Below are 112,577 nucleotides of genomic sequence, written 5' to 3' on the forward strand. Positions count from 1 at the left end.
TTATGAATAACATACGTAGACTTTAGCTGCAAAGTTGTAAAAATATAAAAATCTATTTATTTATCATGTGTGTTGCTAAGGGCGATTTTCTCTATATTTTTATTTTTTGCAGCCTCAGATTCCAGATTTTCAAATGGTATATCTCAGCCAAATATTGTCCTATCCTAAAAAAACATATTTATTTAGCATCCAGATGATAAATAAATTGTATAAACCAGATTTAAATCAAAGTTGTTTTTATATAGCTGCTGGTTTTGCTGTGACAGAGACGTTGGCTAACTTTTGTTTTGTGCTTTAATTCATCAATTAAGCAGTAATGAGAAAGGCCGCTGCTTTACTGGCGTAATTTTGGAAATTTCCAGTGATAAATCAAACTCAGATCTTTAGAAATTTCCATACTCTGTGATTTCTGTGCCTGCATATAATACCTACACAATTCATTAGATAGCAGATTTATTTTAAATCCCTAGTGTTTTTAGAGGTATGGATATACTTTAAGAAGTGATGAATTAAGATTGTTAAGACCGTAAAATCTACAGTAAGAGTTTTCATTCAAATAAAACCAAACAATATGAGGACAAAATTGGTTTCAATGCAAACATTACACTTTTAGGGGCAGTTTCCCGGACAGGGATTAGCTTAAACCAGGACTAGGCCTTAGTTTAATTAGAAAACTAGTTTAACAAACATAACTTACTAAAAACATTACTTGTGTGCATTTTGAGGCAAAACAAAAGGCATTGATGTATTATAAGATAAATTAGTACAAGTTGTTTTCAGTTTGGACAGCTCTTACATTTATTTTAGTCTAGGACCAGTCTAATCCCTGTCCGGGAAACCACCCCTTAGTGAATTGAAACTTCATCTTTTTTTATCTGATCTGCTGTCTCTTTAAGACCTACTGTAATGCAGATTCAATACTGTTACACATGCGTTTCATTTCTGATCTCTTCACAATTATTTAAGACATAACAGGCAGTGTTCCCTATTTTAAAAAAAAACAGCTAAGACAACAACTTAGCTGTGGTCTAGCTGTGTTTTGGTCACTTTTCACACATACCAAAACTGAGATCCTGAGGAAGCAACAAAACAATTCCATTCATAAAAGAATATAATATTATCTACAGTACATATTCATGATGATTATGCCATAGTACATATTATAAGTGAAAAGGACATGACAACCATTCGGATACAATCTAATTATTTTATCATAACATTATGACACAAAAGGTACATCACAGTTTAAACAACAAGATCATTTTAACAAAACTCAGTTGTAATGATGAAAGGAATCATTCTTTTGCAATGCACTGAATAGTAAACAGGCTTAATTTGAATTGAAAGATTTGGATTGCAGTTCACGTAAGGCATAATGTGCCTAAAGAGCCTCTGTAATACAATAGTGATGTCAGATTACAAATGAAGACATGTGTACATATAGCCTGAGACAGGGTCATCTCAATTACAGGGCTCAGGTGCACCACACTACACATTCAATAGAAAAACAACATTAAACTGATTTACATACTGTATTCACATATGCATTCATTCAGTTTCTAGCTTCTGACATTTAAAGACATCATGTGATTTTTAATGGACATTGTCACTTTTTAAACTACAAGTAAAACCAACTTCTTTAAATACATTATCCAATTTTAAGTCTTACACTGACATCCAATCGAAACCACTTATAAGAATTGACTATTTCAGCACATGTCACTACTATTCATTTGAACAAAACTCCAAGTATTAAACGTGTGGTGTGTAACTAGTTCCAAACTACAAATCACAGGATTAAAACTACAACTCCCAGGGTTTTTGCTAAACACATTTAAAAAAAAAAATCACACATCGGTTTATGAGTTACTTACTTGGGTCAGATCTAGTAACCAACCAGACTAAAAAGAAATCGACCTTTCTCAATATTATGCCTTATACTTTTACATACCAACAGCTATAAAACATCTAATTAATTTCAGTAGGTTTATACAAAAATCTTTACTACAAATTCCACAACATAGATCTAGGCACGTTTTTCATTTATTACCACCGAAGCAGTAATCCATCATTTCATCCATCAATCACAATGCTTACAGTCTTTCCTACACTCATCATTTCTCCATTCAGTCACACAATATTCCAGATCTCATCCATCAGAGCCACACGGCACTGACACGTTCCTATATTTATCGGGTTTCCGTAATCTCTTCAGCCGGTTCCTTAATGAGACACCGTACTGATGATGGTCTCTTTAATCCCGGTGAAAGTCTCCGTGCAGGCTGTGATGTCATCACGAGATGAAAGATGTCTCTGGTCGGGCCTGCGATGGAGTCTGCGGGGCAGCATAAAGAGCCGTTTGACGGCGGAGCGGTACTTGTTGGACATGAGGTTGTAGAGAACGGGGTTAATCGAGGCGCTGAGGTAGAACAGGACCATGGAGGCCACGTTGAAATCCTGACTGAGACGTGCCGAGTGGTAGTCATCTACATTTGTGAAAAGAAATCGACCGATGTGGTAGGGCAGCCAGCAGATTGCAAAGACCAACACAACAACAGCTGGAAAAAGAAAAAAGTATTTATAAAGACAATAAAATTTGATTTGAAAAGATGTAAAAGCACTATACACTTGACTTGAGTCTGCAGCACAAACATTGAGGGACAAGATGAATGTTTACTCCAAAATTCAATAACTGGGGTTATAAAAACAACCCACTACTAGTAAGGCTATCCTAACCAAACGCCATCATCTATTGAATGAACAGCTTGTTTGTCATCAATCCATAAGCAAACACTCACCCAAGATCTTGACGGTCTGTCTGTGAACCTTCTGCCTGGCTTCCGCATTAGGTCCGTGAAGCTCGTGACGACTCTTCCACAACTTGCGGCCAATGGACCCGTACAAAAACAGCAGACAGAACATGGGGCAAAAAAAGTATGCAGTTGACACCCAGATAGTGGTGTGGAGAAGACCCGAGTCAATGGCGTAGTGCGTGTGCTTGCACTGGCGTGTATTCGGGTCAGGCGTGGTCTCGTTCTCATATTCCACACCCATCAAGAAGAACATTGGTGCGGCGGAGAGCAGTGCAAATCCCCACAGTGCAAGAATGACGTACTTGACCCTACGCTTGGTGATGGCAGCCTTGGCTTTGAAAGGAAAGCAGATGGCCAAGTAACGCTCCATGCTCAGCACCATTATGTGAAGGATGGTAGCGTTGGTGCAACCTTCGTTGATGTAGTGCGACAGACGACACACCAGCTCACCGAAGACCCACGGGACGTACTTCCAGAGACGGTAGAGGTCAAAGGGTAGGCTTAAGAAAATGACCAAATCTGAAACGGCCATGCTGGAGAGGTAAAGGTTGGTGGTGGTCTTCATATCCTTAAAACGCTGGATTAGGAGGATGGTCATGGTGTTGCCGGTCACACCGACGATGAAAAGGAGGAGGCAGATGATGGTGACCGGAATGAGGGTGGAAGTTGGGAACAAGGAGTCTCCGCAATGGTGGTCCTCCATATTGATGGAAATCTGTAGGTTGTAGCTTCGTAGTAGGTCAGGTCTGAGAGATTGGGACTAAAAGATTTTTACAAGACAATGTGAAAGACAGATAAGATGGCTCATTGGCTGAACATCATCAAAGAGGCGATGTGTTTGAAGAGATCACATGAATGAAGCTTGTAGAGGCAACAGCTCTTGTGCTCTGTTGGAAAGACACGCTCGGAGACGACATCAACCTCGACTGTGTGCCTGTATAACATCACTTGGTCCTATTCTTAATTAGATTTGTGAGATCACAAGAGGTGGAGACGGTATTTACATACAAGGACAAGATAGAAGAGGCGGAGCTTTAGACATGCACATCTGAATGAACACAGACCTTTTGATTCATATCAGTACATCGTTTGTTTGTTATGATAGGAAGTTCAGCTTGGTGGTCCAAAAATGTGTCCAAGGATATAATTTCTGGGGTGTAAAATACTTTTCTTTGCCTTACTATATTGTAATTCATTCATACAGTAGGATGACTTTCTGTGTGTGATGTGGATTTAGATTGAGACCAACACTGGAAGATGTTTTTTTTTTAAATGGTCCTTAATAGAGATTTAGGGGTGGAGTCTTTGAAGAAACAGTGCAATGGTTTGTGTGTTATCTGGTGTAAAAGGCTTGAAGTCTTTGTTTGTTTATATATAAAAGACAACAGATTTATTTGTATAGCTGAAAGTCAATATGCATGGCTGGATGTGGGGGGGACCTGGGGGGGCAGAGTCTGGGGAGTGAATTTTGAAGGAAAACAGAGTTCCACTTCAAACAGGTTAGACTTTTTAAAATGGTGGAATTGGAAAGGAATTATAATTTACTTAATAGCATTCAAAAATGACTCCCCATTATGAGTTTTTTATTGCAACAATTATTTTAAAACGCATTATCAAGCTTGTCACGACTCTTCACAGTCACAGTGGCACTGCATGACTGGATATTTAGTTAATTGATATTTTAAATAAGAGAAATTATACATCAAATTTCACACGTTACATTTTTTGGTAACACTTTATTTCGATAGTCCACTTTAGACATTTTACTAATTATAAGTAACTTTGCAACTACTTATCAACTACCAATCTTTAGAGTATTAGTAGACTGTCTGCTTAATATCTACTAACACTTTATTGTGATGATATCTCAACAGACATTCAACTGACTATAAGTATTTTTGCAGGTGCATGTCAACTTACTCCACTAACCCAAACCTCTTCCCTAAACCCAACCGTTACAGTCTACTAATACTCTAATGACAGTTAGTTGACGTATAGTTGCAAATTATTGAAAGTTAGTTGACATGTAGTTGCAAAGTTGTTTATAGTTAGTAGAATGTCTAAAGTGGACTATCAAAATAAAGTGTAACTCATTTTTTTTCTTTAAATTTATTGTTAAAAGTTTGTGTGACTTAAACACTTTGTGTAAAAAAATATACTTTGTGTAAAAAATATACTTTTTAATGCAATTTAAATACAAATTTTTAATGCAATGTTATTTTGAAAGCATCTAAGTCATCTAAAATCCCCCCAAACTAGACTCCCCGAGTGAATGTCTGCCTTTCCCAGCCAATAGGGTATACACAAACACAATCTCGTGGCAATTTGTAACCATATTTACAAGGTGGCTAATTCGTATGCATTCTTATTCATACATTTTACTATGATCTGCTTTGACGGTTAAAGCTAAAGGTATGCTAGGGCCGTCCACATACGCACACCTGCCGCATGAAGTCATTTTCGTCATCAGGAGGGTCCGCGGTCAACTGCGTGCAGCACAAAATTTGAGACCGTGTGGACAGTACACATATACACCGCGGTCCGAATTATTATGCACATGTTTATTTTTGTTTATTTTTCCAATACAGTCAGTAAGTTTACAAATTTTACCATCAACACTTATATGACAGTGTGGATGTTATTCTATTTAAACTTAATTAAAATGTCAAAAGATACTTTGAAAAATATGCTAAATAATATGCTGTTCCAAATTGTTATGCAGAATGCACTTTAACCAAATGTATAATGGATTATAATGATCCAAAAACAGATATCTGTCAAATGTGCTGCATGGACACAAAACAAACATTGTCCAAAAACAAACACAACGTAAAATAAATAATGTATTTACACAAGTTACATAATAATATATGAGCATATCTTTGACATAACTTGAACTCCCCCATTCATTAAACTTGTAAGTATACAAGTATAGGTTTTGTCCTTATTTCACTTGAAGACGCTAGTATTGCATCCCTAAGTTGATGTTTTAATTTATAGTGCTGTCTACCTCACAGATTTTGATGCACTACAGGCTCTTAATAGCACTAAGATCAGAGGATGATGGTGGTAACACCTTGATTTCTTTCTTATTTTGTGCCCATATGAATTAAGATAGTCAGTGGTGCTTTTTGCAGCATGGGATGGTGTATTATTCTCCATGAAAGTACATTTATTTCAGAAGACATGATTCCTTTTATAGTGAAAATCCATCTTTTTCCCATAGTGAAAAACATCTTTTAGGAACTCTGCATATCTTCTAGATGCCCTTTTGACCCCCTGAGTGACCCTACCATCTTACTTCCTAATATTCCAGCCCAAATCATTACTCTGCCACCTCTCCCTAATGTTACAGTCTTGTTTGAATAGACCTTTTGCAAGTAGACGTCACAGTTACGTCACTGCAGGCAGCGCGTGCAATGTGGTGGCAGAAAAACAGTGGAAATGAATTAGACACGAGTGAAAAGAGCAAGATAACTCACTAGAAAATGTCCGGTTGTGCTGTTAAGTGTCAGAATAGGAATGCCAAAAAAGATGACCTTCATTTTCATAGTATACCGTCGTCGAAGACACCTTTTGAAGATAAACGTAGGTGTTTATGTTTGCAATAAGCCCTTAAACGGACAGACCGGAGCGATGAAATCATCTGAAAATCTATTAATAATTAGAATAGAAAATAATTAGATAAGATATCCGTTGTTCTGTCGAAGTCTGATCCCTCAATGTGTTTCTTATAGCGCTTTTATCACGTCACATTTATAATTTATTTAGAAAGATTAAAGATTTGAATGAGTTCATAATATCACCATTTATTAAATATTTTACAATTTTTCAGTTTTCTATTACTTCTTTTTACCTTATATCGTAGCCCATGTCTACTTCCTGTTTGTTCTAAAATTATGATGTTTACATACTTAATAAATATAGCACACACACATGATGTAAAGTGTTATTAAAGGGGGGGTTTAATGGTATTTCAAGCATTCTGACTTATTAACACAGTTATAGAGTTGTTTCCTCATGCTAAACGTAGGCAAAGTGTCAAAAATGCAGTTGGGCGTGTTTCAGAGTATTTCTGTGCCGAATGCACTTCGCCAGGGTTCGTACAAGTTTCGGCTAATTTTTTTCGATTACGGTTCTAACTGACGTTTCAGGGGTTTTCGATACGTATCACTTCTTTATATGGGCTTCCGCCGGAAAACTTCCCCTGGAAAACCCCGCCCAGCCGTCAGTCAGCGGGAGACGCTAGAGCTTGCTAACAGTTTATCACGCCACTCAGCTTTGTTTAATTTCAAAAGTCAACAATGGCACAACAAGAAGTGTGTTTTTGGATGTAAGGAGAAGACATCCAGCCTTATGGAAACAATGGATATAGTTTATTATCCGGATTAGCAGCGGAGTTTTGCGTGTGTGTGTTTGATGCGGTGGATTTTCATGACGAGTTACACGTGGTAAGTAAGACTTCTGTCTTATGTTGGAAATAGGCGCGTGTATATTATATAAATGACACGAACATGTAGTGAATCATAAGTTAAAACAGTGTTGTATAGTGTTGCATGACTCGTACTCGCTCCTCCCGTGTTATAACTCCTCCTTCTTCATTTTTTCGTACGTTATCGGAAAGATTCGGTAAAGCTAATCTTTCTTTTATAAATCTGATTAAACTAAAGACTCTTCAGAGATATAAAGGATGTCATACTACTCCATAGGTACTCCAGATTAATATCAGAAATGCAGAAACAGCGTGTGTTACGTGAGCTTTAATATATAAACAGGCCTATAGAAATTAATTAGTATGTAAACATAATACTTTTATAATAGTTTTAGAGCAAACACGTAGGCTATAAATATAAGGAAAAAATAATAGAAAACAGGAAAATGATGAAATATTTAATAAATGATATTATATAGAAAACATGATATTATTGCTTAGTTTTTATATGTACTTTAGCCAAGCCATTTTAATTTATCTAAAAATAAACGTAAAGTGATAAAAACACTATAAGAAAGATTACACTAAAGAGAAACATAGGGGAAACAGACTTCAACAGAACACCAGATAAAAAAAAAATCACAGTTTAAAGCTAAAACATTTCACAACGCTACTGCAGAGCTGTCACTTTCTGACACCAGTTGGGCTCCGCCCACAAAAAAACGTCATCTCTGTTTGCAAACACGCAAAATGTCTACATATATAGCTATTCACAAACAATCCAGAATGACATTATTCAGTGTATTATGGCATGTCAATGAATAAAACTGTGTGAAAAATAGTTTTCTAGTATTCTGAGCTTACAGCAAATGTTTTATTTTTGCAAGTTTTGGTTTGTGGGAGAGGTAGAAACACAACTTTAATACATGATCCTTTAGTGCATAAAGGGGTTATTGGGATTCCAGAGACATCAGCAGCATTTAAATACAGCAGGTGGCTTTTTATTTGCTGGCTTTTCCTAATATTTTCCTGAAAATATATTTAAAAAATCCTTTATATGGTAAAATCACTCATGAATCTTAAACTGTAGTAGTTCAATGATTTCTGTTTAGGTCCACCAATCATTTTTATAGGAAATAATTAGCTTTTTTAAGATAAGGCACACTTTTTGTCTTTAGAAAGATCTTTTTTCATACCCATATTGTATGAGAACTATAGCTTGCTTAATATTTTGTATTAAAGTATCTTTTGACATTTTAATAAAATTTAAATAGAATAACATCCACACTCTCATATAAGTGTTAAGGGTAAAATAAAATGTGTAAACTTACTGACTGTATTGGAAAAATAAACAAAAATGGCATGTGCATAATCATTTGGAATGTGGTGTATTAAGTACAAGAAAACATTAAGACAGGAGTGGACACTCCACTACAAACAATTACACAAAGGCAATAGGCAACGTTTGCACACACACCATCATCTTTTCTTTTTTATTATTTTCACCTCCTCCAAGAACAGAAAGCTGTGTTGTTGTTTGTTCTAAACTTTGTTTGCAATGGTAGATCGGCTACTTTTCTTTATCTATCCTAAATGTTTGAATGTACTGTAATTATCATGAATCAGTTCTGCCCTGATGACTTGGTAAAGCAATAATTTGAAGAAGAAATCATTTGTATTGCGTACATGTCGAACACAGCCATCCACGTGTAGCCACAGTGAATTGTAAAATATTTACGAATTCCTGTGAGAGTATCCCCATTATTTAAAAGCAAAAAAGGTCATAAGGTAAAATACCTTCGGCTTTCAAAAAGACTTAAATATGTTTATATTACACTTATTCTTTCTTGCTATGCCAAGGTAAAAGTAGTTTTACACCACAATTTTTGGACATTTAATCTTTGAGGCAGTCAATAAACCCAAAGTCTGAATAAATCAATCCATACCTTCGATTTAATAATTCTTAAAAACACCTCTACCTTAATTTGAATAACTATATTATACAAATAAAAAAAATCATCATGGAGTAAAACATTTTCAAGACAATTAAGAATTATAAATCTTTTATTGTGCATGTATCCGTGTGTAGATATCATGATTATACAGACACCCTTTAGATACATATATATGATTACACATTTTCTAACTGATAACGAACATTTTTAAGTGATATGTTTGGTAGGATGTTTACTATAACAAATTTTTGTTTTGGAATGTACGGTGTATGAGGTAACTGCAAACATTAAAATTACATAAAAATGGTCTCATTTTTTGTGCATATTTTATTGATTTTTTTCTTGTAGTTTTTCTCCCAAGAACCAAATGTAGAGGCATACTATGGTAGGGAGATGTTAAAATGGCACACTTTGCAATTACAATTCATCACTATCAAAAATAGGAATTTGCGATTTTTTTCTTTCAAATGACAAACAGAAGAATATCTTTTAGACCAAATCATGTAATTCATTTTCGTTCAAGACTTCTTGCAAGGTACCTGTAGCCGTTTGCGGTTTGCGACAGCACTCGTATGCCCATAACCAAGCACGACACGAAACCCTACGACCGGATTGTCACAATGCCAACATGCAGCACTGGCAATCAGTCACAAGACTTAACACACAGAGAAAAAGGCAAAGTTTTCAATTCACAGGAAGTACATGTAAGATCAACACAATTCATTACTGCTGTTTGCGTTTAGTTTCTGGCGCTTTTCTTAATTTCTCTGCCGGACAGAAATAAACGTTAAAGGTTTCTTTAATATAAAAAATAAAGCTCAAATGTGTGTTATTCGAACGAAAAAATTATATATATATAGTCCTATACTCAATACTCGCGAGATTACATCGAAAAATAATATTGCATCGTTAAAAGTAACTGATAACTCAATGCCATAATCTGCTTTCTAAAGCTTAAAAAAGAAACGAAAAAATTAGTCAGAGAAATTAAGAATCGACTAGGTGACTAGGTGAATCATTTTTTCGTTTGAATCTACCATTTCAAAAACAAATGTGACACTACAATTTTAAAACAGCCAAAACACATCGAGGGCTTGCACAACTGGAGAACATGTTCCATAAAACGCATCACAAGATCAAGACGCATTCAATACGTAGGCTTATTTTTTTTTCTCTTCTCACTAAGGTGCAAAGGTAACAACCGAAGGAAAGGTTTTCCGAGAAGCTTACATTGTTTGTGCTGAACGACAATATTTTGGAGCAAAGCAGCTGCTTGATTGTAAAAACAAGCTACAGTATACGTACATGATAGTAAAAATAACTATTAAGCTGTTAGTTTGGTATTCATAGTCTTAATCTCCGTACTAAGCCAGTTTCTCAATGAACAGGTCCTCAACGCTGTACAAAAATATACTAACATTTCTCTAGATATTTTTGCATCCTTTACACATTCTGAACATCAAAAAAGTTCTGAGGAAAGTGCTAAACCAACGTTTGCTAATTTCAGCTATCCGTCTCTCGCCTCGCCCTTACTTCGAAGACTTATCTCCCAGGGAATGCTCGGTCCCTCGAGACCCCGGGCGGGGTCTTCTCCCATGTGCTTATGAGAGAGACGCCCTCCTCATCGAAAGCGTAGTCAGTGGCCCTCAGTCCCAGGCCCAAGATAGCAAAGGGGGCAAGCCCTCCGAGCTAGTTTGGAACGCTCAGGCTGGACAGTTTACAACTATAAACTATAGGTATAAATAAAGGCTACGACTACACAAATAAAAACGTGAGTGGTACGATGAGTACAAGTTGAGCGTTAAGCTTCACTGCTGATCCTTCAATAAACCGCCCTCCGACCTCAACGAGACAAAGAGAGCCGTTCTTTTCGAGAGCGTGCGTTGAGAGAAAAAAGGGACAGCGGAGAGCGAGAGAAACAGAACGATAGAGAGTAGGTGAGATAATTCTACTATTTCTTTTTCTCATTATTTCCCTTCACGCGCGGCTACTCGTCGCTGGTGCCGGAACACGGAACGAACGGAAAACGGAAAAATCAACAGAAAATAAAAATTCGCTCGGACGACTACGCAGCCCCAGAGTGCGACGGCTCATTCGATGACAAAGTACTGGATGGCCACCGCGATGAGTATGGAGGTCACGGCCAACAGGGCGATGATTATTAAAGAAAACTGTTCGTCCGACAGGCTGCGTTTTGGTTTCTGGGCCTCTGAGGCTTTGGACCCGGTGGCGGCGGAGGTCCCTGGGGTTTCCACGCGAGGTGGGAGCAGGATGACGGTGGAGCTGTAGGCGCCGATGATTTCAGGAGCGTCCTGGCACTGGCGGATGGCGCAGACACGGAATCGGTACTCCGCCGACGAACTCATGTTGGAGAACTGGAAGGAGGTGGCCGAGCCCTTGTAGATCTGTAGAGCAGAAAGAGAAGAATGTATCGGCCACATTGTTTTGAAATATCTTTAGTCATTTGTACTGCATCTCACAACTACAACATTACACTTTTTTTAAATTAGAGCCTAGTTGTGAAATTGCACTCTGTACTAAATGCAAGGGCGCAGTCGTTGTCAAAATACACAAACGTACATGCATGGTCGAACGTACAGCCCTGCAAAGCATAGTTTTTTGACTCTTACGAGTACGCAGACGTTCGACACATGAGCATTGAGATACATACACTAGATTCTCCTGTAGGCACATGTGTGACCTATGTGTCCAATGTACGTGGGGTTTCAAAAATCCGGCGTTGTGCGTGCAGTAATTTTTCCAATGGAAGCGCATCGCTTTTTAAAAATGCAAGTAGCTGGTGAGTTTTGTCAGTGCTGAGTGCTTTAAGTTGAAAAATGTTCAAGTTGTGTAAAACGCTTAGCTCCATAATGCTCGTCACTTCCCACTCAGCCATCAAATCACAGTGGAGGAGGGGTGGGACAAATATCACAACCACCAAACAGTTCAAATTCAAGGACCTTTCAAGGACTTTCCAGGTCTAATACCCTCAAATTCAAGGACTAAATATGGGGACACATTTCAAGTGAGAGCAAGGTTACATTGTGTTACCTTTTAAGATACATTGTTACAGTTCCCTTTTGAGGGAACTCGTGCTGCTTCACTGCGGTGACACTTTGAAGACGCCTCCAGGGGTAAGTGTGTCAGAATGTGTATATCAAATTCAACCAATGGTGAGGCTTAACGACAAAGACAGGGTGACGCGGAAGCCAGGAAGTATATCGCCATCTGAAATATTGCCAAAGACGGCGTTACAGGGACGCAGGAAGTATGGCAAGGGAGATGCAGCGTCTCGTTCCCTTCTCAGGGAACAACCGTTACATATGTAACCCAAAACGTTTTCATGTGTCAAACACAACTATGCAAAAAAGCATTTTGGTATGAATCAACATTCGCATACAGAAGATATAAGCATTTAAAGCAAACAGTTTAGCACGTGTGCTTATAAAGTCTAGAATTTTTATGATATTATCCTACACTACACAGGGAATAATATGGATTTTTTTTGCAGAAAACTTCTTGCATAAAATAGATTCAAGCACTTTTAATGACTTGTATCCATTATCCATTTTCAAAAACTTCCCAGGGCCTTGAATTTTCCCCTCAGATTCACAAACTTTCAAGGATTTCAAGGACCCGTGGGAACCCTGAGAATCACTGGAAACCAAAGCGATTAGCTAAAAAAAAACTTTGGCCAGCGCCCACTGTCGGTGCCCGGTTGGTGTTTTCAGCCACTTTAAACGCTTTGGGGTAAACTCCAATGTTTATAAATACAATTTAGCACTGTTGTAATTTTTATAACAAAAACTTAAAGAAAAAGAATGCAGATGTGTAGGCAAGGATATGCTTAAAGACTATATGAACATAACTTCACGCATGCTTGCACGCGCACACATGGTGTGTGGGTCGCATCAACACAGACACACAAGTCTCCTGTCTTGCCTGCCGTCTCTCAGCAAGACACAATGAGTCAGGCATCCAGTGAGACTGCTATACCCCACCATTATAGAGTGGGTTTACTCATCTCTACAGTCACTCAAAGACTCACGCCAGAGTGCCTTTCAGTTAAATCAAACAGTTCGCCTTACTCCCGTCTGAGATTCGGTGTAGTGATCATATCTTTAGTGGCACTCACTATTAGCATCACAACACCACTACTATAGACGACTGTATAGGTCAGCTTGTTTACCTGGCTCTCCAGTGGGTCCCTTAGGACCAACATTAAAGAGATTTTTACTATAAAATGGTGTGCGTCCCTATAGCCCAAAGTCCATATACTTAGTTGACAGTGGTTCGACCTTGGGGGAGTAGTCAGGAGTGATGATGTTACTGTGCCCCGAGTTAAGTGCTCTTCTGCCATACAATATAGTTCTCATTTTTTATCGGTTTTAAAAAAATAATCACTACGTTTTATTTTGTGCCACCATACTTTACTTGTGTAACTACTCATGTAACAGCCTTTAAATAAAGAAAACATGGAAGTGTTTGGTGGCTTCTAAATTCATCCCTGTTTGGATCCTAAGGAATGAATGGGGCTAGGCTAAATGCTAGCACATTCACGACGCGCTGTATAAAGATTAAATGCACACATTGAAAAAAGATAGGTATGTATACATAGTAAAATATTGAAAACAGTGGTGTTTTCCTTTAAGACATTTGACAGGTCAGGTGTGCGTTTATCGAAAAATAATGCATACCCATAGAATATTTCTTAACCAATAGGAATAAAGCATTTAACAGCCCTGTAGTAAACAAGGACATACGTTTTATTCTTGGGTATCGATTTACCATCTTTGATGGCCTTGCTAAACAGATATTATAAAAGCCATTAGCAAAACATATGACGACAGAAAAAAACATTTCAGTGGCTGGATTTCATTTGGCCCTCACATTAAGTCTAATAACCATCACTAAGCCATACACTAACTGGATCACCATTATCCTATATTACTATTCATTCAGACAGCCGGACCCAACACCTGCCATCCCATACGACGTGCGGTTACCTGTGCTCACACATAAATGACCTAAACCCTAAAGATTCATTAGAAACAGAAGTTTTGATGTTATTTTTTCATTTTATTTTCTTAATAGACAACTTGGCAAACACGCCCTTTAAGGTGAAACCCAAATTTAAGAAACTATAAAAACAAAGTATGACTGCACATACACATGCACATTTTGTTTTATGCATGTTATTTCACCAAATCAAGCACCACGATTACTTGAACAACTATTACTTCCTACTTGAACAAACCCAATATATTTAATTTAATCATCTCAATAAGGTTGCGTGTTTAAAAGAGGTGTGCTATTAGATCTCCCCACCAAAAAATGGAAGTCAATGGGACCTCTGATCCGTTTGGTTACAAACATTCCTGAAAAAATCTTCCTTTGTGAACAAAGAAATGATATGTAATTTAATAAGAAATTATAGTTACCTGTCTGAAGTCAGAATTTCCCTGCATGCACTGCAGACAGTAGATGAGCGGGTCTCCTTTCATAGGTGGCAGTGACTCCCAGCTTATTTCACACGAATCGTCCACGCGCTCCACACGAGGAGCTAAATGCACATACAGATAGAAAAACAGTTAAGGCAAGATGGCACTATTATTGCAATTAAAAAATGTTTGCACCAAATTTTCCATAAGCTTCTAAATGTACTTTTAAGGTCTGGGGATGGTTCTTGTAAGGTTATTACATAATATACAGCTTTCGCTTTTATTCTATTACATTTGTTCAAAAACACAAATAGTTCCTAAATGGGGTACCTTTAAGGGGCGCCGGCGGTGAGCGGGGTGTTGTGAAGGTGTAAACAGTTGAGAAGGGACCCTCGCCCGCCTCATTAAAGGCCTGCATGCGGAACGTGTACGAGGTAGACTCATTTAGCCTCTGCACTTTGTGTGTGTGGCAGGGTCCTTTATACAAGGATATAAACCTTTAAAATGACGAGAGAAGCAGACAGAGAAAAATACTGTTAACTGAGATGAAATCTATGAGGCCACAAAACCAATAAAACAAACCTAAAAAAAGCTCTTTTATGTTCAAAACGTAGAAAAATATTATTTAAAATTCGACTGACAACCCACACAATTTGCATATAATTTAGCTGACACATTAACATGGTTTTAAACCAGGTTCAACACAATTACATTTACGTGTAGGCCTTAAGCAGGACATTTTATAATACAAAGACACTTATAAAAGTAAAAAAAACCTAATTCATATTTATCAGGCATTAACATGAGAAGTGCGACAATATCAAGTTTTCAACATTTGTTAGAGACAGAATTGCTACCAAAGGGAGCAAGAGAAATAAATAAAGAGGAGTTTATAAATGCAAATAATTATATATGCACCAGTGGTGACTCATGAGTGTAGCCTATTATAAATAATTATAATTAAACCCATTAACTCTTTCCCCACCAGCATTTTTATGATTTTCACAAAAGTTGAATGCCTTCCAGAAAATGTTCTTCTTTAAATATATAAACATACAATATATCAAATAAAAGAACAGACCCTCCGCTTTCTTTATTTGTTCTCATTTTATCACCTCTCAAATATGGGTAGGTTTCTTCAAAAAAAAAAATTTTGTTGAAAAAAGCTGAGATAATAGGACTTTTGTTAGAGATCAGATTCAGAACGATGATTAAAACGTACATACAGAGTTTTTACTGTTGAGTGAATGCTTCAGTGTTTTCTAAGTTGGGTAAGAGTGCCACCTAGTGGATAATAGCGCAAGTATGGATTGCCGTAAAAACTTGTCACTGGCAGGGAAGCGTTTTCTCTTATTTGACGAGATAACACGTTTATACAAAGAGTATAGATACAAATATAAGCATTTTATAAAAATAATACATCAAAAATTAAGCAAAATGGTGACAGTAGCCTCTTATGAAACGGCTGAAATTCCACAAGGGGGCGTATTTGTTCCTCAGACGTTGCACAATAAACGTGACATCCGAATATATTACTATAAATCGTGAATGAAAAGTGAGATTCGAACGAATGTCAAGTAGTGAACTAACTGTTTACAGTATTTATATTGTAATTCGGTCTGAAACGTCAAGATTGTGAGACGAACAAATCGTTTAGGATTAAAAGGCTTTGATATTCCATTTCCTTGGACTTTTGGGGATTTATGAACAATTTGTTTCGGACAATATCACCAAAGCGAATAAAGGGAAGATTTTGAAGGTAAGTAAATATCCTAAATCGGCACCGTCCAGTTCAGGTAACTAACAACTAGATTACAGTTTTATGACTGCTATAAATCATATTATGCTTTGTGTGTGCGCTTAATGGAATCCTCAGAGTCTAATGTTGCGTTTACACCAGCCGCGGTAAAGCTGCGCAGCGCATAAAAAATCTAGTCATTCGAAAAATTCACACGGAAATTCATTTCATGGGAAGGGCTTCTGCTACTCTGCGGAGACTCCGCCACTCGCTTCCTGTAATCAAGTCATTACTACAGCAAGGACCTGATTGGTTGACGCGGCACGGAAATTTGGTGAAGTTCAGATTTTTCAACTCGCGCGTTTATCACGGCAACGCTCAATTCGCGTTCCGCGCCTACCGCGTGTAACGCGCAGCAAGATAATAATCCGCGTGAAATTGCGTCTTTGCATTGACTTAACATGTAAATCACCCGCGCTTGCCGCCTCTACTGCGGCTGGTGTAAACGCAGCATAAACCTTAAAACGATGTGCCGCATGACTGTATATTTGGAAGATTTAATGCTTTAAAGTTACAATGACGTTTATGCAGCCTCACGTGCAAGGGAGGGGGTGTGCTGTGTACGGCACACCCATCGGTATCAGGTTACCAAAGAAATAAAACTTTTGAGAAGCGCTTTTCCCTGTCAAGGTTCTGTCAGTTATCACATTGTCTAAATCTCTTTCTGCTCTGTACTGCGCGCTCCAGCTCATGCCAAGCAAGGAGACACACGTCCCCTGCCCAACATACAGTACAACATAGAGTAAGCATTGCCAAAGCTCCAAGCATTTTGTTACATAAGCGTCATCTTAAGTTTTTTAAGGTGGAGTAATGAATAGTGTTTGCATTAGCATTTTGCCAAGACGCATTTATGTGGCCAAATGTAAATGAAACAAATCAGATAGCTATCAAATCAGGGAAAACACATGAATGACCAGGTGTAAAAAGGCCCTAACATGTTGACCGTCTGTGCATTTGGTGCATTCAACTGAAAGTAAATGACATTGGAAACTTGTCATGTCACGGCTCGTTATGATGTTAAATATGGCTTGAGCAATACAAACCTCCCAAGTTTATCCTCCATTTGAAGATGGTACTGTATAGAATCGGTGGGCTGGGCCTTGGAAGGGCCATCGCCCCACTTGAGCCTGAGGGTCTGGTGACTGATAGCAGTGCACTCCAGACGTGGAGGGAGGGGTGGCAGTGGCTTGGTCTTCAGTTTAAAGGTGTGACTAAAGGGACCTGCACCCAGGCTGTTCAGAGCCTGAATCCTTATCCTGCAAACATATAAACATCATTACTTTAGTAACAGCTGGTCTTACAGAGCACTTATGCAGATGGCACAGATCCTGATTGGATAAGCCGCATTTGAAGCATCTGTAAAATGATAAATAAATGCACCCGATGCCCGTGTTGCCTGGCGACTGTGAGCAGTCTAAATTGCTTGAGAGATAACGTTTATTTAGATTATTATTATTAATATGAATTCGAGCAGCTTATTAAACACTGCAGATTTCTCAACGTACTGCAGCGGTTTTAGAAATACAATTTTACCATTAAAAAAGACAAGTCAGATCTTGGATTCTGATTGGCCAGTACAGCACCAGCCATAATAAAATAAACAATACAGCAATAGCTATGTTTTTTTCTAGAACAGTGGATTTCCTACATCTATGCTGGGCTCTCATTTGCTGCTTTTTTCCCCTTATTATTCATGCATTTCAAACACATTTCATAAATCATAAGACCAACTATAAATTAACAAAAATACGGACCAAGCTTCAGGGTTCCCACACCTTAGTTAACTTCAAATTCAAGGACCTTTCAAGGACTTCCAGGTCCAATACCCTTAAATTCAAGGACTTAATGTGGGGACACATTTCAAGTGAGAGCAAGGTTACATCGTGTTACCTTTTAAGATACATTGTTACAGTTCCCTTTCGAGGGAACTCACGCTGCGTCACTGCGGTGACACTTTGGGGACGCCTCCAGGGGTAAGTGTGTCTGAATGTGTATATCAAATTCAACCAATGGTGAGGCTTAACGACAAAGACAGGGTGATGTGGGAGCCAGGAAATATATCGCTATCTGAAATATTACCAAAGACGGCGTTACAGGGACGCAGGAAGTATGGCAAGCGAGACGCAGCGTCCCGTTCCCTTCTCAGGGAACAACAGTTACATACGTAACCCGACATGTTTTCATTTGTCAAACACAACTATGCAAAAAAGCATTTTGGTATGAATCAACATTCACATACAGAAGATATAAGCATTTAAAGCGAACAGTTTAGCACGTGTGCTTATAAAGTCTACAATTTTTATGATATTATCCAACACTACACGGGGAATAATATGGATTTTTTTTCAGACAACTTCTTGCATTAAATAGATTCAAGCACTTTCAATGACCTGTATCTATGTTTGTATATTTTCAAAAACTTCCCAGGGCCTTGAATTTTCCCCCCAGATTCACAAACTTTCAAGGATTTCAATGACTCGTGGAAACCCTGAAGCATAACCAGTGCCTCTATACCTGTAGGTGGTGTCGGGCTGCAGGTTCTGGATGATATATTTGGTTACAGGCCCGGTAAGGATGGGCTGTTTCTCTCCCAGGTCGATCAGGTACGACGTGATCTCAGATCCGTGATTGCACGGCGGCTCCCAGCGCAGCCCCAGGCATGTGGATGGAGAATAGAGGAGCGGTGCGGCCTCTTCGCTATCCTCATCCTCGTCGTCCTCGCATCTCTCCGACCCCTCCACTCTCATCTCTGACTCCCGGAGGGCGTGGACACCGCTGACCACCGCAGGCACCGAGCAGGGCGTCTGACAGAGCACAGCGTCGCTGAAAGGCCCCACGCCGGCTACGTTTAGCGCCTGTGGGAAAACGCACGCAGGTTAGCAGTTAATACATTTTGAACAAGACCGAACATGAGTGGCGAATTAATCTTTAACCTTAAATCTTTAATTTTAAAGCTGCTTTGTGAGCAAGATGGGAAGTCAACTAGACAGATGATACATTACATGCCCAACGGTATACAACACAAGCACCTTAACTTCAGGACAAATGCTATGCCATACAGTAGCAGTAGTGAAATAACTTTTGTTTCTACAAAGCTCAGTCCTGAAACTTCACTGAGCATGCATTTAACGTCTGACAAACAGAAAAAAAGTCATATTACTCAGATATCCTGAACAAATCACACAATTTTAAATCATCATCCACAGCACAAACACCAAGGGACAGTTTATGCCTCGGCAAGCACCACTTAAAAGGTAACTGCCCTGGATCTCAAGACAGTCATACAGAGCAATATTACAACCCATGCAAAAACCCTTAATAACCACTGGGTGGCGCCAACAACGTAACATTGGCAAACATCGCTTCATCTCATCTTTATGAATCATCATCTAAATGATTTGGCTTAAAGGAAGTGCAGGCAAGATCAGAGCTGTGATGTCTTGGTTCATTTCACACGCCAGATCCATAAATGGCTCACTTAGCAGATATGATGTTGAAAGGAGTGTTTTCTCACCTGCACCCTGCAGAAATAACTGGTGGCGGGCAGCAGACCTCTCAGCTCATGTGTTAGTGCAGCACCGGTGTAACAGATTTGCATACTGCCCTCCGCAGCCCCCCACTCCAGACGATACTCCGATACGGCCGCTCCGTTACAGTGAGGGGTCTGTAAGGTGTTACAAAGGTAAATGCAGAAATCAACAAAGATATCTGAAAGCAAAATATCTCTATGCTATTTTAGGACTACACATAGTATAATGAGCAAAGCACTACTAAACATAATTCAAGTTTTAAACTTAATTCAAAAATCTTAATTCAACTTTATTGTACTGGCAGATTTTTCTGACTGTTTTAAGCATAAAACTCACATGATTTAAATTTTTTTAGTAAACAAGACTTAGGGCCAGATTTACTTTAGCTTGCGCCAGTGCAAACCATCATTTTGTTGTTAAATAACGACTGTCGGGATCTACTAAAGACGTGCAGTGGATAATTAGCGCTGAAAGGTGTGGTCTAGTTATTTTTGCGAGTGACTTTATAGCATATGCCTTTCTAGGAGTTTCCCTTTCAGATGCAAAATTTATGGAAGTAAAGTATTTAATTGATCACGCAACGCAATTTAATAATGTTTAAGCGTGTGATATTACTGGTATTTGCACTATTATTTAACGTAAAAATTATTTTGCACTTGAAATGTCTGCAATTTTTGCTGATAGGAGAGTCATCGCATGGATCAAAAAGCGTCTGGTACAATGCAGAGGATTTTTAACATGTAACCGTTTTTTTGGAATGCCAGAGAAATATAATATTCAAAAATATTATTTTTTATTTGCTGGTAGAAGAGGGGTCACACAATACCAGGTGTTTTAAAAACTTCTTGTAAACCTTCCACTTTACTTGGACCCATTATGTGAGTTGTCTCTTAAATACCTTGTGCTTTATATCATGTTGCTGCTGAGCATAGGCTGGCATTTTTGACACACCCACCAAACAAAAGAAAATGTATCTCAAACCTGTTGCACACCGTTTCCAGGAAAAACGTAGCAAAACATTGCACATCGGTTTGAGCTTGAATGTGCCCCAGCTGTTGCGCCGGTGTTATTTATTTTGCGCCTTTTTAGTAAATAAACCCCAGATATTACGAAATCCCATCTGCGGTTTTTTGGAATTGATCTCTCACGCTAATTGGCCCGGTTTAGTAAATCTTGGGTCATTTTGCTTATCAAGTAAACTTCTCTTAAAACCACCAAAAGCATTTTGAGTGTCCAAAAAAGCTACATAACAACTTCAGCGGATACATCTGTGACAACTTAAAATAATATAGTAAATTGTGACTGAATTGTGTTATTGAACAGATTTATTGAATTAAACTAGACTTTTCAAAATTTCTTGTTAATTATTATTTTCATTGACAGTTTGTTTCTTACCTCCCAGCTGACGACAGCACACGTCGGTGATCTACAGTTGACATGAGGAGGCCGACATACGTCTGGAGCACCAGGACCTGTAGTTACCTCAGATCGCTCTGAGAATGGCCCGTACTGTTGGTCACACAATAAATACAGACTAACTTGCAAGCAGACAAAAACTATACACAGTTATTTTTTATAATAATAACAATTATAAAAAGTGATAACTAGTAACTACTAAGGGAATAATGTGTGTGAAAGTTATGCATCAAATTTGGATGTCGTGCACTCACCCCAGCTTTGTTGCCGGCTCTGATCCGAAATCCGTAGGTCCTGCCGGGCAGTAAACTACCAACCGTACAGTCCAGTTCAGATCCTTGGTAAACCTCCCTGCCCTCATCTGCCTGAGGAACAAACATTTCCATGCTGTACGACGACACCGGACTACCACCGTCCACCAGAGGGGGTGCTAAGAGTTTCAAAAACAATCTGTCAATCTTTCTCGTAAATCAATTTCATCTGAAATAACAGGTGACTCATGTAAGCCTGTCTTTGACATCCAAGTCTTATGATCCAATTATGAGATGTTGAGGATCAAAGTTTGATTTTACATTGATTTTAATCTTTGGCATGACCTTCCTCAAACAATATTAAAGATATCAAGGTTATTTTTTTTTTACAGAATGTTGCATGATTTAGGATGATTTTATGTAAAAAAAAAAAACTAAATCACAAAAAATATAAACTTTGGTAGTGCACTTCCAATAAAGCAGAATGCATATCGTTGCCCAGTAAGTAAAATGGAAAAAAAACTAAAACGTGAATTCTCTTCAGAACAATAATCTAGGGGCGGCAAAATATATTTTAAAGATAGATCTGCTGAAAAGTTATTGGTAGGTTCCATCATCTGAACGCGCTTCTGAGATCTCAGTGTTCGTCTTTCCTGACGCATTCTTGCAATACATGTGAATGCCGTTCGGACTGTAAAGCGCACCGGTGACATTGTAGTGTTTGATGTCCATGGTTTTGGGAGAACTTCCTACATGTAGTATCTATCTGGATGATGTAGTCATTTATAATACAACAGTTTAGAACAAACGGATTTACACCAAAATCTACATGTGTGAAAGACAAAACTTACCCCAGCGTAACTGAACTTCTCTGGCTTTGGGTTTGCCCATCACCCTGGGTGGCTGACAAGGGCCAGGAGGAACAGGTGGAGTTTGGATCTGTAGGACTTCTGACAACTAACAAAAAAAAAAACACAAACATAAGTCAGAATTATTACAATCCATAAATGTCAAAAACAAACAGCAGTGACATTTTACATTCATTCAAAAGCACAACTATTGACGTCACGCACATAGTTTTAATTTGATGTATTTGGAAGCTTAAAGGTGCAAAAGAATGCACTGAAATAATTTGTTAAATTGTTTTCTGATATCTACATAAAAGGTATGTGGCTTTATTAAGTAAAAAATGATCCAGAGATGGTTACATGTCCATTTACAACCCTGGGATTGGTCCTTTAGAATGAAATGGTCTATTATTACCTTATTTAAAAGGGTCATAAATAATAATGTTGAGCTCTGCTCTGATTGGCTGTTTCTCAAAGCAGCTCCTTCAGTAGCTCTGTGTGTGTGCAAACAGACCTAATATTTGAGTCTGTACCAGACGAAGATACAGAATTTGAGGAATAATAAATTGTTTGAAGATTGTTAATGGAAGTTTATGAGTGGTAAGTTTGTGTTTTTTCAGTATGGACCTGAAATACGTAAGATCAATAGTAGAACTTTAGCCTAAATGCTAGCATATAGCATTAACTAGCATATAGTGCTAACTTAACAGTCACAACTTTGTTTTTAGCACTGTAGCAACATTGTAATTAATTGAATGTGTAATTTAATATTGGGGGCGTACATCTCCACTTTTACGTCAAAGTCGTTGTTATGTTGAGATTGGCCTGTTTTCCAGCGGCCTTTTGCATGCACGAGTTTTACATACGAATGAGGAAACAATTGCGCTTGAGGCTCATGATATGTCATTACAATGCACAGAACTCTTATTCTTCATCTATGCCTAGGTAAATACAGTTTTATTTACATGTTTAGCATTTTTCAGTACTTTGTACAACCCCATGTATTAGATAGTCGGGTATTTTATATTTCATTTTAGTACTCTAACATTTAAGATCCCTTCCTATAACTCCCTGTACTCTGAATGTGGATATATAGATCTCTTCAATGTGAACTGTGTTTGTTTGTATCTTCCCATCAGACCGCAACCATGTGAGCATTCTCTCACACGACTGTGAAAAGATGCTGCCAACATGAGTCATAGCTGTGCGCTGGCAAGTCCCGCATGCAGATACGCATCTGCGAAGCGCTGACAATGCCATTACCCAGGGGATCAGGAGACGGAAGCAAGAAATTATTACCAGCCGCATGCCAAAAGCTTCCCATTGATAAAAAGCGTGTTGAGATTCTGATGGCGAGGAGATGAAGGCAGAGGGGAAACAAGCTGGCAATCTCAGTGGAAGCGACCCGATAAACGGGAGGCAGATGACTGCGACAGATTGAAAGAACCTGACCCTGATCTGCCGCGTGGAGCGAAGCTTGTCTTCTTTAATAAAATAGAAGCGTTTTGAGCAATGGTGTTGTGAAACAGTCTACATCCCGGTGAAAAATAAGTGTGACAGTCTGTAGAGATGAGCGACCTTGACTGATGTTGCTAAACTGGCCCTGGTGTAATAGAGTACGGCATCAAGATCCAGCAAAAGTATATTTTTCATCAAGGAATTGATTTTCAATGGTAAACCTTTCGAGAAATATCTAGTTTGAATTTAGAAATCAAGTAAATGTATAAAATTGCTCTTTAAAAGCCACCCCCATAAAAAAATCATGCTTAAGAGATACATTTCAAGTGGGAACTCCACTACCCATAATCCTGAAATCCATTAATCAATGATTGTCGCTATTCCCACAGCATCAGCAAGGCTGTGTAACAATCAGCTCCCTAGCCCCAAAGTCGTGAATCGGTATATCATGTATACAGGTTCGGGCACTGGTAAGGACCCTAGCTCTATTTACATTGAGACATTGTTCACTTTATTTCCTGTGATCTGGTTGGCTGCGTAAGCCCATTGTGAAATTTACAGCTGTTATTCATCATCAACATCTCTCTGACTTAAACATTTTTAAATTGTTTAGAAAAACTATTATTCTCTTACATATCTGTGCATACGTTTGAAGGAATATTACATTAAACTATATGTAGATTGTGGTCCCTTCCTGTCTAGCAATGTGTGTTTATATTAAAATTAAAACAAATATTTGTCTTTTCAAAAGTATTTCCGTGTTTATTGAGTTGGAGATTTCGATTGGAGAGCTTCAGAAAAGGTCTTGTGATTTCCGGTAAGGGAGCACAGGGACCATCGATGCTCACTGGTTCTTGCGTTGCATTGTGGGAATTTTTTAGGTAACGAACGTTCCAGTGCACTAAAAGGATTTTGCGATTGAGACAGTGCCCTAAACAAGGGAGCTGATTGAGATACAGCCCAAGAATGCGCAACAATTGAGTGCCGCAGGGATGATGTATTTTTGTTAGGAAAAACCTGGAAGCGAGTCCTGAGTTTAGTGCTTCCGGTTTCCAGATATTAGGAAGATTCATTCCACAGAGTATTTTCTTATCAGGAAACTTGTTTTCAAATGTGTTTATTAAAGTTTGAAACAGCTGTCGGAGGATTGCTGGTGATGACGATGATGTCAAGAGACCGTGGTGGGTTTTGCTTGTAGCCTAAGTTTAGCTTTTAATTTCTAGTAAATGCATTTAGACTTCAAAATCCATAAAAGTTGCGTTCATCTGTGACTATCTTATTGTACAAAAGGTGTAAGTGTCATAAACTTTAGTTAAACACAGAGCTTATTTTTTTGCGTTAATCCCATAGATCAGGGGTCACCAACCTTTTTCAGAGCAAGGGCTACCACAATGGATTAAACAATCTGAAGGGCTTCTTTTTTGATAAAGTCTACTCAAAACTTTTTTTTTACTTGTTGATTTTATTTTATTTTACTGGTAGATATGTTTTATCATTGTTTAAAATGGTAACATGCATTAAAGAAGCAAAGCTAATTAAAAAAAAAAAAAAAAAAAATTCAAATTGAGGCTATGAAAAAAATGTATGGGCTTTTTGTAGAGGGAACCAGTGTCCTGCTGACTTTCGGGATACTACAAAAATACGTCAACCCTGCGGCACTCTGTGGTCTCCCACTTTAATGAAACCCTGTAGATGATGTAACCAACTGTCCCTTACACCTAATACAACTACTTAAATGTATATATGTGACCCAGTGTATATAAAGTCATTTTTTGCTACATAAAATCATCCTACATATTGTAAAGCATTCTGCGAACATAAAACTTTGATATTTTTAAAATAGTCCTTTAGACCTGTAAATAAAAAAACACACATTTTTGTGCACTTATCTCACCAAATCTCTATGTGCACTTATGGCGCTTTTCCATTGCATAGTACCCCACGGTTTGGTTTAGTTAGGGTCGGATTGGGAGTTTATCCACTGGGTACAGTACGTAGTACCCGCTACATTTCTTTCGTACCACTTAGGGTTAGGGTTCCAAGCGACCCGAACTGATACCAAACATGACACAAAAACACTGTAGATCACTGATTGGTCTAAGAGAATCATCACTGCAGCGTCATCGCTATAATCTAAAAGATTAGTGCAAGCTTGCGCGGTCTCGAGCAAACATGTTGTCATCTGTGCTCTGCCATAAGTTCCCAAACTCCCTTTTAGCGATGAAAACATCCACAGGTTGAGAATCAGGAACACCATAACAGTTTATTCCAGACTTGCAGTTTGTGGCGGCACATTCGCGACGAGCACGTCAGCATTATATTTGCCTAAATGCAACTTCAATGAGGCTCAGCGAAGCGCCGTCAACTGACGCCATGGGTGTTTGAACAGAAACTGTTGTGTGAGACAGAGGTAGTGATAAACGCGATGTGCAAACATCTATTTGTGGTGGCCAATTTTAATTTTGTGGCGGACTTAGAAATAAATACATTTCACTTGTCTCACTTATATGATGTCACAGCAGTAGGCAGCGCAAATAGCATGACACCCCATAATCCCTCCCACTGCGAAGTGCTACTAAACTCGATGGAAAAGCTAACCACCGCGCCAAAGTGAGGTGAGCTGACTCGACCCAATCTAAACTAAACCGTGGGGTACTATGCAATGGAAAAGCACCATAAGTTGCTTTGTGTCAGTTCACCGGTACCGTACTTCAGAGCAAAACTATAACAACCTTAAATCAACATAAATAAAAACGTTTTCAGACATTGCACATCATTTTCTTCAACTAATTTTTCATAAAAAAAATAAATGGTGAAACCAAAACCAGTGCAGCTAAAAAAGAAGGTGTGCGTTACATACTGGACTCTCTCCTCCCGCGCTGATGCAGTGGACTCTGGCCTGGTATGAGCATCCTGGGCTCAGACCATCACAAACACACTCCGTTGCCAAACCGCTGTACACCTGACTCCAGGAGGAACCTGAAAAACACACAATCAATGACTTACAATAATAATAACAACATTATCGAACAGAGAATGTGCAGGAACACAGAAATATCTTAAAGAAACGTACCACTTAAACCATCTGACTGCTCCACAATGTATTTTGTTACATCTGAACCACCGGTATCTTTGGGAGGATCTGAATAGACAAAAACATCATTGCTATTAACAAGTACATCAAGTCAATAGACTTATAAATACTTCAAGCCAATAACTTTATAAATTAATGAAGTGTATAAAATTGGCCTAGCAATTGCAAAATTTGACTTGAATCTGCTTTGTAAAAACTCCTTTGAATTTAAATCTTTAATACGGAGTAAAAAAAACCTTATAATAAAAATTTCACCTCTCTGACTGCCATTTCAGGTGAAAATATGTAATTGAGTTTGTCTCTGTGCATTATGGGATTGCACTAACTACTAAGGATGCATGCAACGCTGCCTTGGAGTTTGGCCAAAACAAGGTATCCAAGAGGGCATTTAAGATGCATTTTCAATGCAAGAACCAATCAAAGAGCAGTCATTTTCAGTGTGTATTGAACTGACCCCAGGTCAGGCGGAAGCTTGTCGGGTGAGGTTTTCCCTTCACTGAGAGCCTGCATGGGCAGCTCGGTCTGTCAGGGGCCGTGGTGAACTCGGACACAAGGCTGGGGTTACTCTTTCCTTCTGCATTATAGGCAATAACCTGTGATGACACAAATGTGATGATATGAAATAAGTGAAGTATTAAATTAGTTCAAAACCAGAGCAAACAGGGTAATACTGTGAGATCTCTTGTATTAGGACATCTTATGAAAATTTTTTTTTTATGACAAGCACGCTTCCTAATTCTCATTAATGCAATGCAGCAGACAGTTGAGGGTCTATTTATTTAAGCTTTTCATAATCATACATCAAGGTTGCACTTTCTTTAAATGTACAGTATGCTGTTTTTAATTAAGAACAATAATTATTTCACCTGGATAGGGTGATTTTCTCTGCTGTATTACAGTAATGAGAATCTAATGAGAATCATCATTAGGAGTAATGAGAATTGGGAAAAAAACCCTAAAAAATTAAACATCTGGGCATACTGCAGTAATGAGAATTGTGTCATAGATTGTACTTAAAAAAGTAAAAATGTTAATGGCCCTAAAACAGGCCTTTACTATTCTAATTTAAAATATAATATATATTTATCCTTCTATTTTTGGAAAAAAATATGACCCGGACACAGTCTTCCTGACAATCACTCAAACACTGCCTGTTGAGGGATTACAAATCCGTAGGGACTTTAAAAACCCTTAAACCATTATTAAATTGATATCCTACTGAAATATACTGTCCAAAGGACAGAATGAGGCCGTGTTGTTGTGATTTTAGTTCCTCTGTCATGTGTTATAGTAATTGGCTGTAATTGGGGATGCGAGTGGTCTCGCAGGTAATCAGCCTCTCTCATCAGGATACATGCGGCAGTTCTGATCGCATTAATACACTTTTGTTTTTGGAAACACGATTATGATCAGTCGTCTCTAAAGACAACAGAGAGCAGAGACTCATCAACCACAGCTTTGCAGGCAGCCGGTGAGGACCGATAACAAAGAAATAAAAAATAAACATTATGAAGAAAAAAATTCAACGAAAGAAAGAGCAAAGGAAATGCTTGCATGACAGAGAAAGAGAATGACAGAAAAGGACACAGACAGACAGACAAACAAACACAAACAAAGTCAGAGAGAAAGCAAGCAAGCAAGACAGACAGACAGACAGAAAGACAGAGAACATACAGGCCAAATGACATATGGAAAAAAGACAAAATGGAGAGAAAGACAAGACAGACAGAAAAGAAGGCAGACAGACAGACAAATAGAAAGAAAGACAGTCAGACAGACAGACAAAAAGAAATACCAGGATTTGGATTCGGCTGAATACTGAGCTTTTTGGCGGGGTTCGGATTCGGCCGAACCTTAGATTTTTTTCCACCGAACCCCAAGCTGGTCGACGTCACGCGGGTGTTGATTACGTGAAGGCGTTTACATGTGGACTGTTCGAATGAATAAGGCTGTGAGAATCTGAAAATGAAACTCGTCAGCAAAAAAAAGGGGGACATTCGACAAAGCGTCTTGCTTTGTTTTTTAAAGGAAACTCTCATTTCAGGTGTAAGGTTAGAGGTTTTAGGTTAATTTAATTATGATGCAGGATGTGTGTCTGACCTTTCGTAATATTTTTTTTAGCCTAGCCTACTGTTATAAACGAAAACTAAACAGCCTACTATCCATGTTTTTTAAGGGTGACATAGAATGATTGAACAGGGTATTTATCCTTGTTCTGTGATGTGACATGTAGACAAAAATGTTTTTGTTTGGGTCTGTAATGCCTTAGAAGCTTCCTAAAAACCTCTCTCAGATAGCTCTATTAGGGTGGGGGATTTTAAACAAGTGGTTTTGTACCTATTTGGCTCCCCCTACTGGCTTAACTTGCAATCTCATTACTGATTGGCTGACTTTGCTGCCACTCAAAAAATGTAGCCAATTATTTTAAAGTGGAGGGGCAGTGAGATGCCTGTGATGTCATAAGCATCAGTTTTTCAGATAATTGTCCGTTTTCTGGCTGACATTTCTAAAAGAGGAATTTCTATGAGACTGAGATGTTTAGCATGTCTAGCACTTTTTGTATGTTTGTGAATGCGGGTAGACTACCATTATTCAACAAAGACAAGTTAAAAATGGTTTTTCATTCTCTGTCCCCTTTAAGTAAATGTTCAATAACCAGACAGACAGACAGAAAAAAGAAAAAAATGGAGAGAAAGACAGACGGACAGAAAGACAAAAAGAAAGATAGAGACTAAAAGGAAGACAGACAGACAGACACATAGAAAAAAAGACAGTAGGGCCCTATAAAATCCGTTTTATTTTTCCCGAATTACGTTTTATTTTTTCCCAAATTCCGTTTTCTCCGTTTTAATTTTTGCAAATTCCATTTTATCCGTTTTAATTTTTGGCAATTATATTTTTTACCCTTTACTGTTATTTTAGTCATAAAAAGAGTGTCCCTTTAATGTTAATGATTAAAATGTAAATGATTTTGGGAAAAACTGGATAACAGGATTACTTAATGACTATAAAAGATGCATTTACACACGCACACGCGCACGCGTGCGCACACACACACACAACTCAATTTAATGCATTGTTTAGTGTTGTTGCAGGAGGCTACAACAAGGTGTCAAAGCAGTGGTGCCTTCAGAAGTGCCTTAAACACATCGGTCCAGTGGAACGCGATCCATATTTTATACACAATCGCTTGAAATGCATATAACTTTACAAACATACACAGGATAGTGATCTGACTTAGGACAGCATGAGCGCGTAGCTCTTTGCACGTGCGAGCGAAAGAGAGACAGAGAGGGGCGCCATGATGCAGATGATTATATTATAAATGTGAGGGATAGTTAGTTTGCCTCAGCTCGCTTGAAATGCATAAAACTGAACAAATACATGAGGATTTGTGTTCACACTTCGGACAGATGCGAGAGCGCGTGCACGTGTGAGAGGTGCAGTGAGACAGACGTGGATGAGAGAGTGCATGTATCTTTGCGCTCACCGTGAACCGAAGTGTTGACAAAACTTACAAAATAACAGTTCTCCGGTCACATAAAAGTCATGTGAGACCTGCTCGGAACTAAGTGCTTCGCGTCGAATTTCTTAAAGCAGAGTCGTGGAGAGCCGCTTCGCCATGGTTTCAGTGTTTTGGAGGGGGTCTGAAACGACGGGAGGGGGCGTGTCGCCCAGATTTACTTTCCCCGGTCTGCATTTCCCCAGACATACGTTCGTCTCCCACACAAAAACATAATTTTATTCAAAATATGTAAAATTCCGTGAAATTCCGAGTTAATACTAGATTCCGTGTTAATTAGCCAATTCCGCGATTCCGTGATCGCGGAAATTATAGGGCCCTAAGACAGTCAGAAAGAAATACAGACAAAGAGAAAAGACAGACAGAAAGACAGAAATGAAGACAGACAGATGCAGAAAGACATACAGGCAGAAAGACAGAACGAAATAATGAAAAAAGATAGTTAGACAGAAAAACAGAATAAAAGAAAGACAGAACATAAGAAAGAAAGACAGAAGGAAAGACAGACAGAACGACAGACAGACAAACAGAATGAAAGACAGTCAGAAAGAAATACAGACAAAACGAAAGAAAGACAGAACAAAAGAAAGAAAGACAGAAGGAAAGAAAGACAAAACGAAAAAGAAAACAGACAGAGAACATACAGGCAGAAAGACAGAACAAAAGACAGACACAGACAGACAAAAAGGAGGAAAGATAGAGACAGAATGATTGTGAGCATGTTTGTTGTATTCTTACCCTGAACCTGTATGTGGTGCTCCTGTGTAGGTTTCTTACAGTGTGTGTGAGTTCATCACCATCATAACTGGGCTGAAACCCATAACCCTGTACAACACAAAACATACACATAGATCAACACAACTCACCTGAAACCCAGAACCATGATCCAAACAAAACATACACATGTGTACATAGATCAACATAACTGACCTGAAACCCTTAACCTTGAACACTACAAATGAAGAGATTCCTCTGGACTGTGAAACACTCACATACAATGGTTTAAAAATAACTAAAGTAAAGACTTTCAAGACATTTCTAATGTTAATATATCATAGCACACACAAAGAAATCAAATCATCCCCACTTCTTAACAAATAATGCTTTGTGATTAATCACGGGTAACACGTCTGATCTGCCTGACATCACTGGCCCTGTATCTGTGAACGTGTGTGACCTGAGAGCACTTACTGAGCCCTCCTCCTCCATCTCCAACACGTAGCCTATTTCGTCTTCTTTGGGCGAGCCGGCTGGTCTGTTCCACCGCAGACAGAGCCATGTGACCCCGGGCTGAACCAACTCAGGGCTGAGGGGGGGAGCAGGCACGCTGCATGACGTCATGATGGTTACAGGTTCGCTGAACTCGCTATGGAGACACACGGAAAAACATTCACATCCGTCAACACAATTATCTTTCCTCGCTCTCACACCACGCACACGTCGCCTAAGGGCTGGAACTAAACACTAGGACACAGTCCACTGGATACACACCTGACCCCCATGTCGTTTTTGGCTGCTAGGCGGAAAGAATATCTGGAAGCTGGCGAGAGTTTGGTGAGCCTGTACTGCTTCTGTGGGCCGTAGTAGCACTGTTCGAAAACACCTGTCCCCTTTCCCTATACACAGATGAGTGAACAGGATTTTTTAAATAACACAAACACAGAAATCTCACTTAAACATCATAAATCACAAAAAAATGACTACCGTAGATCATAACCAATTTTACAGAAATACTGGAAAAAACAAGTACCTCATCCCACTGCAGGGTATAGTTTTGGATTTTGGAACCGTTATCACATGGGGCCTAAAGAAAAAGCATTTCCTTTAATGATCAGCACAGCCTTAAGATAATAAAATGTTTATAGGTGTGAAATAGTTAAAGTGATTGTGTGCACGTGTCCACCTTCCACTGCAGGACGAGGCTGCTTTTGGTACCACTAGCTTTTCGTGGTGGGTTGGGGATGTCGGGCTCACAGCTCAGGGTGGTGAAGCTCGCAGGCTCTGAAGGGACGCCTTGTAAACAGTTACACATGGCCTGGACCCTAAATCATACAACACTGTATCAGTACACTTACACACTATTAAAACACCAAGATAAACCCAACTTAAAGCAACTGGGTTAAAGTAACAGTTCACACAAAAATTTGAATTCTTAGTTGACTCAAGTTCCAGGATGTTGCATGTCATTGGTTCTTAATGTCAAAAATGTTTAAATTGAACAAATACGATTTGAAAGTTATGGCACTAAAGGCTATTCTGTAAATGTAAATGTAATATATACACATACATATACATAATAATTACGCACAATAAACACACAAATATATTATGCAAACACAAACTTTTATTTTGTATGCGATTAATCGTGATTAATCTTTTGACAGCCCTAATTTTGTATTTATATATAATATCAAATATTTCAACATTTAAATGAATATATATGCACATGTAAACATGCATGTTAAAATTTTAGTACTCATCATTGCCATATATCACCAATATATTTCAGACCATAAAATATAGTATTTTAAAAGTATTTAATATAGTAATAAAAAGTGTCTTAAAGTGTATAGCTAAAATTATGATTTCCTGTTGTCCGAATGAATGATTGTCAACTTTCAAGCTCTTCATTTAAATTAATCAAAAATAAATCAAAATGGTGTGTGTGGGGGGTTAAAATGACCTTGGACACAAAAAACTAACCAGACTAACCAAAGAATTTTGTATGATTTTTTTTCTCATTTCTGAATGAACTGTTTCTTATAACTGATCAAACGTATAAGACACTGGCCGTGTTGGACACAAACCTGACATGGTAGTCTGTTGCTGGTCGTAAGTCTTGTAAAGATGTACTTAGTTCCGCACCACTGGTAAAGAAAAGAAAGCAAAGTAAAGTAAAGACAATCTTTGCATTATAGGCCAACATTCAAAACATCAAGATTCATCCATCTTTCTGATCTTAGAACAGCTGCAAATGTCACAGGAAACAGTCAACAGCTGAACTGGAACTGACCTCCGTCTATCGCTAAATTCTGAAACCCCACAGCAAACCACATTAAAACAACAGCAAGTTCCTGAAGTGCGCAGACAAAGTCTCCGCCTCTTGCCCGAAACCCTCTACACAGCATGCGCTCGCACCTGTAGGCGGCTTTGTACTTCCCGTCCTTGCCGTTGTATGAGACTGAGACTTCATACGTGAAGCTTGGTTCCGCGGGGCTTTCCTCTGCCTCTTTGGGTTCTTCGTCGCTTTCTGTCGGTGATGGGGCCACCCAACTAAGACTGACCCCTCTGGCCTGAATATCTGTCACCTGTGGATGCATCACAACACAAAAAGTGCACATTTTATATATGCGGTTTTGAAAAAAATATTCCTATTTCAACCTTTGAATGAAATTTTTACATAAAAAATTAAAAAATGTGGTCTGTCCAGCTGGTTTTAAGGTGTCCCATATAGGTCCTCATTTACTGAGCATAATACAAATACACAGACATCATGCCCTATTTCTACCATTTACCTCTTTGCACTTTAAAAACATTCACACCATTCTTTCAGCTGATTTCACTGGAGGTTAACTGCTTCCTGGCTAACTGACTGTATATTTAACCTTGTACCCATCTTTATGGAAACAACACTTATCTGCTCATTTCAAGTCAACGGAAGGAGACGCTTCAGTTATTTTAATGATACGTGGTGCTCCCCTCCAGAACGAAGAGAACTTCCGTTATGCAAGAGGGAATATTTTTAACTTTATTCCGGTTGAGAAACAACCGTCTCCTTTAGTTATAACGCATGACTATGTACCTTTCCGGTTTTCGCCCTAGAATAACTCAAGTTGGCATGAATTAGTGGGCCAATTTCTAAATGGGCCAAAAATCTCTTTATCTGTGCTTCAAGGGTCACAATTATCTCCTCCGTACTTGTGTACTTTGCTCCCTCTTAGTGCTTTTTAGTGGAAGTAATACATCTATTTCTGAAGACGAGTTACCCAAATTAAGTCGACACGTTTGGAAGTCTGGCCAGGCAAAATTTTGTGACAATAAATATCTTGGTTAAGGATTAATGATCAGTGAGGTCAGAATACTTCCTGAACTTCAAAATTAGTGTCTAGGAGCAGAATTAGTGTAGCAGGATGCAATATTAAAAAAGTCTTCAATCACTGTAGATAAAAACGGCACTGAGTCAGATCTTCGCACAATGCCATTTAGTTTTTCTATGAATCAAAAGCATAAATGGCACATTAAACATGTGACCTATTACCATTCTTATTCTGGGGACTGCAATTGTGCATAGATGTCAAGTTTTGAGAAACAAGAGAAAGAAGGTCATTAGAAAAACTGTTGACATAGAATAGACCTAACGGCACATCGAAAAAAAACCACTAAGTAATAATAGTTATAGAAATAGTATGGTATATAACCAAATTAAATGAGATATATTTGCATTTTTAGATTATCGAGATTGGCTGAGATTAGGGATACACTCAGAAATTAAAAATTAACAGAAGTGCTAATCTGACTTGGTATCAGTTGCAACATTATGCTTTGTTTATACTTGACGTCTCTGTATGTACGACTTAACGATAAATCGCATGCGATAGTCATGGGCATCTCATCAGTAAAGCGGATATCTTGATTAGTAGTAAATCGCCATCACCTGCTTTCAGATGGAGCATCATTTACTACACAAAGCCGTAGTCACGTACAAGCTGAGCCATATAGCATACATTATCGCAGGATATAAGTCCACACTAATGAATGCAAAATTGCCCCAATTATCAGTGAACTACGCCTCTGTGTAGTAAATGCCGATTCATCTGAAAGCAGGTGATGGCGATTTACTACTAATCAAGAAACCGACTTTACTGACAAGATGTGCAATGACAATCAAATGCGATTTATCACGCAGCCCTATCCGGATGTGCGTGTTGGTGCGCATAGTGAAAATAACGTAATTGCGGAGTGGGCAATCGGTCATGCTCGTTTAGTCTGCAAGACCTCATTTTGCGTGGCGGTGTGCAGGTCATTTTTTGTAACTCTGCATTTGAAAACGACCAAGCTTTTTAAAGTAAAGTATGGAAAGTTTGCTAATTAAACTACAACTATTTATTTACATAGGATTCAAAATCATTCCAAAAGCCCCATTTGCTGCGTGTTCCGGAGGCAGGGTTTATGTAAATTTTGGGGTTTGTGATGTCACTAACCCAGGAAGAGGCTTAGTTGTAGGCAATCCAGCCATTCCCTGTAGTATTTTAGAAGTGATTTCTGTTAGGGATGCCCCGATATATCGGCCGATGATGCTTGCTATGCTTCTCAAAGAATTATGGTGAAATTCCGCTACATCCAAAAGCCAGAGGGCGCTCTCGTGCAGAAAATCAACATGTGCCGAAAAAAAAGAACCATAGACACGCAGCTCCAGGAAATGGCTTAAGGATATATTATATTTCTGTTCTGCAAACCTTTTCAGGTATTTTTATGGTAATAAAGAATATATATAATGATTAGGTTTGACGAGTGTTGCTTGTTATAAACAACTCAAACTAACAGTGATTTCAGATTGATAAGGACTTACTGATCAAAAGCCGTAGTACATGAAATAGCTGTGAATAATACCGACTGCGTGATTTAAAATCGTTATCGGCCAGGTATCATTATTGTATATCGGCATTTATCATCGCATCCCTAATTTCTATTAAAGCAAATATCTCCGGTTGCATTAAACTTTAGGGTTAATACTTTGCAAATGCAAAAAGAATAAGCGTTAATACTTTGCAAACGTTACACACTAACTAAAGTTAAAACGTGGATTCAGAATCAACTTCACCTTTAATAAAAATTATTTTTAATAAAGACATAAAAGATTGTCGTTATATCCATGTTCTTATATTAAGCTCTAACATTAGCTACGTCCGAGTGCGAAAGCTGCGACGTCCAAAGGTTGCATTCTAATGGTGCATTCACACCAGCCGCCGTAGAGGCGGCAAAAACGCGCTATTTGCGCGTAGTTGGACGCTTGAACATTTTGAGTTACACGCTTTATTCGCACGTGAAAGCCGTGCGTGAAATTCTAGTCATTCAAGATATTCACGCGAAAGTTCGCGTCATGGGAGGGGCTTCTGCGACTCCGCTTGCTTCCTGTAATCACATCACTACTAAAGCAAGGTCCTGATTGGTTAACGCGACACGGAAATTTGCTAAAATTCTGATTTTTTAACTCGCACATTTCCCGAGGCAACACTCAATTCGTGCGAAATGCGCCTTCTGCGCCATTCGCGCTGCAGGATGCCTATTCGCATCTTTGCATTGACTTAACATGTAAATCACTGAAGGTCACTGAAGCGGCTGAAGATCGTCCCAATTTTAAGGCCTTTGAATTGGGATTGATAAAGTGAAATTTTAATTGTTAAAGTGCTAAGGTTGTTCCACTGAACGATTTATATCCTCTAGTTTGTGCTGTTTTTGAACTCAAATACTTGAGTCACAGCCTTTCGTATCAAAGAGTAGTGCAACAGCAAACATGCATGTATAAACACCTTGTCCTTGCAACCGTGCACGGTTAAAAGCAATTGTGTAAATGATTTCTGTTTACAACATGCATTCACAAACGTTCACAAAAGTGAATATAAGTCTGTGGGCATTTTTTTTTGCATTATAAATCATAACAAATGTGAGAAATTCTGCACCAAAATTCAGGACCTGTACCGTATACATTAAAGAATAAATGCAAATAAAATCACATTTCCTTACCACTGGCTTGCAGATAGAGTTTAATCTTTCCTGAAGAGCCTTTGCCTTTTCATCCAGTTCTAGACAATAAAAACAAACAAATGACAGAAAATCTGCATGAGACAACCCACTTATTGACAGATTCAAAAATGTCTCTACTCAAATATTAGAGGGATTTATTTTCAGTTTGCACGTTAACTTGAGGCAGCATACAGTAGTTACAGCCGAGCTTCTTCAGGCTGAGAGTCAGTTAGCAGTGATGAATGACCGAGTCAGTGTAGAGGTAATTACAGCTAATGTTATGTGCTAAAGCCTAAAGCTGAAGGAGCTAATGAGAGCCAAGACAAGCGGCTCGGTCGTTTACACAGGGCCCGAAAACCGGGAGCTCTTTTACACCTCCCGACTGGCTCCTAGATCCTTACTACTTTCAACCTGAGATACGAGACAATTAGATGAGGAATTTGATGTGTCAATAGCCTCTTTCACACAGTAATTCTGGTAAATTACCATGAATTTACCAGAATGAATTTACCAGTAAATACAAAAATGTGCTGTTCACACATGCAGTGACGTTCCGTCTTTTTACCAGTAAGACATCATTCACACATCAGTATCAAAATACCGGTAAACTCGGAGAGAAAGCGGAAGTTACCTGTGGCGCGCGGCCGGCGAGCTCCGTCCGTGTCGTATTTGTAAACGGCGGGTTATGACTTAATATCCAAGGTCCGTATTTTGTTGTTTTCACATCTGTGGCAAGCGGTCGCGAAGTTGCTCGTGACCAAACAACATTGCGTTAGGCGGCGTCAAATGGAACCTGCGCGTTTGCACATTAGGCTTCACAGATGGTGTGCTAAGGACGTCGGCAATTAGATGGTAAGCTGTTTTAAACAACTTTGGTGAAGAAATGTGGATGTTAACTTCAGGTGTGCTCGACTTTTAAGCAACATGTGTGTGGAAACGTCCGTAAACAGTCTGGGGGAAACCGCGTCACCTGTATAAAAAACTTTCTGATTGGCCCGCCCGATCTGTCAGCGCGGTCTGACGTCATCTAAATGCCGGTAATGCTATATTTTTCGTTCACACACAGCGCTTACCGGCAAATTACCGTTAATCTTACAACCTGTCTTACTGGTAAATTGGGAGCACTGATTTACCGGAAAGGTTCTGTTCACACATGACATGTTAACTGCAATTTACCAGTAAATTACCAGTAAAGACTGTATGTGTGAAAGGGACTATTGATGTCCACTATTGCTGATATCTGATCGCAATAATCACACTTTGAAAAACGATCAGCGATTGTTCGCGAAAGTAATTCTGGGTGCTAACAAACAGACAGAGAGAGAGATGTGATAAATATGCAATTGTCTGGTCATTTGTAAGTTCGGCTCTTAATCAGATAAACTAGAAATTCGTGTGATTTATAGAACAGCACCAGCTGTGAAATCGTTCTGGATGAGACACACTGGAAGCTGTTTTTAAAATGTGCCCACCTGTGCCCACATGTCAATTAAATTGTGCAGTAATCTGTAATAAGTCTTCTTATCAATGTTGGCTGCAGAAGTATCTTTCTAATTCAATTTCATTAATAAAAAGTTCTAAGCCTTAAACCAAATGATTACAAATTTTAACGTAAAAACAGGTAACAGTCCTTAAAGGGGACATTTCACAAGACTTTTTTAAGATGTAAAATAAATCTTTTGTGTTCCCAGAGTATGTATTTAAAGTTTTAGCTCAAAATATAAAAAATTATAAAATATAACAATTAATAATAATTTATTATAACATGTTAAAATTTGCCACTTTGTAGGTGTGAGCAAAAATGTGCCGTTTTTTGGTGTGTCCTTTAAAATGCAAATGAGCTGATCTCTGCACTAAATGGCAGTGCCTAGTTGGATAATTTCTGACATCAATTTCAATGACCTATTTCACATGCTTGCAGAGAATGGTTTACCAAAACTAAGTTACTGGGTTGATCTTTTTCACATTTTCTAGGTTAATAAAATCACTGGGGACACAATTATAGCACTTAAACATGGAAAAAGTCAGATTTTCATGATATGTAACATTTAACTAAAGTATAAAATGTGATCAAAAAGCCTCTCTACATGTTTGTATCATTCTGCATCTGTGCAATACCAAAAGTCTATGGTTAATTATATTATTTAGTAATTTTCTTCAAAACGCTCCTGAGATTTAATATTGAAAATGTTGGCTAGGACTTCCCTTATTTCCATTATTGCATAAAACTCTAGGGTTTATCCTAGTCCCAGACTAAAATGGATGTTTTAGCAGCCTTAATTTTAAAACCCCTTGTAATAACTTATTTTAACTTATATCAATGCCATTGTTTTGTCTTCAGTATTGTTTTTTGTAGAGTATGTTTGTAAAAACTACTTAAATGTCCTAAAACAGGGGTGCCCAACCCTGCTCCTGGAGGGCTACCGTCCTGCAGACTTCAGCCCCAACACACCTGTCTGTAATTATCAAGCAACCCTGAACACCTTGATTAGCTGCTTCAGCTGTGTTTGATTGGGGTTGGAGCTAAAATCTGCAGGACGGTAGACCTCCAGGAACAGGGTTGGGCACCCCTGTCCTAAAGTAACTACCGCCTAGTCCTGGATTAATCTAAACCGTGTCCAGGAAACCACCCCTTAATGCGTTTCTAGGTCAAAGTGACTTAAAATAATAAAGTTGGTGACCTCAGTGTCCAATACATTACTTGCCATTGTGGGTGTTTTATGAAAGCAATAAGCCTCTAGACACAAAAAAACAAAGTTTTGTGGTATGACTGCCCAAAATTTTAGGCATCCCGCATGACTCTGTCCTAGGACCCCTTAACCGTTGTAAAACCACAATCTCTTGTGGTCCTAGAAAATTTCTACCGCATTCCCATCCACCCTTACTATACATTTACATGTGGCGGCAGTGTTAACGCTTTACAGAAGGCGTTTCTGAAGCGTGGCCAACAGCCAATCACAGTGGCTCCTCTGTTCTCCGGTCTTGATTGGCTGACACCAGCATTGGCATTTGAAAGTTGAAAAAATTTCAACTTCTGCTGTGAGCAATGCCAGTGTCGAATCCACAATTCTGTTTGGCAACGCATGATGTCACCCATTCAAAGTAAATGAGAAGCGCTAGCGCTGATGCCCGTGTCAATGTAGGCCGCAACTAATATGTGTCTAAAGCTGAGGCTGCAGTGCACTCTACCTGCTGGCTCTGCCTCTTTCCCTCTCCTTGATGGACTTCTTCCCAGGCCGGTGACGGCAGCACTGGTCTGCGCTTGCTCCTCCGTACTCTTACCAGCCAGACCATTTTGGAGATCTCCTCCTGCAGGTGGTGTCCCACGGCTCTTCTGCGGGGACGGAGGAGGGCTGTCTTTGGACGGCGTCAAACCTCCGCCCACCCCCTGTCGCTCCTTCAGTTTCTTCTGCAAGCGCTCGTAGGTTTTGCTAGTCCTTTCATTCATGTGAGGAAAAGCTGTACGTCCGTGTCCCGGGTGAGGATCTGTAGTTATCAAAGGAATATAGATGTAATATTCGCGATTAATTTATCACACAGATAAATATCAACATATTAGAAGACACAGGCACACGTTTACATTAGCAGAGTAGGTGGTGCATTCCCTGTTGCCCAGCACACCTCAGGATACATTAAGGCAAATTCAAATGTCAAACGTTGATGAGGAAGAATGGAGTGTTTACAGACGAAAAACATATCCATTTTGAATGATCCATTATGGCCTGTATATTACTTTATTAGAGCTATAATGGGTTTTTAAGAAAACTAAAAAATTGGTGTATTGCATCCACGTCACATGATCTGTGTGCACCTTACATTTTATAGTTTTGAAAGAGAGCCTGAAAAGCTTTTTGTGCTGTCAACAGGTTTTTTGAAGAAAGACAAGATGTCTAAAATATCTCACTGACACTCACTTTGTCATAAGTGACTTAAAGTTTGTTTACTGAAAGTATGGTTTTATTATTATAATGCACAATACTATTTTTGGAACAGGGTTAGTTTAGAGAACAAGTCAATTTAATTTAAAACGTTTGGACCAAAAACCCAACCAGCATTTCCCTGCAAATTGGACAGCATGCTGAGCTGGATGTTTGCTTTCGCATTCAGTCAGCATGAACAATGCAATATAAAGTTTTGACTATTTAGAGTTAAAATATACAGGGCAGCTGTGACAAAAACTGAAAGCGTTTTATCGTTCATTTGCACGCCACGTCTATCTTTTTATGTCACCGTGCTCTAAGTTAATCTACCGATGGGTTTACGCAGCATGAAGTCGAACATAACTTAACACATCTCAATTAGAACTGCAAGAAGGCGTAGGGTCATTAAACATTACAGAGAATAGAGACGGAGAGAGCGGGAGAACTCCTAAATCAACACCAAAAACATTACAGATGAGAATAAAGGTCTTAAGAGACTGCACCTGAAAACTGGATAGAAGGCGAAATCAGGAAAACTGGATAGAAGACGAGAAACGAGTAAAGAATAAAAGCATGTATATACAGTAGCCATGCCACTCTTCTAATTACAATATGCTATTGTAAAAATATACTGTAGTCAAAAACGTGCACTTAAAGGGATAGTTCGGCCAAAAATGATATTAAACCCATGATTTACTCACCCCCAAGCTGTCCGAGTTGCATATGTGCAGCGTTTTTCAGACAAACTCATTTTAGGATATTTTAGAAAATGTTTTAGATCTTTCAGTTGATTAAATGTAATGTTACGGGGTCCACCCATAGTCCACGACCTTCAAGTCCAAAAAAAGTGCGTCCATCCTTCACAAATTAAATCCAAACGGCTCCAGGATGATAAACAAAGGTCTTCTGAGGGTAATCCGTGCGGTGTTGTTGTAGAAATATCCATATTTAAAACTTTATTAACGTAAATAAATACCTTCCGGTAGCGCCGCCATCTTAGTCACGTCCGCATTCAGGATGAGAGCTTACGCAGCCTACGGAGGCTACTCTGCTGCTGCTCTGTCCCCTTGCCCTCCAAATTTGTCATACGTCACTAAGAAAAGTGCGTACAGTACGCTAATACTCTCTCCTGAATACAGAGGAGTCTAAGATGGTGGCGCTACCGGAAGCTAGTTATTTTAGTTAATAAAGTTTTAAATATGGATATTTCTACAACAACACCACACGGATTACCCTCAGAAGACCTTTGTTTATCATCCTGGAGCCGTTTGGATTTAATTTGTGAGGGATGGATGCACTTTTTTTGGACTTGAAGGTCGTGGACCCCATAACATTACATTTAATCAAATGAAAGATCTAAAACATGTTCTAAAATATCCGAAAATGTGTTTGTCTGAAAAACGATGGACATATGCAACTCGGACAGCTTGAGGGTGAGTAAATCATGGGTTTAATATCGTTTTTGGCCGAACTATCCCTTTAAATAACAATTTTTAAAATTTTGTGATTTCAGGACCCCAAGAAACACTGTTGTCGTGTTAAAAAACAGCCAAAATGAATAAAACGATTCTCATTTTTGGTTGAAAAGGCCTCTGAATAAATGTGTGTACTGACCCTGCTCCGAGTAGATGGCGGGGTGTGCTGGGTGGTACTGGGAGATGTACTGAGGGCTGATGTCTCCAGTTCCTCCAGCCATGCCTGAGTACAGGTGAGGGGGATGGTGCATGATGTGTGGGTGCGGGATAAAGGCCTGCAGATGGGGATGAGGAGGCGGAGCGGCCGCATGGTGAAGCGGAGAATGCCCACCAGGATGAAACTCCGTCTGAGGTAACACCAACACCCGCCTAACTCCACTTTCCTCCTCAATGATCTACACAGAAAGAGAGAGAAGGTAACAAATGCTTTGTTTTAAATCCTAACTGTCTTCTTGAGACATTGCATTATGGGATTGTGGCCCAGGCAGCATATCTTTTAGAGAGGGGCATAAAAGTGGACACGTGGATGCATTTTTAACATAGCGTGTCAAGTTTAAATTCATTTAACTTTGCAGGTTCTCTGTGTTCCATTCCAATGCTGTTTAAAAAAAAAAAGCAAGAACGATTTTTGTGTGAGGGTCTCCTACAACAGACTTCATAGTGAGTGTGCATCTATCATGCCTAAAACTCCTGTTATGCTGCGTTCAGACCAGCCGCGGTACAGGCACCAAGAATGAGTGATTTCAATGTTAAGTCAATAAGGCTGTTAACCCTTGGCATTAACATGCGTTTTCATCGATCGGATCACAAGTGGACGACGTTAATGCCAGGTGTAAACGGTGTTCAAAACGTTTCGATCTTGTCCACTTTTGACCACTTTCAACCACATCCAGAGGTTGTCGAAACCACTTTCGATCGGATTGCTTTTGTAGTGTAAACGCACATGTGGTTGAATGTGTTCGAACAGCCACATGCGACCGCCTTCCCTCCGTCCATTTATCTAATCTGAATCCATATAAACTCATCATTACTCCCGCTCGCGTTTGAATGACAGCAGAGACTTGCCCACCGTCTCACAGACCACCCCCTCACAGTATTCAGGACAGAAGCGGTCGAAAGTGGACAAAAGAGACGGATTTAAATACCAGGTGTAAACGTAATGTGTCTCTCTCGTCGACTTGTGATCCGATTGATGAAAACACATCTTAATACCAAGTGTAAACAGCCCCAATGTGAAGACACGTTGACGCACATCTGGAGGTCTCGCTGCGTGAATGATGTTTTTAGGGCGGCACGGTAGACGCAATTCCACCTCGAACGAGTGAGTTAAAAAATTTGAACTTTGGCGGAAAAATTCGCCGCGTTAACCAATCAGGAGCTTGCTCTAGTAGCGACGTGATAACAGAAAACGAGCAAACTCGCAGAAGCCCCTCCCATGATGCGAATTTCCACATGAATGTCTCGATAACTAGAATTTCAAGCGCGAACGAAGCGAGTAAACTGAAAATGTTCAAGCGACAAACTAGACGCGAATTTGACGCCTCAAATGCGGCTGGTGTGAACACACAGTAAATGACACTGTAATTTAAACAGCATCTCTGCAACAATTTAAGCTAAAATACCATTTATTTGTATGAAATAATGACATAAGGACCCACCTGTTGAACATATCCAGGAGGCACAAAGATTTGAGGCACTGAACCATTTGGGGACATCATGGGAACCTGAGCAGGACCTGTGTGAGAAACATTACAAACAATTAATACAGTGTTACATACAACATAAGCTGCAATGCGTTCCCCAAATCACAAGACCTTTGCTGTGACCCAGAATAATATCCACTAAGTGACAAAAGTTATCATGCTATCATACCCCATTTTGCTTTTGTAATATGACAAAGCATTGCTTTTAACCAAGCTTGTCACGCAGTTTGAAGAAAAAGTAACTTTATAAGCGTGCTCACTCTGGATGAAGCAGATGCGTTTGCGCCACCCAAAACGACGGTGTTGCAGAAGCATTTGACGTATCAGACCAACAATTCAATAATGACATTCGTTGACAACTATTTTTATAATCGATTATTAGCGATTTTATCAATACGTTCTTGCATTTCAAACCTATTATTATTTCCACTTACTATTACAACTTTTTGAAACAAAGTCATTGCATGCTATTCCGTTTTATCGAAACATATTTTCTTTCAAATAAGGTTTACTCATGAATCATGCATAAACAATACATCCAGAAAATCGCCCGATTGCAGAAAATCTGCCATTTTGGGTGATAGTAACCGTTCTAGGTAGCTCAACCCTGCACGCCAAAACGATTTTCAGTTTTCAGCCCACTTGTTTATGAGAGCATATTAAGCATGTGAATGCAAACAACTGCTGACATTTAACTAGCCTGGTAAAGACACAAACCGGGCTTAATGTGCGTGCAGCAGAGGTGTCTGTGGAAGTTTGGCGCTAAACCGTGTGTGCAGTAAAGACTGTGACTCAGCAAATCATCTAACAGATAATCTCTTTCATGCATTCCCTCATACTGACATGTTACTTTCAGAAAAGAGCGCGTTTGAGTCGAATGAAGAGTAAACACACAGACTGAAATGCCAAAGGACACAGTTAGGTAAACACCGACCTCCATCTTGTTGTGCAGGTGTGGTAACTTCACTCATGGTAAAAGTGAAGTGCGAAAAGTGCGAAGCAACAGAGAAAACAACAGTCAACAAATGTGAAAGAGCAGGTTTGTTTTGCTTCATCTACTGTATAGTTAGAGTGAAAGTTTCTGCGCTGGAGCTGCTAGTCACAGGTAGAAGGTAAAAGTCCAATTTGGCACTAAGACCGAGGTCAATGTTTGCCTGGTTAACAAGGTTCAGTTGCTGATAGATGTAGTCAAAACACCATTATGTAATAAACGGCTTAAAGTGCACCTATTTCACTGCAAAAAATTTGGTATAATGCAATGCATTTGCATGATTTCCCTTATCCAAATAGACGTGCAATGCATTCAAGGTATACATTTTATCATTATGTGTGTTCACTTGTAATTAAACCCATGACCTTTGTGTTGCTAACTCAATTCTGTACCAAATTCCACAAAACTATTTAAAATATATGCTTGAAAACTAATCGCAAGCCTTTAAAATTGTTTTTCTTCATTTTTCTTAATCTGTTGTTTTTAAGGTAATACTGAAAATAAATATCTATTAAAAGAAGGAGGGAGTCTACTTTGTAGTAGTTTACGGTTCAATTATATTTTATTGTTATTACAGTCTACATATTTTATTTTATTTTAATATAGTCTACATTTTTACTGTAGTAGACTTTATATGAAGAGAGATATTCCAAAAGACGTAGCAGGAAACAAACATTTTCATTACAGACATCAATAATGGTCTACATATGGGTACAGTCAAAACATTTTATATTGGTCCACTGTAAAAGAAAATCTACTTGCACTTATTCAGTCTTACTTAAAAGTCATGCAAAGTTGTGCTTGTAAAAAGTCCTGCCCACATTCTCTGCTAAATTCTTTGATGTTTTTAAAAACATCTGCGCTATTACATGAAGAAGTTACAAATGACATTCCAGTTAACCTTCATTTTAAAAAAAACGTACTTTGGGAATATCAGATCAAAATGCATATGGAACTCTTTAGTGAATGTTGTCGAATCTCTTTTCGAACTTCCCCGCCCAATGACCAGATCGCATCGGTTTTTATTTCACAAACAGACTAACTCACATAATCAGCGAATGCTAGCTGGAGGTAATTACGCCGTGCGTAAGCCTTCGCCGCTGTATAATCATGGTGTCAGATTGGATCTGTTCATAAAGGAGAGCATACGTAAGTGGTGACAGACCTGAAACGGCAACATCTGAACGCATCAGAATAGCTCTTGGTAAACAGGAATTTAAATATGATATTAATAAAGGTCTATTAGATCACCGTCATAAAGGTATTTATAGGGGCCACGTCATGGACATTAACATTTTAAGCTACATCCTTGAACTTTAAAAGGTATAGCGGAAGATTTTCCAGAATTTTTGAAAAGAACCGCCCCTCCACTTTTTAAAAGAAATGCACATGCGCAACACTCTACCTGCTCCCGAGAGGGAACGCCTATTAAACGCGTGCACAAGAGAGAGAGCATGCACGAGCCTAGTTCTTCTCTTCGCTCTGTTTACAAGTTGTTGTCGGCATGTTTACCGTGTCTGTGCGGTTCGTGACTTGTGCCAGGGCTAGCATCACTAATTATAGCTTTCATCAACTTTTACTAGCAGTGATTTTAAATGGATTTCTCCAAATAGCATGACAAACTTTACCTGTTGAGTAGAAACTTTGCGTGGGAAGCCCAACCTGTACTATTAGTGCATGCCAGCGTGTGAAATAGTCTCCTAAAAACACTCTGGTCTTGTTTCTTTCTTTAGAGGCCTTTCTCTTCTTGTCATACAATTCGTTAACACTTTTTCTCTTGCGACCCTCAGACATTTTTAAAAAAACACAATAAAAACGCAGCTTCAATGAATGGTTGAAACCGTAGCCTACCACAGATATACACCTGAAAGTGTGCATGCGCAGAAAGCGAACCTAGGACTGCGTTACTGGAAGCTAGTTATTTTCATTTATAAAGTTTTAAATTTGGCTATTTCTACAACAACACCGCACATATTACCCTCAGAAGACCTTTGTTTATCATCCTGGAGCCGTTTGGATTTATTTTGTGATGGATGGATGCACTTTTTTTTGGACTTGAAGGTGTGGACCCCGTAACTTCACATTTAATTAACTGAAAGACCTAAAACATTTTCTAAAATATCTGAAAATATGTTTGTCTGAAAAACGATGGACATATGCATCTCGAACAGCTTGGGGGTGAGTAAATCATTCATTTTTGGCCGAACTGTCCCTTTAATAGACAAACAAATCAAACAAATACACTGACTTCTGCCATACCCCAAACATAAAATGATAAACTTGATAAATGTTTTTTTTTTATTTGTTAAATTCTGTTTTAATCAGAAATATTGCAGAAATGTGTCACTTTGTGGTTTAAAGCGGGTTGGTAATGACATTTCGTGTTGACCTTAAAAAAACTAATATTGGTAGAAATGCTAAAAAACAGCACTACTCATAAACAACATTACTCAGCGCATCCTTTTAAACTCATTAGCCTGTCTCATAATAAGTCTTGTAGTACTACAAAGAGCACAGAGGACTATTATCTCATCACTTTGATGTGGAGTGGTACGCTCGCTTTGAAGTCTGCTTTAGGAGAGACTGAAGCAGACTAATTGATGACTAATGACTTGGAATACTGGCCCTGAATCAGGTCACCTCCGAGCCAAATCACACTATGGGAGGACCCTGATTGAAATCCACATACGAGGACGCCCAGAGCAACGCCATCGATTTCTGATTTACGATGTGCTTTAGCGGGGATGTGGAAAGATGCTAATGATGCACCCGTTTGTGGCAGCGTATTCCGGCTTCGTTGATGGATAGAGTTGTAGATGTTCGTAGCTGCTCGTGCAACATGTTGCCTGTAGTAATGGTGAAAAGAGGAGAATCGCTGCAATGAGGATATCGGATTTAAGGGTAAACTGCAAGAAAAGATAAAAAAGAGAAAATAAAAGAAAGTGCAAGGTGATAAGAGTTGAGTGACTTGAAACAGGGAGACAAGGCAAACTGATCAGAGGAGGGCAACGTAGCAGGAAAAATGATGAATAAATGAATGGCTGAATGATAAATGAATGATGGGGGGATGAAAAGTGATGGGCTAGGACGGGAAAAAACACCCACCCTTTTACATCAGACTGACGCACAAGCACAGACAGAGATCAGACACAAAAGGCCACATCCCCCCCCTTCCTCATTCTCGCTCTCATTTCAGATTCCCCATCCATGAAGAACACGGGCGGTCCGCTGTTCTGCTGACGTCGACCCTCAGTGCCAGCCTTCCACAGAAAACATCAACAAACCCGGGGTGGAAAAGAAAAACACACGCACAAGGCCAAGAATAACCCCAAACAGACGTTCTGTTTAGAGAATAAATAGCACTTAACCTTTTCTAGATGTGTGTTTCTGATAGCGATAGATTCGACAAGTTTAAACATTAACTACCACACACAAGTCCAGTCGGTGCTATCTGGAGCATCATGTGTAGACTAGGTCAGTGGTTCTCAAACTGGGGTCCGGGGCCCCCAGGGGGGCCGTGAGATGGTGCCAGGGGGGCCCCAGTTTTATGACATTTTATAAAATACATTCATTTATCATAAATTCTGTGTAATTAAACCAAAAAAATAAGGCTACTAACTAACACCATAGTTTTTGTCATAAATTTTCTTTGGGGGGGGGGGGGGTGCGAAGGAATGCACCGTACACAAGGGGGGCCGCACGCGGAAAAAGTTTGAGAATCACTGGACTAGCTGCTTAAAAAGTACTGTTGAAATGTACTCATGTGTATGCATTTGGGAGATGATTTTATTCTATGCAAAGGTATACATTTAATCATTATGCATTGGACCCACAAGCTTTTGCACTGCTAATGCAGTCCTCTACAACCGAGGTACAGAAACAAAACAACAAATACAGAAACAAAACAATAAATTTAGAAATGTAGAAATTTTAGATTTATATACTCCTTTACTCTTTCCCCGCTTCCCTGCCAATGACGAGTTTTTCCGTCAATCTGTATTTCCGCTTTTATCCACCAGGTGGTGCTCTTACACAACTTATAAAACCCGGAAGCCACTCTTTAGGGCAAACAGTAAGAATTATGCGTATGTTTTGATCATCGCTCTGAATCTGATCTCTATCAAAATCCTTCACAAAAATGCAAGTATCTCAGCTTTTTGCTCAAAGTTTGGTAATTTTGATGAAACATACCCACATTTGAGAGGTGATAAAAAGAAAAGAAATTAAGATATGATCAAACATTTTTCATTTAGTTTGAAAGTAGAGGATCTATTCCTTCATTTTAAATATTGTATGTTTAAAGAAGAACATTTTCTGGAAGGCATTAAACTCATAAAAATGCTATTTAATTATTATTATTTTTATTATTATTATTAATATTATTATTTATTGTTGCTTACATTTATTTATGTATTTATCTATTTATTTGTTTGTTTATTTTTCTATTATACATATATTACATATACATATATATTTAAAATATTAAATATTAAATATTATTTATCTTATGAAGTCATGTCTTTATCATTAATGTGACCAGGGGAATTTGTCTCCAATAAATACTTTTTTTTACAAAGATTAAGACGGTGTAAACTAAACACTGTAAATGTTTACTTGTGTCACAGGTTTTTTACTACAACGTGTAATGTTTTTTGTGTTATTTTCCTGTAAAAAAAATCCTTAAAACAAGATTATTTTACAAAAGCAAAAATGTATCATATTTGAGAGGTGGTAAAAAGAGAAGAAATTAAGATATGATCAAACATTTTTTATTTTGTTTGAAAGTAGAGGATCTATTCTTTCATTTAATATATTGTATGTTTATATACTTAAAGAAGAACATTTTCTGGAAGGCATTAAACTCATAAAAAATGCTATTTATTATTATTATTATTATTATTATTTATTTCTTTGTTTGTTTATTTATTTTTCTATTATACAGTTGAATATTTAAAATATTAAATATTAAAAATAATTAATCTTATGAAGTCATGTCTTTATCATTAATGTTACCAGCGGAATTTGTCTCCAATAAATACTTTTTAAAAAAAGATTTAGACGGTGTAAACTAAACACTGTAAATTTTTACTTGCATCACAGGTTTTTAACTACAACATGTAATGTTTTTTGTGTCATTTTCCTGTAAAAAATCCCTAAAACAAGATTATTTTACAAAAGCAAAAATGCATCATATGTATAATGTATTTTTATTGAATATATATTTTCAATCAAGTTTACTGCAAACAAAAAAAAACTATTAGCTTATATGGTTAGAAATAAACATTTTGTCAAGGATGTAAAAACTGCGTTGGTCTCTTGAGTATTCTAAATATCAAAAAAGAGAAAGATTCAGGAAACAGGACAGCCCTGTCCGTATTTTTGGCTATAATATTGGGAACTCAATCACACTGTTGTTGTCCAATTACAATTGTCCTTAATACAATCCAATTAAACACAGTCTCACTAACCACTCTTCTGGGATAATTGTTAATTACATCAATTTAAACCAGCTTTAAACTGGCATGACTAATTTTCTCTTTGTCTTTTCAACCGTTATAAATTTTCCTTTCTTGTATAGGTGTATTGAGGGCTTTATCCGCTCAACAGACCGTTACTGGTTGAGAAGGTCCTAAACCACTCTATTAACGGATTAGCGAGGCAGACGGTGTCCAGAGAGGTGAGGCGCGAGTCTGGTGAATGGATAGTACGATAACAATTTACTGAGACCTTTCTCAAATCAAAGTACTTAAGACGACCTCTGAGGTTATTATACCCGCTTATAAATTATATGTAAAATGATGCATTAAAATAAAAAACAAGTGTCTCTATTTTTCCAACCTCCCATCGTCCTTTCTTGTGATGCTCGAAAGAAAAACATAATATGTAGAGAATGGTTGCTCGCTGGAATAATCCGCTTGCTTCTTGGACAATATTCAACGGGGTATGATAATTCCCTTGCCTAATTCAGGCAGCCCACACAAATTTATCTGTGCCTGTGTCACCCCATGAGTTATGCTTATACATCATCAAAGACAGAGGATGTACATGCATGTGGAATATAACATGAGAGTATTGATTGTACTTGTTGAACCCTGTACCTAGCTAATTGTTGAAGGATTATCAGTGCATAAAGAAAGACCACTTGCATCGTTCTCTTTACCATCTCTCATCCTCCCCTACTCTCTCTCCGTCTCTCCCTCTCTCTCCATCCCTAAAGGGTTCAGCTAAGTGGGATGAGTCATCGATTCATTCATTCCGAAAGCTAAGGACTGCAGATGCAGTGAATGAAGCGTGTGTGCAGGAGAGAGAGAGCAGGAGAGATCCAATTTTATGAATTAATACGTCGTATCATAACGTATCATTTTAAAGAACCCCCACATATAGAAGCACTGAGCCTTCTTTCATAAAATTCTTAGGAATTAAACTGTTCTTGTGGTACTGTTAACAAGATACTGGCACAGCACATCTGGCCAATAGGGTTAAATTTCGTGTCTGATTTGTGCTATAGACTCATGGGAGGCACTGCTTAAAAATTAAAAGTAATAGTAATCAAACTTTTAAACTGATCTTTTCTAATGTAAAATATGAGACCATTTTTTTTTTAGGGGGGGTCTAAAGCTATTTGTGCATTCTGACTTATTAACACTGTTTAGGAGTTGGATTCCTCATGATAATCATATGACAAATGTCAAAAAAGCAATTGGACGTATGACATAGTATTCTCTGTGCCGAATGCACTTCGCCGGGTTTGTAAATCTAGACGTAGTGTCCATGACGTCACAGATAGGTTTCCGAAGATCGTTTTTAAAGCCAAAAGTAGGCCGTGCCTGCCGTCGCCATCTTGAGTGCGCGTCACCACGCATCACCCCTGGATATCCGAAAATGAGTAAAGAGGTGGGGCATGGGTGAAGCTGAGAGGAGTGGTTGCTGAAACCACGCCCACCGAGATTAACTTTAGTGACAGCAATGGCGGTTCACCTGTCACTCAAATAGTCACGCCCTATGACTTTAATGTTGCGTTTACACCAGCCACGTTAGAGGCGGCAAGCACGGGTGATTTACATGTTAAGTCAATGCAAAGACGCAATTACACGCGTATAATTATTATTAGTGATAGACCGATATATCGGCCGGCCGATATTTGCAAGATTTATTATACTCTATGGGGCGGTTTCCCGGACAGGGATTAGACTAGTCCTAGACCAAAATAAATATAAGAACTGTCCAAACTAATAACATCTCTTTCAACATATCTTAAAATACATCAGTGCCCTGTGTTTTGCCTCAAAATGGACACAAGTAATGTTTTTTAGTAATTAAAGAAAATTCCTGTCCGGGAAACCACCCCTATATATATTTGTAGTGGTAAAGTGCTAGAAATCAATATCCTTTGCCGATAGTTCCTCATCATTGTGGAGAGTGCAGTTCATGGTTCCATTGCACCCTCACCTGTTTTTACTATTGGTTAAATATAGTTTTTTTTTAAAGTTTTTTAATAAATGTTACTTTTTTAAATTTGAGAATTGTAACATTTGGCATCATCATTGTGTCATTTTTATGATGTAAATTGAGTGAGCAAAAGCAGTATCGGCTCCAAATATTGGCTCAAGAAAATCGGCAGCCTGTAACGGTCATCGGCTAAGACTGATGAAACAAAAATCGGCATCGGCACTGAAAAATCCAAATCGTTCGATCCCTAATTATTATCCTGCGGCGCGGATGGCGCGGAACAAATTGAGCGTTGCCGCGGGAAACTCGTGAGTTGAAAAATCTGAACTTCGGCAGTTTTGGACCTTGCTGTAGTAGTGACGTGATTAGAGGAATGTGTCTAGCTAGAATTTCACGCACGGCTTTCACGTGCGAATGAAGCGAGTGAACTCAAATGTTCAAGCGTCCAACTACGCACGAATAGCGTGTTTTTGCCGCCTCTACCGCGGCTGGTGTAAACGCAACATAAGGCTTAATATAATTTAAACAGATGAGTTATAAAAAAATTCACCCCCCTCACAGTTGTCATGAAGGGCAAAATTAGCTATACAGACCAAAAACATTTTTTGTACCAGGCTGTAAACATTATTTTCTGCGGTAAAGTTGGGGATTTTAACATGAGGGTCTATGGGAATTGACTCCCTTTTGGAGTCAGCCTCTAGCGGCCAGTCAATGAATTGCAGTTTAAATCACTTGTTGATATTGGCTTAATCAGGGAGATTGGAAGGTTGCCCCTCAATTCAAATGTAACAATCTTGCTTTATTTCTTTTATGATCAATTTTGTGTAGGAAGTACAGTGGAAGCGCTTATATGGGAACTTTAACCAGAATAGTATTTCCGCCCTGTCCGTTGGGCTATCTTAGGGAGGAGAAAATATATTTTAATGTTTTTGCATTCTCTCAAAATTTAGTTAGGTACTTATATTGTATGTAATTCGGGCATTGGGTATTGAAATTGGGTTTGAATGTGCGTTTCCGTTTACTTTCCATTCGCAGTCGCTCAAACTGTACAGGGAGCGGCAGTACTGATTTGTCATTGATGCTCTGGACCTGTTGCGCACACTTTCCTCCAACGTTATCCTGTCAGTTATTACTATAAGGGATCCTTAACGATTAATCGTGATTAATCTATAGCAGAATAAAAGTTTTTGTTTACATCATATATGTGTGTGAACTGTGTATAATAACTTTGTATAAATAAATGTGCACACACACTGCAAAAAATGACTTTCTTACTTAGTATTTTTGTCTTGTTTTCAGTAGAAATATCAAAAAATTCTTAAATCAAGATGTATTTTCTTGATGAGCAAAATGACCTAAGAAAATAATACTAGTTTTTAGACAAAAAATATAAAATTTAAGTGAATTTGTGCTTAAAACAAGCAAAAATATCTGCCAATGGGGTGAGAAAATTTTACTTAAATTAAGTGTTTAAGAAAAATTAAATTTTATTTCACAATTTTTTCTCTCACCCCATTGACAGATAATTTTGCTTGTTTTAAGGACAATTTCAGTTAAATTGTGTATTATTTGTCTTAAAACTAGACTTATTTACTAAGGTAATTTTGCTCATCAAGAAAAAGTCATTTTTTTGCAGTGCATGCATGTATATATTTTAGAAATGTTTACATGCGTATATACGTTTGTGTATTTATGTATAATTTATATTATATATAAATATAAATACTTAATATATAAATATTTTTTCTCCATAATAATCCAATTCTACATTAAATAATGTAGTTTTTTATTCGGGCTACTTATACTATATAGAAGGTTACATCGGCCGCACGTGCAATGACACAGCTGGTCGGAAAATTACTTACGGTTTCTGTTTTTTAATGGTCTGACTAGTAGCTAAACTGAACTCTTGAACAAATACGTCCTCGAAAATAATAAATGTTATGGTTTCCTAAGTAATCTACATGTTGTTTATTTTGCTTGTGTTGTTGCTGAAACCTGATATATATGTATTATGTATGTGTCTTAAAAGCTTGTGTTTCTCTTGTTTTGCACCATACATCAAGTAAAGGATAATTTACTGATAGACATTATCAGTTCAAACTGAAGCAAGCCCTCTGATAACCCTAATTTACTTCGTGACAGTGACTGTATATTGTTCCTTACGTAAGTTACCATCAGTTATCGGCGATAATAAAATAATGATCAGCTGTTGGGGAAATTTTTATATCAGTTCCTCATTCTCTGTGCACGAAATGCAATTTAATATTTAGACATTTAATATTCTGACTGTGTTCTTTGATGTCAACATCTAAAAAAATTTTATTTTTTAAAACTAAACCTAAAAGACTAACATGCCGACAACGTCCACCTTTAGACAAACAATCTCCTATGCCTTTTGATATAAGCCTACATAGCAATAATTTTTCCCTTTAGACTGAAAAAGGTGATTTGGCCACTTGTATATCGTGGGATGGAGAAGGCCTCCACTATCTGTTAAAAGCCATGCTGTGTATTCAGACATGTTGAAATAAATAAGAGGTTCTTGAGATGAATGAATGGATAGGGTCATAATACCCAGACCTGACCACTGGACTTAGTCACAATCCGAGCGGCTCCAGTGAGTAACTCTATAAATACACCCACATAAACGTTCATACGCAGGGAATGTTCCCAAGAACAGACACAGAGAAACAGGCTACAGTGCCTTCCAGAATAAAATAACAAACTATGGCTATCGTGCCATGCACACATCAGAGAGCTGATAAGACCATAACCAAAACTACACTACCGTGTCCAGAGTAGTCATTTTAGCTATTAAAAGCTTACAACATAACTATTGTGGCATGGTACAGTGATAATATCAGAGAGTAATATCATGGTAAGTACTAAAGTTTGCAAATGCAGACTTTTGCTCTTTTGCTCATTTGATACAGATAACAGTAATTGCTGTGAGTGAGGAGAGGTGTGCCATTACTTACAATCACACTTTGGTTAGGATAAAATCGATAATGAAATTCGTTGTCAACAAATTTCATTATACAGCACTGTTGGACAGTGCGGTTAAATATTGTTAACACGTACTAATACACATCTTACACCAAAGGAAATGTGAATCGGACAATAGGTGCTCTTTAAAGTAAGGGGAAAATCCAGGTTTTTATTACTGTAACAACGCATACAATCACTTTTTTTTGTTAATAACAAATAATAATACATTGTAGTTTTGGTTCCTTTTCACACCACACTAGTTACGTTTACATGCAACCAAATAATCTGTTTGTAATCGGATGCAAATATGGATCGTTTTGAAGGGGTTGCTGTACTCCAATCTATGATCCGATCCGCAGAAGAAAAGTACGCATGAAAACGCGTGAAGCATAGTATTTTAGAAATCAGATGCAAAAATACCTTGTGCACATGTGCAGAACATTTGTGCTCAAGTTCACGTCTTATATTTACCTCTTATATTACATGATTCTCGTCACAGAAATACGCAACAGCATCGCGCGTTATTAAGATAACGTTAATGGGGTCACTCAATGTACTATATTATACAGCATTTATGTGTACTTTTAAAACATTATAGGCTACTTAAAGTAATAAAATAGCATTGTGCCTTTTAAAAAGTGTGTTTTCATTACCTATATCTTAAAATTCCTTAAGAACAACTTTGTCCAACTCAGCTTTGACTTTAATCCAGAGAAAAAAGTGAACTCAACGAGAGATGCTGTCCACATCGTAGCGTTGCCAAGTCCTCTGCCTTTTGTCGAGTTTAGATTTGGGATACTGTTTAAACTGTTTTAACCAGTTTTTTTTGCGTGTTAAAAATAAAAGGATTTCATTGCTTAGTCATTGGTATTTGGGCTGTGAATAGTCATTGGGATGCTATTGGGATAGTTTTTGAATTTCCATTTGGGATGGTTCTCATACGCGAATCTGGCAACTCTGGCTGTGTGTACCATAGGAATGAATGGGGCTAGGCTAAATGCTAACACATTCACAACGCGCTGTACAGTGCACGCATTGAAAAAAGATAGGTATGTATTAATTCGTCTAGGTTGAGGTAATAACATAGTTTAATATGGCAAAAGGGTAGACTATTCCTTTAAAGCAACACTATGTAGTTTTTTTACCTTTAAATAATGTCCCTAAAATTATTTCAGTGATAGAACAACTTTTAACTGGACAAACTGTACTGTTTCTGCAACCTGAGCAGCCTCCTAGCTGCTACAAGCACACTCTGAAAGTGGCGGTGGAGGGTAGAAAACACAGCCCCGGCCCTCCCCCTGCCTGCAGAAGAGTGTCTGATACCAGGCACTGTTGCGCTTTTCAACCACATGGGGGAGCTGTAAGTCATTTTTACATGGAAACTACATAGTGTTGCTTTAAGACAGGGAAAGCTAAATAAGGTTTTCTTCTCCTTACATCCAAAAACACACTTCTTTTGTCGAACTATCTTGCTAAAACAAACTTGCCGCGTGCTGTGCAGTGATACCGTTGACTTCTACTCGACAGAGCAATGCTAATGCGCGTTCTCGCGCTCACTTGACATGCAGGCCAAGCGTGCTTTTCTGGGGTAAAGGCCCATAAAAGGAATATGGGGACGGTTAGTCGTAACGTATGCCCCCATTTAAAAAACTTTCCGAAACTTGTAGGAAAAAGGAGTCGTGAGTTTGGCTCAGAAATACTCTGTTACAAGCTCAACTGCTTTTTTGACACTTTGCTTATGTTTAGCATGAGGACTACAACTCTTAAACTGTGTTAACAAGTCAGAATGCATGAAAAAGCATTAAACCACCCCTTTAAGAACAACTTGGCATAGAAATAGTTAATATTAGTACCTCAAAAGGTACATACTGGTACCAAATGTATACATATTTGAACTTAAATGGTACATATAACAACCGTTTTAAGGGGTACTGGCCCAAGTGACAGCTAAGTCACACGCAAAACACCATAAAAACCGCATAAAAACCCAGCACGTTCTTCTTTATAAGCAAACCAAACTACAGAATAACATCACACTCACCCAAACCAAATCAAATCAAAGCCCACTGACGCACAAACATTCAGTGATTCAACTCTAAAGTGTGTGATGTCACCTGAAGTATGTGAATCAGGACACGCTTTCGTGACACTCTCGCTGTCTGCACTTCAACGTCTGAATGTCAGCGTGGTAACGTGTCAGGCTGAAGACTTGATCCGTCACATGAAGCGGACGTCACAACCACTTGAAGTGTTTGTGAAGAGAGATGAAGTAAAAGAGAGGGCAATAAAGGAATAGAGGGAAGGATGGTATTATGAAAAAACCGAAGAGAAAAACAGTAGACCTTACGTATTCTGTAGAAAGCAGTGCTTGGATGCAGACCTTATCGTTGCGATGCTAGAACGTGGTGGATGGTTGCAATTGCTAGGGTGTTTTTACTATGGGGTTGCTAAGGTGTTAAGTGGTTTTATGCATTAAGCTAAGTAGTTTTAGGTGATGGCCTGAGTCAAAAAGCCCTCTTACAATGTAAATGCATACGATTTTACATCGTCCACCAGGCAAAAATGGCTTTATAGCTTAAAGGGACAATGTGTAAAATTTTGAAGGATCTATTGATCCTCTTTGAGGGATAAATATCCACACGAGGGGCTTTGTACTTTGTTGTAACAAACAAAAACAATGCACACGTAAAATTGTTCAAATAAACGTATGCTTTCCATCATTCGTTGCGCTCCTGCATGTGTGAATAATATGGAGAATAATCCGTCTCATACTTTAAAGCATATTGAAAACATCACACAGACATATAAACAACAATAAAAACTTCACCACAGGGCGACTTTAAAAAAGGAACAGCACACCCCTCCTTCAAAAGTGGCAGGACTTAATGAGAAATGAAGTTTAATACTTAAGTTTAGGGGTATGTATGTTCAAACCAAAATATAAGCTACAGTTATAATAGTGATGGACTTAGCACACAATATGAAATATAAAAAACACATTACCAGACTGTTATGAGCTGGTAAGACAGCAATTGAGAGTCTGCAAAACGAACCTCCTGGACAACATCCTACATGAGTAATTGTGAGATGTAAATAGACAAATATGTGCCCGTTCAGCCCACCACACGAATCAACATTGCGCTTGCAGGCCGACCACCAATGCCCACATTTGGAGCGGGCAATGCCATGAAAACATTTTAACAGCAGGACGTTAAACGTCCGTGTTAATAAGCTCCCCCTCGGATGTCATTGTCCTCGACCGCAGCTCACCCCCGGCTGTCTGGGATGTCTTAAATTAAATTCTCTCTTCCCCTCGCGAGGCTGTCGTTTCATATTAAACTGAGACATACGAAGCGCCGTGGCACGCATGTGCTATTTACGTACTTCCAGCTACCGAAAACATGAATGGATTTAAAAATATACCAAATGCCCATCTGGACCAAAACATTCAGGAAGAGAGGGACAGACATGCTGCGGATTTTAACATTACCTCCGGCTTATTGTAAGGTTAGAGGTTAAAGACACACACACACACACACACACACACACACACCCTTTCCTCGGCTCCCGCAACAGTGAGTCATCACTCCATTCACGTCACTGACAGGCATCGGCTCCCAGTAACAGCCCAGTGTGCATCAGCACCGCTGGTCCTCTAGCTACTCTTCCTCATCAGCTCCTTCCTCGAAGAGGGGTGAAGCATGAGGGTAAATTTAGCCGTGCTTTGTGACAGAAAGGTTTTCATTGTCCCACAAAGACCTTTCAGCACGTGTTGAAACGCAAGACTCACTCTATAAGACTTTTTTAAATCAAATAATCTCTTAATTGCGTTCTAAAGGTTGTGGGTTCGATTCCAAGGGAGCACACATGCTTACCAAGCTGTAGGCTGTATACAATTTTCACGAAACATTTTTAAAGGTGCTACATCAAATCAGACTTAACCCTACCAGGTACAACATGATAAGCATGGTTTACATTGTGTGATAAATGCCATTTCTTTCATTGATATCCAAAAATAACATTTAATCCTATAAGTAGAGACATTTTGTGGCATCAGGGTTTTTTATTTCTGCTAACCATAAAGGTTGTCATATGACTAAGAAACAGGACTTTCAGCATTTTTGTATGGGCTGGGCAATCACCTGACTTGTAAATCATTCAGTGTCGTTCCCATAGACAGTAAAAAAAAGATGGATGATGCCCTTTCGCTCTATTCCATTGAAAAGTGAAGTCCTTTGCAGTAGTCAGCAGGAAGTAAAGCAGCGAAATCAAGGCCCCGCCCTCGCAGAACGCGCATATCACATAATATCACAGCTGTCAATCATGACGTGACGCCCCCGTTTTTATAGAATTAAATAACTAACTAAAAACAAACTTATTTTAAAAACAAACACTTGAATTTACATCAGCGTGATAAAAACTACAGTAAATGACAGAAACCAGCTTCGGAAAAAACATAAAGAAGTGTAATTAAAATGTTTAGTTGGTCTCATTGAATAACATGGGGGAGGCGGGGTTTATGACCTATACTAGGACCAGTCACTGGGGGGATCGAGACGTTTTGGCTTCACTTTTCAAGGCTTGTGCGGCACGCTTAGTCGATTAGTGACGCAGGGTTTCCCGCAGCACATTTCAGTTCAGGCGGCCCGCCTAAGCTTGGAAACCCTGCCGCCTTAACTAGGTCGTCCAAAAAAAAAAAATCGCTGCACAAAAGGCAGTCAAGTGCATCTAGGAGAATAGCGGGTATGTGCTTCACACCGCGAGCGGGGGGACGCGCGCCACACGGCCGAAATGAGAAATACGTGGTCCGGACCGTCACTGTCTGGAGGATGACTAGCCAGTTGATAAAACATCTCGGAGAATAGTGCGGACACGCTTTACACCGCGAGCGTGCACGCGCGCCATACGGCGAAATGAGATAAAGACATGGTCTGTCATGTCTGGAGGATAGCCAGTTGATAAAACTCGTGTCCGTGAGAACTGTAAGTGAATTTAAGTTTTGGGTTTATTCAAGCCTGTTATTATGTATTCGTCTATAGTTCTTGCAAATTTAAAGTAAGTTAGCTGGTGATTTTGTTGTTTGAGCAAACTGCTAGCTAGGTTTCACGTGCCTGTTGATTCGATATAATTGTTGAGCGCTCTTGCTCACTTTATTTATGTGCATTATTTACATGCTACAGTAGTTACACTCCTTTAAGATAATGTAATTAATAGTGGGAAATAATCAGTTTTTACCATTTTTGCGCCATCTATCATCATTCGCCAGACATTCTACAAAATCTGCTTTACTTTGTGTTTATTAACCCTTTAGATTCACTTCATCACGCAGCTATTCCCATTAGAGGTAAAAACATTTAATTCATTAATAATCTAGTATGTGTTCATTTTATGTCATAGTTTCTTCAAAATTAAGTTTTATTTGAGTTTTTAAATAAAAATATTGTAATTTTCATCATGACGCATACGCCCCGCCCCTTTGATTACCACACCCTCTGCCCCGCCCACTCGCCCAACCCTACCACCTTAACTAACAAATTTTCTGCGGGAAACCCTGTGATGAGTTAATAAAACTCAAGAAAATGAGAAAAAAACAGCCATAGGTTTTTCCCGAACAAATTGGTTCCCATTTCCATTTGGGTTTTCAGTCCAACACTAATGCCCAATGATAGCATCAATCTCATTTCAACGCACCCGACTGCTTACTTTCACAAGTTCAAATCCCAGCCAAACTAATCAGGCCAGTTAGTGGGGGAACAATCCAGCATGCCTCATACAATGAGTTACATGCTATTGTTTTTCTAATCAATAGCTTCCCAAGGCCCGGTAATCTTTCAATTACAGTCACACTCGACTTCCTATTGCAGCAACTGCCAATCAGGGATGCTGGCGGTTTGTAGCGCATTCGCCCTGTCCCACACAATGGCTGCAGACAAAAGAGCTCCTCGCACACTAAGGGAGGGTGTAAGACATCTCATTGCTACCCCGTCGAGACCCGGCAAACTCTAGCTGAGTGTTATGACTGAGCTTCCGACACATATGGCAATTAGACCCAACACTGGATGGCTCTCTTAGTGAACGAGGATGTGTTCATTTAAATGGGAGTCATGATGAAGTCTGGGGAAGAGTATAGGGAAGGCATTAGACTGTCAATGCAACGTATCCGAGGAGAATATAATAGCCACAATATGAAAGATTTTTGTAATGAAATATCCAAAAACCACTTGCACAGTGTGATAAATATATAATGCAGCTGTGTTCTTACATTATCCCAAAATGTATCCCAAAAGGCAGAAGTAGTGGTTATACAGGATTTAACACACAGCTGTTTTGCCTTGCAGTTAATTAACAACAATAGCATAAAATAATACGATCAAATGTACAGGTTTTAAAACATTAATTCATTACCTCATCCATGAACATGATTAGCGAATCCATACGTCTCTGGCTGGTGAAAACTAGAGGTCGAACGTTATGGGTTTTTTTATGGCCGTTGCCGTAATGAAGAAAGAGCCGATTGGATGATATAAGGCCGATATTTAAAATATATCATTATAGGAACTGAGAAACATTCAAACAATGTGAAACTAAATAAGCATTAATTTTGCATATTTATGAAATATTCTCTTAATTTAAAAAACGTGTAATAAGGTAAAAATTGTAATGAGGTTTAATAATTAATGCTTATAGATAACATGTAACATGTATAATTAATGACAAAACAGAATTTAATTGCTTAATATTACCAAATAAATGGCGTTAAATTAAGAGCTTGTTTCACTTTCTAAAAGTTAAAAATATATTACTGCTCTTTGTTTTGTATTTGTAAAAATAATACAAAAACGCGACAATTGCACAGGTTAAGGTATATATTTGCTTAGATAGAGGCATGTAGCATCAAAACAGAACAATTTCTTGTCCTCCTCACACACGCACGCACGCACGCAACCGGTCTGTGGGTCACTGCGTGGGCTTAAGTGTATTTATCTTTCAACACAATGCTAATGCGCTGGCGTGACCCAACCAGAGAATTTATCGGCCAAACGAAAAGAATAATCGGTGGAGGTCGATAATAAAAAAGGCAAAATTTCTATATATATATCGGTCTTTCCTCTAGTGAGGAACCCCATTCGTTATAATGTCATTGAGCTTTGCATTTGTTGTTGTGTAACAAATGTGACCTCTAGTTGTGAAAATCTACATACTGGCGCTTTAATTCAGGGCTCCAGACTATTTTTTTTCACAAGGAGTACAGTGGCCCCCAACTGAAAATTTTAGGGGCACAAACAGAAAATGTAGGGGCACATACCATAAATCAACATGCTAACCAAATATTTACATTTCTACTAAGTAATACACTGTTTACTAATAAATAATTTGATGATAGATGCAGAGAGTACAATGTGCTGTTTTAAAAGTCAGTGTCACATCATAAAAAAGGTCAAATTTACGTGTCGCACATGTGCAACTGGATGTAAAATTCAGTTGCACACTCTTAAATTTTGGTGGCAAAATGCCACCATTTGGTGGCAGTCTGGAGCCCTGTAATTATTAATATTGTTATTAATAGTATCAATCTCACCAATGTTGTTAATAATAATAATAATAATAATAATTAGGGATGCAGCGATACCGATACTGGTATCGGCCTCGATACCACATTTTCTAAAGTACTCGTACTCGTTAAAAGTCCCCCGATACCAGGGATCGATACCACGGTCTGAGAAATGTCTATGTTTGAGCGGCGTGTAAGGGGTTAATTCCTCTTGTGTTGTCCAAAGAGGCAGAGTTTACAACAAACTGGAAAACTAGTCCCTTGTTTTTTTTTGTTAAATTATATGACTAAAGCTGTTACCTGTAAATTTTAATCATGTTTTTTTATTAAGTACTTGGTATCGGTATCGGCAAGTACTGAAATGCAAGTACTCGTACTCGTACTCGTATTCCAAAAAAGTGGTATCGGTGCATCCCTAATAATAATAATAATAAACCTATATAAATAATAATAAATCAAATTTATTTATATAAGAGTTTATAAGCAGCTTTGATATGGAAAAAGAAATAACAGAAAACCTAACTAATTAAAATTATATAGTAAATGATTATATACTAAACATAATAATAATAACATGACTCGATAATATTAATAATCACCACAAGGAGAATTGTGAGCATTGTTTGTTTAAAAACGCCTTAAAACCTTAGTCCCTTGAAAACCATGTGTTTGTTTTTATATTGCTAATTCAATAACAATCATGCATTTAAAAGTCAAGGACTCTTGATGTATTGCTTTATGCTTTACAGAGCTGAGGTGATAAAAACACCCTGACGCATATTGCTGTATAATATAAAATGTTTAACAGAAAACATTTATTTATACTTTATGAGGCTGTTCACACCTGATATTAAAATGCGTTTTTGTCGATCGGATCACAAGTGGATGAGAGAGACACATTCAGGTTTGCACCTGGTATCCGTTTTTTTGTCCAGTTTCGACCGCTTCTGTCCTGATAACTTTAAAGGGATGGTCTGTGGAGACTGTGGGCGAGTCCCTCTGCTGTCATTTAAACGCGAGCTGGAGAAATTACAGGTTTAAATTGACGCAAACTACTATTAGGTCCGCTGCTTGTGTTGTTAGTAAACATGCTGCACAGTGTTTCGTACATGTATATGTAAGAGCTTTCTCTGATATTTCAGCGCAATTAATGAAGTAAGCAGGCGATTCAGTTTGATCAATTAAAGCGTAAAGTAAACGCTGTACACTGTGTGTTCGTGCCAAGTCAGAAACGATGTAAAACATTGCGCTCGGTACATCAAATTAGACAAATAAGCGGATAGTAGGCGGTCTTTTGTGGCGGCTCAAACACATTCCAACACATGCGCGTTTACACCACAAAAGCAATCCGGTCGAAAGTGTTTTCGACTACCTCTGAATGTGGTAGAAAGTGGACGAGCTCAAAAATTTTTACACCATTTCCACCTGCCTTTAGCGCCGTTCATTCAAAACATCTCTTAATACCAGGTGTAAACAGCCTCTACAACAAAGACTTTTGCTCAAATGACTGATAAATTGGCTTTACTTTTTTTTTCAATTGCTGCCGCATGCAGTCCTTGCTGCAAGTAGCCTACGCAAGCTTTGCAGGCTGCACTTCTGTTGGCAGCCTCCACATAACGTCACTGCTTTTGAAAAAACTTTGCTACCGTGCCAGCTGTCTACAAACGTGTCATGAATTTTCATAGAAATGAATGACTTTTGATCAGTGGCAAACGCTTTCATGGTAATTGCCCCTGTAGGGTTTAAAACAGCTATGAAATTAACCCTTTAATAAAGTTGAATCTGGTTCATTCTAGCTGTATTCCATGTAAATATAAACACCAGATTAGAAACAGAAATCAGTTGACCATAAAGGGGATATCCGAGCATTAACATGCTTTTATTTATTTCAACTGTTTAAAAAAAAAAAACATTGGTGTCTTCCGAGTTACTTACATTTCTTCAATCAATTAGAAAGATTTACAGGTATTAAACAGCACTTTAGCGGCGTGCAATTACCAAGTAAGTGTCAGAGTGGTAATAGCATTCATCTGAACTTGTGATTTGGGGAAAAGGAACGGCACTTGTAGACTAATGTAATAACGGATTAAATTACACACAAAAAAAATCTTTTAACACAACAGGAGGTTAGAAAGGCCTTACCTGTGATACACTGAAACTGACCATCATCTCGCTGGATTGTGAAGGCCTCTCCTGGGTTTACTTGAACCAAGATTACCTGAAGAGAGACAAAAAGATTTTGGTAGAATTAAACCTTTTAACACGACTTCAAATCAGTAATACAGCTACATACACTCGCCATACTTCATACAACTGACCAGCTAAAAATATATATATATAACATTAAAAGACTAGTCAATAAAATTTGAATGGCCCTACCTGTAAGAGCCATGCGAGTAAAATCTAATACTAAACTTCCTGCTGCCCTCATCTTGACCAAACCTAATCTCAGCAGAACAGTCCACACGGCTTTGTTTGATTCCAGGCTAATACATCAAGACACAAAAGTGGCTGCCATGTGGCTACACACAAACATTCAGCTATTACCTTCATTTTCATGTGGTTATACGTAACCGACACACAAATAGATAAAAATGTACACATCCACTTCTAAGTGCAGCAGAAAATAGAAAACATGCCTTGTTTACCAGCCGTGACGCATTACCCGTTTCCCAGAAATAGGAGGGGGAAAACACAGATTTTTTGGAGGGGACATTAAGTTGTTCACACCAACCATTGGGTGGCGGCAATACGCTGCCAATTTCAGACCATTTCTTGGAAAAAAAATAGGCTGAGGGAACTTTTGCTTTTGTTTCTATTGAGACCTTGTGAGATCAACGAAGACGTCAAAATGGATTTGTTATTATCTTTGAGGTACTCCAAACTCTTACAGTTGTCAGATCAATGAGTGTAGTGTAACAGTAGTGAAACACAACTGGCCTAAGTGACAAAAAAACCCACAGAGTGAATGGGTGAGATCAAGCCATATCGGAGCACCAGAGAGTTCAACATCCAGCAACTATCTATCCGTAATCCCATACCAACCACTAGCAACACCTGAGTGCACACCCTTAGCAACACCAATAAATGTTGCATTTAAAACATCAACAAAACTGTCCTTAACGTCAAGACAGTGAGTTTTGCATAGACAAGGAACTCTCGTGTTTTCTAAGTAATAGCCAGGGTTGGGAGATATTGATCAAACTTTATTTTATCGGATAAATTTTTGGTGTAATATCTTAGGAAATTCGAAAAAGTGGGATAAATGTTTCCATACAAGTCAAAACCTCATGTGAGATGTCACGATCACCCTTAGTAAAACAACTCGTGTACATTTCTGCCATAGCATCTTATGCAAAGAAGGAGGCTCGTATAAGACCATACAGATACTGTATAGACAGTATTAGGGCTGTAACGATTAATCATGTGTCCCATCTGAAATCGATTTTGAATCGCAAGGCTGCGATTCTGTGTTTCATGCACAGCTTGTGCGTGTACTACGGCATTTGATAAGGACTTCCTACTGACCAATCTAAAATCATAACGAGTCGGAGTCGTTTATAACGTGCATTTAAAAAGCAACACTCGTTAAACAAAATCATTCAAAATATTCTTTATTATCACGAAAATACCTGAAACAATTTGAAGAACAGTGATATAAATATTCCTGTAGACATTTCCTGGAATAACATTTGTAATGCTACTTCTTCTGCACGAGAGCGCCCCCTGGCTTTGGGATGTCCCAGGATTTCACCGTAATTCATTCAAATTCATTCATTGAGAAAACTCGCATTTGCACGATTAATCGTTACAGCCCTAGACAGTATTGTCTCATCCCGTTTTCCGTTGGGAGAAAATACCAATATATTGCTAAAACTCGATCAGAAAAAGTAAAAAATGTGTTGCATATGGTGCTCTGTTTTCTAAACAATGTTTGCCGATTAGGGGATAGAGTTGTTAACCTGAGATTCATGAAATAGTAGAAACTATTATATATCTATCAGTGATGCGCGGGTCAGTGTATAAACAACCCGCACCCGACCGACATTTTCAACTAACCCGCCCGCAAAAAAAAAATATTGCACACAACACGATTCCTAGCCTGCATTTTTTGAAAGTAGTATTTTTTTTTAAATAGTTAAATGGCATGTTTATTTTAAACGATCCCACCGGCCGTGACCAGAATATCATTAAAAATATTTTTGGATGACTTGTAACCGCGGGTGACAGCAGGCACACACTCATTTTGGATCAACCCGCGCATTACTGTCATCTATACATATTAGTCTAAATAAAGAACTACGGAAGAAAAAAGGTGGTTATCAGAAAAGCAAATCCTCAATACGCATCTGAAACGTTCTTGATGAAATAAATTCATTAATAACGCTCTGTCTGTTTTCACACATGCATAACTGTGCTATATTAGTGATTCAAATTGCTTTGTAAGAGAATCTGTCTGCCAAGTAATTAAATGTGAAAGTAAACATAACCAAGTGCGGGTAAAAGTGATGATTTCTCTTCCAAATGATCTTTAAAAAAAAATAAGAATAAACGCACTAGAAAAATACTTCTCTTTAAAAGGGAACCCACTTTAATATCGCACAACAAAGAAGGGCAAGGCAACAGCCCACAGTTCAATAAACCTTGTGCAAATCACTGACATTAGATCATTCAAGGATGAATGATGGTGAAGTGGAGAGGACAACATCACTGGCTGTGACGTTCAAACCCACGTCACGACATGGCTCTGATATGAGGATAGTGAGGCAGGTTCGGTGCTCATCAGAGTACCACTTGTTCCATGAAATCACTCCGAGTCACTTTTCCATTGAGGTTTTATTAAGGTACTATTGATGACACATCTGTCTTGGAGATGAGCAGGAGCGCTGATCTGTTTCAGCAGAGGAGGGGGGTCCTGATCTGAAAGCCTTCAACAGGAAGTCATTTGACTAGCTGATTTTAAAAACATGAACACTTCATCAGCGTTCTTTAGGTTTTAATCAGTGAATACACAATGAAGTGGGCCACATGAAATGAAGTGGGTGCAGATGAACCATGTTTTATGTTATACTGAGATTCTGGAAGGTTATTTTTAACCCAATGCTGGGTAAATATTGGGCATGTTGGGTTATAAATAAACCTATGCTGGGTTGTTGTTAACCCAACCATGTGTTGGAACAACCCAGCTTTGCATTGAAACAACCAAGCATAGGTTTATTGATTAACCCAACATGTGTTCTGTCCAATAACCCAGCAGAATTGAAAGTGTTTCCATCAGTCAACAGGTTGAAAAATAGTAAGAATCAGCGCACATAAAAACATCACACTAGTTGAAAAGTCAGTATTTGTTGTTCTAACAGACAAATAACTATAAAATTTTGACTTTGAGAACAACATTGATGGTGACCATAATATACCAAAACTACTTCGCATGAATGAAATAAATATTGTTAGATCAAACAGACTAATGTCAAAAGACCAATGCATTTGATTTCTCAGACGCCACTATTAAGCAGCACTGTGAATTTGTTCTCAAAAGAGTTGAACCGGAGCACAACCCGTGAAAATAATGTACCATGCCAAAAACAACAGGAACATGTGGCTCCCGCCTGAGCTGTGGGTTAAGAGCTGACAGCCCATCCGGAGGTAGAAACCGACTGAACACAAGGACCACAATCTCAACCACAAATCTAGTACTTAAAACTGACACTGTTATCCTTCCAGAATTAGGAAACCATAAGGACCATTTATTTATTTAACAGACTAGCAAACAGTGAGTATCATTAACGAAAGGCAAACAAGCACTAGATGCTCTCTTCCGGCATGCATCATGTTGAATATAAATTTGTCAGCGAGGGCTTTTCATTTACCTCAGATTTGTGATGGAAGTCGCAATGATAGCGCCTGAACTCCCACGGCTTGAGGCTCCAACTGCGGGTCTCCCCTAACACAGCCATCCTCTGTATTTCCGTCTCACTCTCTGGTCCCATTCATGAGTACCACTGAGACTCACCAGCTATCCTTTCGGCTGCTACGCACATACACACACTCATGAGCGCGCTCTCGCCCAGCCACATGTGCAGCCGCAAAGAGAAATGCATGAGCAACAGTGCACACGCTGATGGGGGTGGCTGAGGGAGGTCTTATTGAATTATGTTCAAGCAGCTACATGCTGTTGCGTTGTTTCCTTGCACACAATTACTTGTTCCACTCACCCTTCCTCACTCCTTTATTCTGCAACACAGCTGGTTACCTCTTTCTTTCGTTTTGACACAGCCCTCCATCTTTCTCACACTGCATTACTGACACATCTCCAGGTTCCCTGTCCCTGGCAGCATGCAGTTTGTGTAAACACATGTAAGTGTGAAAAAAGACAATATCTTGACTTACTGTAGCCCGCATCTCCCTCTTAACCAGCCACAGCTGCTTCAACAGGCTGGATTATTTCTTTATGGAATCTGGTACCCTCCCAGCGCTCGGGGGGTCCAAGCCACCCTTCTCTGGCTTTCACCCGGTGCTCATGAGACTGGAGGTGCAGCACGTTGCGTTCGACACATGGGGGCCCGAGTGAACTCTTCACCCCCTTTTGAGCGAACCCCGGGTGGGTGGAAGGACGGAGGTCTCGCCTAAGTGCACTCGCTGGAAGGCGTTCACAAGATAACAGGAGCGTAGCCCATGTTTGCGCTCTCTCTTTTTGTTATCTCTCCTCCGGCTCTCTCTGCAGTAGATGGATGACTCTCTCGCTCTCGTTTCTCTCTTCCCGGCTCCAACTCTCCCTCACCACCACAGCCAGTCTCCACGGCAACCTCTTCAACAAATAAGCCCTGGCAATGTCCGCAGCGCACCACCAATGAGGTGGACAGCTAATCGCTGGCGTTCCACTCACGGGGGGAGGAGAAGAAGGAAAAGAAGCGAGGGAGGAAGGCCGCAGACGAGTGGACGCAATTGCTCTTTCCTCCGAGGGTTTGTAATTCGCACCTCTCCCTCTGTGTTGTACCGGCGTTGACTCGTGACTGTCTGCTTTGTGGTGAGCGCAAGCAAATATGGATGTCATTCAAATTGTAACACGCACTTTCAGAGCACAGCCAAGTATTAGGCTGGCATTGATCTAGCAATTAAAACCAATGATAGGGCTCTTCAAGTTATCATGGACTCCTTTGTTTTGCTTTGACGACGACAGTGTCGAGCGACACATGCTTGTTCGCTGACTGACACTCGCGCAAATCCTCCCTCCCACCTCTGTGTCTTGTTTTTTCTATCCTTCATTCACAGAACGATGGTGGTACTGTTAACACTATCATTGGTGTATAGGATGAGATTTAGGTAAATCAAGCATTTGAATTTATTAAAGCAGTGTGTCTCCGCAGGAGAGATGGAAGGAAGGTGTGAAAGTCAGATACATAAACAGCAGTGACAAGCCAGGAAAAATGAACCTACCAGGAAAATATGGATATAAAGTTAAGCCTGTACTGTATAATTCACCAAGCTGAAAAGAGGGCGAAAGCTGAATACTCGAGTTTCTTTGACATTTCTCAAAATACAGAAAACATGAAAAGCAAGTTCCCGGGTTAGGAAAACGCCTCTCATGATGGGAAAGCCCTGAGGCAGCATATATTCTTTCATACGCTGCTAGTCACAAAGCAGATATGGTACTATATTTAGCAGTTCTCACATACCTTTCCTGAATGATACACTCCAAGGCACTCTAAACAAAAGATTTGCTTTCTTAAAAGCCAAAATAAATGCACTGTAGATGTGTAAAAAGTACACATTTTCAGAATCAACTACTCGAACGGTTCTCTGAACAACTTGTTGCTCATCTTAGGGTAAGGTCAAGTTGTAAAAAACAAGTATCCTTACAGTAAACGATTCAAATTACGACACAACATTTGTAACAAAATAGATGTTATGATGCTTTAAAATGGATGAATTTCAGGTTTCTAGTGCTGACATTCTCATAATAAACCTCTACACTGCAAGTATGCATTGTAATACACGCTCACTACCAGCGTAGACACGCACAATATTGTTAGCATGGTAAATCAACTGCTGGGTCAATGTCGTCCATCATCCTGACACATACCTGGTATAGCTGCCCTTTAAAACATTTTTTATCTATTCACGTAGGTACACATTTAGCAAAACTGGTGGCCAATTATTTTAATATGTTAGGACTATAAATTCAGGTAGTAAAATGTCAAAGATAAGAGATTTAGAATCCAGGTGGTTGAATGACAATGATTTGCATGAGTAAAGATTAGAAATGGAAACACTGTTGCTCTTATGCGTCACGGACGAGCTGAACTTGCCGGGTTTAGGCACAAGGCCATGAGAAAGGAAGGAAAGCGAGAGTGATTAGCAAACACAGCTACAGTGGTTAGCGTTGGCTTTATTACCCTGGAGATGGGCCAGCACTGCCGTTGTGTTCGCGGCTGTTAGAAATTGACGTCTCCTCCGATGAGTCAGGGCTCAGGTTCCTCACTATTTGTTCCTCTTTAATTGTTTACCGTGTGACAACGTGGCACAGCAGCTGAGCTGACAGGAAACAGTATGTGACGTTGAAGAAAGATCCTGCGGATATCTGGGCAATTCAAAATGAATGAGACCCAAAATGACACAAACTCACGTAGCCTCAGGTAAATGACTTGTCAGTCACACAACTGCATTTGTGTTATGTATGACGAACGGTGCATTCCAGGCAAGATCTGGTGGCGTACTTCTTTATGTGCTTCATGCCCGATGCAATTGCAGTTTTATGCAGAATTATTCGGCAATTGATGCTTTACATTTTTTCTGCAAAAATGTTCTCACTGCTCATCATCATGCCCACTAGCAATATAGTGAGATTCTGGTGAATCAATCTACAACACTTTTTATGAGGTCAAAGTGTTTGTATTGAAGTGATGATCTGCAATCATTTCACAAAGTAGAATATTCTTACAATTGGAGCTAGAAAGAAGAAAAAACTAAACTAGGGTGCATTGCATAACTGTAGGAAATTAAGAGACCTTTGCAGTCACAATGTCACTATTATCAGCATTTATTAGAGCCCCATAAAATCATCATCACTGGTGCTTCCTGGGGATGATGGTTCTCCCAAAAGCACTTTTGGTAAAGATGGGTGGGGCTGTTGGTCCAAAATGGCAATTAGTGCTCACTCTTTATTCTCTCACCTCTATTGCCACAAAGAGACTCCTAAAAAACATTATCAACTTGATAAAAGGTGTTAGTGGGGAACTCAATGCAAATAAACTAAAAACTTTTAAGTAATTTAAAAGTGATCCCTCTACAATGAAACTGCTTACAAAAAAAAAAAATCACCATATATAGGTGAAGAAAAATGCACACACAAAATTCTATGAAAGTCAATATGAGGCAAAAACCTTTTCGACAAGATATGCCGTAAAGCCAACCTAATTCTTGGAGCGACTACAAAGAAAATGCGCCCCCAATACAAAGCCTGCTAACATCAAAGTCGGGCCGCCGCTTTCAATTTGTATTTTGTGTCACACTGTATAGGAGAGCCTGAACTAAAGGTGAATAGGAAAGGTTCAGCATTGCCGAGAGCCATTATGGGAAAGCAACCTCGCCTTATTGATCAAACCCTTTTTACATGATGCCCCTGACAACAGTGAGAATTCTGCTCCACATCGGTGAATGGAAGACAGTTACTTGAGATGACTTTGTCATCCCTACTGAGAATTGTCCATTTTCTCTCCTATTAGGTGATAAGTGAGAAACCCACAAGAGAGAGAGAGAGAGAGGGAGAGAGACAGAAACTCATTGCTATGGAAACATTGCTTAGATCACCAATGAGCACAAGGAGTAACGTGTGTGGGGGGGGACAAAGGGAAAGATTAATGTTCGGTTCAGCCATTTTATGGTTTCAGAGGGCACAGTTGGATGAACAGCCGTAACTCAGGCACGGTGTGGTATCACAGGCACGACACATGAATCCACCCCCGACTGTGGCCCTAGGCCCAGCTGTGTGTCCGCTGTCTAGTTCGTCACGTATGGTTGCCGTTAAGTGGGGGGGGGGTGGCGCAGTCACCCGACTGACTCACTCGAAAAGAAGAGTCTCATTATCCACAACATGGTGGGAGTCATTTCTTTGTGGAGGAGGCATCAAAAAGGCGTTTAATGAGGTAGACTAATGCATTCATAAACAATATTGCGTTTAGGGTATTGCAAGATACCTCACGATTCAATACATTGCAGTGAATCATACTATAATAATTGGATCATCTAAAACTCCACAAAATGCATCAGACAGACTCAGCATGTCCACAAGAGAGAGCACATCTGTTGGATCAGTTTCGATTTTTTTGTTTGGTATTGCGACAGAGAAACTTAAGGTTTTCATCTTATTCGGGTAACCTGTTGCTTCGGCCAGAGTTTTGGGACCAGTGTTGAAATGTCACTTATTAACATATACATGGTTTTATATTACTCAAACTTAAAGCTGCATTCCGTAACCATTTTGCTTAAAATGAAAATTAGTTTTTGAGCAAGTACGTAACAAAATCACTTTTCAAGGTACCCTTTTCCCAAGACTATCCTTTTCCCAAATTCATGAGGGTAAGTATTAATGATTTATAACTTGAGTTATCAGGTCAGACTTTGCAAGAAATCCAATTTTAAATTTAAAGGTTTGGTTCAATTCTTCATAATCACTTTACATGTTAAACAAATCAGCATAATCAATATATGACGGCATAGCATTTATTGCATAGAGGTCGCATGATGAGCCATATGACTGGCTTTAGCTTCTACCTTTTGGTTTAGTTTTCCTTCCGAGTACAACGTTAACAAGAAAGAGTGTACCAGATCAAAGAAAGAGTAAATCAAAAACATATCACTGCTTTCTGGTCGATTTAGGGCCATTTATACAAGGGGCCTTTCAGCACGACTAACAGCACCCTGTTCTTATTCAGCTTAGACTTCCTGCAGAGAAGTCTATTCTACCCTGCCTAGAGTCTTGCTCTTAAGGTAAGCCAGACTGTTGCTTCAAAAAGCTTTGTGCACATAAAAAACCAAACTGTTTGAAGACCATATAAAACCCAGAAACAAGGGAGGAAAGGCAAATAAATGAAAGCATAAAAGAGCAGACGTCAGTGCTTACAGGCAGAGCTTTGCCGGAGGATGGGGGACGTGAGGTTTCACCAGATCTTTACAAAGAAGAGAACAGCTGGGCACCTGGGCTATTAGGTAAGTAATGATAAACAAGGTCTGATTCATCTTATCCTGGTTGTACCACAGATAACCAGTCAGGCAGTCCACAGGGAGTAGAGAGAAGAAACGGAGATGGCCTGATTGGAGATTGGCATTTTACGAACTTAGGAGGGCCGATAATCAACATAGAAGGAGGGACGGTCTCATATCATGCCAATCACACTAAGACAGCATCCAGGAGTACATGAATGAAGATCCTATTTTTCTGTTCTATTGAGTCCTGCTGTTTTAACTGTTTGAAAGGTCCAGTTTGCATATCACCTTTATCTTCTCAAAGCGTACTGACCACTGCCCAGGCCTTAAAGTTTTATAAAACTTTCATAAAAACAATTACAAAAAATAAGGCCCGTTAGATTTTATCGAACAATGTGAAATATTCTTAAGTTGATAGAGTCATACAATAACTGTGCACTTAAGTGTAACTCAACTGGTACAGCACCACATTAGTAGTGCGGAGGTAATGGATTTGATTTGAGCTTAAAAGGGATAGTTCGGCCAAAATTGATATTAAACCCATGATTTACTCACCCCCAAGCTGTCCGAGTTGCATATGTCCATCGTTTTTCAGACAAACACATTTTCAGATATTTTAGAAAATATTTTAGATCTTTCAGTTGATTAAATGTAATGTTACGGGGTCCACCCATAGTCCACGACCTTCAAGTCCAAAAAAAAGTGCGTCCATCCTTCACAAATTAAATCCAAACGGCTCCAGGATGATAAACAAAGGTCTTCTGAGGGTAATCCGCGCGGTGTTGTTGTAGAAATATCCATATTTAAAACTTTATTAATGAAAATAAATACCTTCCGGTAGCGCCGCCATCTTAGACTCCTCTGTATTCAGGAGAGAGTATTAGCGTACGCACTTTTCTTAGTGACATATGTCAAATTCGGAGGGCGGGGGCACTCATCCTGAATGCGGACGCGACTAAGATGGCAGCACTACCGGAAGGTATTTATTTTCGTTAATAAAGTTTTTCTACAACAACACCGCGCGGATTACCCTCAGAAGACCTTTGTTTATCATCCTGGAGCCGTTTGGATTTAATTTGTGAAGGATGGACGCACTTTTTTTGGACTTGAAGGTCGTGGACTATGGGTGGACCCCGTAACATTACATTTAATCAACTGAAAGATCTAAAATATTTTCTAAAATATCTGAAAATGTGTTTGTCTGAAAAACGATGGACATATGCAACTCGGACAGCTTGGGGGTGAGTAAATCATGGGTTTAATATCGTTTCTGGCCGAACTATCCCTTTAAATGCACCGTAAGTCGCCTTGCATAAATAAGTAGAAACTGCTAATTATTATGCACATATTTCATTTTTAATTAAATAGCTGTAGCGTTTTTTTTGTTTCAGGAGGAAGGCACACTGATTTAGCATCCCTTGCAATTGCGGTTCAGTACAAATCCGGGGTGGCACAAAGAACAAGGGAAGAAACAGTTTAAGGGGCCAATCACACAAAACACGTTTTAAACCCTTGGAAACGCAAGGCGCATTTTTATTAGGGATGGGCATTTTCCAGTAATTTAATATTCAAATATTTAAGCTCATAAAGAACGAATATTCGTTTATTTAAATTACGTTAATTAAGACATACGTGTTTTGTATTTTTCATTTTGTCACAATTTTACAGAAGGCTTATTAATTGGGAAATATCCTCAACAAGCTAAGCCTATATTCTGTATATATGTATGTATGTGTGTATTTTTAAGTTGAAAACATTGTAAAAATATATATTTTTATAATTCTTCTTAAAAAAATAGCCTACATAAAAATGGTGTTAAAACCCGCGCGGAACGAAGTCTGAGTCAAATAGTTTCAAGTCGGTCGTTAGTACGAATTCAGTACATTTTGATCTTACAGAAATTATATTATACCAAATATAATACCAAAACCCAAGTGAAGTTTAAAGTTTGGGGACTTGACAAAGTACACTATCATCATGTAAACAGACTCAAAACACCAAGCAAGAACCCGGAGCGAACTAAAAAACATATACTTCATAACAGACTGCTCGGTCGGCATATGAATATCTTCTCTGTTTAGTTTGACATATTTTTGTGAAGAAAGACAACCAAATTTAGTCTACCTGCTCCGGTGAAAGCCTGTTCTTCTGACTATAATAATGCCGGGCTGTGGAGAAAACTCTTCTCCGTCGTGGTTTTCCGGTAAAAACAACAGACGGCTCTAAAAAGAATATCTGAATTTAACATTATTTTACAAATAACGTAAGCTGGACAACCCGGAGTTAAAACTAAATCCTTAAATTCGTCTGCAATCTGAAATGCCAAACAATCAGAAATACATACAAATAAATTTTCATGTATATTTTACATTAAAGTCTGTAAAAGACAGTATAGATGAAGTGAAAAAGCATGAAATAAGTCATTCGAATAGCATTTTTTTAATTCGAATTATTATTGCAGATCGAATATTCGTGCCCATCCCTAATTTTTATATTGATAGGCAATCCTATCAGTCAAATATTGAAACGTGATTACTCTTTTTACTTTAAAGACGCCATGAAAATAAAATGAAAAACTGTCATTTGTTTTGGAATATTGAGGTATTTTTTTACAAATTACTTATCTTGTATTTAAAACAAAAAAAAATGTGCCCTCATAATCTTTAATCCAAAACATAAATCTTCTCCCCTACTCAAAACGATTTCTCTTCACTTCCGGTTATATGGTATAGCAGATGGGCGGGGTCCGGGAAAAGATCGCCGCGATTAACAACACAACCCAACTTCGAACGATCCAATCAGTTCACGATGTACGAATTCAAATCCAGCCCTGCCTTATTTAATTTCAAAAGCCGTTTCACTCGGTTATACGTCAGCACGAAAAAAAAACGCTACTTCCGTTTAATGGCGAATTTAAAAAGAGGAGCTTGCTCTGTTCTTGATCGAGGGTGAGAGGTGCACAAACACACACAAAAAAAAGAGTTTAGTTAGTGCAGTTTGTTCAAAACAACTGTAAACTTCTGTCAACACAACGGAAGCCCCACCTCTCCCCTCATTCGATTGGACAATGAAAGAACGCGAATGACGTCGGGCGCTTTTCCACTCTGAGCGCACCTTCAAAAAGCGCTGTGCGGCAGGCAGCAAAAAACTCAGCGCGCATAACGCTCACTACCCATAGAAAATCATTCAAAAAAGACGCCTGCAAACGGCCATAAACGCGTTTGGTGTGATCGGCCCCTTAGAAAAGAGCAAGAGTCCAGTGGGAAAGGTCAGGACAGAAGGGTAGACCACTCTGCACACTGTCATCCATGTTCTCGGCAGGATGTGTAACTCCTGCCTGAGCCACAGATCCTTCTGGCTCCTTTAAGTCTGTCGAAAGCTCCTGCAGTCATTTTCGTGTTCTCATGCGTGCCGTGGCTGTTTACCAAACCACTACGCACAAGCACATCTCCACTGACACGTGGACCAGCGAACACCAGGAGTCACTTAGTCACTAATTTTACCTTGAGCTCCCTCTGTCGCAAACATCAAATGCACACCTGGAGAGGCGCCACAGTGATTAGATGTAGGCGTAAAAGGCCACACATGAAGAGAAATGCCAAGGGCACAAACAAACACGTAGGCGCGCACACGTATGCGTGGTAATTAACACCGAGGTAACCGTGGCTTTTAATACTAGTTAAATGAATTAGTATTCTTAGGCTGCGTTGGAGACGTGTCAAGAAACCCATCACGCCATCTCCTCTGTATCTGGATCGTGATGGATGGCACCTACCTTTTCACAAACTGAAGAAAGCTACTGAATCATAATCTTGCTTTTCAATGCATTCTGACACCAAAAAGTTCACATAAAGCAAAAGTCATTTCAATGAATGAGTTGGCCTGAAGGTGCTATTTTGCAGCCTGTGGTTTTATGAATGAGGAAGGAGGTGATGCAAACGCATGGGGATGAAACTGAACATTTGAACAGAGGAGTGTGGCAAGACCTTTTTTGCTTCTTTAATAGGGATGATAAGGTAGGTCTTGTCAGGTGACCGCCACAAGGTCAACAGCTGTTCAATGACGTGTAAGAGCAAGGCCTAGATACGTGGGTGAATAAAATGTCCTCAAATAGATTTCACTATGAGTGCAATATATTTAACAAAGCTACAAGTGTACTTGTATGCAAAGTTATTGACTGCACTTTATAGTAAGCTGCGCCTCGCCAAAAAACACACACGCCAACATATATGACATAAACAAAGTGAACGCGCATTATGACTTCCTATCTTGGGAACGGCAGTCATGGTCACTTAAGCAAAATCAGCTGATGTCCATGAGAGTGACAGCGGTGCCACCTGGCCTTGTCATGACCACTCACTCTCTCCGTGACTGCCCCAGGGAGAGGAGGCGAACGGACAGCTCCTCTCTATGGCCTTTACTCCCATCACACTTCTCCATGCCAGGTCAGGGCCTATGACACGACGCACATCCAGAGTCACAAGACCAGATGCCGACACCTAGGGAGTCCTATCTACAATGATGGAACGCTAACACTGTTAGCATTCAGAATACTCCAAAAATGCTAATAGCATCTGATAAGTACAAGTGCTGCGTATCTGTAAAGCTGGGTTCTTCTTATAAAATATATGTCTGATGTCTTCTTATGTCTGATTATAAAATACAAATATATTGATGCATAATAAATAGCACGCTGAATAATATAAAGGCATAACTACACCATCCGCTATATCATTCAGCCCTTGCTCATCCTCGATTATAAAAACAGACAGACGTGCCTCAGCTTGGTCTCTGGGTTCGGCAGAACCATATGATCCGTCATGAGGAATTATGTCAGCAAAAATTTCAGCAGTCTGCTGTGCAGAAAATTGCTTTTATGTGGAATATAGCTTAAGGACTTGGCAGCGAAGAAAGAAGTGAGTGAGAATGATCGTAGATGATTTATCTTACCTGCTGCGGTCCGTCTCCATTGACGATGTTGGGCGGGTGCTGAGGAGGCGGCGGAGAGGTGAGTATTGGGATGTCTGGGCTGAGTAACTGGCCGGACTCCAGCGGGGAGGTGTGGTCAGCCATGACTCCCTCATTCACACTATAGAAGAGGCACTGCTTGCTTCTGCAATTGCAAAAAAATAGGCTTAATCGATAACTTATATTTATTATTAAAGACCATTTGTCATCATTTACTCACTCTCGAGTTTTAAATATCTTTGTTCTGCTAATCAAGCAGGATCAACACTGACTTCCATTGTAGAACATTTGGAAGTAAATGGGGCTCCAAAACTGTTTATTAACAAACAATGATTACTAATCATCTTCCTTTGTGTTCAGCAGAACAAAATATTTAAACAGGTTTAACACGACTTGAGGGTGAGTAAATGGTGACACAATTTTCATTTTTGGGTAAACGATCTCTTTAGCTTTGAGCTCTTTTGTCATGCATTTTGTAAGACAAACATACACAGTATTTTCAAGGTCCCGTTCTTTCTGTGTTTTTGAAGCTTTGATTGGGTTTACGGTGCACAATACAACATGCGTTTATGTTTCACATGTAAAAAAACACGGTATTTTTCACACAATTTACTTATCTCTATATCGCTGTTTTAACCGTCCTAAAAACACCTGATGTCTTCCTTGTACTATGAAGTCCCTCCTTCAGAAATACGTATCAAGTTGTGATCGTGTAGTTTGTTTAGTGTGTTAGGATTCGATAGCAGCTTAGCTTGCGTTAGCTTAGCTGGCGACTGACGCATTCCTTTGGGCGGAGTTTAGTCAAAAAACTGTTTTATTGACGTCATTAAAGCAGGAAGTAGAGGGCTGTAGTCAAAACCAACCGTTCGCTGTAGGCTTTGAAAGGTGAATTCTGTTAATAAAAATATATCGGCTGGCAGTGAACTTTGAGCTTTATCATTTTGCAGGTTTTATTTATGCTATTATAGCAACATTACAAGCTAACTAAAGTTTGAAAAGTGGGATCAGAAAGAACATGACCTTTAAAATAATATTATTTGTGCTCATACTTAGGGCTACTTGAACAAGCCCATAACCCGGAGAGCGTGTTTGAAGGGTGGCCAACAGCCAATCACAGTGGCCGCAACACATGCTCCTCTGTTCTCTGGTCTTGCATAAACGTAATTGTCTGGTTATTTGCATAAGGCGATCTGATTGGCTGACGCACGCGTTGGCACAACTTCTGTCGCGAGCAATGGCAGTGACGCAACGCCAATGGATCCACATTTCAGTTCGGCAATGCATGACGTCACTAGGGCTAAACGATACATCGAATTTTCATCGTCATCGCGATATGAACTCATGCGCGATGAATAAAGGGAAAACAGTAAGCGCGTGTAATAAACGTTTGACCAATCACGTTTAGTCCTGAAGACATGTTTGCGCGTTCATGTTATTAGGCCAATCAGGGGAACCCCCAAGTCAGCTACACTAAGATTGATTTGTGAGGTGTCAGTTGCAACGCTGTGCCTGTTAGCAAAAACGATGGCGAAGGAAGGAGAGAAGAGTGAGGAAAATGTGTTGTCAGACGAAGACCTTGTGGTGAAAAGGAACAGCACTTCAGCCATATCATGGAATTATTTTGGATTTAGGAGAGATGACGCTGCAAACACAGGTACTGTGGAAGCGGTGATTCACATATTGCGTCTATTGCGCACTGAAATTCATTATTTCAAATGTAGGCGCGCAGTATGTGCGCTCTGGAAGCGCCGCGGTCGCAACTCGCACGCGTTGCGACACGCTCGTTTTTCCAGGCTTTTCAAAAACATTTTAACTTCTCAGAATGACACAAGCGCAACGTGCAGTTCATGTGACAATAACCTACGTGTCTAGCGTTTTCCACGCGTTATTAGGCGTGACATGTCAATGGCCCCTAAAACATGAAAAAAATATAAAATATTTATCGCAACTCACATCGTCATCGCAACATTAAACAATGTCACAGTACATCGCAACTTTTCCTCACATCGTGCAGCCCTAGACGTCACCCATTCAAAGTAAATGAGAAGCGTTATGCCCAGTGTGAATGTACCAGTGATGTGCGGGTTGATCCGAAATGAGCTGGTGCCTGCGGTCACCCGCGGTTACGAGTCATCCAAAAATAGTTGTAATGATATTTGGGTTGTGGTCGGGCGGGTCGTTTGAAATAAAGATGCCAGTTAACTATATTAAACAATTACTACTTTTAAAAATGCGGGCCAGGGAGCGGGTCGGTTACACTATTTATTTTTTATTTTGTTGCGGATGGGTTAGTTGAAAACGTCGGTCGGGTGCGGCTGTTTAAACATTGACCCGCGCATCACTGGAACGTACCGTTAGGTTAACTCACTGACCTTTAACTTATTAAGCTTATAAGGGGGGGCTCTTACTTTTCTTATCTTTTAAACAGAATAACAAATCTTTTCGTACAAAAAGAACAAAAATCTGACTTAAATTGCAATAATGATGACTATTACATTACATTTTCCTTTAAATGTTAATGCATAATACTTCTATCCGAAGATTCTTTGGCAATGCATTCATGCAATACATTTAATTGATACGTCTAGGAATCAAACCTACGATCATGACCTGCTAAATCAAACCTCTACCAACTGCGCTACAAAAGAAAAAAATCACACACTGATACCAGAATATGGCAGTTTCTGGACCGGACTCTTTTAGTATGGGCCGAGATTAAAGCTGGAGGGGCATGATCTCTGAAAGCCAATGTTGAACTTGAACCCCAATAGAATCTGGACCTTCTGTTGATAGACCCGCCCCACACGTACGCAACGATGTCGGTTAGTAGACACACCCCTTACTGTTGATTGGCTACACGTGTGTTTTGGTAGTCACCCCGACTCCCTTTTTCAAAGTGTTTCTCAGATATCGTGCACTCCGCCTGCAACCATCCCTAGAAAACCCCAGAACAACCTACTATAGCAACAACCTGGCAACCATTCACAATATGCTGTGGTAGCAATTTAAAGGGACAGTTCACCAAAAAATAAAAATGCTGTCATGATCTTCACACTAGGGGTGTGACGGTCATTATATAACCGTGAGACCGACGGTTATAGTTGAACACCGTCATTAGAATATTATAACCGCCAAAACCGTGTTATTAAAATATTTTTTAAAACATTTTTTATCATAAAGAATTTTTAAATACTAATTAAAAACAACTGTTAACAGTCTGTGTTACACGCCCCCTCACGTTCTCACGCAGTGAAAAATACAGAGCGGAGCAGACACTGACAACGCGCTGACATACAGGACAGACCAGGTTACTTTTCGGTTACTTTTGAGATTAAACATATTAAACAAAGTCTCACCTTTCAAATCATCTCTTCCTTCTAGTTAATTTATAGCATCAAATAAACATGAATGACCATGAGAAGGAATGTTGTTTTAACCGCGGAAAGGCGTCAGTACACTCCGCTTTTCAAGTTCAAATCCTCCCATGCTAATCTACTAACTCTCTTCAACGCACATTCACTGCTAGTTGTCTTGCTGTTAATTTTAAAGAAACGTAGAGCAAGTAGCTAATCAGTGTCTAGTTTATTCAAACGCCGGGTGAGCACTGTGCAGCGCGTCTGCGGAGAGCGTTTGCTGCGCGTGGCCATTGTGCTTTTACACCGGCTGCGTTTAATAATCTCAAGTTCATATTACTTTCTTTTACCTGCATTTATGAGCAAAACCTCATCAATACGCTTTTAATCCACATGCTGTTCTGGTCCGTGTAATGACAGATATAGACACAATTACAGACATAAAAAGCCCAATGCACAAATATGTTTCTCCGAAGATTATTAAAATAGATGATAGATAGAGGATTAATTTATGCTGGGCAGAGAGTGACAGCGCAGTCTTCTGGCAACAGTGTGTTTTTTTGAAATATTTCATTGCTTTCTGTTAAATTGTTCAAAGTTATTACTGTTTAAAACACACTTGGCATCACATTCATGATTTTATGGTAAAATGACAGTTTCCCGTCAATCCACGAGCATTTAAACGAGCAAAACGCCCCCCACTGACTGTTATGTGACGAACCGTCACATTTGACTCCCGTCATAACCGTCATCACCAATTCTGAAACCGGCACACCCCTACTTCACACACATATTTATATCCCTGTAAATCACTACAGATGAACACTGTTAGTAAAACTTGTTACTTTATTAACAAAAAAAAAAAGATTCGCAGGGTCATTGTTAACCTCACACACTCAACGATCACAACATATGGCCTGAGTTATTTTCAACTTTCCAAACTTTATGGGGGAGGCAAGTATTTCCACTGACTAACTTATGACTTAGCTATAACAGTCAAGCAATTTATTTAAATGTATTCATCCTGTCAGGGTCAGTCGTGGTTGTGTGGGACGTCAAACACCAACAGCTACTCTTAAACAATAGATGCTTTTTTTAGAATTGTGCGCAAGCAAAAAAAGAGTTTATTTTAGACTGCTTGCTTTATTTGGCGACTGTTTGACCCTTGCCTGGCTTCTGTACAGCAGATGAATAAAAATGCGTCAGTTCTTCGCTGCCACGTCGGCACATGCTCCGAAACGAATTTAAATGAACTAATCAGGGCAGCTCATAAGAGTTCGGTCCAGTGTGGATCTCTCTCTCTCTCTCATACATCACACTCGCTATGAGTCACAGGCAGAAAGATAATAAGGAGGAAATGACATGTGTCCTTGAAGCTCATTAGTCTAGCGCATGCGTGTTCAATGATCAGCATAATCCATGAGCTAGTCCCCTGCTTAAACCTACACACAAAATCAGGTTATGGGGGTGATGTTCAATAAGATGAATCCTGCTAAGACTTAACAAATGGCTCCTCAGCATTCACAGGCTTTAGGAAGAAGGGCATATGAGACCACCTGCACGTGCTGGTCTAGTATTAATAGTGTTTCGGGTCCAAATGCATTCAGACATGTGCACATAACTGCAAACAAAGGCAAAGACCTGGGACTACATTCAGAAAATATTCAAGAAAATTCTTTGAAACTGCTATTTTTTACCTTTCTTTGACACTAATATGCTTCCACACTGCTGACATGTTGGCTGGATTTACAAACCATGCACGTCTCTCACTCTATGCAAGTTGCTGTTTGATTACGTCATCTAAAACATCATTATTCAGTCAAATTCATTCGATTTACTTATCCGGCCGAACACAGAAAATGCCTTTTTCTGCTATTTTTAGCCTAATAGTTTCATTTAAAGAACATTTGGTGCATCCCTAAATTTTTGTGAATTGCACTTCTTGCAAATTCTTATCAACTTCTTAAAATATATCTTAAAAATGTTCTTTATTTTGGTCTAAAGGATATTTAGATGAATCCAACCCCTGGTGAACTGGACTACTTTTTTTAAAATAAACCAATGATGTCATTTCAGGACCAAGTCAATACTACAATAAAACATTCAAATGGTGATTGGCTTTTCCAGTCACCATGCTTTTGGTGTTTTGTTAGTGCTTTTAACCTCCGTAATTAATTTATGTTTATATATCACTTTCCTTACAATCTTTCAGCATTACTGCAGGCCGTCACACACCAGCCATCAAACACATAACAGCAAGCTTGCTAATAAGCCACACAATTTGAGATTTAATTTGAAGCATCATTCAGGACTGTAACGTAAACGGTTCAGGAGTAGTTACACCCCAAAGATTAATCCTCAGGTGCACATCTTTTTATTTCTTAACCCCATTAGAAAATTACAGTCATTTCTTTTTATTGAGTTGGCCGCTGAGTCTCGTAGACTTGTCAATAAGCTGTAAGCACAAGTTGTTATTATCTCTGCCTTTACCACACTGTTTATTAGCAGCATTTACACCACGGGCCTGTTGAACGCTTTATTCTGATTGGTTGAGAAATGTTCCATGAGTTTCCATACAGTTTTTAGACAAATGTTTTTTCTTTATTTGCTAAAAAAAAGTGCGCACAAACAACACCTCTTACACATCAACACTACACATAAAAGTTGACTAGATCTGTGGGCAGACACTACATTTGAAACTAGCAACCAAACCTATAAAGTATATAAGATAAATGTATGTATAATTATCCTTCTCAAGTTTACATTTTTTTGTTATTTTTTATTCTTTAATGTACAGACAAAATTCAACCACTGTTTTTTTTACTATCGCTTTTAATAATATAACTGTAAAGTCTAATTATATTATAAATAAGTAATTTCTTTTATTGACAAAGAAATGATCGACATGTGAAGAACCCGGCAATAACGGTTTCACTGGGTGGGGGACTTATAAATTGCTTATGCACACATAAATTAGCGCATGCAGCTGAGAGTCTTTTTTATTAGAGGCAAATGCACTGAAAACTAAACTAAATTATTTAACAATGACATTTTAAGGCCTTTTACACCTGTCACTTCTGAGATCAGATAGCAATATGGTGCTTTTCCATTGCATAGTACCCCACGGGTCAGCTTACTATTGGGGGCTTTTCCACTGGGTGCAGTACGTAGTACCCGATCATTTTTTGTACCATCTCGATTGGGGTTCCAAGCGATCTGAGCTGATACCAAAATGTGATGCGAAAACACTGCAGATCACTGATTGGTCTGAGAGAATCGTCATTACCAGCGTCATCGCTATAATGTAAAAAGATTAGCTTTACCTTCATGCTAGCTTGCGCTGTCTCGAGTAAACCTGTTGTCATCTGTGCTTTGCTCTAACGCCCTTTTAACAATGAAAAACATCCGCAGGATGAGAATCAGATACACCATATCAGTTTTTTTCCAGACTTGCATTTTGTGTTGGCACATTCGACTGACGCCCCGGGTGTTTGTACATAAACTGTGATGTGAGACAGAGGTAGTGATAAACGCGATGTGCAAACATCTATTTGTGGTGGACGATTTTTGAGAAATAAATGAATGTATAGCATTCTAACAACGCTCTCACTTGTATGATGTCGACGCAACGACGCTCTTCGTCATTCTATGATATGTGAATGGCCTGTGCACACCTTCCTGATCATTAGGAACGTGTTTTGAACTACACATCGGGACAACCGGCACTTTTTTAATTTCAAGCACTGCTTGACACCTGCTGCTGATCGGTTCGGCTCGCACTGAACTGAGCAAATGCATTAAGTTTTCAGTTGTAGTGTTTGCTTTCTAACTGGACTAAATGAGTTTGTTAGTACTTGTATATAAAAATACAAGTGGCGTGTAGTAGGTATATAATCATTGTGAGACTGAACACCACTGGTAACTCAAACTAAGCCTAATGCCATGTTTACATAAGAAAACTATAGCACAGGCTAATTTAATTGGTTAATTTTTATAATTGTTATCAAGAATCACAATTTCGACTCCTAAATGTTTTGTATCATGACAACCTGACAACACTATAATAAAATTCATTCAATGTTTATATTGTATTCAACGTGTTTTTTTTTTAATTATGAGAATATTTATATCCTTTAAGATCCACCTATAAAACAGACACATACACTCAACTAAAGGATTATTAGGAACACCTGTTCAATTTCTCATTAATGCTATGGTGTAATGGTGTGGGGGAAGTTTTCTTAGCACACTTTAAGCCCCTTAGTGCCAATTCGGCACCGTTTAAATGCCACGGCCTACCTGAGCATTGTTTCTGACCACCATGTATCCATCCTCTGATGGCTACTTCTAGCAGGATAATGCACCATGGCACAAAGCTCGAATCATTTCAAATTGGTTTCTTGAACATGCCAATGAGTTCACTGTGCTAAAATGTCCCCCAGTGTCACCAGATCTCAACCCAGTAGAGCATCTTTGGGATGTGGTGGAACGGGGGCTTCGTGCCCTGGATGTGCATCCCACAAATCTCCATCAACTGCAAGATGCTATCCTATCAATATGGGCCAACATTTCTAAAGAATGCTTTCAGCACCTTGTTGAATCAATGCCACGTAAAATTAAGGCAGTTCTGAAGGCAAAGACAGTATTAGTATGGTGTTCCTAATAATCCTTTAGGTGAGTGTATTTCTCAATACACATTTATCTGTTTGTCGCTTCACGCAATACTTCACAATGATTCTGCTGAGCAACAAGGAAGTTGAGGCATAACGTTCTGTATCTATCAGTTGTAAACCTGCCGGGACACTGACTGTAATATGAGACAGGCCACAGTGGGAGGCTAAATAGACAGCAACAAGTTAGCAGTGAGAGCTACAACTGAATGATTTCCGATGGTCTAATAATATCTCCTCTCAGCCAAAGCGAGCATGACATGGATGGTGGAGACTAGTAACCTCGAGGTGCAAATCACTTCAATTCTTGGAGGGGCAAAAGGTCGAACCCTGGAGGTGATGGCATCTTATTAGAACGTGTAACCGGAAGATGCCGGGGGGTGTTGCATGACGTACCCTTGCATTACAGACACTGCAATTATTTTAAGTGATGAACACCTCCGGCCCTGCCTAATAGAGCAGACGGATAAGAGTTATTGCTGTAGTAGTAGCACAGCACTTAACAATCAAGACAATACAAATGACAAAGCAACAAAGCATCGTGAACAGGAAGGGTTAGCCTGATCCACGTCACTGTTTTTGTGCATAGTCTCAGACAATCTAACCAGTTCCAGGTTTCTGTGTTTGTGCTTTCAGGGGACATGACTGGGAATTTATTTTATTATAAAATTTTTGTTAATTTCTTAAGAAAATGCGAGTGGTGTTTCCCCATGCAAACTGACGTTGATGACATCACGGTGGTTCCTATTTTTATAAAGCTGCTAGTGTGGTTGCAACGTGGCCGCTTAGTGGCTTAAAAACAGCCAACCTATGATATACTGGTCCCTAGATGTGACTCAGGACTTTTTCATCTTATTCTTGTTAAAAATAAAACTTTTAAACCTGACAGAAAATGTATATCACCTCAACAAGCTGTTTGATATTCATTGAATCAAAGATAACAGGATGAGGGGGGGGGAAATGATCAGGGATAATATAATAGCAAAGCTTTGCATAGCAATAATAAAAATGCTTCAATCCAAACTATGATGTCTAATAGTAGACATCATGGTGTGATTACAGTGTGATTACAGCTGATAAAAAAAAATAAACCTTGCCACAGTAAGACTCAGAAAGGAAAGTCCAACTTTTAATGCGTGAGATCAAGGACTTCCCATGGTTTCTGTGCCCTTTCAGTTTTTCCTGTGAATAAGAACTGATAAAAAATAAAAATACCTGCAAAAAGGGATTTCTAAAGCAGCAAAATAAATGAAAGGCAGAGGAGAAAAACACACAGAAAGACTCTGTGTTGCATCATACTGTAGATTTCCCATCAGTGTTGCGAAATCAAGGCTTAAAAAAAAAACGGCAGGTATGAGGTCAAACAAAACGAAACCGTGAAAATCATGCACGGGGAGAAAGAACATCATGCATGACTACATCTGCATTTCAGTTAAAAAAACAAGCAAACTGGAGACTGTTCAGAAAGTCCCTTATGCAGATGCCAGATGAAATGTACAAATGTTTCTTCTAAAAAAAGAAAGATGATGAAAAAAACAGGAGAGAAATAAAAAAGGCACAGAAGATGATTTCCAAATTTTAGGGAGAAAGTGTAATGCAACTAATCTGTTCATTGCTTAACTAATCACTTATCAGTCATCTCTATCTAATCATCTGAACCTCCTTCGAAACTGACACCAAATAACATAAAATATTCAAGATTACACAAAATGCTTCTTAAGAAATCTGGCAATAAGTCAGGGCTGCATGATGTTCTCAAGAACTTTCGTTTTGTGAGTCAGCATTTAAGTTTCAGTGGTTTGCGCATTAGTTTTCAGATTGTCCAAACCGGGGAGTTTCAGTTGCAGTTTGGCTTTGCACAGCTGGTAAGCTGCAGGTGATAAGCATCGGTCGGTCTCAAACACTGAACAAACAGTGAAAAGCAAATCATTCTCCAGACTTCATGCAACATGAAAAAACTAATGTGTATCTAAACTCTCACTATAACCGGTCATAGGGCCCTATCGCTGGAATATTTGCACCTGTGACGATCAGGTGCAATTTGATCCGGCATGCATGTGTGGATGCTGGGAATACAGATTTTCCAAAACAAAGTGTTCATGAAAATAGAAAAACAAGTTTACGACACACTGTGGTGGTGGATCACAGATGTATTATAAAACCGGTGATGCATAACACTGATAACAAATAAAACAAAAAATCTGCCACTGACTCTTGATGATGCAAATGCTGGTTCACATGAGAATAATTTCAGAAAAAAAATGCACTTGTTTGAGAAAACAGATACAGGTGTTTGAGATTAAGATAGAATTAGACGAGAACATTTTGCATGAACTTCTAAAACAAGCAATGATGTTTGCACAGTTATTAGCCATGGATCTATTAATAAATAACCAATGTTATACTGCAGCTCCATGAATAAAGCCCAAATAGCAAGAGTCAATAGACAACACAAATATCTAACCCTTGGCTTTAAATTAAAAGTTGGTGATACACTGCACTTAAAAGTTTTATAGCTTTGTACTTGTTGAAAAACATCGTTTTGTACATCAGAGGCATTGCATTTTTAATTCACAATAAAACTGAGATGAAAGTAAAGGAAACATGACTATCTGTGAGTAAACTTCTGAACATTTCTGGCATCTGGTGGCAAACTGTAAAACAGCAGCGAACATGTAGCACTAAGCTGATTTTGCACTAATTGAACAATAGAAATCCATACTACACAGTAGAGGTCGACCGATAGTGGATTTTCCCGATAACTAAGTTGGTCTCATGCTTGCCAAGAACCGATTAATCGACCGATATATTTTTTTTTTTAATGGATACTGGATGAAAAAAACATAATTAAAGTGAAACAGTGCTGAAATGTATTACAAAAGTAATAAAACAACAGTACTGAACCATAAAAATGTGCAAAATGAAACAAATGTATAAATCAAAATATATCAATTATATTAATAAGTATTAAAGTAAATACTGTATATTATAATTAAATATTTTATTTTATATGTGCAGTCTTGCTTCTATTTTAACATTTAATGATTATCTAATCAAAATAACAAATATGTACTGCAGTGATGATAAAAAACTAAATAAAGAACTGAATTCAGATTTTGATTCGTTTATGTAGCTGCACATAGTTTGCTTTCTCTCCTTATTGACTTAAAATATGGATAATTAATGAATAAAGGTAACCAGCTGGATATAAACAAATGCAAATCGATGATAATAATCTGCATGGATTTTTTGCAGATAGCTGACTGTCCCACCAATGAACTATCGGTGCCGATTATCAGCCTACCTCTACTAAACAGTGCACATAAAAAAAGTTACATTTGACATCTGTTAGGACATTACTGTTAATTTCCGTATATTCGAATCAAATATTTATGTCCATCAGTGGTAATATTTTTGGATATTTTAATGAACACAATACATTTCGTTAAACGTCCGATTCGAATGTTTCTGTGCATCACTTGAGTTTCGGATCACATGAATCGAATAACTGAGTCGAGTTCGAATGATCGAACAAAACACTGTTTGGCTTCACCACCGAGCATTTTTAGACATAATCATATGCACGTTACGAGCGTTCATCATCCAAAAACACTTTGTCCAACAATGCACGCGCCCAATCATGCTGTCTTTTTAGACATCACCTTAGGTTTTGAGACACAGCCAGCGTGAGTGTGTGAATAGTGACTGCAGCAGTATTTAATCTGCAGCTCTATGATCAGATGACGTTGACGTGTGCATTTCAGGCCTTACTCTTTTCCTTTACTTTAAAACACATATGCAGATTGAACACATTAATGCACATGGGAAGTGATTACAGATAGGTGTACTTTGAACTAGCACATGTAAAGGGCGATAGTAAATAAAGCCACAATCTCTTGTATTGAACGTAAGCAAATGCACATTTGGCAAATTCAAACAAAGTGCATCAAACTCACCCGCAGCTCGTTTCGCGTTTTATTTCCTCTTTACTTGAGATCACTCCTTTATAGGTTGCTATGTAGCTGTGTATCGAGGGTTTTTAAAGTACTAGGCCAGTGTTTGTGATCTGGATAAGCTACGTGGCTGTTTCACACTTGAATATTACACCAGATTATAGCGTCAACCCTCTCAACTCGCTTCTCCCCACGTCTGAAAATGGCCAGGGGCGGAGAGGGATCGCGATCTTCCTGATCAAACAACTTTTCCCCGCGAGTGTTGTTAGTTTTCACGGCCACATCCATCCATAGGCGAGCGCAAGCTCATGAAGCGTCTGGATAATCGCCATCATTTTCCGCTCAAGAATGTACACACACAGACACGTCACTGCGCATGCGTATCACGAGCGCGTTTCGTTTTCACCGAAAGCAACTTTCATTCTTATTCTTCTCTGTGTTATCTTTCGTTATGCAATGTGTTTTTTTCCAGACGTGTTGTTGACTGGGAAAAGTGCACTCGAAGCAAAAACTGACCTGTTGGTTTTATGGTGTGTCAAAAGTCGGGTTACGTCCTCGCACATGAACTGCGGTGTACGTTATTTAATTAACTTATTAATAATTTCGCGTTGCAAGAGAAAAATGTGGTAACGTTACGTACTGTTGAGAAAATATACAAAAAAGTTGAGGTTCAGTTTTACCTTTTTGAGCCGACAGAGGGGGCCACAGGGCTGTGTAAACCCCTCTCCTTGAATTAAGTAAGTGTTTGCCTTATTTAATTTAAAGGGATAGTTCAACCAAAAATGAAAATTCTGTCATAATTTTCTCATCCTCATGTTGTTCCAAATCTGTGTGAATTTTTTTCTGATGAACACAAAAGAAGATATTTTGATAAATGATTGTAAAGCACAGCTGTAACCATTGACTTCCATAGTAGGAATAAACAATGTGATGGAATTCAATGGGTACCAACAACTGTGTGCTTACCATCATTTAAAAAATATCTTCATCATCATTTATTAAAGTATCTCTTTTATCATTTAGACACAGTGTTACCGACCAAAGCTACAACATAATGCTGTTACAGTTATATATTATAGAATTTAGTATATACTATATTAAATATATGCTATATAATATAGTGAATACTATATTATAGAATTTAACTGAGCTAGGTGTACTAAAAAATGATCAGTTGTCGCAGTAGTTTATACTTAACTGATCGAGTGTGTTTGAATCCCAAACATTGCTGGGAAGGTCATTCCACAACTTATAGGGGCTAAGACACTCGCCTTTGGTGTGTGAGACCCGGGTTTGAATCCACTGTGACACACCATTGTGTCCCTGAGCAAGACACTTAACCCCTAGGTGCTCCAGAGGCGTGCGACCTCTGACATATATAGCAATTGTAAAATTCGCTTTGGATAAAAGCGTCAGCTAAATGAATAAATGCAAATGGAAATGAATGCAAGTAGGGAAAGGATCATACCATTTTAAAGAGCAACTATTATGCAATTGGGCATAATTATGTTTGGGCATAATGTGTGTTGGCAGTGTATGAACACAACCACCCTACGATGAAAAAAATCCACCTGCTCTTAGTTTTGAGCTGAAACTACACAGACACATTTTGGGCACACGTGACACGTGATATTACATCTTGTAAAAAGACCATAATAGGTGTCCTTTAAAGGTACTCATACAAAATCCTCCGTCGTACACATATTATGAATCTTAAAGTAATAGTCCATTTTCTTAAAACAAAAATCCAGATAATTTACTCACCACCATGTCATCCAAAATGTTGATGTCTTTCTTTGTTCAGTCGAGAAGAAATTATGTTTTTTGAGGGAAACATTCCAGGATTTTTCTCATTTTAATGGAGTTTAATAGAGCCCAACACTTAACACTTAACTCAGTTTTTATCAACGGAGTTTCAAAGGATCCTAAACGATCCCAAACGAGGCATAAGGGTCTTATCTAGCGAAAAGATTGTCATTTTTGACAAGAAAAGTAAAAAATATGCACTTTTAAATCACATCTTGTCATCAATCACAGGTCCTGTGATGCGCCAGCGCGACCTCACGTAAATGCGTAGTGATGCACTCTAAAAAAACAAACGGTGCTATATAGCACCAAAACAATTGCTTTGGATCGTAACGATAGAAGAACCATTTTAGTGCCATATAGCACCGGTGAAGAACCAGTGAAGCACCAGTGAAGCACCAGTGTAGAACCATATAGGGGCCATATAGCACCACATATGGTTCTACATAGCACTATATGGTTCTACACAGGTGCTTCACTGGTGCTTCACTGGTGCTTCACTGGTTCTTCACTGGTGCTATATGGCACTAAAAATGGTTCTTCTATCGTTACGATCCAAAGCAACTGTTTTGGTGCTATATAGCACCGTTTGTTTTTTAGAGTGGGAGGTCACGTGTTACATATATGAAACACACATTTGCGGACCATTGTAAATAATAAACTGACACAAAGACATTAATAAGTATCATTCCACATACAACAACGTCCGAACGGTCCTCTTTCTCCACACTTGTAAACACTGGGGCGTAGTTTCGCGTTCGTCCTCTGTGACCTCTTGACGTCATGACGTATTGCGTGAGGTCGTGCTGGCGCATCACAGGACCGGACCTAGACGAGAAGTTGTGGTTTAAAAGTGCATATTTTTTGTTTTTCTTGTCAAAAATAACAATCGTTCGCTAGATAAGACCCTTATGCCTCGTTTGGGATTGTTTAAAGTCCTTTGAAACTCCGTTGAAAAAAACTGTTAAGTGTTGAGTTAAGTATTAAATGTTGGGCTCTATTAAAGTCCATTAAAATGAGAAAAATCCTGCAATGTTTTTCTCAAAAAACATAATTTCTTCTGGACTGAACAAAGAAAGACATCAACATTTTGGATGACATGGTGGTGAGTAAATTATCTGGATTTTTTTTAAGAAAATGGACTAATCCTTTAACAAGCAGCTGGTTAACAGGTGGAAATATATGTTACAACATTGAATTATTAAGTACTTCTAATATTAAGCAAATTCAGCATAATTAATAACTCATAAGAGAAATGAACTCTGATAAAAAAACACTTTATTATGTTGTGATTGTTCATGTCTGTGTGCACCCTTAGTTGTTAATTGGGAGAAACATAAATTGATATATGTATTAGTATTCTTCTCGTCTATCTTTACCTATTCCGATTATAATAAAACTTTATTCGGAAGTTTACAAAATATAAAAAAATATACAAATGACCAACACAAATGCCTGCTGAAAGCCCTACATTCAGAAAAACATATCCCCCTAATGCTTTGCAACACAAATAGAATCATTTACCAAGTCAAAGACAGATATTTGTGAGATGCTACAATACTTTTACTTTTAAATACAATTGATAAAGTGATTTATTCAAAACATGCTGTACATTTTCTCTTCAGTCATAACTTATTCACAATGCAGCACTACCACCACACAAAAAATTAAAGCAAAAAAATATATATTTTTATAACCCAACTTGCATGAATTAACTAAAATCTTTCTTTCGCTGTTAAAATGGTCCCTGACTGACTGTGAAAAGCAATATTTCACATAATATGTTTACGTTGATAAGGGTGGTTACTAATAAGGGCGCTACGTGGTACATAGAATTGTTGGGTGTAGCGATCATAGGTGTGTTTTATGGTAAATAAACCACTGCTACTGACCAATCAAAATCAAGTACTGGAATTGTTTTATACAAAACTATATATAGACAATTTTAATTTACAGTTACATAAAAAACACAACTGGATAACTGGAAACTCTGTGTGCAATATGCTGATATTTACAAAAATTAAAAACTACATGCATTCTTTAAGAGAAATATAAAGCTTTAAAATAATATAATAATATAGAGCTATAAAATAAATTTGTAACGCGCTCAGATCATTTGGTCTTATGTTAGAGATGTTTCAGTTTATTTTGAAATCACAGACCTTATGTTTAAGAAAGTGCATGAGCAAAGTGTCAGACATGGTAGATCTCTTCCGAAACTCAGAAAGTGAGAGTTCAATCAGAGTCTTTACATTTTACCTCATTTGTGTCTACAAGAAACAACATAATAAAGGTGAAACTCTTGCGCCATTAGCAGCATCACTCAACATTTCAAAAATAATAATTGTTTATAATCTGTCACTGCCCTGTTTCTGTGTCTTTGGACTTTTAGTTTTAGTGCCCGGAAATAGTCCCCTGCCATTGAAAGATAAGGGACTATTTTCGGGCGCTGCGTAATATCATTGCACCTCCTGCAGCCATGTTACGGCAGCAAAGTCCTTGATTATTACGCCAGAATGAGAGTATAGTTCCATATCTGGCTAGAAAATGACAACCTTAAATTTTCTGTCGGTCTTAGTACACGGTGTAACTACAGAGTCAAGTTTTCAATAGGAAAAACACAGAAACTCTTTGGTTAGCGCAATGCTAAAGGTCTAATCATATTCAATGGATTATGCTAAACCAGTGGTTTTCAAACTGGGGGCCGGGGCCCCCAGGAGGGCCGCGAGATTGTGCCAGGGGGGCCCCAGTTTTATGACATTTTAAATACATTAATTTATCATGAATTCTGTGTAATTAAACCTAAAAAATAAGGCTACTAACCAAAAGCACTACTTTTTTGGATAATTTAATTTATTTTTTATTAATTAAAATGTTGAGTTTTTGAACAGTTTTTTGTCACAAATTTTCTTTGGGGGGCCACAAAGGAATGCACCGTACGCAAGGGGGGCCGCACGCTGAAAAAGTTTGGGAACCACTGTGCTAAACTATGCTAAAAGTGGTACCGACAGACCCGGGGATCAGCTGAATCAATTTCAAAAAGGTACAAATCAAATGTTTAACTCTAGGGGACCTGGAAAATAAGCCTATTTTCAAAAAAGTTCCTGTTTTGTGTTTCCGGTCCTGTACTTTTATTTTGAAGTTATGTTTCTGTCTGCCATATTTGTAGTTCCTTGTAGTTCTTATGTTTTGTTGGGCCTTGTGTGATTATTTCCCAGGTGTTTCTCATTTCCTTGTTATTCTTTGAATATATCCTATAGCCCTAGTGTTGCCTTTGTCTTTTGTCAGTCGTTGCTTATGTCTATGTGTTGGGTTATGTGTCTGTGTTTATCTCTTCACATACCTGTTTGGCCTGGATTACCGTTTATTTTAATAAATAAAGTTGCATTTGGATCTGCTTTCTTGCCTGCCTTGTCTTAAACATGCCATAAACAAAAAGACATAAAGTTTCATCGCTCCCTCCATCTTCCATTGGTAGGACAAACAGATAATCTCACTGTGCCACTTATAAGAGATTGAGATTTTTCTTTCCCATAGGAAGATATCACTCTTGCATATATTGTCTGCCATTTAGGAATTTGGGGAATCTACCTTCTTTCCCCTCAAGTCCCGACAGGTCCCAAACACACTAAACCAGTCTTAACCGACTCATACTGTCTGGCTCTTCACCATAATTTTTACATTCTGGTCTATTGTAGAGCTTTGCCGCCTTGATGTATTCTCACGCCAAAAGCTAATAAAGTTTTCACCCCCGAAAAAGAAAAGCAGCGGATCCAGGCAACTGTTTCCTGAAGCCAGACAATGTGTGATGACCGCAGCCTCTCTCAGGCGTTGAATGTAAAAGCAGGACTCTCCATAACCGTTCTTTTGGACATCCATCTCGGCCTCCAAGAAGATAGTTCGGACCACGTGATACGGCATGAAGCACGTGAGAAAAATGAGAAGCACGATGATCACAAGAGAGCAAGACTTCTTGTGATTTAACTGAGATCTCTTCCTAGCTTTCTTCAGCTTTAACAAATACAAGGCAGCAAAAATGTAACAAACTGAAATGACCGTGAAAGGCATTACGAAGCCTACAAACAAAACACTGCGATTTAGTACAATAATGGTCTTCAACGTGGACGAGTCCAGCTCCAAACATCTTATATGTCCATCCTGGTCCTCATAAGTCCCTGCTCTCAAAAGTGGAATTGAGGCTATGGACATGATCAACCAGATGATGATGCAAATTATCCAGGCTCTCTGAGAGCTTTGCCAGTGTATGTATATGAATGGCTTCACAATGCCCACGAAGCGAACTATGCTCAGCACCATGAGGAAATAAATGCTGCCGTACATGTTGATGTAAAACACGTAGGACATGATCCGGCAGGTGACGTCTCCAAAGGCCCAATGGGATTCCATGAGGTAGTACGCGGCTCGAAGCGGGAGCGAGCACACCATCATCAGGTCTGACATAAGGAGATTGACCATTAGGATGTTGACTGGAGAGAAAGCCCCCTTTGTTTTCCATGTTCTAATGAAGAAGTATAGAGATATGAGGTTGCCAAAAAGCCCGAGGAAAAAAATGAACAAATATGTAGCTGGATAGATGGTATGTTTGAACTGGGTGATGGAGCAGTTGTTTGTGGTGTTCCACAAGTTTGAGTGCTTCATTGTTGAATCTGGAACTGGATAGAAAACAAAGAGCAAACATGATTGATGTAAATGAGGAATTCAAGTTTAAATGCTTATTTACTTTATACCAAACTTGGTTATGGATTTTTTTGAAACCTTATAACCCCAGACCAAAATTTGTATCTACACTATATGGTTAACAATATATGGGAACTGAAAAAAGGTACAAAGCCGTCGCTGGGGTATTAACACGTATACTAAACATAATCAAATTTTGTAAATTTTGGGTACATTACGTGTTCCCTTACGGTACATTTACATGGGGCGTAAACGTTAATGCTTCCCATTTACTTTTAATGAGTGACGTCAAGCGTTGCCGAACTGAATTGTGGATCCGTTGCCACGCGTCACTGCCATTGCTCGTGGCAGAAGCATTTCTCAACTTTTCAAGTGGCAACGCGTATGTCAGCCAATCAGATCGCCTTATGCAAATAACCAAGCCAATTACGTTTATGGAAGACCGGAGCATGTGTTGTGGCCACTGTGATTGGCTGTTGGCCACGCTTCAGACGAGCCTTCCGTCAAGCGTAAACGCTTTCGCCCCATGTGAATGTACAGTTAACTCTCTTAAAAAATTTAACTGGTACAAAATTGTTCCCTAAAGGTACACAATAGGTCCTTAGGGTATAAAATTGTACCCCAAAAGGTACCGATAAAAGTACAAAAATGAACCTTTAAGGGTACCACCCCATTGACAGAAAAGGTTCAGTTTTGGACTTTTTTGTACCTTTTTTCTGACAGTGTACTTACAAGACTATTGACTATTTAATGACAAGACTTCCACTCCAATGGATTTTAACGTCATTAAGATTTGTCTTGGATTTATGGGACCTAGACGAACAGGAATAATAAATGTCCACGTGTAGTAAATCAATTGTAAATTATTAATTAGCGAATCATTGATTCCCATGTAGTGAATCTTAGAGAGTTTTTACCAAACTTTCGAAGTAACTTTTAATTTACTTTTGTCTTGACATACAGCCTTGCAAATGTTAGATGAAAGATGATACAGAAATAATTACTTATACCAGTTAATCAGATTTTTCAATTTATTCAGAGATGCAAACCTCTGAATTTTTTATAAAAATGTAAATATTTCAAGACTACCAAATGCATGAAACCAAAGTTACAACATAGGTGGTTATAAACTACAATGATATGCAGAGAAAGCATGTGTTATAATGTGTGGAGTAAACATAAATAAACATTGTAAGGCATGAGGAAGCTATCTGCAGTCATTTGGTCAAAAAGTGACAAACCCGGCTAGGCGTTGGGTTAAATAAACACAGAATTTTATATTTGGCCCAACAATGGGTTAATCAATCCAGCAATTTGGGTTGAAACCACCCAGCATACAGTAGGTTAAATTACCACCCAGCATGTTGGGTTCGTCTCTTTTTGACCCAACGTTTGCATGAAAATAACCCAGTCTTTAGAGTCTGTGAGGTTAGGAATTTCTTATTATGATAAGATCAAGTTTAATTTGAAAAAAAAGTGGAACAAATCATCCAACTACATCCTTGTTGGTCTGGCTGTACTTGTTGATACTTATCTTTACAATTAAAATAAAATATGTCTGAAAGGAAATGAAAGAAATCTCTATAATATATGTGGCAAAACAAAAGCAAGTAATATAATATTTTAGCTTGATAAAATTGATGTCTTCAGAATTGCATACATTTGTAATTGATCTTTGTACCATTATTTTCTTTATCATGAATAAATACTAATAAAAACACTGTGCTGAAAAAGTCCATAAATCAATTGATTATTAAACTTTTAAAATAAACATTATATACAAAAACTACAAAAAGAAAATATTTACATTGTCTTTTAAAACATTGCACTTACCTGTCAAGAGTAACCAAGAAGCACAAAATCCTTTAATGTGAGTTTAATGTCCACAAATATAAACTGAGAGCCATGCAAAGATAAGTGCTGTTGCATAAAGCTGTATAGAGACTACGCACACTGCTGCAGCTCTGAAGCTTTAATTCACTTTCTCCAGTTTCATGTCCAAGACACACCTATTCATCTTGTATCTAAATCTTTATGCATATCACATATTCACTATAAGATGCTTTACTGTTATTGGTACTATACAGTACATATGTAAAAAATATTGTTCAGCACTGATACTTTTAAGATACACTATATATAAAAACTTTTGTAATCCACACATATTTGGTTGAAAGTGTTGTATCGGGTCCAAGATAAACAGGATTCCTGTCTGTAAACACTTGAGTGCAGAGATGAATGTCATTTAAAGGGTACTTCTGAAACTGAGAACACGATAAAAACAAATATACAATTTTAGTTGTGCATAGCAATGACATGACATACTGGATAATATTTAGTCATGAAAAAATAGGCGGTCTGCCTCACAGTTTGAGCATATAAGTATAGTTTGAGTATATAAGTTAATAAAAAATATTGATCTTTTTATTATATTGTGCTCTTTTATGTTTTTGAATCTACTTCTATTTTATTATATTTTTACCACATCATCACAGAGAACATTATTTTCTGTTTATATCCCTGGCACCTTAAATACAGTCCCTTATAAAATTAACCTTGGTTTGACTAAGTACAGTTGACCGATATTTGTATATTAAAATCACATTAATCACAAATTTACTATAATGTCAGTCAGTTTAGATTTTTGTAGTGAGTATACTGTGATTTTTTTTCCCTCTCACCCTAAAGGGGCGTGCACACCAAAGCTAAGCCCGTGGCCTGTGCATGTTTTCAATTGTTTCCGACAGAAGCTCAGCGTTTTTCAAATAAGCCAGAATCTAGCGGTTTTCTTCTGCACTGAAAACCGGTGCTCAGCGTTTTTCCGCAATCAGCGCTGAACGCCGACAGTTGAAAAATATTCAACTTTGAATGAAAAGCACCTGCTTGTCAATAGCCTCTTTCACACGGTAATTCTGGTAAATTACCATGAATTTACCAGAATTAATTTACCAGTAAATACAAAAATGTGCTGTTCACATGCAGTGACATTGCGTCTTTTAACCAGTAAGACATCATTTACAAATCAGTATCAAAATACCGGTAAACTCGGAGAGAAAGCGGAAGTTACCTGTGGCGAGCGGCCGGCGAGCTAAGTGTCGTATTTGTAAACAATGGCGGGTCATGACTTAAAGGGGACAGAGAATGAAAAACCATTTTTACCTTGTCTTTGTTGAATAATGGTAGTCTACCCGCATTCACGAACATACAAAAAGTTCTAGACATGCTAAACATCTCAGTCTCATAGAAATTCCTCTTTTAGAAATGTCAGCCAGAAAACGGCCCAATCTGAAAAACTGATGCTTATGACATCACAGGCATCTCACTTCCCCTCCACTTTAAAATAATTGGCTACATTTTTTGAGTGGCAGCAAAGTCAGCCAATCAGTAATGAGATTGCAAGTTAAGCCAGTAGGGGGAGCCAAATAGGTGCAAAACCACTTGTTTAAAATCCCCACCCTAATAGAGCTATCTGAGATAGGTTTTTAGGAAGCTTCTAAGGCATTACAGACCCAAACAAAAAAATTTTGTCTACATGTCACATCACAGAACAAGGATAAATACCCCGTTCAATCATTCTATGTCACCTTTAATATCCACGGTACGTATTTTGTTGTTCTTACATCTGTGGCAAACGCTGACAGTTGCGAAGTTGCTCGTGACCAAACAACATTGCGTTCACAGAGGGTGTGCTAAGGACGTCGGCAATTTGGCAAATAGATGGTAAGCTGTTTGAAACAACTTTGGTGAAGGAATGTGGATGTTAACTTCAGGTGTGCTCAACTTTCAAGCAGCGCGTGTGTGGAAACATCCGTAAACAGTGATTTACCGGAAAGGTTCTGTTCACACATGACCTGTTAACTGCGCTACTACCCGCCCGCACGGAGTTAATTATCCGCCCGCATCCCCGACCGTTAATTTTAGGAATGTCACAATCCACTCGTTTAAGAAACTTTTATCTGTTGCAGGACTCTAGGCGACTCTAGGCGCGTCAGCCGCATTTAAAAGCTTTGGGGTGCACAACCCCTAAGGGGTTGAACGTGGCAGTGCATGTTTTTAATTGCTTCCAATAGAAGTGCAGCATTTTTTCAAACAGCCAGCAGCTGATGGATTTTTCCGCGCTGAAAGTAAGTGCTGAACGCGGAGTGTTGAAAAATATTCACATTTGAATGAAAAGCACCACTTGACAATGTCAGTTCTCACACAGCCATCCAATCACATTGAAGGAGGGGCGGGACAAGCATCACAACAACCAACCAGCTCACAGCTCAAGTATCACAGCTACCAAAGAGCTCAGCTGAAGAAAGCTGGCGCTCAGCTGAAAAAACAGCTGGCATTTGGTGTCCACCAAGCGTTTTAAGCCGCATTTAAAAGCTTTGGGGTGCACAACCCCTAAGGCAGTGTTGGGAAAGTTCACTTTCTACATGAACTAGTTCAGTTCACCGTTCACAAATTTTAAAAAGAACTAGTTCAGTTCATAGTTCATATTTCAAAATTTTGAACTAGTTCACAGTTCCAAAAATGAACTAATTTATAGTTCTTTTTTCCCATATTATTTTTTTAAACTTATTGCCATTATAGCCCATATAGAACCACAGACAGCAATTATTTTAACAGTTTTAACACTGTAGCTGAATGCATCAGATTTCCTCTTCATATCCAACTTTAAATCCTTATCCAACCAGGGTTTACATTAGCATTGACTGTCTTTAAGTTTTTGTATTTGCTTGCACATACCTTGAAAGGCTAGCCTGGTGCTTCAAGGGGTCGCAATCGGCGCGAGAAGCGCTGCGCTGCGAGGCGTCGCGTGTAGGGCAACTCGCAGGTATTGAACACCGCACAGCGTGAACTTAGAGTCTATTTCAAGATCCAGAATATGCGTAAGCAGCCTTTGTTAATCGTTAACGGTTTAGGACAAATATGATGTTATTTAATGTTAAACACTATGAGTGGTGCAGCAGGGATTTCAGCAGAGTCCAGAGTCAGTGTTGTTTTGATGACGCATGCAGCCGCGAAATACTGACTGGTGGCGTGTTGCCAAATTGGGTGTTTTTCCGCTACACATTAAGGACTGTTTACAGTGTGTTTTAGCTGGGTTTTCGCCTGGAAGACTATAGAAATATGGCACCCTATTGAAAGACGTTAAACTGAGAGAGCGTTCGTTCACGAGCACCAGAATGAACGAGTTCATAAGAAGTTCATCAGGCAGTAATACAGTACATTCAGTTCACGTTCGCCCAAAATATGAACTCGTTCATGAACTTTCGTTCAATGAACTCATTCAGGCACAACACTGCCCTAAGGGGCGTGCATACCAAAGCTTTAACGCCCATGGCAGCGTTTTTAATTGCTTCCAATAGAAGTGCAGCATTTTTTCAAACAGCCAGCAGCTGGTGGATTTTTCCGCGCTGAAAGCCGCGGTAAGTGCTGAACGCGGAGAGTTGAAAAATATTCACATTTGAATGAAAAGCACCACTTGACAATGTCAGTTCTCACACAGCCATCCAATCACAGTGAAGGAGGGGCAGGACAAGCATCACAGGTCAAGTATCACAGCTACCAAAGAGCTCAGCTGAAGAAAGCTGGCGCTCAGCTGAAAAAACAGCTGGCATTTGGTGTCCACCAAGCGTTTTCAGCCGCGTTTAAAAGCTTTGGTGTGCACAACCCCTAAGGGGGCGTGCACACCAAAGCTTTTACGCCCGCGGCCGGTGCATGTTTTCAACTGTTTCCAATGGAAGCTCTGCGTATTTCAAAAAAGGCAACAGCTAGCGTTTTTAACCACGCTGAAAGCCGCCGCTCAGCGGTTTTCTGCACTCAGCGTTGAAAGAGATTCAACTTTAGATGAAAAGCTCCACTCATCAATGTCAGTTCTCACATGGCAGTCCAATCACAATAGAGGAAGGGCGGGACAAATATCACAACAACCAACCGGCTCACAGCTCAAGTATAACAGCTACCAAAGCACTTAGCTGAAACAGCTGGCATTTGGCATCCTCCAGGCGTTTTCAGCTAAAAGTTTTTGTGTGCACGCCCCCTTATGCTCACTTGTCTCAGCGTGACCCCATAAGCACCACCACCACACTCACAGATGTATACAGAATGCATATTCATGTAATTGAGAGCATAAGTGTACTCGTAAACACATAGGGCCCTATCTTGCACCCAGCGCAATTGACTTTGTCAGTGACGCATGTATCATTCGTATTTTGCGCCGGCGCACAGCGGGGTTTTTCCCTCCACAGATGCACGTCAGCAAACTAGGGAATGAACTTGCGCTCCCTGGGCGGTTCAGCGCAAAAAGGAGGCGTGTTGCGGCGCAAACCATCTCTTATGCTATTTTGCAGTTTCAAAAAACAATTGCGCTACTAACCAAAAAAAACTAGTCTAAAGTCAGTGGCGCGTTGCGCGTGGTTCATTATGCTATTTTAAGGGCGCATGCTTGACCATAATGTATAGCGTGCACAACGCGCATACACTTTGCTTATCTAATCTACACAGATGCAACAGTTATTTTTGCAAATCATAAATTGTTACACTTAAAAATATTAATACACGAGATAAGGGGAATCATAGTGGTGAGCATTGTGGTGATAGTTTTTATTTATTCTCATGCAAATAACGATTAAAATATTTTCATAACTTTGTTGTGTGGGTGTATTACGTTTATTTTATGTAAATAATAGTTAAAATGTTTTCATAAGAAACCTTAATGTATATGAACTTGATTTGTAAGAGTACTTTTGGGTTGGACCTTGCTTGCGTTTCTTGGGTCCGATTTCAAAGCCCCCAAACCCTTTCAGCGGTGAGGGTGGACGCAGCGATGTCCTCTGCTGGCGTCAAGTCCTGAGGCAGATCCACCTCCCGTTACACGGCGTGCCCGATTTATGCTGGCAAGCGTGGGATTCCCCCGTACAAGGACGTCGGTCTCCTCGGCTGTGAACCGCACCTGGCGTGCGCCTGGTAAATCCGTCATAATAATAGCAACCCGCCATGGAACTTGCGCCCTTGCGTTTAAAGGGAATGTTGGCTAGCGTTCTGATTGGTTTATTTGACGTTACGCCCAAACCACACCTATGAATAATGAACCTACTTCAGACCAACCCCTTATTGATTTGCGCCCGGCGCAAGAGTTATTTCTCACGCCGGGAAAATAGCAACAGCGCCCAAGATCCGCCCACAAACTCACTTGCGCGTTGCGCTTCGCACTTGCGTTTCAGATCGTTAAAATAGAGCCCATAAACTGAATGTGTTATCATCATGTCAGTTTACTATAAGCATGAAAAGACTTTAACGGCCAATGGCAGTACACCTGGGGAAACTGGACTGATTTTTAGACTGGTTTAGACTGGTGTTAATCAACATCTAACTCAGGGCCAAAATTTACTCAGAAGAATTTAATAAACTGTTTACAATCTTCAAACCATGGCTAACACATGCATGAAAGGACAAAAAATATCCACTTAATTATCTGATAACTATTGATAGCTAACATTACCATACAGTAATTTAATGGTGTAAATGTTTTTATACGCATTTAAGATCACCATGAGTTAATTCTCATTTGCAGTCATTGATATAAAAAGCTTATTTTTTTAATACAAGCAGTGTCTAAAAATGAACATATGAAAGGCAGAAATTGTAAAAATGCTTACATTTAAAAATTGTTAGGCATTTAAAATTAGTTTAATATGCTATATCCATTAAAATTTAGGCTTAATAACATTTATAATTTTAAATAATTAAAAAAAATTTAAACACTGGTGAAACATTCATTTATGTCTGAGTTGTAACCAATATTTGAAGTAAAAAGACAGTAACACCACAGACAAATTCACCAAAATCCAGTCTTTTCTAAACTGGATGCTGCTACATGATGATTTCAAGATCAGAGGACATTAAGGAAATATTAATAAGTATTTATTTATCAAAGTTCTGATTTAAAATATGTAAAATCTGTAAGTAAAAAACATAACACACCACAGACACTAATAAAGTGTGACACATGTACTTTAAGAAAATGAAGAAAGAATGCAATCAACCAGCACCTGCAATGACCTTTACACAAAGGAAGTAGTCCAAATAGATTTCTTAAAGGGGTAACAACCATTATCACCACATACATGAATATGGGGGACACTACTTTTTTCTTAAATATTACAAAACATATATATTTTAAAACATTTTAATAAAATTGAACATGTTAAATAAAATCTGTATTCACAATACAACCACATCATTTGTGTTAAAAATGTTATTTTGTTGCAATTGCAATCCATGATACCTCTCTGAGGTATGGCAGAAACATGCATATTTGTTACACATGCAATCTCTCAAACTAAATTAAATATGTATTTAAAAAAATGAATTGTTAATAGTGCACAAATTGTGTTTATCCTACAGAACAAAAACATGGAAACATTTGATAATTTATTACTAGTTTATTACACAACTGTTGTAAAGTAGAGGGACACCACTAGCCACCCCAAATAAAGAATGACACTTTAACACTGTGAAGCACAAGCAAACATGCTGAAAGAGGAACTGAAGGCAGCTAGTAAATCATATAAAAAACATCAGGATCTTATTTTAGAGCATGAGTGGATCCTTACCTCCAGATAAATGGACTGATGATTTATGTTGTCACATGTGCATTGTTAACTCTCCGGATTTTATGCTCCACTTTTCTTCACATGAACTGTTTGTTTACAGACTTGCCCCGTTTACACAAAGAAAGATGCAGATATCTCCCTGCCGTTTGGGGTCTCATTTACACAAAAACCCTGTTTTTATCACAGAAAACAATTATTTCTAAAACCTCTGGCCAAAGTGGAGATTTCTGATAACCCTGGTTATGTGTTGCCATGTCAACTGAGAAACAGAGTTTTAGGTTCTTAAACATGACAATAAGCGCCAGAAAATGCTTAACGTGAGGAAGAAAGTGTAAATTCTGAGGATTTTGATTGGCTTGCATGCACTGTAAAAAAATTCCGTAGGAATTGCAGCTGGGTTGCCGGTAATTTACCGTAGATTTAAATTTATGTTTTTAACTGGCAACATTTTGTTCAAAGTTAAATGAACATTAAACATTTACAAGTCTTTGTCTTTATAGAGTAAAACTAAAAAACAGCATCAAGCAAAACATTCTGGGAAACAAAATCTGAAGCAAAAAACAGAAAAAGGTTGATGATGACATCTGGTTCCCAGAATGCTTTGCATGAGGCTGTTATTGTATAGTTTTATTCTGTAAAGATAAATACTTGTTAATATTTAAAATTGATTGAACTTTGAACAAATTCTTGCCAGTAAATTACATAAATGTAAATCTACGGTACATTACCGCCAACCCAGCTGCAATAACATTGTAATTTCTACGGATTTTTTTTACAGTGTGGCTTCATTCCTCTCCTTACACTGCCGCATAGTTATTATGGCGCACAAGGCGTATTTATGCGGGTTGATCTAAATGACAAGTTTTTTGAAAACGATGTTGTGTGCACAAGGTTATTATTGAAAATGGAGGCAGGGAAATATTTGTTTCTCTAAATACCCTGCTATGTGTAAATGTGGCCTATGTGTTTTGTGAGCTACACACTGTGTGCAGGTTTGACTTCATTTGGTGCTACGCAGACTGCTTGGTAATGTCAAAGTACAGCGAGTACATGTACTTTAATGTCATTCGACTGTCGGTTCTTGTGGCCCAGCACCCGTCTGCTCTCCAGTCACTTCCGCGGAGCGCAAATCGGATCGTGCAGTTCGGCATTAAAGGTGCCAAAGAATGCATTGAAATAATCTGTTAAATGGTTCTTTGATATTTACATAGAAGGTATATAACGTTCTTAAGTGTTAAAATTTTCAGAAACGTTTTACATCTCCATTTACAACCAGAGGATTTGTCCTTTGAATGAAATTGTTGTTTTTGCCCTATTTGGAAGGGTCATTGTCAGGTTTAAAATACTTATGAACCTTAATAAAAATAAGACACACTCAGACCACGAATGGGGTAGTATAATTCTCTGCAGGGAGAACCCAGATTGAGATGTCTCATCAGGAAACACTCAACTGTCTCTCGATCTGAGCCTCTCTGCGGACTGTATTTATTTAGGTTTTAATCACTGGTTATCGGTTCATTCCGAAGGTTGAATCTCACAGACCTTCACAATGGTAACAACATCACACATTTTTCTAAGTCTAGAAGAATAGGATTGTCTACATTCTACCAGGGCCGGAGTGGGACCACTTTTCAGCCCGGGAGTTTCAGGCCCAAGACCGGCCCACTTTTTCCATAGTGTTATTCCAAATTTGCACTTTTTTCAAATTGGATAAATAAAGCAACAGTTCAGCTCTTACCATAGTTTTTATTAATATCATGGTTCAACAAATAAGGTAAAAGTTAAATAATATTTCACTTAAGAAGTTAACAAAAATATTCCTCTACACTCTAAAAAAGGCTGGGTTACTTTTTACCCATAATGGGTAAATATTGGACAGAACACATGCTGGGTTAAAAATTACCCCATGCTGGGTTAAAAATAACCCAATGTTAGGTTGTTGTTATGCAACCATGGATTATAATAACCCAACAGGTGGGTTAAAACAACCCAGCACTGGGTCAATTTTAACCCAGCAGCGTGTTCTGTCCAATATATAAAATATATAAATAACCCAGCCCTTTTTATAGTGTATTCCACAAGGAAAGGTTGATAAATTATTAGCATTGCTAATGCTATGAGGCCGATGATTAATGCAAATAGAAATATAAAAGTCCTAATTAAAAAAGAAAACAATTTGACAAAAATATTGAATACAATATTGGTTATATAGCATAGTGATTTATAAGCTTTTTTAGGCTGGTCATTTTTGACTGGGAAAACAAAAGGTGTTATAGGGTTGTGAACACAACCTGAGGGTTAAATAACTTTAATTCATATTTTTAACTCATGACCTCCTCATTTTCAGCGGGGGACTGCTCAGAAGCTGCTTGCATAATATTTGCAAAGTCTATGAATCGCCATGTATACACAAAAGGGTAATATTTTAACAAAAAAAAATTTTGGCTTGTAAATAGTTTGACAACGGTATTAGCCGAATAATTACGTTGCTAATGCTAATCATTACTAGGCTTATTTCTCTTTAAGTTACCTGTTGTCACATTTGTTTGTCCTCTTGAAAATAAATCTGTACGTTTGGCACATTTGGCAGCATCCTCCTCCAATGTATTTTTTCTTCAACCTGTTTTTTACGCCCTCCTCCTCTCAGACGCGTAATGTTACGGTAGGGCCGGTGTCGTGAGCAATCCAGTCCCCCCGAGCAATTCTGCCCCCCTAGGACCCCAATTGGTACCTAGCAGTAATGCCTGGTCAAAAACTTGTCATCGCGATATCTTGATGCTAATGGCTAATCGAAGCTGCGTTAGTGGTGTAGCAAGCTAGGTACTTTTTACAAAATAGAAGCATACAAAATATTTTTAAAATAAAAGCTTACAAAAATAATATAATTAATGAACTAATATTCATGTTGCAAACACGTGAGCAGCACGTAATGACACACGTAATCGCCTAAAAACCCAATTAATTGCCTTACACAACAAAAACACATTTCAATTTTATGTTATTGATTACTAAGTTATCTGAACGTGAAACATATTTTTTTAAACCTCAGGATTAAAAAAAATGACATTACGTTATTACGGTGAGTGCAACTGGTGTTTGTGTTAAGCTATTTTACCCGATAGCTGTATGCTAAGCTGGTACGTCACGTTAAGCTAATTAAAAAAAATCTAAGAACGAGATTTGGTAGATCTCACCACCTAGAGCATCAGTTATATACTACTATATTAAACGGATAATTTAAAATAGACCAATTGTAATTTTAACAACATTCTAACGATATAAATCATCACGAAATTTTGAAGGAATTGTAATAAGGCGCTACAAAGGCTACCCATGAGGAGTTTTTTCAGCCAATGGAATTACGCGGGGTCCTAGGGGGGCAGAATTGCTCGGGGGGACTGGATTACGCGGGGTCCTAGGGGGGCAGAATTGCTCGGGGGGACTGGATTGCTCATGACACCGGCCCAGACTACCGGAGAAAAGTTTTCTTGGACGTGCTATGGACCGAACCAACTCTATGGGAGGGGAGGGGAAAACTCCTTCACATGGTACAACCCATGCAGAGGCTGCGCGCTGCAGTGTCAATGCGAAACGTGTGAAGTTTCATTTGAAGATAGACTCACTAACGTGACAAAAAAAAAAAAAAAAAAAACTCGACCGGCCCAAAAGTGAAGCGGCCCACCGGGAATTCTCCCGGTTCTCCCGATTACCCACCCCGGGCCTGCATTCTACCAAAAACAAGATAGTAACTTGATGATGTAGCTTGAATATGCAGTAATCAAATGTCGTATGATAACAAGGGAACATTCTACCCACTATTTCACCTTGGCAGTTTTTCTGAGTAGCTGGTAAATATGATTCTAAGCAAAGGATTATACATTCATAAATGGTAACACATTATATTCAAAAATGTCATAAGAAATACATTTTCTCCAACAGTCATGAATATTAATTTTGTGCTCTGCTCTGAGGCTCATGACAGTAACTCACATTAGTAAACAGACCTTATGGAGTGGTTTAAGATAATTCCTGTCCGGGGAACCATGAAGTTCAACCCGCCAAAGTAGCAAGTGAGAAATGGTCAGTGCCTCACATCTAAATTTATGAATGAAAGTGTGAAATGCCTCTCCAGAGAAATGCTGTTATGCATTCTCACGCTATTTTAAATGACACCTATTACTTTGCTAAAAACGTTATTTTGTGTATTTGGTATACTACAATGTGTTTGAGTGGTGTATGGTTAAAAAACATATTATTTTCCACATACCGTACATTTTTGTAGCTCCAGATATACTGCTTACCTCAAATGCACTGATTTTGTACAAAACTCATCGATCTGAAAACCCCTGTGTCCCTGATTGGCCAGCTAATCTGTACGTTTTGATTGACCTGAATAGCTCTGACATCAGCCGGAAATGTGACACTCTTTACCATGTTTGAAAGATTCGCTCACAATGCAATGCTAACAGGAGTTAACTTACAGACTCAGTCTGAAGCGGGAGCAATTATGATAATGTCGGTCTTGTCCACGTCAACAGGCCCAGGAAGTAAACTGTTGCCTACAATCCGTGTGTTTGTTGTAGTCCAAGAAAAGAGATTTACGTTGGAGACGATAACTCGCGTCATTGTTTACCTTGGGGTTTGTACCATCATTAACACACTTACACACCAAAGGATAATCTAAAATCGTGGACCTTACCTAGTGGGTATACGGCATGTACCTGTTCACAGACTACACCACTCAATCCCCCTAGCGGTGATATTTGTAGTAAAACTATGGCTGCTACGCTTATAGTTATACAGTAGTATAAATATAAGGGATGCTATCAAAGTAATGTAAATTCTGTGAAATATTTTAGTTTTACAGGAATCGGTCTAAATAAAGTTAAGATTTTTTTAAAGAGATATTTGGAATTTTCGTCCAATTTTTTATGAAAATAAACAAATTATTTTATAAAGTAGCAAAAACTTGTGTGGTTTATTGATTGCTTAATTAACAAATGAGGGTCAGCTATTGTTTGAAATTTTGATTAAATATGTTTGTTGCTAGATTTTATTGAGAACAAAATTGTGCATTGCATTTTATAGGCATTACATGGTTTGGCAGTAATTTCATTCATATCAAAGGACTTTCCCATCCCTGACGAAAATTAACCGTTTTTTTTTTTGTGGTAAACGTGTAACCATGTTTTGTTATTGATTACTATACTATCAGCAAAACCATGGTTTTACTGGTTTTTGAAAACAATGGTTGTCAAAATCATGCTTATTTTGTGGTTACCATGTTTTTTTTAATGGAGTAAAACCATGCCAAATTTTCGTAAATTTTAAACAAATTTGTTGTGGAAAAAAGGGACACGTGATCTTTCTTCAAATCTCCATTATATAATCACTATCCAGTTGTTCAAAAAGTTTAATCTGGATCAAAATGATCCGGATTTGGAAATCACATTTTTTCCTATTCAGGATCAGGTAATCCGTCTTACTTTTATGCCGGTTTTTCAAAGCAACATTGGACTGGATCACCCTGATCCAGATACACAGTTTTCAAGATTACCAAATCCAGATTACCTGTGCTCTAAATGGGACAACATATCACAACATGTGCTACCAGCTATGTGAAGAACAGGTAGAAGAACCAATATGGGATCACTGTAAGAGTTTTTAATTTTGATACAAAACACAAAAATAACATAAACATCCATTTATAATTTCTTTTATGAACCCTCATCTGAGTCACAAAAAAAAAGTATATATCCAATAACAAATACATTGTGGACGCAGAAAGGACGCTTCAAGTGTATAGTAAGGGATGCCATTGTTAGACATTGTTTTTGACAGGCTCATCTCTGATGATTGTTTCTTTGAAATTAATATACGGTGATGAATGACATAAAAATTGAATATATTATTTTTGTTTGTGATTGAAATCTG

General features: G+C 38.7%; 3 protein-coding genes across 6 annotated transcripts; all 3 read right to left on the reverse strand.

The window, feature by feature from the left end:
- Positions 1 to 1,192: 1,192 nt before the first annotated feature.
- On the reverse strand, positions 1,193 to 4,491 carry mlnr (motilin receptor). Its single transcript, XM_065281638.1, has 2 exons — positions 2,799 to 4,491; positions 1,193 to 2,558 (listed from the first exon to the last, which is right to left on the reverse strand). Exons 1-2 carry the CDS (start codon positions 3,514 to 3,516, stop codon positions 2,224 to 2,226), a joined length of 1,053 nt encoding a protein of 350 aa, XP_065137710.1. The 5' UTR covers positions 3,517 to 4,491; the 3' UTR covers positions 1,193 to 2,223.
- Positions 4,492 to 9,291: 4,800 nt separating this feature from the next.
- fndc3a (fibronectin type III domain containing 3A) lies at positions 9,292 to 91,895 on the reverse strand. Of its 4 annotated transcripts, XM_065281639.1 has the most exons (27): positions 91,537 to 91,895; positions 79,540 to 79,702; positions 65,527 to 65,602; positions 44,357 to 44,433; positions 42,838 to 43,093; positions 41,727 to 41,759; positions 40,493 to 40,789; positions 37,304 to 37,362; positions 33,698 to 33,867; positions 33,367 to 33,426; positions 32,463 to 32,601; positions 32,310 to 32,363; positions 32,051 to 32,175; positions 31,751 to 31,925; positions 31,298 to 31,384; positions 27,491 to 27,629; positions 27,016 to 27,084; positions 26,803 to 26,921; positions 22,488 to 22,593; positions 21,640 to 21,815; positions 21,365 to 21,478; positions 19,954 to 20,103; positions 18,954 to 19,294; positions 17,483 to 17,695; positions 14,972 to 15,138; positions 14,642 to 14,763; positions 9,292 to 11,605 (listed from the first exon to the last, which is right to left on the reverse strand). In XM_065281639.1, exons 2-27 carry the CDS (start codon positions 79,660 to 79,662, stop codon positions 11,291 to 11,293), a joined length of 3,762 nt encoding a protein of 1,253 aa, XP_065137711.1. In that variant the 5' UTR covers positions 79,663 to 79,702; positions 91,537 to 91,895; the 3' UTR covers positions 9,292 to 11,290. The 4 variants fall into 4 exon arrangements, with proteins under 4 accessions (XP_065137711.1, XP_065137714.1, XP_065137715.1 ...); XM_065281642.1 differs by lacking the exon at positions 41,727 to 41,759; XM_065281643.2 differs by lacking the exons at positions 79,540 to 79,702; positions 91,537 to 91,895 and adding an exon at positions 69,775 to 70,265.
- Positions 91,896 to 95,894: 3,999 nt separating this feature from the next.
- On the reverse strand, positions 95,895 to 97,917 carry cysltr2b (cysteinyl leukotriene receptor 2b). Its single transcript, XM_065280005.2, has one exon. The coding sequence runs from the start codon at positions 97,813 to 97,815 to the stop codon at positions 96,988 to 96,990; it is 828 nt and encodes a 275-aa protein (XP_065136077.2). The 5' UTR covers positions 97,816 to 97,917; the 3' UTR covers positions 95,895 to 96,987.
- Positions 97,918 to 112,577: the final 14,660 nt, after the last annotated feature.

This window comes from Paramisgurnus dabryanus, chromosome 8 (assembly GCF_030506205.2).
Source record: "Paramisgurnus dabryanus chromosome 8, PD_genome_1.1, whole genome shotgun sequence".
Classification (NCBI taxonomy): Eukaryota; Metazoa; Chordata; class Actinopteri; order Cypriniformes; family Cobitidae; genus Paramisgurnus; species Paramisgurnus dabryanus.

Coding starts and splice junctions, on each gene's coding strand:
- mlnr (XM_065281638.1), bottom strand. CDS start 3,516: ATGGAGGACCACCATTGCGGAGACTCCTTGTTCCCAACTTCCACCCTC. Junction 2,559..2,798: donor ACAGACCGTCAAGATCTTGG/GTGAGTGTTTGC, acceptor TTCTTTTTCCAG/CTGTTGTTGTGTTGGTCTTT.
- cysltr2b (XM_065280005.2), bottom strand. CDS start 97,815: ATGGTCAATCTCCTTATGTCAGACCTGATGATGGTGTGCTCGCTCCCG.
- fndc3a (XM_065281639.1), bottom strand. CDS start 79,662: ATGGCTGACCACACCTCCCCGCTGGAGTCCGGCCAGTTACTCAGCCCA. Junction 40,790..41,726: donor GCCTTCTATCCAGTTTTCAG/GTGCAGTCTCTT, acceptor TGATAACTACAG/ATCCTCACCCGGGACACGGA. Junction 27,085..27,490: donor AAGCTTCCGCCTGACCTGGG/GTCAGTTCAATA, acceptor TTGTCTATTCAG/ATCCTCCCAAAGATACCGGT.